Here is a 138,458-nt window from a genome sequence, read left to right as displayed (position 1 = left end):
GATTAGGCCTGGTCTTCCCTGTTAGCCCTCTTCGTGTGATGTGTTTGGCTTTAGTAGCAGCTTGGCAGAGACAGAACAACTCTGTGACGGGTACGAAACCAGCCGGCAGGTTGAGTAGAAGCGTGTGTGCGTGTGGTTGTGTGTATCTGTGAGGAGTTTGTATGAGGGTGGATTCATCATTAGCCGAGCAGAGGGTCATCTGGCTTTAATAGCTGTTCTCAGGTGTTGGTTCTGATGTCTACAGCACTGGCGTTGTTTGCTGTTGGGAATCAGATCCTGGTTTCCCCCCTTCCCTCTCCGCCCTCCCTCTGCCCTGCTTCAGTCCCTCTGCACCCCGGCTAATACCACGCTCATTACACTGCTATCGATCGGCCCTTGCCGCACACCAAAGGGCAAAGAAGTCCTCTCCTCTCTTTCTCTCTTTTGTCATCCTTTTCCCCTCTTATACCTTTTTATAATCTGCTCTCTCTCCCTGTGCCCTTTCTTCTCCACCGACATCCGACATACTGCTATTTCCTCTCAGGCAATTATGTGTCTGCCCAAAGGAGATGAGACACTGGAAATTGACACTTTCTGCTTTGGTTTTTGTGCTGTTTTTAGCTTATGTTATGTTTTGCGCTCTGAGTTTGTGTGTAGCAACGTATCTCCAGATCTTCATGCTTCTTTCTTTTATTTTCCTTTATCTTGCAGGAGATTTGGTGTCTTGTAAAGTAACACCAAATTTATTATACAGATCTCTGTAAAAGTATGCAGCCTCGTGTGGGCTGAAGTATAAACACTTTGAGGGAAAGGCAGGTCTTGAGTTACAACACAACACTACTACATGTCAGTGTGCAGGGATTGCGTCAGACATCAGGGTTGCTTGCATGCACACAGACGCATATGTAATGTGTTTGGCCCCAGCAGAGTTTTGGAGGTCATTGTTTGTGGAGTTCAGGCAGGCAAAAGATATTTTCAGAGATGTCTTTAAGTTTTCTTTGTAAACAAGTGAGGAAACACCTGAATAGATAACTCTCGATGGGGTAACAGTATTCTGATCATTTTTATTTCAGTGTATTAACAAAGTCAAACAGTTTTTTTTTTTGGACTGAACTCCTTGACATGGGCAATGTGAAGGTATTTTGAGAATGCCTCAATGTGTTTCCGTGCAGTATTTATACTCTCCTAACTTTTGAAAAATATTATCAAGAGATTATGGCTAAACATGTAAGTACAGGCAAACATCCATTGCATCTAGCATTGTCAGAATATAGTCCAAAAATATATTTAAATATAATATATATAAAAGTATATTTTACGATTTTTTTTTTCCCCATTTTATTTCAGATGAACTATTTTTCAGACTATTTTCTAAATGAAATGACTCCTTAAAATTAATTTTGCAATGAATTACTGCTTTCTGCTTCATTTAGTGTAAAATAATGTATTACTTCTAAAATAACTTATTGCAGGTCTTTATGGAAACCAAACTGTTTCTATCGAGACACTTCTGGCAACAAAGGCTTTTCCTTGCTGTTGACAGAATTTATTTGCATTTCCTTTGCTACAGTTAAAGGGGTTGTCTGTTCTCTGACCTCACAGATCACAAGCTGCATTGCCTTTTTAATCATAATTGCTTGCATACCATATTACAGCATACTTCTTGACTTTGCATTTATGTCCTCTAGCACCCTGGTTGCATGTAATCCTCAGTGGCTTCACCCAGTCGTACAGTACGGTTTCATAATGGAGAACTGTTCAGCGCAGCCTTGCAGAGGTGGTTCCGGGTCTCCTGTTGTTACCCAGGTTGGATACCTCTGACCCCCCGCTACCTCTATGTCTTTGTTTCACGGCTGACAGAAGGAGTGCCAGAGCTCCTCTAGCTCGGGTGATTTATGACCAGCAGCTGCTCTTGCAGCCCATGACCCACACAGCTGGGTGTCAGATGTGGTCTCTCTGTAAGCAGAAACTTATCTGGCAACCCAACATCAGTCGAAGGCTGGACAGAGAGGGAGTAGGGGTAAAGAGGAGAGAAGACCAAGTGGGAGAAAGACGGACTGGCAAAACAGATTGCAGAGAGGAAAAAAAAGAAGGAGAGTAAGTCAGTACAATAGAAAAGCAGAGCGAAAGAAAAATGATTAAACTACACAGAGCTGACAGTGATGAAGCTTGCAACATGTGAAGGAGACATCAAGTCCTGACCGGAAAAAAAAATGGATTTGAATGCGCCAGCTTGGCTCTGCATTGATTTCTGCTGGTGTAGGGAAAGCAAAATGTTTGTATTATTTCATAAGCCAATTAGCTGCAAGGAGACTCCTCTCCCTGTGTGCCTATTGACCCACGGTCTGTGGCTGCAGCTTTATTGTCTGGGGGGTGCTCTATAAAAGATCAATACCAGGCGAGTGATTGGATTATGGGGTAATCAATGCATTGTACTAATATATAACCAGAGTGATTATGGAGCACTGGCTAATAGGAGGCCTTAGAGAGCTGTAATGACATCACACTCCCGCTGGCGGTCAGGAGAAAAGTGTGTGTCTTAAATGAAGTGTGTACGGATGAAATTATGCACGTGTGTGTGTGTGTGTGTGTGTGTGTGTGTGTGTGTGTGTGTGTGTGTGTGTGTGTGTGTGTGTGTGTGTGTGTGTGTGTGTGTGTGTGTGTGTGTGTGTGTGCAGGTGCATGTCACTAGTGTACATATGACTGTGAGTCTGTGTGCATGAGTGCAGGGGGTTGTGTGGGGGTAGATGATGGGTTGATTTTCTTGAATCTTCAAACAGCTGAAGAATAGTACTACCAGATGGTGTGTGATAGCTGCTTAGAAGAGGCCACCATCAGATTCCTGCTGTAACACAGTGACAGGGCTCCTGGGTTCAATGCAGCAACATATGTGGAAACTGAGAGAATAATGATAGCTGTGAAAAACATGCTTCACACAACCTTCTTATTTCTTAATCGATTTTGTGTTTTTGGTCACATTGTCAAAATAAATCAAATTATAAATGGGTAAAATGCAGCTTTTTTCAGTTTTTTTGTCGGAGAAAAATGTCAAAACTTTCTTTCCTCTCAATATCTGTAGAGACAAATTGTCAGCAGATGTTTTACAACAACAGTTCAGACAATGTCAGATAATAGTGTTCATGATCATCCTCTAAATTTCTAAGAAAGTGGGAAATAGACGTAACTAACCACATTTTCTGCTATTTTTTTCATTCAATAACATTTCAATTTGAGTATAAAGTAACTGTGCAGGATGCCCTCGGAACACTTTACAATCACAAAATAGCACACAGCAAGGAAACGTATAACAAAAGCCACATTAAAAACATCCGCATTAGTCATTTCACATGTTCAAAATGGCAGATATAGAAATTACAAGAAAATACTTCTCGTAATTTTGCTGCTTTCCTGTGAAAACCTTGTATCCTCAGCATTTTCAGTACCTTTATAAATCAAAGTCATCCATGTTTTCTGCTTTGGGACTTTTTTCAACCAATCCAGAGGGTTTTTTAATGGTTCAGTGAGCTCAAGAAATACTTTTAGAAGATAGTCCTCGCAAAAACGAATTACAGAATAATACAATCACTCTGGCTCTTATGAATTTTATTAAGATAAAAAATGTAGAGAAGACTTGATTCAACTGTGATGCGATTTGTGTCGCTGATACATTTAACCGCATCAGATTATATACAAAGTGGCATTTCTGTTATGTAGCCTATCCTCATTGCCATAAATGTAGTGGACAAAATAATAGAAACATCTGTCAGTATGACATCTCCATAACACAATACAGTTCAATAGCATCATAAACTGCTGCCTCCAAAATTATCATACCTTTGTACATGAAACAGTTTCAGCAAAAACTGAAGCTCATAACCTTCGTGAAGGCAAGATTTATCATAGGACTGTTGCATTAGACTGCATTAGTTATAGCTAGGTGTACCTAATAAACTGGTAAACAGTGTAGGACAATTTTCCATAAAACAACAGGGGGTTTTGTTTTCTGGATTTAAAAAAAAAAAAAGTCATTCGCCCATTCAGGAGATACAAGGATTTCATTGGACGGCAATGATTTCATTTTTTTTTTTCTTATCCCAAAATATTCCGCCAAATTTGATGGTTTATAAAGGACCGACATCAGAAAGAAGCCAGCTGGTCAAGTTGTCCATTGTCTGCTCAGCTGAGAGGAGAAACGTGACTGGCAGGCTAATCTTGTTAGACACTTAGCACCAGAATGGCAGAAAGTAATGATGTTATGATAATGATGAACCTTTTCTCAAGTAATTATCTGTGTTTATCAACACGTGTCAGGCCATTTAATGTAATTGAGAGAGTGATGGTCACCGATCTCGTCACTGCCGTTCATAAATTCTTTGATTTGCCAAGCGTTTAAAAGCTCAAGAGCCACACAGAATCACTGCCGCTCACTGATGGTGTAAGGACCACTGCTTTTGTCCCACTTCTTTAACCATTTTTTTTGTACCTAAGGGCAGAAGAGAAAGTGGCAGAATGAATGAGATGTGGTTAAACACCTTAAATCCTATTTAAGGTGCCTTTGTTTGATTTCTTCTTAGCTGCTTTGTCGCGTGCCTCTTGCTCAAATACAAGACAGAGATCTGGTCCTGCAGACTTGCACTGCAGAGGCTTTGGTAAAGTTCCTGTTTGCTCAAGAGTTTAGGAGGCTTTTATGTGACAAATGGACATAATGAGATGCAAAATCTTTTAAACGAAGGGAGGAAAAAAAACAGTGGATGTAGGTTAAAGTATAATTTAAGAGAAGTAAAACTACAAAATGATTACAAAATTGGCTGAGTTATTATTCTCACTCAGTTATTTATTTATTTATATGTAAATATGAAAATCTTTTTATTTTGAATATCTCAAATCACCATATGTAGGCCGAGTTTTGATGCACTGTAACACTGACAAATGTCTTGCTCTGTGAGATATCCTACATGTATAAGTTGTCTGTATCTAGATGCTAAACCCTTTTCTTCCTTCCAGTGATGTGCACACTACATGTTTTCCTATCAGCCAGGAGCTCTCATGCCTGTTTCTCACTGCTGTCACTTTCCTGGCTGTTTAAGTGTCCGTTTAAAAGCTGCTCTGTCCCAGAGGGCTTGTCTTTTACCTGTCAGCCCTGTCGAAAGCACTAATCACCACACAAAGCTGAGGGAGCGCACCATGCGCCTGTTAGCCCTCGTCCCCAATCTTCCGCCACATCCCCCTTTGACATCCACACGGGCACTTAATTCCCTCCTATTATGTTCTTATGTTTCTATAGCCTCCTAATGAGACAAGAAAGGGGAGTATCAGGTTGTGTCCATTGATGCGACGGGCTCGGCGTGTGTTGAATGCGTGTGAATGCATGTGCCAGTGCTCTGAGCCATCTGCCCATCACAGGAACATAGCGTGTAATAACAGAATCATGACCGTGGAGATCAGGGCCCCGGCAGGGTGCCTTGTATTCATGGAGCTTTAAAGGCAGCCATCCAACACTGATCAGACACGCCCAACTCGTACCCCCCTCACCGCCTTTTTATATGCACCGCAAACGCTCATGCACCCCCTGATTCCATCCTGCAGCAGCGCAGGCCTCAGACTCCATGTTGCCAGGGGTGATGTGGTCGTCTGGGTCAGAGGTGCTCGTTGGAGGTGAGGTTCAGACACTGGGCCCATCTGATAGGACCATCTGGACGAGTGACCTGACATAATTAGTTATTAATTCTCCTCAAGGGGGGAAAAGAGGTGGTTACACACAGTTAATGCTCTTACTCACACTGCTGCTGTTAGCACCAGGATTATAGATGGAACTGATGTTCTTCTGTTACAGAGAACTGATAGAGAATAAAAAAAAAACAACATACTCTCAACTCTTCCTAATTTTGTTTAAAACATGAAAAGGGGCCATTAGTCAACTTTCTTATTTTTTATATTGCTTTTATTGATGCAGATAAATGGCTAAACTTCAACAATATTACATGAAAGTGTGATATTTCCAGTCCAGCTACGAATTCATAACATTTTCCGACAAATATGATAATAGTGAAACAAGACAGACAAATTAGGGACCTGTTGGTTATTCCTGAACAATCCAGCAGTGATAGCAGGTTTTTGTGTCAGTTGTTTACAGTTAAAGATAAAACACACCGAGGAGACATGGATAACCAACGTCTTTACCACAGTGTAATATAGCAACATTCCTGTTAAGGGCAGCTCACTCTGGCCTTTTCTTTTTTTACTGAACATCGACCTTATGTTTTTGTGTGATTGGATTGCAGAAAGGGGAGCAGAAACATCTGGAAAATGAAAAAATAAATAAATAGCATTATGGAATAGATAGGTGTGCCATTTCTCCTCTTGCTGACATCATTTTCAGAAGCTAAAGCGCTCATCAAGAGGCATTATAGAAAATGAAGAAATTACAAAGTAAAGCAGAAACGTGAGCAAACTGCATACTAAACACAACATTTCTCCTTGAATATTCCAATGTATTCGTTATTAATACTGCGTATAAAAGCACAAGACGATTTATGCTTTCATCATAAAGTGATAGTCATACTAAAATAATGAGATCATTTTGACTATTGTTACACAGATAAGTGTCACCAACATGTTAACAGTAAATTTGATTTCATTATCTCTCAGTGTTTTGCTTAAAAAAACCCATCTGGTGTTGGGCTTTTTTGTGTTGAGTGTGTAATGTGACTATCAAGGACTATAGTGGTACAGTGTAAGCAGCGGCCCCTCCTGCTGCTCTGCTCCACCGCTGCTGCTGCTGCTGCTGCTGCTGCTGCTGCTGCAGGGGAATCTCCTCATTGGCATGCAGGCGGTGACTTGGAGCTGTGGAGCACCGGCACCCTCTCTCTAGAGACTCTCTCCTCGCTCTTTCCTCTCTCCTTCTTTCTCCTTGTCTGTCTCCTGCGCTCTCTCCCTCTTGCCCCCGCCCCGCCCCACCTCCTCACGCAGCTGTCACAATATCTGCTCAATACGAGTGTTCGAGAAATCGTAGAAGAAGAGCCGGGCTGATGTGCTGCTTTAGAAACAGCAGATTTCTAAACAGAATGGATGAAAGGCCTCTTGTGAGAGGTGTTGAATCAATCTTAAGATTTGAATCATGCATGTATGGTTGTCGAAGCACCTGGGGATTTGTCCTTTCAACACTAAAGGAAATCATTTAATAAAGACATACAGGATGTTCAGGGGACAAATAACAGTGTAGATTATGTGAAATGATTTGGCAGTATCAGAATTTACTTTGATCTGGTTTTGGCAGATTAATAAGGTGTTTACAGTAAGTAGGACTGGGATGCAAACAAACAAACACAACTTCTTGGCATGTGTTGAGCATTTTGCAGAGATGCTGGAACGGACGATGGCAGAGAGAGAGAGCAGGGAGAGAGGAGACATGGATCCTGTGTGGCTCTGTGGATTTGGCAGGAGTGAAAGCAGTGAGAAGAGCTGATACCAGCCAGACTCAAGCTGTGGACAAATCAAGCGTGAAATCGGGAACAAAGGGATTCACAGGATTGGAGGGCATTAGATTCACACTGTCTGAGCCTTGGGTGTGTGTGTGTGTGTGTGTGTGTGTGTGTGTGTGTGTGTGTGTGTGTGTGTGTGTGTGTGTGTGTGTGTGTGTGTGTGTGTGTGTGTGTGTGTGTGTGTGTGTGTGTGTGATAGGGGCTCAAGATATTGTACTTGTAGTCTTTTTAATAGCCTTATTGATGAGAGATTAGTGAGTTTGAAATTAGGGGAGTCTTGTTTCAGTTTTGTATAAGTGATCATGCTTTTTTTATGATTTTGATTTCAAGCACAACATTCAATCAAAGTAACTCACAACAAACTCCGTTCCTAAATTTGTGTCTGAAATGTGTTTTTGTTGTTTTAAAACGTTGAAGGCACTTTTACATGATATGATATTGTGGACAATCAAATTTTGGGAACCCTGAATGCTGCCCAAACATTAGGTTCAGCCCTTTTGTGTTAATCATGAACATTAAGTAGTCAATTATCATACATGACAGCTAACCATTCGTTATTTGTTAAGAGATCCAGATGTAGACTCACCCTCTGTTTAGCTGTATTATTGTGAAAAAAGGTAAATTTACAGTAAATTACAGTAATTATAATATTAAAACCAGTAACTTGATACTATGTCAGTGTATGATGGAGTATTTGGTCCACATTAAGGGAAAAAACTGAGGTGGAAGTTTTAGTATTTTTTTTTTTTTAGTATTCAGTATTAGTTCCAGGCATTCAACATTTCAACTTCCTTCACGACATTCAAGTTTATTCTCTACATTTCCACTTTATTGTTCAAATGCAAAATAAAAAAATATGTTCCTTTCATTTATTTTTTCTTACTCTGTCATAGTCAGTGACTTTTAAATGATCAATTGATTATACACCATTCAAATATTTTTCTTACCATCAACAAATCTCATGAGAAGACCAAAATGAACAACTTCCCCACCTAATTAGAATAGTTTCTGTAGGTAAAGCCTGATATTCTTTATTCCCCGGTGCCATGGAGCTCCGCTGTTGTCCAAAAATGCTTGTGGTTTATTTTGATTGAATTTCACGTACACCCTCCAGCCTCTGCAAATAATTACTCGTGCACCAAATTTGCAACTGAAAATAGTCCCCACAAATGCACCCTTCACTCCTGTTTGAGTAGCTTTAGCTAAAGAGCCCAGCAGTAGTGGAACATCTGTTTACAATAAAGCCTTACATTTGTTTTTTACATTTCTGTATGAATGGATAGATCTAGGTATGACTTATTACCTGGTTTTGTCTTTTCATTGGACTTCTTGAACTTTGACACGAGCACAGATTATTGTCGTCTCGTCATTTCATTTCAAAATTTTAAATAAAACATTGATTCAGATTGGTGACATTTGAAATAATGTTCTGGAAATACTAAACAATAAAGATTACACTAATGTTTCAAAGTACATTATTTGTACACTGTAATTAGCAGAATATTTTCCAAGCAGCTTTCTTAACCCAAAAAGAAACCTTATTTCCTCTCCACTTAGCAGAGTGACCCCGGTATCCTGGCTCAGCCAATCAGATCGACCAGATGACCTCAATATCCTGGTCCACCCGATCAGAACATCTAAATGTCTTCTGGTGCAATGAGGGCCGCGGTAGAGGTGTCACTAAGGGTGCTTGGTTGAATGACTTTCCCAGGTCCTGTGCTATTCTGCCCTTAGTTGACTCATTTGCAGGTGACTCACTACCAGAAGTGTGTGATTTTCTTTCTTTCTTTTTTTTTGCGACATGGAAAGTGTTTTTATGCACTGTAGAATGTTTGCAAGTGGTGCAGCTGTGTTTTGAGACAAGATATGTAAAATTTCCAACCTGATTTCTGAGATGTCAGTTCACACTCAAAGGGGTCATAAAGTACACACGAACAGAAAACATGTTGAAACATTTTCCTTCATGCTGGTCTGAAGCTGCTTCGTAAGAGCGACTATTCACTAAGCGCCTGTTTGAATTATGGAGGCACTAGCGGAGGAACAGTTTAATTGATGTATGAATATGCAATTGTGCTCCAATCCCGGGCCTGAAATCAATCAAGTACAGTCGGTGGCTATTCTGAGCCTCACCACCTGCACCCTCGTATGCTGTGGTTGTTTGTGAAGTTTGGATCCATTTCTCCTTCTCTGCAGTTGTGAAACCCTGTTATCCTGCTCCTGTGGTTCTATAGTTTACCTCCACACAGAGTCAACCACATGACACAGGCAGCGTCTTTATCTCCTCTAACCAGTAATGCCTCATGGTGTAAACAGAGCTCATTCACTGATGCTTTTTATTTGTAGTTAAATTCACCGTAAATGCTTTAATTTTGCAGCGCTGTGGTTCATTGGGAGGCGTTCCTGAGAGTAAGGAAGTGATTAACACAACACATCTGTTCTCGTAATGACGTCATGCAATCTTTTGTTTTATTCCTGATTGATTTTATTTGAGGCATAACATCTACTATCCTCCGATATCTCCTTGGATCACTCCTGAAATCTGCAGAGATTCCTGTGTTGTAGTTTAAGAAAGGTCTCCTCTGTTAATGTGGTAACTCCCCAGACTCCTTGTTTTTCCTATTTGCTGCTGGTGGAAAGTAACAAAACATTATTTTCAGTACGGCTTTCAAACAAAGCAGCCTTAATTGAGATTAGTCACAACGTGGCAAACTAAAAGTCATAGAGCAATTAGTAAATAATACTTAATTGTTAATAAAACAATTAATTACGATGGAGAAAAGCCTTTATTAACTTGTTAAAGAATTATGCTAATTATCCTCAAAATATATTATTAACTTGTAAATGATGATTTGTCATAGAGCCTAATGCTATAAATTCAGATAACGCATTAGACATCTACTTGTACCTTATTTCCTCAATAGTAATGTAATAATGTAATGCATACAATAACGCAACTGCTTTGAAAAGGGACCTTTCTGCACAATGAGTACTTTTACGTATAACACTGAGTATACAATACTGTCTATACATATACTTATGTAATGGAGCCCTTTAATACATTGGTGGAAGAAGAATAATTCAGATCCTTTACTTAAATAAAAGTACCAATACAGCACTGTCAAAAGACTACTTAAGTAAAACACCACCAAAGTAAAAGTACTGGTTTGGTCCCTCTGACAGATATATTATTATAAATGACATCATTAGTTTATTATTAATGGTGAAATATGAGTTTGTAAGCAGCATGTTACTGTTGTAGCTGCTGCAGGTGGAGCTGGCTTTAACTACTTTATGACCAGTTTCATGTACAGAGGCAGCAGATAAATGCGAGGGGTCGTCAGATGATTACTGGGAGAGGAGAGAAGAAAAAACAAAGTTCTGATTCACAAATCTGTTTTCAGTTTTTGGACTTATTCTCTAATCTTTGATTTTTGGTGAGATGTTGGCTCATTTGAATATTTATTGAAATGAAACTAGGTAAGAAGTTTAAAGAGAGCTATTAACAACTCATAAATGTCTTAAATTTGATCCCGACTACACTGATTATTGTAAGACGTCAGAAGACCAAAAAGTTGGAAACCACTGGTTTAATTTATAAAACTGTTTATCTTTCTCATTACTGGCACAGCTTTCCTCCGACTCTTTGACTTTATAATTGCCTGTTTCTTCCTGTAGACTGCGGTGGGTGAGGAGGGATGAGGTAGTTGGGGAGGTGTATGCAAGTGTGCGAAGTCTGGGCAAAAGGCCCAGTGTTTGGCCACATTAGTAACAAAGACTACATGTGAAAGCCTTCAGGGCACAACAGGCGAAATCTCCAGTGTTAAAAAGAAAAAAAACAAAAAGCTCTCTGATTATTGTAGCGCCTCAGCAATAAATACACAATCACCAACACACATTCACACACGCACCGTTCGTAAAGCTCGATGATATCAGCACCAGAGCAGCAGTAGTAGTAGTTTTGTCTCCTGGAATGACAGCAGCAGTGATATCTGGCAGACCATCAAATAGTCATGTCGGTGGTGGCTGATGGGAGTTCTGCACACAGGCAGGCGAGCTCTCCAGCGACATGTGAATAACCTACATACATTAAAATACATGCAGAGAAATTGCCTCTGAGCAGAGGTCAGAGTTGCTAAATGTGCAAGTTCAACTACTTCAAACAGCAGGAACGTGTCGGTGCAAGTGCTTTTAAATGTGACAGCTCGGTAGGCACGGTAGTGTTTTCTCGTTGTAATGATTTGTTTAGGAGTTTTGTAGAACCTGACTGATATATGAGCTGCATGATTTTATCAGGCGATAATGGTGTGACAGGTATATCGGTATCAGTGGATATGTTGGTGGATATGTGCTGATTTGAAAACCTTTTTTGGCAGAACATAGTGCAGAAAAAGATGGATGTATTAAAAAAAAAAAAAAAATGTGGCTAGTTATTTGTAATTATTGAATTTCAGATAAAGTTTATTGTTTCGGTGCACTCATGTCAGTGTCACAATAAACTGGAAAATATCCTGCCCCAGTTACATATGTTTGTCACAATTGACAAAACCAATATTTGTTAATATATACAGTGAATACTGCACTTATATAAAGAATATCAGCTGATATGTTTACCAGAATTGTTTTACTCCATAATATGGATTGGCTGGCTCTAGATTTTTGTACTAGAAGTTTTAATTCACAATCTAAGGCTTTTGATATTCTATATTTTTTATAAATCCCATGAAAAAAGTAAAACCAAAAATAAATTGTTTGTTTATCAAATAAAATTAAAAAATTTAAAAAAAACACATACCAGTGAGCCATATCTTTGCACTGGGTGACATGTTCCATTATTACGAAGAATATGGATTCTGTGAAGTTACTACCTACTACTATAAATACTTTGTAAAGTTAGCTAAAAACTATGGTCGAGAAAATCACTTAAAAAACAAAAGAAACTATATGTTTGTGACCAGATTTACAGCTTCACTTTGTTTTGTTTTTTTGTCCCATCGGGTTTGTTGTTTACAAGAAACAAATCACAATATCAACAGACTTTTCAAGCTATAATCACTTTTGTTCTACTGTGTTTCACAAAATATTTTAATAGGAAATTAAAGATAAAACAGACAAAAATACACAGCTATTAACGTTTTAGGAGGCTATTATACATCTAAATTTCTCACATGTAAATATCAGTTTTTCTGAGGCAGCAGCATTGTGTGTGTGTGTGTGTGTGTGTGTGTGTGTGTGTGTGTGTGTGTGTGTGTGTGTGTGTGTGTGTGTGTGTGTGTGTGTGTGTGTGTGTGTGTGTGTGTGTGTGTGTGTGTGTGTGTTCATTCAGAGCAGCTTTGACAGTTATGACAAAAATCAACACAGACAAAAGTAATTTGTTTGCAACTGTATTCAGATTTAAGAGACTTTTTCAACCAATTAATAAATAATCTTGTCACTTTTTGTTCAAACAATTCATTATGTGATGATATTTACATCATAAATTAAATAAGAAACTAAATACATTCAACTTATTTTAGATATGTTCGTGTCAACCATTTTAATCCCTTAGGCTGCCATGACAAAACAAAACAAAAACAAATGGTTTTAATTGACAACAATTGAATGTGGAACAGAATTGAAGGATTTTACCGCATACTCTACATATGCTAGTAAACTGGATACGGGTTAAGTGAGTTGAAAACAGGAAAAATTCTACTCTGATATGTAAACAATATCAATTTAGCTACAACCGTAACTTGATATATACAATGCCTGTATTTAGAGGGAATGGGGAGATTACAAATGAGTCTGTTTGGTGACATCTCTTTGCACTCTAAATTGAGGCATTTCACATATGCATGAAAACAGTTCCAAGTTGACCTGCATATTTTACACTTTACATATCAGAGACATTTTTTTCTTTCTGTTTTTCTACTTGATTTTAAAAAAATTTCATCTAATATTGTAATAATGGTGTGATCCAAACACCAAAACTAATTTAATGCCACCAGAAAAATAAGGACACATACAGAAAACAGCCCATTGACAAATAAATACCAGGAAACATTGACATCTTACAATAGTGAAATACTTGCCTTTCCCATGTTGCACTTTTTGTGTCAAACATTATGGTCTGTGCAATGGAGTTTTCAGGTGAAAGGGCAATGGAACAACACATTTTCTTACTGCCTTTGGAAATCCTGTCCTGGACAGATTAACTCACATGGCCAATGGTGCGTGAGAGGTTTGGGATAGAAACACTGGCTTGATGTTTAACTAGCCTTTGGAGGGAGGGGAATTCAGTTCATCACCATTAAAATAACACTTTATTCCTATTTAATGGAGCAAACCTCCTCCTCTCTGTGTTAGGTGGCATATCAAATGTCAGTTCCTGAACACGAGTTCCTTAGTCTTGGAAAATCCTCCACTGATAAACAAACGAGAGCGGTACAATACAAAGGCCTGACAAACACAAATTGTGCTGAACAAACCACCAAGGGCACGTCAACCCAACACAGGCGCCGTGTATCCTTTAGTCATTGTCTTGCCTTCTTATCAAGCACCTGGTCAGTGTTGCACATGCACACATCACCACCAATGGTAACATCCTCATTTAGATAACAGGACCCATCTGCACCAGATATCGTCAGCTGCCATTGGTTATGATGACTGAGGTGGCCTTGTGTCCCTGTAGCTGCTCGGTTTGCATTCTCACATGAGATGCTACATCGTATTGGACTCCTCCACAGGCCAGGCCCGAGTAACTCCGCAAGTTCTCAGGGTCATACAGGTGCTCCAGGGAGTACCCAGTCAAGGCATAGGCCGCTTGCCTGTCCAGTGGCTGCCTCTCCTGGGCTGGATAGAGCAGCGGACTCCCCTGGGGTTGTGTAGGATGGGGGGACAGATCTGTCTGGATGTAGTCTTTGGTGAGGGAAAGGCCAGACCTGGAGATTCCATCGGAACTAGGGCTGCTGAGACGAGACAATGAAGCAGGACTGGTTGTGTTTTCGTCGTTGTCATGGGGGCCGAGCACTTTGACAGCGTCGCGGTGATGGAGGCGTTCAGAGGAGAGGTCGATGCTGGGGGCTCCAGGGCCGCGGCACACCACGCTGGGCATGGTGAGTTGAGCGTGGTGGGATAGGGAGGAGGTGAAGCACGGACTGTGGGTTTTAGTGACGCCCGAGACGTCCAGCGGCACTTTGTGTTGCTGCAGACGGCTCTCTTCCTCTTTGATCATTTGCTGCGTGGCGCGGATCAGGGTCTCCATCTTGCTGGGCTCTCGAGGGCTTGCTTGGAATTGGTCACCGTGGTAACGCTCACCTGAGTCACTGGTGGACCCGCCTCCATCAGGTGAACTGACCACGCTGTCTTCGTCCCAGTGTCCCCGTCCTGTAAAGAGCAATCGAGGACCACATTTCATGACATTGAAATAAATGAATTGTACCCTGTTAGAAAGTGCTCATGTGGTTACTGTTAAAAACTGGGCTTATAGATGCAAATAGAATCATGGTCTGACTGGATGCCTTGGCAGAGGCACGGTGGGGGTTATTACACTGTTTGAGGATGTGAAATGTAAAATAACTTGGCTTTCAATTGTAGGCAATTTTTGAACAGATGGTAGCAATCGGCACACTGGCAAGAGACGGCGTAAACAACTTAGCATGTCCCATAATAACATTTGGAAAACAGCTACCAGGAGAAACTAGGCCAGAGCTATTTTCAGAGACAGATGGTTGTGGTCTCAACCCTAACACCTCACCGTGAATGGCGCCATGGTAGGATGTGATTTCGTAGCCCTCGCTGTTCTCGACCGAGAATTTTGGCAGTGACAGCACAGAGCGTGTGGTGTCCCACCACATCTCTCTACCAGATTGGGGGGTTCCCAGGAAGTAGCGGCCACTCTGGCATCGAACACGGTCACAGGTGGTGGTGTGAGGATGTGTTTGGGCATGGGCAAGATCATCTTCCGATAGGCCCAGGCCGTAGCACAGGGAGCCCGAGTCTGGATACAGTCGGTAGGCACAAGATGCCTCCGCTGCCTCGCTGGGATCCAACAGCTGAGGAGAGGCAGAGTCTGTCAGTGGGCTCCCTCCCCATTGGCTGTCTTGGTCAGACTCTGAACGCTCCGGATTGAAAGCTGAAAATTGCTGGACAGAAACAAGAAAATCACAGTTCTTAGAGTTTGTGATTTGAACCTTTTTCTACCAATTAAACCTGCACCAAGTCTGCTCTCTTGACTTAGCCATACAAACCAGACGGTCTATTACCTGTGGATAGGGTGACACCCGGGCTTTGGCCTTCGACTGGGTTAGACGTGACTTGGTGCTCTTCCTGTCTTCACTGTGACTGTCAGCGTAGGGGAAGGCTGGCTTGGTGGGACTCATTTGGTCCAAGGACAGCTGCATTCCCTTATACTCAGTGTCCCTGTTGAAACATAAAATAAATATCAGAGATCAAATAAATAAAAGTTTAAACTTAGGCTGTGCAATTTGTCAGAGATAGCAGTGTTGGTTAGTCGGTTGATTTGTTACTGAGGTTCAGACTAAAGTATGAATAACAATGAATTGCTATGAAATTTTGTCCAGACTAACATGGTCACCAAAGTATAAGTTGTGATAACTTTTCTCCTTCATAAAATATTAGGTATTATCTGACATCTCCATCAGCCTCAAGTGTAGTCGTACTTTTTACTGTTAATTAAAAAAATAAACATTATACCTGCGAAAGTTCCACGAGCACGTTAGCATTGTCATTGTGACTTTGCTTCGGTCTGAATTCTGTTGTGCGCTGTCTGCGGCAAGTCACAAGTAAGGACACTGAATGCTGTTGAGCATGACCTGTCACTTTAGTTCTCCCAGTTAATTCACAACTTCTCAAACCTGTAGGACAGTATTTTCTCAAATAAACTGAGCACCTCCTGTATGTCCTATATCCTGTTGGTAGTGTTGCTCCAAGTGACATAATCAGTAGTCTGCGGCACGTCTTGGCTAATATTGAACACAGATAGCTGGACAGATGTATTTTTCTGCCCCAATTTTTAAGATATGGATGAGGACAATGGGAGGTGAAAACATTTAAGATAAATTCAAGAGATTGAGCCCTCCAGCTTCTGAGAAGAATAACAGATACCCTGAAGAAAGTCAATCATTCTTTTCTGTGAAGCAACCATTACCAGATTACTGCTTGAACTCAGCGTCTGCACACACAGACACACATGTGGGCATGTCCACTGTCTGCAGTGAATTCCTTCTCTAACCATCTTACAAAAAAAAAATAGTTGTTGCACATTGCAGACTCCTTTTTGCTTGTATGTGTGCAAGTCAGCTTGAGCACCTTCTTTGACATTTTAACCCACTGTCCTGCAGCTGAACTCAATCCAAGTGTCACTGTCGAGGGAGCGAAAAGGCTCCTGTGTCAAGTGTTCAGCAAACATGAGACTATTCTTAACTTATCACATCAACAGTATGTAATAGCAGCTGCCTGGCATTTTAAACCTTGTGGCCCATCCCTGACCCTGTACAGCAAGCCTCTTTAATATGACTCTAAATATGACCCATTCTTTATGTACAACACCGTAGGGGAAAGGCTATGTTTGGAGAGCCAGTGCACAGTACGAGTGTTATTTGCTCTTGCAGGTATAGTTGCAGTGGCTGGTTCTGCATCCTATCTGTGCCCTGGCTGACTTATGTCTGAGCCAATAATGTCGGGCCTTTGTGCAAACTCAGCTGTGTTAGCCGAATTCCACCTCAGGGTCAATGTCAGAGCACCTCATGTCTGAAATACGCCACCGGCCAACCTCCAAACATGATTTATTAATGGATCCTTGTTGGGTTAAGACGCTGTCATGGCAGGGTGATTGAACTGCTGTTTATTTCTTTTTTAGTGTAGCTGTTTTTTTGCACTTTTGCAGCGTGTGATCTCTCCGATCCGTCTGTATTACCTAATTATGCGCTTGTAAATTCACTGTCATTTTAATGTAGTTACTTTGTTTTCTCCTTACTGCATTGAATAAGTCAATACTTGGAGTGCAGACATATGCATGCACACACAGACTCACACAAACCCTCTATCACATGCACGTACACACACACACACACGCACGCACGCACGCACGCACGCACACACACACACACACACACACACACACACACACACACACACACACACACACACACACACACACACACACACACACACACACACACAGAAAAGCGACATGTGGATCAACTAAACCTGAGGAGGAAAATCCAACATGTGCTACAGCTATGAGATAGCTATTGATTCCTAGTTCACCGTTTGATCGATTTTGCTTTCCTTAGACTGCAGATCGATGGTGACAGTAGAGGTTTTTTGATGGGGTTGAACCCTGATGTTTGTCTTGCTGTCTCAAAGGGCCTTAGTGTGCTTTGTGCTCTCATAACACATAACTGCCTCAGCCCTGCAGCTGCAGTATTTGGTGGATTTGCACAGAGGCTACACAGGGATAAAGAAAAGGATTTCTCCAAGAGACAAAGTCCCATCATATCACTGATCGAGCTTCAAGCAAGGATCATAAGAGTGTATGATATGACTTTACTTAGTGGCATTAAATATTCAGTGCTCTACCCCAGCAAATACCATTAAAATGCTTTTTTTTTTTTAGACCAGTATAGCCCCATTACCTCATGTTACACTGATAATTTAATAGTAATACCTGAACTGTAGGATTTAAAATTACAAATGAAAGAACCAATTGAACAGCTAATTGGTCTGCATTAATTTTCCTTGAACAAATGTCTCACAAAGTATTTTTTAAACTGGAAATAAATCACGTTCTTAAGAGTAGGGCTCATAAGAAAAGTTTCTGTCTTTATGAGAACAATTTTACTGAGACTCACGTAAGGACGTAGTTGACACTGACAATACAGTGAGGTCTTGAGGAACGACTGTTGTGGACAATCGTGGCATAACTCTGCACCCAGACCCAGCCGCCGTGCTTCGCTAGGAAACGATAATACTTAGTGGTGACTTGGCCTTTTACCAGCACTTGAAGGAGATAAAAGAAACACACAGACAGCAGAGATTAACATATTTAACGACACGCATGTTTTTGGTGTGTGAGATTGTCTGTACACGGTGGCTGCAGCGCTTTGCCTGAGCAGCTACTGTCTCACAAGAGACGGTCAGGCAGCCTGTCGAAAGAGCAGACTTGTAACTCACAGAGGTGGTGTGCACAGCGGAGGTGGAAGATGTCACAGCCGTGGACGTGATGGTACAGCGTTTTCTCTATGAGGTCCTGGGGCTCATAACCTGTCAGCTCAGCTACCCTGGAGAGGAATTAAGGAGTTAAGAATATGCAGAGGGGTTGAGGGATATCTCGCTTTTGACTGCTTCTGTTTGTACAGGCAACAATTTGAACCCCAGTAGCTTCTTGGAGAACTTGTTTCACTGTCCCAATTATAAAGTGTATTTACTTTACATAAAGCATTTAGACAACAACAATGAATTGGAGAGAAACAAAATGCCCTGAAGGGGAAAAAATAATAATAATAACACCTGACACAGAGTCTTGTCTGTACCTGGAGTCCAGGAAGATGAGCTTCATGTCCAAACTGGCTCTGAACATAAACATGTTACTGTGCAGTTTGATCTCGGTCACAGCACTGGGCGGCAGAGAGTGACCCACAGCCACCAATCCCACGTTCTGGTAGCAGCCCTCAAAGGGCGACATGTCCAAACTGTACTGACGGATCTTCAGGTAGCCACTGCAGTGAATCACCTGGTGTGAAGCAGGTAAACAACAATAACTCAAATGAAAATTAAATTAAGTAAATTCCAAAAATGTAACTTTATGGAGGAGTGTAATTAGGATTTGCATGCTCCATTTCAGAAGCACATTGCATTACTCAAAATGCTATTTCAAAAAATAGTTATTAAAGTACATTATTATGAATTGCAAAGGATATTAAATGTATTACTCTTCCACAATTACATGTTACAGGATAGACATAAAGCATGGATAGCGTATCCATTTAAATATCAGTGTCCATTTTTCCTCGGTAAAATATTAAATCAATCGATTTATTGCATGGCATTATTTTGTTAATTAATTAATTAAAAAAAAATGTAAATACTGTTATGCTGACAAAACTCTTACCTTGTATCCACCACTGGTAAGTCCTGCGTTTCTTTTTGCCAGCACACATTTCATTCGCAAAAAGAAAGAGCGCTCCATTTCATATTCTGAAAGAGGACACAGACTTTTAACGAGCGAATAGCCTCTAAATAGTTTAATCAGCAGCTCTCAGGAGAAAAATGCAGACGATGGCTCCACATTCACGGCCCGCCTTTACGCACAGGCTCATTTCTAGGAATTTATTTGAATAATATGCAGTGATAACAAAATAAATGCATCATTTGTGTCACATAAAAAAATACTCCGATTATTTCAAGTGATTTTACAGTTTGAAAGTGCGTGCTGTAGGAACGAACTATTGCGTAACGGGCACGTGGGCACAGACTATTGTGCCAAAGTAGCCCATCTGTGTAATATTGACACACGCGAGCTGCATTTATTTCAGCATATGCTCCTTCTAGACAGTGCATCGTAATTAAATTGCAAATAGGCGACATAATGTATGCGCGCGGGGAGCTTTAGAGGGGAAACACTGCTGTACCTTGTACGAAATGTGAGTGATAGGGCTGATGTGGCGTGAGGACAGCTGTCATCTCATCGTGGTCGGCCGGATGGACATATTCATAAATGCTGTTCCCAGTCAACTCTACCTGTTGAGAATAACTCAGGTAATTAACGGGTAACGACTGTCTGAGGGATGTAGGCCTATTTTATACTGGCAACACGTTATAGGCGTGTTGCGCAAAATAAAACAGGCCTACATTATAAAAAAAAAAACACATTCTGAATTTTTTTTTTTTTAAATAATCACATAAACGGACCTGAGACAGTCCTAAATGGACAGACGCTGTCTCTGAAATGTACATTATCTTCCCATCTGGAGCCACAACAAAGATGAAGCCGTCCAACGTCTGCAAAATAAATGACACGTTATGTCTCCAGGTTATTTGACACCACCGCATCGACCACGTTCTTCAGGTTGCATATAGATAGTAGTAATATACCTGCAGTAAATGAGATCCCAGCTCCCGTCCAATTTTGTCCAAAGATCTTGTTCGACTTGGGTGACCCCAAGCTTCACCGAGACCTGCAGAGAAGGGAAATAATGCTGTTTAGCTGCTGCGTGACTTTATAATGAAACATCACATATTTAATAGTAATAAATTAACCATATTTTGTCATTGATTACATGGTATATACATTTTTTGTTTGTTATTATTATTATTATTAGTCTATTAATTAGTCTGCTGAAAAATCCAGGACACACACACACACACACACACACACACACACACACACACACACACACACACACACACACACACACACACACACACACACACACACACACACACACACACGCACACCCACTCAAATCCAAAGGCCAGAAGCTACTGTTTAAAAAGCTGGTTACAGTTAAAGCACTTATTCTCTCCCTTCATCATACAATTGTCCCTTCCTGTATTTGTCCCACATGTTGTTCGGTCTTAGTGGAGGCATGCACCGCCAGTGTAAAGACAATGTGCTTCTTAAAACCACTGCAATCTGGACTGCTATCGTTGTTATTATATAGGCTGTTGTTAAAATGTGTGTCCGTCCTTAGATTCTTGGTCCAATAAATCCCATCGCTGAGTGGAACAAAGCCTGTGCTGCTCATTAAAATTCATTCAGCTTCATCAGAAATCTCCTGCAGCTCGGGTATCATCGGGAAATTGAGTGTCCGTCTCCCCTGCTGGAAATGAAAATAGGTCTCCGCTGTCGGTGGGACATGTAGACTAACATCACCCCACAAGATCGAGAGGTTGTAGCCTATTACAGTCGAACCAACAACAACAAAAAATGTTCCTCTGTTTTGAGACTGAAGGATGCAAAATATTTAAAATGGCTACCACAAATATATATATTATATATATATATATATATATATTTTTTTTTTTTACCCTTTCTTACTGTTCAATGGACACCACAAATCTGAACAGACCCGTCTGGTACATTGAAACAAAAAACGTGGGTTTAAGGTTGGATTTCATGGCAGATCATTTGCAGCATTTTTCTTTTCCAAAGAGAGGCTGTGTAAGATTGGCGCCTCCTGCTTCCATGGCTTTAGGTGATTAGAAGCCTTGCAGGGCCTTTTTCTAATTGGTGAGTCTTGTTCTCAGTCACGCAGTCAAAGCAGCCTGTAGAGACCTGGAGAAAAGATGGTGGCAGACCGTCTCGTTTGGACACACTGAATTAAAAAGAACCATAATCCATTTGTAAAGACTCCCTGTAGATAAATGAAAAATCGCTAATATTCCTGTAATGTTTCTGTACAGCTTAAAGACAGCGTTTTGAGTCCTAATGATAGGCTACTGGCTACTTCAATTTGATTTGATTTGATTTCCTCATCTCGGACAACGTCAATACAATATTGTTCAGGACTAAAGGGATTTGGGTAATTATTCGTGTTCTTATTTGAAGGCTATAGCTTAATCAACAGTGTGACAAGCCCCTAACTTCTCTCTCTTTATTTTTTTTTTTTACATAGTAGCCTACTACTTTTTATTATTCCGTTTTATTAAGTCGTGTTTTAGTTAATACATTAATATAACCTTTACCTCTTGAATAGCCTATGCTAGTTCAAAAAATAATTTCAGGTTTATTTACGATAGTTAAAAAATATATTCGACTATAATATGACTTGTTTCTTCTTGACGTACAGGCTTCTGCAAATACGTTGATCAAATGCGGCCATAATCATTTTGGAAGTAATTTCTTAGCTGCAGAAGAAAAGAGACGTTGCAGGATGACAGCGTTGTGTTAACCGCTCACCCTGAGGGAAAACGATTCTCATCTTTAGGTAACTTGTTGTCAGTCTTATGATGGAGGCTTTGTCGAGCTGTGAGGTGATGGCCGACGGTAAAGGCAACATTTTGGCCAGTTCATAAAATTCACTGTTCTCCTTTTCCCGTCTAGTCCTTGCGGCCGTTTTGGATTTCTCCTTCATCTCGGTGCCTGTTCACGGTGTCCTTCCACTTGTCTGAGGCGGTGGTCATTCAAATCAGCAGGCGCACTGACTCATCTCCGCGTTCATTGTGCTTATTTTGATCAAATAAAAAGCTGGAGTTTTAATAGAAACAGCTGCATCCAAAAATGTGGGAAGATCCCTGGACCTCCTGGCGGACTCGGATCAGTGATGGTTCAGCCGGCTGTAGTCAGAACTCCGCGGGGCAGCCGCTGGCCTTCATCCATGTGCTGCAAAACAGGAAAGAAAAACAAATGTTGTGGTATACAGAAGGAGAATGATCATTTAGTTCTACCTAACATGATTTGGACCTACCGTCCCGTGTGCTATTTTAATGGATGTCTAATGCAGGCCTGCACAGCTGCATTTACACGTCAATCATCAGTCAAAATAAGTCGGATTTATTCAAAGAGATTGAGCTATACATCCAGGATAACCCCGACTTTTAAAAGCATCACAAACAATAGCAAAAACATTAAAAAAATTAATAAATAACAGAATAAATACAACATAATCAAGGTAAGAAGCAGCAACAAAAATGCAATACGAAGCAATCAATGGCCCTTACAATTCCCTGCATGCAATATATGTCGTTTTTTTTTTTTTTTAAATCTGGCAATATAAAGGCATCGATTAGTGCCCGATTGGTACATCTGTATTAAACATGCATGGATCTATGATGATTTTACACCCTTTAAAAAATATAAAAGGCTCCATCTCAAACCATTTTATCCACCAAACCAGCCTTAATATTTATTCTCAGACGAGAGAAAACATCAACCCGTGAGATGAAATAGGTCTGAACACTGCATGTTCTGTTATTTTAGGAATGATACAAGAAATCATGATGTTGCTGCTCACTGCAGTAGTATCGAGGAAATGACATTTGACCCATCACTATTCCTGAACCGTGTGCAACTGCGTTTGGAGGCACAACTGTGACATAATCTCACCTCGCTTTTTAAAGTAAATCCACAACATCAACATCCAGCTCTAGTTGACTGATTCGGTCATTTAGACAGATATATTTGTGGCATTCCTACCCGAGCGGAGAAACGCTGGATTTCCCTACAGCTGAATCGATCCTGTGGCCTTAAAGGCAGCCTGCTGGGATTTTCACCTGTCCTGAACCGGGTTCACCAGTCGTCCCAGTTAAAATTGGTCTCAGCTCCTCCTGGATTTCCACCTGGAAAGGCGAACGGGCCGTGCACTGCATACACCTCTCCAAATTATAAGGACGCGCAACGAGTGGCATTCGTGCCCAACAAACCTCCTCTCGTCAACTATCTCAGTGTCCCTCTCCGGAGCAGCTCGGGACCCACCCACAGGGTGCCTACCGCGCTCTGATTGGTTGAAAGCTTTGAAAGTCATTACGCTATTGGTCACTTGCCGTGGGCGTCGATTTGGTAGAGCAAGGTATGCGAAGCACTTGGCCGTGCCCGAAGTGAGCTTAAATGTGATCTTGTTGTGTTTTTGTCATTAGCGTGCAGATCATGGATCAAACTGAAATAAATAAATGAATCCGCATAAAATAGCATAGCAGAGGAATGTTCGGCAGGTGAGAGGCTAAATTTAAAGAGCTCCACTTGTTATTGTGATTGTTATGTGGAAAACATCGAGGAAAAACAAAATCACAGCAGAGAGCATGCGTTTATTTTCACAATTAGATTAGACAATCATGAGCTATTTTTTACAGCTAGGTGTAGTATCTTAGAAAATCTTGATTTTCTATCTTAAATCATTTGAGAAAAAAGAAAAGTAGTGAGTGTTGGGTTACTGGGCGGAACTGAGGGCTCGTATTTCCTAAAAAATAATGAATAAATCCAGAAATGTATCATACAGATAAGAGTATTTGTAAAAAAAAATAAAAAATAAAAAAAAAGCTAGTGGACTAATAACAGGAGAGCATATAACCTATTAAAAAAATAGCAATAAAAACAACAGAAACATAAATATATAAAAGGCTGCCACTGTTTGGGGAAATCAGCTGGTGCTGTTCCTCATGCTGCTCCTGTTAGATGTCTAATAAAGAGGCCTTAAATCTTCGCCCTCGACTTTTTAGGATCACAACGATGCATCGTGGTCTGAACGCACACACCGGACTCAAACATGGACCTGCTCCCCTGTTTTAGTGGTTCCACTAAATTAGTCACCTGTCCTCTGCCTTTGTCTCCCTCTGGATTCAGAACGTTTTCCTTCAGTATTTAGAGGTTTGATTGACACTGAGACAAGCAGAGGATGCTGAAATGCTCCCGTCTTTATAACAGTAGGTCCACATGCTTCTAAGTGTAGGTTTTGTATTTTATTCTTGTTCTTTAAATTTGAAATTGAAATCCTGAGGTTGAATTTGCATGATTTTCTTGCACATGGAAACCAGTGGAATAGATGATATTTCAAGTCCTCTCATCAGATTTGGACCCACAAAGTTAACCCGTTCTGTCCGGAGTTATTTTGGAGCTGGATTTTTTTTTATTTTTTTTTTTTTTAATGCAAATGCAAAACAGTTTTCCCTCGGCTGAGAGAGCAGTGCGACGCTTTTCAGAGCTCATGCGATGGCTTGGTGTCCGTCAAACACGTTTATCTGAGGATTAATTTCCATGGTGTGAATCAGATGAAAGCGCCGCGGCGCATGTAGTTTTTTAATTAGTTACCGGGCGTTGAGATGGAGGGGTGGAGGGGAGAGGTGCGTGGAGGATGGGGGGTGGGACGGTGGTGGTGTTGGTGGTTAGAGCTGCGGGCCCGGTGTCGGGGGCGCGGACGCATTACGGTGAGCTCATTACGCACATAATTAGCTCTTAAATTGATGCTGCATCCTGCCATAATTGGAGACTCTGCTGCTGCCTGGGAACAGATAAATCTCTGTCTCCTTCCTTTTGTGTGTGTGTGTGTGTGTGTGTGTGTGTGTGTGTGTGTGTGTGTGTGTGTGTGTGTGTGTGTGTGTGTGTGTGTGTGTGTGTGTGTGGAGGAGGATTGGGGGGGGTTGTGACAGAGATAGTGTGTGTGTCGATCTAAACGGCCTCTACCAGACTCGTAACCAGCCCTACAAGGCCATACCTTTCTATTACTTTCTCATTTATGACAGATAAAAACAACAAATTGGCAATTAGAGGACAGCCCCAGATGCTGACTGGTGTCAGGTTCTCCTTTAAACCAAACAAAGCCTTACTGCATCCTTCACATCTGATGTTTCTAAATGAGGAATCAAATCTTCACGGGCTCTTAGTTCTTTCCTATTTTTCTCACCCACAGGTCAGGCATGTTTACTTTAAAGATCCTTCTCCATGTAAAATATTTAAATTTGATTATTTTCCTTTACAAACAATTCATTGTCTCAACATTTTGGGTTCAACATTTTTTTTTCCCACATATACAAACATACCAATAAAAGTGATGTGTAAAAAAGATTCATCAAAGCACAAGGCTGCTTCCTTCTGCAGCGTCCGAGAAGTTCTCTGAGGGTATGAGCTCGGAGCGGCTGGTAGAAGATTTACCCTGCCTGGACATCCCGTTAATGCCCCACCACAGGCTGTCACAACAGGGGAGCTTGCCTGGCCGTCCTTCCAACCCCCTCCTTCGCCGCTACCCAAGTCTCACCCATCTTTCCATTTTTATCATCATTACGAATCATGCTTCTCTGTTGGAAGACGGGCCTGAAACTCTCCCCAGGATGAAAAAAAAAGCAAAGGGAGGTAGCAGGTTGGTGAAGGTTATTTAGGGAAAGGATTGGAGGAAAAGGTGGGAAGGAGGTGAGAGGACGAAAGTTAGTTGCGCTCAGTGAGGAACATGGTGCTTAATTTCCTCAAATCAGCTCTTATAACCACAGAGGAAGAGTTTGGGCTTCATGATGTGGGTCATTGATTAAGCAGGTTAGCGCTAACTATTGTCAAGGTGACCTTGAGCGAGGTCCTTAAAAGCCTTCAAATTAAACATATTTTCTCACATACCTCTTGATATAGTTGTAGCAAAGCAAGTGCATTTTATATTTGATTCAATAATTGTACTTTCTGTGTAGCTGTGTTTTATTTGCTTTAATAAAACCAATTCTGACTCAAGTGGCATCATTGGAGGCGACTTATCAGACGTAGCTTTGCACCCTCTGGAGCCACAAATGGTTTTATGCAACTTGTTTTCCCGGTTAACAAGACTTTGGCTTCCTCCTTTTAGAATTTCAAAATTAAACACCAACATATCTTTCTCGAAAAACATTTAGCTACTCAGGATAATAGACTTTTGCATTGGAACTGCTTCCCAATGGATTTTCAGATCTAACCTTTGAAAAATAACAATCCAAATAAAATACACAATGAGTAAACAAGAACACTGATATTTAAATTTGGTCAAATTACTGCTGACAGTAAAGTTTTAAAAGCTGTAGTTTCAGTCGCTGCTCCAAACTGCATCGCCATACATCGATCGCAGAGCTTCAAGTCTTTGTAAATTGCTGGTATTTATGTATATACATTGAAAACATCTAAAAACTTTAAACAAATCCAAAACATAAGCTTTAAAAAATAATCTGCAATAATGTAAAGTCATTAGACATTCAAAACCAGAACAATTTAGTTTGATTTGAATATGTACCTTCAGAGCGTTGTGCTTACCACCAACACTACTTACCCATATCTACTATGTGCAGTAGTTTAAAGGGCGTGTGGACCCACACTGACACAGATCTCCACCTGTCTTTAGGTTTATAGGTTCATAACCTGTCCTCCGCCTCCTCTTTCTCAAATCTCATCTTCATCATGGACCGACACATCACACCACAGATATAGATAACCTGATTAGGTGTAATCTAATTGTACATTATATATTGGGATTGAGATATAGTATCTATTTGTGGAACAGACATAGAAAATCTATGGAAAACTCAGAAGGAAAAGAAAATGGAAGTAGGATAACTAGATGTTAAAAAGAAATGATGGTAACAAGATGTTAAAAAGAAGGAGAGATGGAAAAAATCAAGTCGATTCTGAATGTGTTAGTCAAAGATTTCAGAGAATGAGTGAAAGGCATTGAGACTCAGGCACCATGTAGAGTTCACTGTGCTCAGAGATTGGAACGGCTGGGCATATGTAAACAGGCTGCATGTTTGACCAAGACTTGCCGGTTGTGTTTTCTGTAAGCTATTACTGACTCTTTGTGTTCTGTTTTCCTTAAGAGACTGAAATGTTATTTAGTACTTCCCGCCTTCTTTAGCTGTTGGTTTTGAACCAGCCATTTTATGCGGCGAGAAATGTTTGCGAATTTTGTATTGTCTTCTAGTTCTCCCATTAACAATGACTTTTTTCCCATCATTTCTCGCTCTCTGTGTCTCTTTCTGCCAGGCCCTTCACTGAGCCCATCTGCTGTGCGCGAGTGTTAATTAACCACACTGCCATTTCCTCTGTGCGAGCTGCGTTCGAAGGTGCTTAGAGTACATGAGTCAGCCCCACAAGTTCATCAAAATGCTAATTCAGCCCAAATTAAAGTTGTGATTAACATTACACAGTTTCTGTGCAGACACATTGATCCTTCCACGGGCTCTCTCTCTCTCTCTCTCCCTCTTTCTGGGTGATGAGTGTCTGGAGAAAGAGAGTCTTTCCTCTTGGGTGTTCTTGTCCACGTTGCCAAAGTGGAAGAAAAACAGAAACATCCCGCAGTTGAAGCTAATGGTGTTTGAGTGAGATATGTGTCTAAATGCTAACAGCTTTCTTTACAAGATAAATAAACAAAGCATTCAATTTGATCCCTTAAGAGATGTGATTTCCCATTATGTTTTCCCCCTACCTTTCAATAGTTTACATGCATATCAATCCATATTTGTTTTAGTGCATGTACTGTACCTACGGGTCTGTTTCTGCATTGTCTCACAGTGTGAGGGAACCAATAAGCTTCAGAAGTGATGCTGTGACACAGTTGTGACTGTATTTACCCTGCTGCCTCTGCACATCCTGATGGCCCATGGAAACGAGGCCTTGAGAGGTTAAAGAAGATCCCAATCAAAATAATAGCATTTATTTTTTTCTCAGAACACTTTTGATTTGTAGAAGTCCTGATTATGTTGAATTCATGTTCTCAATCACTTAAAGTTTTATACATGCTCATGTCTTTGCCGTCTACGAGCTGTAAAATGTGAAGCACAAAGTAATTTTTTTAATGCTGAAATACAGATTAGTGCGTCTTAACAGGTTAGCTGTGCTAATTCATGAGATAAAACCAGCAAGCCTCCCGGTGCAACGGAGGCAGTGACATTTGTATTTTTTCTAAAACAACAATAGCTTGACATTCGCAATCAGTGAATGACAGCAGAATGCTTATTTAGGTACAAATGTAGTCTCTCTCTCTCTCTCTGTCTCACACATTCACACAGTCCCACACAGAAAAAACCCCTCATGGTAATGAAAGCCCCTGGCGTTCATCACTCTGTCTTAAGCAGTGGTTATTGAGGCATTAAATATGTCTACACTGGGCTCAGTGAAAGGCTGCCAGATCAGTGTTCTCCTCTGAGGGGGCTCTGTTTGCATACAGACAGGTTGGGGGATTGGGAACGTGCACCGAATGGAGCCTGGGAGTCGTAACTGGGTGCCCACCACTCTGGTGTTAGTGCCATTATGGGATGTCACTGTGGGAGAACTGCGGCTCTTCAGTGGGATTATTGAGATTCTTGCTGAAATTGAGCGGAATTGGAAATATGGCCAACGGATTCTCTCTAGAGTGATGCGTGCACAGTGCTGGCGCACATGCAGACACGCACCCTTACAGTCCTGTTCAAACAAATGCAAATGTGCATTTACGCAAACATTTTACCACAGCTGGAACTCTGATGTTGACGCTTGCATAAAAGAAAAGTATACAGTCAACTTTAAACATCAATAATGAAATGTCTCGTCTGTCTTTTCTTTTGATTTCTTCGCACAGTATAACGACAAATGCAAAACAGCACTGGAACATACCACAGCGGCCTGTGCGGTCTTTGATGCATGTTTGCATAGTACAAAATGTGGTGGTTTATTGTGGGTTGGTTTTTTTTTAAACCTTGCTAGAAAACCAAATACCCTTGATTGGAAAAATAAAGATTTGAATTGGAATAAAATTGACTGAGCTGAATCTACCACATAAATTGTAGATGACTGACTTTAATTCTGTGAAATCTGTGGGAAAATATTTAACAATGGTCAGTAAGTAGGAATTTTTGAACAGCAATCTTTAAATTCCTTAACGATTATTATTACTACTAAGACTGAATCAAGGCCAGTAAAATATAGTTGGCACTTCTATTTCTTTGCTACTGTGGTGGGCAGCAGCCTTCTGCAGTTTCAGCTCAGACCAGTTAAACTACATGACTTGGACACAAAAAAAGGGTCTTTACAGCTCAGTAGCCTCCTTTCTAATGGGTTTGGGGGTCAATGTGTTGAGGCCACACTCCCTTCTGAGGTCCCTTCTCCTGTGCCATAAAATAAACATGCTGGGTGCGACCCTGGTGAGGGTGAACATTAACACCCCAGCCGCTGGCTCAGAGGTCAGCCCGGGGTCAGAAGCCTGTGGTGGAAGGAAGGATGGAAATTATTCTTCCACACTGACAGTGAGCCAACATGGCATCATGTGCTTTACAATTTAAGGGGCTCACACCTCTGGTGTCATGTAGATTCTGACTGAGGGATTAGTGCTACTATACAGACTGTTTTAGGTCAGAACAAAAAATTGTCAAATAAATTAACAATCAAATAATTGGAATTTGGTGACTATGTATTTTAGGAAACACAAACTGAAATCCTATAAACTTCCAACACTTATTTATAATTTCCTTTTAAGTTGACTTTCACTAACTCCTGAATTTTTGTTTTTTTTTTTTTAGCTCTTTAGCTGCCAAATATTTTAAGTTCAGTCACTAACTCTGTTTGTTTGCTGTCAGGTGATGGTTTACATTCAGCTTTTCTGAGTGTTTTTTTCTCAAAACATCTACTTAAAGCACTCAAAAATAATGCTGACATTAGAATAACGAACCAAACCAGTAAAGCTGTCATCGTAATACCAAAATAATGAGCTAAAAGATGCTAAAATGCTTCAAATAAATGAGGAAAATTACAGATTTTGGTCATAATTCTCTCGTAGTTCATTACTGTAAATGCAACTGCTTCATTGTTAATATTATATAATGATTATTGCAGCTTCAAGCAGCCAAACCCAGTTGTGTTCATAACTGAGCTTTGAGCAAATCTTCAGGTGTTTTCATGAATTGTTCGCAGCACGTCACAGGCCGAGAAACCAGAAGAGGCAGAGCAGAGTGGCGGGTGCCTCCTGCAACACAGTCGCCTGGGTGCATTATTCAGCCTGGCATTCACCCTGACTGTGGGGAGCCACAGATGTCAGACACGGCTAACCAGCTATTGTAGAGAGCAGGCACGGACACCAGACCTGCCAAGACTGGTCAGACCTGGTAGTGAGCTACATATTCTATACTGACATTAAGGAAGAAGGAAAGAGAGAGACCGGCAGCCATTCAGCCACAGGCCGAGTAGCACAATTATTTTATTTTTAAGGTTTTGATTGTATTTGGTAAAACATGCGACTTGATGGTCATTGAGCATTCATTCATATGATATAAATGCAGGTTTTGTTGCGCAGTAAAGAAGCTGGTAAGAATTATTTTCAAAGTGTATTTGCCATTATCCTGCAGCCAGAAGACACCACAATTGCAATCCAGGAAACAAGACAGAATGTGAGGATTTATAAGCAAACTACAAGCTGTAGGATTTATTTGTCCTTTTAGCTTATCCACAATGTGCTTATTAAACCTCCCCCTGCAACAATTAGGGGGCATAGATCACATTCTTGCCTTTGCAGAGGCCAGATAACACCATAAGGCTTTGGGACATCTCATTCGCATTGCGAACGGTCTGGAAGATGCTTTACTAGATGGATTTATATGTGGCCTGCGCTGCTTTTCAGTGATTGAATGTCTGTGTGCATGTGTTGAGCTGACTTTGTGTGGATCTGTCAGGGGACTCATAAGGCAGGTTTGAATTAGGCATGAGATAGAAGGAGGATGTGTGTGTGTTTATCTGGGGGTACATGTGTGACTCAGAGTACTTTATGGTGAAAGAGCGTGTAAATAGTGACCGGAGACAGATGTGGTCTCATCCCTGAAAGGCGGTGGATAAAAAAGTATTGGGGCAAGACCTCAGGATCAGGGCAGAGCAGGGCATTTCTCAGGATACCATACTTCCAGCATGTTGTACGGGAAAAAGAGAGAAAGCATGTAAGTGGCACGTTTACTCAAAAACAAACATACAGAATCCTTTTTTCTCTCTTTGATGCTGGCTGATAATATCAGTTGCACAAAGTGAAATCAAATCTGCGAAAAGTTCAACCAATCTTTTTCATCTGTGCAGCTTAAAGCTTTACCTAAGAGGTTAGCTGTAGCTCTAAACACCGCAAAGACTATAAAACATGAGCTGGAGAGTTGTGAGAGACATAAAAAGCAGTTCCTTTTAATGTTATATTGATTTACAAACCACAAGTTAAAACACCTCCCAGTCATGGGTCATTACTTCCAACCCCTAACGAATTGAGCTGGGTGCTGAAGTAGAGCCGGCGGATATGAGACACTGGACGTTTTTAGAGTCACATGCACAGGTTTTAGGTGTCCTCGTGTCTAGACGGTTACACCATGAGAGCATGGACTGGAGGCTAAAGAAAGACATTATACAGACATTTAAAGCAGTGAAGTAAAGCAAAAATAGCCTCGGAGTAATTTGTGTAGAAGAGGTGTTAACCTTACAGTCAAACTGTTAAAATGTAAAACCACACAAAATGATAATTAAAGTGATATTTCATTTCATTTCAACAGTATCATTCTTACTTCACATTTGAATAGAATCACAGGCAGTGGGAAGAGCATCGGATTAGCTGTAAATATTGCTTCTGTGATTGTTAATCACCTTCAACAATAAAAAGAGAGAGTTACTGATTTTCAATGAAAAACGAAATATATTGCCATCCAGGCACTTTTACACGATCATATCGATTAGCACAATTAGGCAACAATTAGGCAAAATTATAGTCTGTGTTGTGACAACCGGGAATCCAGCAGTGAGGAATTACAATAATTAACTTGTTTCAGTCAGTTCATGTTTTGGTGGTGTTAATGTCAGAATTAAACACAATGTTGTGAGAAACAGCACTACTGAGATATGAGAACTGGTATTCTGTCTTTTAGTTTTGATTATGTTTACCAAAAAGTGTTCCAACCTGTATGACCATATGTGTCATTTGTTCTTCAAACACACCTCACAGGAGTGTTTCTTACATGAGCGCACTTGGTTATGTTTGGCACAAAAAACAACTTGGTTTGGGAAAGATAAAGGTTTGGGTTAAAGTGATCACTTGAAATGCATTGTATGTTAACAGTAAACACAGTTTTAAAAAACTGTCCCGATTGCCCGGTGAATTATTTAACCATCCACCTTACCCGCCTCCTCCATACAAGGAAAAACTCACATTACATAGACGTCATCTGAACTGCTTCACTTCTCTTGATTTGTGTGGCTACCGTGACAAATGATCCTTATGGTCTTTCCACTGGCGTTGTTTGGTATCGATATGTAATTTTAACACGTCACAGGCCACCATCACATAACGCGATGCTAAGAGGTTGTGGGCATTATACGTGAGGTCAAAGCTCATTTGATGATGTGATTGTCAGTTCCTATACGACCACTGGAGATTTTTTTTCACTTTAAAACGCTCTGTACTTTGAGCCCAGTGTGCATTCATCTGGCCGGCACTGGAATGTCTCACCAGACACCAGATTTAAAGACTCTGTGACATACAGAGAGATTCGTCGTGTGGTGATAGGTTTAATCAGCATTGTGTGGAGTCATTGGGGGATGGCTTGAATGTAACGTTCATTTATTTGTAAAAGTTTCTCACTCTATTTTAAATGCAGTAATTTAAACATTGTTGTAGTATTTAATTAGATCCCAATCATTACAAATAATGAATAAATTACAAAGTATTTTATGGGGTTTGAGCAGCTTTTTATAATAATTAGCATATTCATGTTTATTTATTTAATTACTTTTTAATGTGCTTTGTATTTGGATGGTTTCAGTAGTTTAAGGTTTCTTTTAGGTCATGATTCAGCATTTCTCCAACAGAGTTTAAATTTGAATCAGCAATTACACTTTTATGTATGGAAATAAAAAGGACAGAAAATATGTATAACTCATAAGTCAACTGACGAAATAGAGTAAGTACGTCCAAAAAAGTGTGTTTGGGAGTGTGGATAGGCTGTTTCGAAGGGCCTAAATATTCCAGGCTACAGCCTTGGGAATAACAATTCCAATAGTGTTTTCATAGTTAATTAAAACTTATCTGCAACATAAGAAAAAAAATATTAATCTTGAGTCAAATTATAAAAAAATAAAAAAAATCCCCAAAACTACCCTTTCCCTGTGCTTTATACCTCTCACCAGGCAGATCAAACACAGCCTGTGCTACAGCAAATATGGCTCCCATTTACATTTTAATTCACCTTTTGGTAAATGCTTCCACATGAGACTTTACTCTTGGAGGAAAGTAATGCTGTTCATTATTTGCTATTACTATTTGTTCAAAGACTTGTACAGCATATGTACATGCAAATATGGTATTTTCCCATCTTTATTTATAAGCACCTAACGCAGCAATAGAAACAACAACAACTCATACAGCCTCTTCTATAGTCAATGCAAATCTTTGGCGTAACACCCCCTTCGTGCTTTATTTTTCTGTGGCGACAGAGCATTTACATTTCATAAGCTCACTAACCTTTTGTTCATCCCCGAGCATTGACTTGTCACTCGGCTGATTTACTGGACCAGTCAGTTCCAAGCAGGCCCGGTTGGCTGAAATGCTCTCCCCGCTGCAGATGAATATTTACATGGCCGTTAACAGGTGGCGAGTAGTTTAATGGTGGTAACTGCTCCACGGCACGTGTAGAAGGAGAGGAGGTGTAAGACTTGTGTGTTGCTTGGGGCTGTCCCACTCCTGCGGTGATGCATCCCAGGGGATACGTGTGTGTGTGTGTGTGTGTGTGTGTGTGTGTGTGTGTGTGTGTGTGTGTGTGTGTGTGTGTGTGTGTGTGTGTGTGTGTGTGTGTGTGTGTGTGTGTGTGTGTGTGTGGTACGTTTCATAGATTCAAAGTTTAAAAAAAAAAAAAAGCACCGTGCTCTGATTTGAGGCAATAACATAATTTTCAGTGTCAACACTTTGCACTTATATCAAAGTGTGTGTTTCTCTCCTCCAATGATGATTTATTTTACTGCCTTACATTTGTGTTGGATGGCGATAAGTGTGATCTACAGTGTGATAAGTACTGTTTTCATTAAGTTTGATTTGTAGGTTATGTAAGCAGTGGGTTTTTGATAGTTTTGAAAGACCATCTGCACTTGAGACTCTTAAATTATCTTCATATTCCATAATGAACCTCTAACCTCATAGCTCATTGCTAAAGAGCAAAATTCTTTATGGTTATTGGCAAATTTGCTAAAAGAACCAGAAGATCAAGACATGTTGTCCATGTCCTAAATTTAAGAGAATAGATTTGTTAAGAGCATACATTTATCTAACACCAAGCTTTTAATTGTCTATTCAGCAGAGAGATATTTGGTTTTATTGTCCGTCTGACAGGCATGCAAATGTTAAAGCGCAGGAATGTTTCACAAACCAGAGCAGATGGACACGACAAGCCCTTCCCTTTCACTCTCAAAGAGGATGACATCACCACATATGGTTGCAGTGATTGATCTGTCGTTAGAGAGTGATGGCAGGCTGAGCGGAGGGAATGGGGAAGGGATATGCACAGAGCAGCGGCAAAGTGCTGCTGTAATGTTTTCCATGGCTAAACTCATACTGTCGAAAGGATGAATGTGTCAATGGCCAGACTGTTTCAAAATTGATTGCCTATGCGTGTGTGCGTGTGTTGTGTGAAGAGAGAAAGAGACCAACATGGCTGGCCTTCAATTCAGACACCCCCCCCCCATATTTTAGTTTATCCTTTTTTATGTTCCACTCCCTTGAAATGCTGTCAAGGTTTCATTGTGCATTAGCATTTCTCATAGTATTATGATGGGTTTTTTCTCCCAAAGGATTCATAACTTTATGTGAGACCGAAAGAAAGCTAATACCAAACATGCATTTTGCAAGGTATGTGTAGCCATTACACATAAAAGTGAAAGTAATTAATACACGAGATAGATAGAGTTATATAAAAACAGCTGAATTATCTTCAAATATGACCTGAAAATGCAGAATATAAACTACGCTGTCGATCTTGTTGTGTGTTTTAGATTCATTACACTTCAAATGGCTGAAAATGATGATAAACAGGATAGTCAACGCCTTCATGACTTTTAGTCAGGCTTCAAAAGTGCCAAAAAGTCAAAACACTGCAGTTCACTTACTGTCAGCTAAAAAGATGCAAATGGTGTGTCATAGAGAGAGAAAGAAAGGGAGAAAGATGATGATGATGTTTGAAAGAAAAGCAGTAGGATGGATGTGCAGCTCCAGAGACAGAACAGAAGCTGGGAGCTTGTCTTGTCCTGCTGTGTGTCTGGAAGATTGCTATGGAGCCTGTCATTGCAGTCAGCAGGGTGTTCAGCCACTACATGGCATTCAGCAGGGGAGCTGAATAAATCACTGGAACACACACAGTCCAGCTTACAGTTTTCCTGACAAAGCTAACACTGGCCTCTATAGTCGCTCCTATACTTTGTTTGTACGGCAATAGTGTCAGCGTTATTCCGTCAGTCCAAGTAGCGCCGTTTATTTCACTGGTTTTAACATAACGGTGAACAAACAGAAAAGCATATAAAATGTGGTGATTGATCACCTTAAATAAGAAAAAGAGAGTAGATCATTTTCAATGAAAAAAATGAGGATGTTAAACCCAGAACAAATTTGTACACTAATTGTCTTTCTTTTAAATTTCCACAGCAAACATCATGATGCTGGTTTAACCACGAGCACCATTTCACAAAACCTCACATTGATGATTAAACTTTAAATTGTTGAGATAATTAAAGATTTCACAGTATAGTTTAGGACTGCATTGTTGCAGAGGTAGATGATATCGGTCATCAGTATCAAATTCCTTGAGCATTTGAGGGTGTGTATCGTGATAAGAAATCGTCTCTTTGTGATCGTAAAAATGGTGGCAAACACAATATTTATGTGTTTTGTCAAAGGACGCGAAGAGCATTTTATTTTGATCATTAACCTGTGAAACAGCTTTGTTCCAGCCCATAAAAAATGAACTGTCCTGCAAACGTCACATACGTCCACCAGAGTTATTGTATAGGCAGGGTCAGAGCTAATTCAAATGTACCTGAATTTTCAGGAAGGTGTTTTTTTGTTTTAGTAAATACTCCCATCATGATGCTATCATGGCGGTGAGCCAAATCAAAGCAATCCTTCAGAAACCAATGAGTGATACCACAGACACAATGCTCCTGTTTGTCTATAGAGTTTAAGTTGTGGTTGACCCTCTGCAGTGTTTGTGATCATTTCTAGAGAAAACGTACATTTGATATGCCTATTCTATCATCTGTTTAAATGTGTTTTGCAGGTTCAGCGTGTTTAGAAGGTGTATCACACAGTATCACAGTTATAAAGTATATAACTAAGTCACTTCAACTCAAAAATACTTGACAAGTCTTTCTTGGTGGGAATCAGAGCTGTGTGGTTCCAAGTTCACATGCCCCATTTCATAGACGGACTTAGAAGACATTGGGATGTCAGTGTCACCTCGTTTTATCCTGGAATGCAACAAGGAAAAGCATGAAAACCCTGCAATTGGGCCAGAAAATAATAGACTGCGCTCCCGGAGCGGATCATTGGTTTGGATTTTAAAATGGCTGTGATGAGGACGAGGACAAGCATGTATTTACATGAGACACCCACACAGGCCGGCATAATCAATCTTGCGATCTCTCTGGGTGCAAACTCAGCGAAGGCTCAGTGTGTGGGATGGAAGTCTTGGGAAACAGCATGACTCTTTGCCAGCTGTCTATTTAACATCTTTGTTTATCCACAGAACTGCGAATCTTTTCCTGCAGTGTCATACTAAACATAAATGTAATGCACATGCTGGCAGTAGGGAAATATGTTTGCCTTCTCACTCAGTTATAAGGCAATATTTCCATTTCATCTCAGTGTCCACAGAGGTAAAGTTGGGATGCGTGTTGCCCTGAGCTAGATTGCAAGCAGAAGAATACAAATTCCATCCGAAGAAAATTACCAACCTGCAAAGAGGATAATAATAATACTTCCAAGAAGATTTATTCTGGAGACAACTTAAAGGAGCAGTGTGAAGGATTTAGTGGCATCTAGTGGTGAGGTTGCTAATTGCAACCAACTAAACACTCCTCCTATCACTCTACCCTTCCATGCATGTAAGAGAAAATACGGTGGATGGAAAAATGTGAAAGGCCCTCTCGAGAGCCAGTGTATAGTTTGTCCCTTCTGAGCTTCTGTAGAAACCTAGCGGTGCAACATGGCACACTCGGTGGAAGAGCAAGTATGTGGAGAAGCCTGCCTTTCTTTACCTACAATGTCAACCCCCTGAAAGCTGCGGGTCATACTTACGAGACAATAGAAATGGATGAAATGAGTCTTCATCGGTTACTTTATTCTTCTTTAATGGCTTTTAAGAGATGTTGCAGTTGGTCTGCACATTTGGTCCTTTTTAGAGGGTGCTTCAGTGGGCAAAGCCCCTTTTACACAGGTGAAAGAAGCAAAAGCTGCACATCTACAGCAAGAAATACAGCAACGTCCAAATTCACTCAGAAACACAGCTCTTCACTGACAACAAGCAGGGACCTGAGAGAAAAAGAGGGATTAAAGGATGGAGGGAACAAGACAATCAGAGGAGCTAGTGGTCATTTAAAATGACCAGTCATGGACACTTGAGGGTGAATAGGTTCTCTGGTGCAATCGGCAAGCAGATCTCGGTGTGACTCACCACAGATTAGATTTTCTGGTGTGGTAATGGGCAACATGAGAGAAACACAAGTGCTCATGTGTAAAAAAAAAATTAAAAAAAAGTGAGTGTGTTTCATTTTCATAAAAGCAATAGATGGGTGAGGAAGAAGACGGTTCGAACTCCACTGCGTGTTTTTCTCATACGCTCTCAAGCTCGTTTTTTGTGTCTGCGTTGTCACCTCTGCTCTTCGCTCCTTTTTCTTTCTCCCTTTTTTCCCAAACTTCAGATAGAGGCAGCTCAGGCGACCAGAGTGAGAGCATGTTTTTACATAATCTCTGAGTCTAAGCAACAGATCTACTGGTTGATACGGAGAGCTGCATGCCAAACCGTTCCACCCAGATTTGTAACTTGGCACAGTCACCACTGCAATCCAGTACCTGTTGCCCAACGCATCCAGCATCCAAATCCTTCCTTTTCCCTTTCACAGTTGGCCAAACAACATTGGCAAATATGTTTACAGTTTGCTTTGGCCTCTAGGTTGCATATAGCAGAGAGTATTGAGAGCTCCACCGAATGATAAAAATAACATAAAAGGAAGTAAGTAAAAGTACAATCACCTTTGGAGTAAAGTGTGAAGTAAAAGTTAAAATGTTCCAAAAATCTTCCATAGATGCAATGTTTAAAGTGCAGTACACAATCTCAGCATTGGCGCAGTTATGATCAAGTTCAAGTCGGTAGCTCAGATCCGCTGATGTAAATTGGACAACTTATAAATGATAAATGTGTAGTCATTGTGGAAGGTAATACGCAACTAACAACTTAAATCTGTATTTCTTATTCCATTTCTGCGAGATTGAATTAAAAAACAGGTTCGTTGTTGCGTGAGCTTAAGAAGTCATTTTGTTCTTTCTCTCTGTGCTTTGGCAGTTTATGGCCTTTTGGACCATGGCTCATTTAACGTCGTTTACACAAGGAAGTGATTATTGCTCACTAGCTGACACAGAAAAGGTCAGCCCATGAATATAAATAAGGTAAAACTCAGCCCAGTTGCAAAACTTTTCCAACCGCTCCAAACATACCTTTGTGTTTTTGGGGAATGTTTCAATGTTTTATTGTTTAAGGGTCATTTTAGTATTTTGAGATGAACGTGTGCAATTTGATTCTTCTTAAAGACATTTATGCTCAGATTTCAGAAATAATTCACACAGCCTACTGTTTTATTGCTCATCAATTTTGATGTTACTGGTAGATTTGGCTATACTTGGTCGCTAAAGTAAAATTGTTGAATTCAGTTTTCTATTCCATCCATAAAATTCTTATTGTAATTTTTGTGATAATCAAAAATCACAATTTTATTTCATTTTGTCAACGATTTATGGTGTATGTCTACTTCATTTTTGTACCTCCTCAAACATCAGCCCTCCTGTTCTGATTGCAGATGGAGCACTGCCAGACAAGAAAGGTGTTCGCTACAAACCCAGCTGTGTAAATTGTTAATTTTGAATCAGTAAACAAAAACCTGAGTCGTCTGCTGAGGCAAATATGATAATTGTTTGCGGATTATGGAGATCTGGCTGGCAACTCGGCAGAGGCTGTGAGTAAACGGGATGAAAGCTCAGCTCAAACAAATGCAGTTACTCAGCCAGTCGAGCATGATCCGCAAGGGAATATCCAGCCTGTGGGCCCAGGAGGATCTCTGCTGGGAAGGTTGGATCAATCATGAAAACACACAAGAACATCTCGAAATAACACGATTCTGCTTGGACCTTTAGAAATAAAAAAAAACAATCTTAAAACATGGTAAAAGCACATACATTATACCTGTTGTGCGTTGTTGTTGTTTTTTATTAATACTGACCGTAAAGATTGATGTTGGAGGGTTGTGGTGTGATAAAATGTAGTTGATGTGTAAACATTTCACTTTTATCTAGAATGAACAAGTAAACAACAGATATTTGTGGGAAATGAGTCCCTGAAGTTCCCCCTCTTTGATATGTTTAGCACACAGTGTAGATTAGTCGTGTGTCTGACTCGTGTGATTTTAGAATCTTAAATGAACAATATTCTGATTTTTAACCACATACTGTGAAAAACAACAGCAGTTGTCCATGCTTTCTTGGAAGCAGCTGCAAAGTCTGTTGTTCTTACAGGGCCAGTTATGTCTTTTGATGTGATGTAGTCGTTGGCCTGAAGAATTACAGGATAACGCAGCCGTCTCGGCAGCCAGGGGGCGCTCTAGATCCCACTCAAAAACAAACCAAACCTTGTTCTCTTCACTTGTTCTGCACGTAGTTACATTTCCAGGAGGAAAAATGGCATCCCAACATGTGATTGCAGTGGATGTTATGGATGATGATACATTAGTGTTTTGGCTGACTCACATATTCAGCTGTATTTCATTTGAAAATATAAGGCCGAAGAAATGCAGCAGAGGGGGGCTGCAGCTGCAGCTGCATCAGCTGTGCAGGAAGATATGGCCGGTGGGAACCATTCAGAAAAAGAACTGCTGAAAGCAATGAGTGACTGTTGATGTTTTCACTTAAACTGCCCTTCTGTTGTCAACGAAAGGCAGTTTGAGTAAGTGAGTTTCAGGTGGGCAGGTCCAACTGAATGGCCTCACTGACACCGATCAGGAGAGCCTCGTATTCTTTTCTATACATTCAAGTTTTCTTCTCACTTTGACAGAGAGATGCTGGAGACCTTCTTCAGGATACTGACGATAAAAAGGAAGAGACAACCAAAACTATCAGGACTGAGAAGGAAGATGACGGTTGAGTAAGTATACGTTTTGTCATTTACCGTTATGTTTTACCCAACATGCTACCGACAGTAACAGGACATCAACAATCCCTGCTAACTGTATGTGTCTCAGTAGCCTACTACTGGCTTCATGATGATATTATCTTCTCTCCGGTCTTTTGCTCTCTGCTAACAATATCATCTGGCTGCCTAATGTTTTTTGTTGAGTGAGTTCTACAAGGGGAGAGACTTGGCAAAGGGAACCAGGTTTTGGAAGAATTCAGGGGTTCGGCATCAAAGCTGGTTTACAATGTGTCTTAGTACATGTAGGCACTGCAAGCCTGGCTTTCTGGATCTGTGTTCAATGACTCCGTTGACCAGAGATCTTGGTGGTTGAAGCAAATATTAAAATATGAAGAACTTTGAAGGCCGAAGGGGAGAGCGGTTCCATGTGAACCGCAGTCTAACTATTTCTCGACCTGCTGCTTCGCAACCAATAATCAATCTCTTCTTAAAGCAACATGTTGTTTCACAAACAAAAAACAAAACAATAGTTCATTAGTAAACTTGAAATGTGTTGGTAGGCAGGTTTTATTACTTTTTAAAGGAGCTGCCGGTTGTTCCCGTGCACCGAGACTGTTTCCAGTCATAATGCTAAGCTAAGCTAACAGGCTGCTGGTGGTAGCTTTCTTTCTATTTACGGTAAACACAGAAAATAGTGGTATCAAGCTTATGATGTACTTCTCAACAAAGAAGTACAGTTTTGTATTTCCCCAAATATCAAACTATTGCTTTAAAGATCTTTTTCTTTTAGTTATGCCTTTATTTGATTGGATGTCAGCACTGAGAGAGGAAACACAAGAAGAAAGACGGCTGACATACGAAGGTTGCCAGCTGGAAGTGAAGATGCAACGTCACCCCCACTTTGCTATTTTAGCAACTGAATATGGAAAATGAAACTTTGTGGTGAATTAACTTTGCGGGACACTGGAAGAATTGTGTTCGAATAAGGTTTTTCTAAACATGTCAGTGAAGTGTTTTCGTGTCACAGCAGTGTTTTTTGGCGCTTATTATGAACAGGTCATAGCTGGCTGTTTAGCAAAGTCTGGAACATGGATTATAAATTCCCTGTGACATCAGCCTGCACAAAAAAGTACATTAAAAACACAACTTTATTTTTATTTTTTTAAAGGATATCACAGGCCTTGATGTGCTGCTTAATTCAAACTGTCATTTTAAGCATGACTGACACCTTCCAATACAGAATCTATTGACCTTTAAAGTGGCTGTTGTAAGTACTTGCTCTTTAAAGAAGAACTGGTTATCTGATCCTTTTCTTTTTAAGAATGGCAATAATTCGGTTCAGTGGTGAGACACTCTAATCTCTGAGACCACGTATCCCAGCAAACTTTCAGATCAAAGCCTGCCAGGGACTCCTCAACATGCTGTTCCTTGATCGCCTTTTCCACCACAAAAACAAAATCCCAACAAAGAGTGAGTGAACTACCCACTCTGGGAAAAATAGGAAAGAGACTTTAATGTCTGGAACGACGCGAGTAGAGTCGCTCGACACTCTTGTCATTGCTACACAACCGCTGCCGCTGTGTCCCCTCTCTATGTGAGGCAATGGTCTTCAAGGATGGGTGGTCCGTCTGGGGCTGAAATCGGACGTATGTGTAGGGGTGTGTGAGCTCCCTTTGTGTCAGGGGAGAAGGGCCTTTGTTCTCTTAACCAGGGAGGTGGGACCAACAGATTAAGCCTTTAGAAGTGCAACCGACCACCATGAGGGCACGCCACAAGGGAGAGTGTTTGTTGGTGTGTGTGTGTGTGTGTGTGTGTGTGTGTGTGTGTGTGTGTGTGTGTGTGTGTGTGTGTGTGTGTGTGTGTGTGTGTGTGTGTGTGTGTGTGTGTGTGTGTGTGTGTGTGTGTGTGTGTTTATGTGTTACTGCTTGTACGTTTGTCTGCGTGCATGCGTCATATGAGCTGTGGAGTACGAGTGTAGTTAAGTAGTAAAAAGAGAAAAGAGGGGGAAAGAAATTCACACAGAGACTGAGCGAAAATGTTAGAGTGGGAATTTGTACCCATTTGCATGCGAATTAGCATGAGTTAGTGAGAATCTGATGCAGGTCAGCAGGTCAATAGTTCTTATCCATCTGTCCTTCTGATGGCATGCCTCCCAGGTCAGTTTGATTCCTCTGTGAGAGAGCTAATCTCACCCCAGTGCTCAGTGAGCCTCTACAGCTCTGATCTGCTCCTTCAAACCCCTCTGCTCCCGCTACACACACACACACACACACACACACACACACACACACACACACACACACACACACACACACACACACACACACACACACACACACACACACACACACACACACACACACACATACGCACACAACAAAATGGGCTTGAGCTGAGGGGAGGAGGGGAGGAGGGGAGGAGGGGAGGCGCACACACACACACATTTTGTAAAATTCAAACACATACCTAGAAACAGATGGGTAGTTGCCTTAAGTTCATTTTTAACCAACATATTCACTTAAAACACTTCAGAATGTATTATGTCAATTAATTAAAGGCACAAAATCTATGAAATTTAGTGCAGACAAGATGCAAGATGTTACTTTCTAAAAGAATATTTTGTTTAAGCCCACTTCAAGCATAATGAGGGTGAGGGCCCCTTAATAAGGACCGTTAGAATACTGTTATAAAGTTGTCAGTGATAGTGAGGTGTCCCTAACGGTCTCTCCAACACGTTCCTGTTGTGTTGTGTGCTTCATTTCATCTTTTACAGACAGCAGGCAGGTTACAACATATGCTAAGAATTATTTTTAAAGACTGTTTGACCCACAGCGAGAAAAAGCTTTGGGGAATAGGACAAGCTCACCATCTGTGATGTAGACCTCCATCAGTCCTGCATTTCATGAAACAGCCTGACCTCCTCCTCCTACTGTCGTTTTCCTTTTCGCTCTGGCCTTCTTCGGTTTTCTTCCTTCCCAGTGTTCCTCCGTCTGTCATGGCAAATGTCTGAACAAACAAACACACGAGGGTCCACGGCGAGCCAGACGGCGTGGATGTGGGATTGTTTGCTTTGGTTGCTCCCGTGCGGATGAAAGTTTTCTTAAGAGGCACACAGAGGTCTGGAGCTGAACGGAGAGACCACAAAACAAATATTTACCCTCCTACCGCCAGCGCCTGGGCCCTTTCCTCTCTTCCTCGGCTGACAAACAAGAGGATGGACCCACTTTTGGTTCTGAAGAAAAAAAGAGATGTGGTCAGGAGACAAAGAGAGACTTGACTCTTAATTTATGGGCTGTCATTGGTCTTCTGGATTAATAATTGACAGTTAATGCTCAACTCAACATATAATAACTGTACAACCATGCAGACAAGCTATTACATACACGAATCTTTAAATTGTTAGGTTCTGAAAGACAGAAAAAAAGGGAAGAATTACTTTTGATCAGGGTCTACCCTCTTTGTTAGTCCTGCCATGCTCTTATTCTCATTTAATCTCCACTCTCTCTGTGCCTTCCTGCTACGATCAAACACAAATCAACAGATATCACTGTCCCTCCAATGTAGCCATTAAGTTCAGCCTCTATCTGAATTTAAAAGCGTCTCTCTCGTCACTCTCCTGCCTGTAAATATGTACATGTTTGACTGTGGGGTCAGGGGAGCGGACGAGAACTGGGCAGAAATGCCTACTTCCTGCAGAAGACAGCACAGCAGGGGAGGGGGTCCTCTACCAATCATGCGTCAGCAGAGACACTCTCTGATGCACGCCGTCACACATCAGAGATGAACAATAAAACGGGAAAGGTGAGGGTGCTTACAGGAAGTGGCTGATTTCACTTGTTGAGGAGAGAAGCCCATGTTGGACAGATATGCAGGTGTTAATATCCTGTAGAGAGGAAATAGTTGTACGCTTTACTGACCTCCACTGAGCATGGGGACTGTCTTCAGATTGGCCACAGAATGCTTAATGTCTCCTTCAATCCAACTACATGGTGAGACCAGACAAAAATATAAATGTGAAAAATGATTTACAGAATTCCTCAAACAGTAAATGTGCTGAAACACTCCTTTGTTCCTGTTCAACAACATGGAGAGCCTCAAGATCACCAGTAGGACTATAGTGCCCTCTTGTGTTTGACGTGACTCATCTTTGTTTTCAGCCCCTGAAGGAAACCCAGTAAACAGCCTATAAGAACACAGACAGATATTTAGCTGCAGCAGTCAAAGTATTCAGATTCTTTACTGTTGTAAAAGGACAAGTACTGCAATGTAAAAATCCTACTTCAGTAGGTACTAGCAGCAAAATATAGTTAAAGTATAAAAGGTAAAGTATATTAAAGTCAAACTAAACAAATTGGTTAGGACCCTCTGAGTGTTATATTATTATGACATTATTAGATTGTCTACATAAAAAAAAGCTTAAGCTGTTGAATGCATGTAATGTAGTAGAGAGTACAATATCTCCCTCTGAAATGTGGTGGATTGAAAGTATAAAGCAGCATCTAATAGAAATACTCAGGTAAACTAAAAAGTGCCTCAAAATTGTAAGTACAGAGCTTAAGTTAATGTAGGAAGTTACTTCCACCACCGCTGAGGGTTCGAAGGATTCTGACTGCCAGACAGAAGGCTTGGCCTCGTGACTTCTGTATGATTTTCACTGACAAGTCTTCGTAAAGCAAGAACCTGCTGTTTGAAGCAATTCTACATTTCACTGCACAACAAAGCTTGGACCAAGATGTTGTTATTGTAAGAGCTGATAATAAAAGATCATAGCATGTGTTTTATTCAGTATTTCTATCTATTCATATGCTTCTTTCTTTGCAGGTCATCGGTAGCTCAAGCCTGTCCCAGCAAGCTTCGGGACCCGTCCACTGTCACATAACGTCCAGAGGCAATCTATTGTTTCCAGTTCATCCAAACAAATGTGGAGACAGCGTGCCAACATGCTGTGGAGACCTCATGACTCGGTGGTTTGAGGTTAGAACGCCAGAATTGAAACACTGCTGTTTTAATTCCTGCTACCACTGTCTCTCCAAATTTTAATGCTCATCTTTTATTTAAATAGAAAATAGTAAAAAATAAAAAATAAAAAAATCATTCTAACTTTTTAAGACACATCCCTTGGTTCGTCCTGACGACCTCAGACATCCTAACCCATATGTGCCTGACTGCAGCTGGATCTGTTTGTTTCCAGGTAAAGGCTAAAAACCACAGCAGACTGGGTCTTTGCAGTCAGATTGTTTGGTACAGATATGGACTTAAACAGCAGTAACCCACAGAACACAACACACAGATGTGCACCTTCATCCACAAACATTTCACCATCCACAAACATGTGTTTTTTTAATTTGTGTTGTGTAAAGTTATATTCACAAAAACACAGTGATCTGCAAACACACTTAACTTACTCTGCAGACATTAATGCCTTCATGGATCCGTTTGTACATGGAAGAAGATGAGCACGTTTTGATAGTTTCCTGTCAGTTTATGGGTAACAGGACATTAGTGACTTCCCTCCTGTGGATAGCCCAAACAAATAGTCAATCTCTTCTTAAAGCAACATGTTGTTTCACAAACAAAAAACAAAACAATAGTTCATTAGTAAACTTGAAATGTGTTGGTAGGCAGGTTTTATTACTTTTTAAAGGAGCTGCCGGTTGTTCCCGTGCACCGAGACTGTTTCCAGTCATAATGCTAAGCTAAGCTAACAGGCTGCTGGTGGTAGCTTTCTTTCTATTTACGGTAAACACAGAAAATAGTGGTATCAAGCTTATGATGTACTTCTCAACAAAGAAGTACAGTTTTGTATTTCCCCAAATATCAAACTATTGCTTTAAAGATCTTTTTCTTTTAGTTATGCCTTTATTTGATTGGATGTCAGCACTGAGAGAGGAAACACAAGAAGAAAGACGGCTGACATACGAAGGTTGCCAGCTGGAAGTAAAAACACAGTGATCTGCAAACACACTTAACTTACTCTGCAGACATTAATGCCTTCATGGATCCGTTTGTACATGAAAGAAGATGAGCACGTTTTGATATAGTTCCCTGTCAGTTTATGGGTAACAGGACATTAGTGACTTCCCTCCTGTGGATAGTGAAAATATTTGTGGGTCATGCTAAACATTTGTGGATTTCCTTCTGTGGGTTGTGACTATTAAAGTCCAATAAAAACTTCCATTAAAGGCCTGCCACAGGAGATAATGCAAGCCAGCTCTGCTTTCTCTTTAATTGTTTGTTTGTGTGTGTGTGTGTGTGTGTGTGTGTGTGTGTGTGTGTGTGTGTGTGTGTGTGTGTGTGTGTGTGTGTAGTCTAATTGTGTTTTCATCTCATTTGTTACATTACTTTTAATAGTATTTTTAGTTGACTTTGATCTGGTATTTCTTAGTTTAATGTCTTTGTAATACACTCTGTAGCTTTGGAAATGTGCTACATCGATAACGCTGATGGAGATGCTGTGGAAACTGTTCTTTGCACGGATAGTCTAATCAAGAACATTGATAATTTCTGATTTCAAGGTTCGTAAAACTGGCTGCTGTATACCATTATATCAATTAAATGTTCTAATGAAGCAGAAATTCAATAGAAACAATTGTTAAAAGAAATTACAAAACGTTAGTGGCAGTGGGTACAACTTGTAGTCCTCTATTGTAAGAAACTGCTTTTTTCCAGGAGTTAAATGAAATTAAATATATTTGCATATTTAAGGATACTGGAGTTTTCTACTGAGATGAAGGTGTGATTTTAAGAATTTCTTACCAGTTAATTCCACTTTTGAATGGAAAAAAAAAATCATCCAATTTAAATGATCATTCATATACATTTTCAGAATTGGCCATTGTAAGTCTTATTATTTTAAGTATTTATAGAGCACCATCGAGCATTGGATGCAGGTTGGGGTTTTCATCCTTGAACTACCGAGCCAGAGTTTCACTGTCTCAATCTTTACGTCATCAACCCTGCTGATTTGTCCTTCAACAAGACGCTGAATCTCATTAGCTGCAGGGATGCTGCTCTGTAATTAATCCACTAATCACCCTGGAGGATGGCAAACAAGAGGAGAACTGCCCTACTGGGATCAATAAAGTAGCGTGAGTTAAAGAAGATGACAGTGTACAGTAGCTGGGAGCTGCTTCCACCACTAGGTGTCAGCTCAGTTTTACTGTAAAACTGCAGAGGCACAAACAATAGTCACTAAAATCACTGCTTCACTGCACACAGACAGAGGAAAGATGCTGCAGTGTAATAATGTACTGGCATAAGTTGGTTCTTTACATACAATAACACTCATTCACTTATTATGAATTCTCACCTTTTTTGTCCTTTTTAATCAATAACTCTTTGCTCCTCTTTATCTCCAGTTACATGTTATGTCATCTAAAAGCATTTATTTCTATGAAACATGACTGCACAATATGTTACCTTTATAAAGAGCTTTTAAAATTATACATTTCTTCACTAATGCGACTATTTTTGATTAAAGCCAGTGTCATAATCAGCTTGAATGGCACCAACACAAAAGCCATGTACAGTCTATTAACATTTTCCTCTGAAGGAAAAACCCAGAAACAGAATTATATTTAATCATTTTAACTGTGAATGCGGTGATGTGGCTTAAACTTAAAAAAGTGTGTTTCTTCTAATCAGTAACCATTTTTTATTTGACAGAGAAGTTATTAGTGCAGGCAACACTTGATTGACAACAACTGATTAACAATGTGTATCAACCAGCCGTTTCTCACTCTCTCACAAGAACAATAGGGACAAATACTGTTGTAAACATTTTGCACAATCAATATTATGGGAGGATGACAAGCGCAGGATAGAATGATTGAAATTAGGAAAAACATGATTATCCTCCTCTCATTTTGTATGCTGTAATATATGGACATGTGGTTTCCTTATACAACTCTGTTATATGTTCCTGAATGAGAAATTACATGTAGTTTAAGTGCATTCTTTTTCTGGTTTATGATTTATTCATAAAACAAACAGCATACTTTTGTTTTGCTACCCTATCAGTTGAAAGTAAATAAATACATTTTATCATGTACTGTGAGTAAAAGCTTTTTACTTTACTTTTCTTGAATATTTTTATTCAATGCTACATTATATTCTAATATCTCAGAGGCAAATATTTGACTTTGTACTCCATAACATTTTTCTGACTTTAGTTTCTAGTTACTTTTGGGATAAAAAAAAAAAAAATTCTTTCCTTTCCATTGAAAACCATGTACCTCCAAATATGCTGATTTTGATAGTTTATTATGGATTAAATGCTCCTTTATGTGCAGATAAAATGCTCCTACTTTTTAAGGCAAATAAAATGGATTAACTGGAAAAAGCATCTTTGCAAAACTGAACACAGGCTGTTTTTCTGAGCTCATGAAGAGTTGATTTTATAGAGATGTGTGGCTCTCAAAGGACAGCGGCGCTACAAACTCATGATGATCTTTAAGAACATGATGCATTACTGTAGATTAATGTACCCAAGAGTATATAAAGCAGTAAAAATGATCTCAACTTTCTTAATTTACAGCAGTAAAATGCACATTAATGCAGCAATAGTATTCTGAAAACACCATATACAATAGTAAAACAGTGACGGGGACCATTTTACTCCACAATTAGGACATTTCCTCTCATGCTTTAAGTACAGTCTGCTAATAAAACTCATACTTTTGAATGCAGGACTTGTACTTGACTTGTAATGGAGTATTTTTATAGTGCGGTATTAATACTTTAGCTTAAGTAAAGTAAAAAAAATGCGAATACTTATTCAACTCCTACTTACAGTTTATCATATGCTAAACGGTCCAAACCACATTTTCATTCATAATTAAAGGAAAATCTCCCTTATTTTCTTATTTCCCGTTGTTGAGTACAAGATGTCTGGGTGTTCTGTCGTAGACCTCCTCCATATTTTTGGGAGTCAGTGTCCATCTGACCGTTTTTTTAGGCAAAGAGGCTGCTAAGAAAGGGCTGGCAGCGGATATGGATGCTTCCGGGACTCATTAAAGGGCTGTCTGAGGCATGCCAGGCTCTGGGAGACAGAGCCGGAGATAGAAAGCAACATCATAAAGGAATTCCATCCATCATGTTCCTCCATGACATTAATATCTGTCACACACCTCTGACAATGCAATACTGCACCCCTAGAGTGAGACATCTTTCTATCACCGAGTTGCAACGCAAGCCAAGAGGGATACTCAATCGTGTTTGTGTTTGTGTGTGTGTGTGTGTGTGTGTGCGCGTGTGTGTGTGTGTGTGTGCGTGTGTGTGTGTTCATGTGCGTGTGTCCCTGTGTAATTTTATTTGAAGGAGAGGAGGGAGGGTTATGGATGTAGTACCACCTTCCGCCTTGTTCCAATTATAAAACACTGACTGTGATATTGCTGGAAGTGTAAATGCTTTTTCCCATCAGAATAGCTTCAGCTGTATTCCGCACAAAGGCAGCGCTTTCAACACACGAGCCACTTCGGGCTGTTGAACCAAATGTGGAATTTGAAGCACTACTCCAGTATGTTTATACTAAAGTGATTCATGATGCGCAATATCAGGGCGGAGCAGCAATATTAAGGTGAAAAGACTGCACTCAGCACATCATGGATTTAAATGTGAGTCCTTGCTGTAGGACGTCTCCACCCTCCATCCCCCCCTTCTCTTTACCGAGCTGCATGTGATGACGCAGAAATGTCCCCAAAATGAATTTGTAAATTTGTTTTTCTCACGGACAGCCTCTTGATGTCCAGAGGACACGTGTGTGACTTTCTGCCTCCGCCTCACAGGGATTCTGTGTGTTGCTCAAGGACACGTCAGCAGCAGAAACTTGAACCAGATGAGCAACTGTTTTGGTGTGTCACCCTATTACTCAGTGGAAGATAATAATCCAAACATTACACCGATTGTAAAGTGTAAGTCAGTTAATTACCTCCACAATAATTGTTTTTGTTCCTTTTTGTTGGCCACTTGGAGGGAACCTTTACGTCGATGCGGCAAACACGGTAGAAAACAGTTTACTTTTCCCATTAGCTGCTGCATTGTAGGAATACCGTACTCTCCCTGAGGTTTACATAAATATATTTACAGCCCTTCAGTTGCTTATTAACACATCCAACAATTATGGAGAGAAATAACTGTGTGTTTCTGGCCACCTATAAGTCCAATACTGACCCTTATTTAGCTTTGTTTTTGGTCTCTACCAACTCCTGAGAAAAATATAGGTATTTTGAAATAGGCACTGACCTTTTAACAGCCTGCTCTTTTATTTCTTTTATTTTCCATAGCACTGCAAGTTGCATTTTGTGTATGAAAGGAGCTATCATTTGACTTCGGTCTAACAGGTCAATAAATTAAGCACTGATTGGTGGTCACAACAACAGCAGTTGCCTCTGAAAGCTGTGCTTCATCTTCGCAGTAGATCTTGCTGCATCTGAACCCAACCTCACATCCTATTTGCTCTTCTTGTAATGCTCCCCAGATTGAAACCAACCATCGAATAATACAGCTCACATTCATGTTATGGGTTTATTAGAGACTTCAGGTGCCTCATGTCAAGCATCAAGTCTCCATTTCAGCCTTTGCTTTCTCTCCCTCTCTCACTTTGGATCACAACCCGACTCAGCAGTTTTGATTTGAATAATTAGCCAGTAAAACTGTAAATCAAGTCTGTGTGGATGGATTTTCAATTGCACTCTGGTATAACCCCCCACGCAGATCCATTTACCTTACAGATAGATTACACTGAAGTTGGAGTATTGAACATCAGGAGATGTCAGCGTCCCTGCACACATGGTATCTTGGTGCATGGCTGCTGCATCCACTATTTCAATATTTGATCAGGTGATGGATCATACTTTTATAGGCAGATCCACCTGGGACACACCTGAAGGGTCAGGAGGCTGTGGTCCCACGAGAGAAAAATTACCCGACAGGTTGTTTGTGCAAGCTGTTTACTGCAAACCATAGTAACGTTTTGTTGTAACAGTGCCCTCCGGTGGCCCCCTCCACCCCCTCCTTAACCCCCTCCTACTTCTCCTCAGACTGATGCTGCAGCACAGTGCTGACTGGCTCTGACAGGCCTCTCCTTGGACCTCTCCTCCAGGCCATTTGTTAGCAGGCAAGCCCCGCACAACAGAGTACAGATTGGCAGTTGACTGTAACAGTGTTCAACATGAACAAGCATAGACACCACAGGGGCCGCGAATGAGAAATAATACAGAGCCAAGCTGAGTAAACATGATCCTCCAGCATGAATCAGTTCGTAGCACTTCCTTGACAACAGAAGCCTGTCGGGTATAAAGGAAAAAACATGCATAAATATTCTCCCTGGTTAATATTTTATCAGTTACACCCACCCTGAATTTACATGAAACACCACAATGTGATGAACCAGCATCCATCCGAGCAGTGACCATATGCTGCTCCAGATTTGTTGTTCATCGTTTGTGAGTTCAGTGGGAGGCACAACTTGTGTTATACAAGTTCCCTCTTCCAAGGTGATTAATCATAATTTCAGACATAACATTAAAGTGAAAAAAAAACACCTTAATTCTCCCGAGTGCTATGTTGTTTGCACCTGTAAAACTTGTGCAGCCAGAAGGACTTCATTAAACGCCCGTTCTGCAGCAGGATGCTCAAATCACAGCTGGTGCAAAAGCAGAGGTGACTAGTGTTTTTGTAGAGGAGAATGGAGATATGTGGTTCTAATTAGACCACTGGCTATCTCAGCGGACCTCCTGTCACTGCTGGTACCCAAACCCCTCTCTTTAATTACTCGCAGAGAAAAGAGGACGTCAAGTGAAAATAGCAAGTAGGCTCCATGCATGTCAGACAAGCCGGATGATTTCTGCTGTGGGGCAGCAGAGATTCCGACTACAGCTTTGGGAAGAATGCTTCAGACATGCAATCCATCACAAAGAGCTAAATACCACTGAAAAAATGATTATAATAGCAGCATAAAAAACAGGAAGTGTTTTCTAAATTGCAGATTTGATATATGATATGTTCTTAATGTTATTTAAATTCATGTATTCTAATTTCTGGTGATAGAAATGCCGGTCAGTCAGTGCAGATCGACTGCTGATGAACTGAATCTAGTTCAGACAATCTTTGTCCTCAGAGGATGAGTCGTAATGATTGAAATACTCGACTATTAGATGAATAGAAGATACAGAAACTGGTACAGCCTGTCAAAGCCAGCAGCATGACTGCAGACTATTTTCTTTTAAATCAGCTATAAACTCAGCCATGGCTTCAGCCTTAATCTACCTTCAAATGACATTTTTCAAAAGCACTTTCCTTTTTTCTCATTTTTCTTTAGTTACAGTTCTGCTACGGTATTTTTTTGGGGGGGCATTAATTTAACAGCAATCAAATGTCATCACCATGTTGCATAGCTGCATGTGGATCTGATGCTGCACCCGTGTGTCTTGCCTGTGCTGAAAAACTGGTGTGAAATTTTATACAGGCTGACAACTGACAGGAGAGACACACCTGTGGCACATCGCAATTACCCGCAAGGCCGAGAATTGTAAGTGAGTGCGAGAGGAGCACGCTGGCCTTCACACGGGGCGCGAAAAAACGAGTAGAGGAAGAAAACAGGGAGAGACAGATAAACTCACACAAAGTTGGTGTTTTCTCAGGGAAAGGAAAAAAACAACAACAACACAATACTGCATTCTCCGGCTTGTTGGTGGGTCGCACACCTCCACAGTTACCATGGTAACAGCCGTCCCTGTGGAGAAGCGTTCCGGCTCAATCCCGGAGGCCAGTGTTTTGATTAAATGGTTGTCAGGATGCAAGACGAAGGATGACGTATAGGAGCCCCGCTGACAGACACACTTCACACGAGGCACAGTTAAGAGCGATAAAGGTCTGCGTGCGTGTGTGCATGTATGTAGCGTGTATTAAAGAGCGGGTCACCGGGGGGTCTAGAAGGATTTCTGCTGGCCTGAGAAACATATCCATGAGTCCTCTCTCTCTCTCTCTCTCACCCGCTGCTCATCCTCTAAATACACACATGCATATTTTATGGGACGAATGCTCAAGAAATGAATGTATGCATCAGTAAAATAGCCCACCACAGTATGTACATGTATTCGATATTTACCGCAGTCACAGTTTCCATGTGCAACAGACGCGGTAATACCTTCAAACAAAATTGTGCAAAGGTTCACAAAACACCATTCTTCCCTACTGGAAATAGATTGCTGTAATTTCTGAGAACATTCTGAGTCATTCTCTCGTTTCATGCCAACTTCTTTTCTTGTACACACTAATAAGCAATACCAATAAATAAGCAAGGGCGTATCCGTAGATGAACATTTTGTGTGAGCTGGCAGACGCTGGGCGAGGCATTTTAAAAGGAACATTATCAAACTCTGCGTCTCATAAGTGCTGTGTCCTCCTTACCTTTATGCGATGAAGTTTTTTTATGAAGTTCATTTCAAATGATAATTAAACCTTTAGCACATTTTCATCTTCTTACATCTAGTTTACATAATTATCCTTTGGCCACTTTCTCTTACAAGAGATTTGTAACAGCTGGATACCGAATAAAAAGATACTCTCAAAAGATATAATGTGAACATAGAGAAAATAGAGTTTTCAGTTCATGGCTATCATCACTGGAACATCTGACTATATGTGTTCGTTGTCATTCATTATGGTGCTTTCAATTTATTTAGTTGGTCAGAACCAGTTACCAACTTATATAACCACAACACCTAAACAGTTTCTAAAATAACACTATTAATAACACTAACTTTGAGTACAGGTGCTGTGCATCAATTCCTATCAGCCATTTGCACCTGAATCATCCTTTTATAATTGCAGAGATAGCATGACAGCTGCCTTTAACTGCAAGAGTGGGCCACATTTCTGTCTGGATTACAGGATTCAGTGCAGCTGTGCAGCTGCCACCCACTGCTCTGCACAAGAGGGTAAATGAAAATGTTCATTATCGTCAGAGTTTTAGTTCATGTGTCTGTCTGTCTGTCTGTCTGTCTGTCTCAATGTTACAGTTTATTACAAAGTAAAAGAAAAAAATATAATAATATTAAGAAGAATTCAATCAAATACGACTTCTTAAGGGTTAAATCTTGCTCATGGGCATTTGGCTTTTGTAATAAAGTGGGCCTCTACAACCTGTTTTTCACCTGTTAGGGTATTCGACGTATCCACCCAAGGTGGGATGCGTGCATCGAATACCCTGCCAGGTGAAAAACAGGTCCATCCCTGCTTGGGCCCTTAACCTGTAACCCTTAAGTCATCAACATGTAAACCTTACATCCAACATTTATTGTGTTCTTCAACTCATTGGAATGTCCGAGTGACTTTTGACAGCTGGCTACTGAGGAATAGTCATTTTCAAATAGCATTTTCTTTGAATGGGGAATTGTTTTCTTCGGGTGTGTTCCGTAACACAAAACCACAATGCGTGTGACTGTCTATACTGCCCCCCAGATATGGTGTGGACTTCGTTAGAGAACTGTATTTGAGTGGAGCGACAGCTAAAGGTTCACAAAGCCACATTGTACACGGAGAAGTCCTGTCGGTGAGTCTCTTTTGCTTTTGCAGAGTAAAGCATTGTTTCTTTTGCACTTAATTTTTGTAATTTGTTTATCTGTTGCTTCTTCTTGCTTGTTTAAATAACCAAAGAAGGCAGTTTTGCATGTGAAGACGTATGCAATGTATTAATGCTGAGATGTTTGTGGGGGTAAGACCATTCAGCAGAGGAAAAGGATCATACATTTTGACCAACCTGACATGAACAACCAATAATGTAGGAAACGGCATACAATTGGACATTATTTGCATTAATGTGCCAAAACATTTCTTCAAGAGGATAAGAAACATTTTCTATGGTGTGCACAGTTGACTCAATAATGTGGACGTTGAACAAGTGGTTTTGAACATTTTCATTCTGATTTGACAAATGTACCAAAAAGACTGAGGAAAAACTGTAAGAACACTTTCAGAAGTCCAACATACTTTGGTGATTTATAATAAAATTAATTGGCATTTTATGAATCAGAATTTTATCACTTTAATGAAATTATCTTTATGTTAAATATGAAAAAGAAACACTAAAACTTTGAATAATGTACTTTTTTTTAATAAATTATATTTAGTTTTAACTTTATTTTTGATTTCTTCAAAAGGTTCCTCTTAATCTGCAATCATGTCATTTCCAGTTTTTCAACACAAATATGTGCATGTTAACATTGCCCATGATGCAATATACAGAGGCAGTATGGTGGATTTTCTAATCGCAACCTTTTAAATGTTTTATTTTCTCTTATAGCTAAGCGTTGCCATTCTTGCAGGATTGGTTCTTTTTGTAAAAAGAACCACCAAGTACATTTCAACATGAAAGCCTCTTTTCCAAAGATTTCACGTTGTCAAGATGTACTCCTGGAGCTACTGCTTAAACAGTGAATGGAAACTTAATTTACATTAAAGTGGGTAAATAATGTTCCATGCGCAAACTGCGTAAATTGTACGTGTGAAATTAATTCGGGTGATACCAGAATTGACTGAAAGAATTAAGCCTGTGCACTGAAATTTTTTCCTGATTATTTTCTCTTAGTTTCATGTGATATCAGATGATTAACATGGTAAAAATAGGTACTATTATATATCAATATATCATATTTAAAAAAAAAATCATTTGTAAACATTGATTTATGGTTTTAGCAATGCACCCCTTTAAACAGAAGTTTTTGTTTGAAATTATTTGGAAATGGCAAACTAATTCACAATCTGCTTGGAATCATTTTTCAGCTACAGTCCAACTGAGGAATTAGTTTGCCGCGAAACGGACCAGAAATTTGGCTCCTGCAGGGACTATAAAGTTCAGTTTGGATACCTGTGCAAATATTAAGTCCTGACTCGACCACACTGAGAATGACGGGGGAGGAAAGAAGTTCTTCTTTTTGTCACTTACATTTTTCTCTGCTTCTTATTTCTTTTTGATTGCGATGCTTAATTAAAGTCAGATATATACAATGGGCTTTTTTGCAAACATGTTCACTTGTCATTACAGGAAAAGCACGTGTTACCAATACCATTAACAATAGCTTTGGTCAATGTAATGATGAGCCACCATCCATAATAACAGCAACCGGAAACTAAAGCAACTAAATTGAATCAAGCCATTTTCAAAAATGTTATTATTTACACCGATGCCTTACAAACAAAATGTACTCTGTGAAAAAATGTGTATTAAGTGCTTATTCTGACTACCTATTCTTTAACTATCTTGTTTGTCTACTGTGGAAAACAAGTCAACAATCACGAGTAATAAAACTACTGATGAACAGCAAAGCCCTTTCTGTCTTTAAGTTTCTACTCAGCTCATTAAGGCTGCATTCATGAGCTCGTAGGTTTACATAAAGTTACAGTTTGTTGTGAGGAATGTAGGCACGTGTGTAGAGTGAAGAGGAAGTATGTTGATTCTTAAATGAAGTAAAAGCAGTCATACATAATTGTAAAAATATGTTGGATAGTTATGTATAAAACTGTATTGGGTTTTTGAGCTCATCATATGTTTTATATGTAAAATTTTACTTTGTAAAGTAACTAGTAACTTTCTCAGATATATGTTTATTAAAGGTGTACTTTCTGAAATATAATGGTATAGAAATGTAACATAGTACAAAATAAAAACTCTCCAGTCCTCCACAAATTTTTACAGCAGCATTTAAGCTTTCAAGCGAACATAATGTGAATACAACATGCTGTTCTCTGTGTTTAAAATGAGCAATTAGCTGTTATTAGGTCATGATGACTCTGGCTAGCATCCAGGAACACTGTCTCTGAACATTACAAACAAAAGCACTAATTGTCAAGCAAAACCGTTCAAATCAACAGCCATTATTGTCCCCATATACCATTTGTAAGATCAGTGAGTGACTGGGAGCGGTAATAGCGTCTGTCGACCGCATGAGTAGCTCGCTTAATGTTACGGTTAAGTTTATGTCCCCTTTAACAGCCTGTTTCATCAGAGGTGAGCACGGAGCATTGGAAGGTCATAGCAGTGTTTCATAGAGCACTTACTTTAAGCATAGTGAGTGTGTGAGCAACCTCTCGGCTGTGAGAGACTACAAAAGACCTTCCTGCTTCCCTTAGCACTGAAGGAGTTGAGATGATCAGTAGTAAACATATATAAAGGTGTGCGTCTGTTCTGTGTGTCCTTCCAGATTTATTCTAATAGGAACCTGCTTGAGATTCAGACCTCTGCATTGAATGAATTTGTGTGGTCAGGGTTTGTACTTTTCTGAGCACCTGGTGCAGGGTTACAAGTCAGGTCAAAGATTTACATGACAACAAAGAACAGGCAGATTACATAAAAAAGGATAAAGCTGAATATTGGTCATAACCTATTTGATTTTACTGTATGATACCCGACATACTCCACATATTGTCAGCTACAGCCGCAACAGAGTCTCCTCCCGATCCTGTCTCCGGGCGGGCCGCCGACGCCGGGCTACCAGTTTCAGGCTGGGTCGACGCCACGCCTCCTGCCTCCTGCCCCTGCCTCCTGTCTCCTGCCCCTGCCTCCTGCCTCCTGCCTCCTGCCCCTGTCTCCTGCCTCCTGCCCCTGCCTCCTGCCTCCTGCCTCCTGCCTCCTGCCTCCTGCCCCTGCCTCCTGCCCCTGCCTCCTGCCTCCTGCCTCCTGCCCCTGCCTCCTGCTGGGTCGACGCCACGCCTCCTGCTCGGCGCCCGGAGGGGTTCCACCTTCGCCGCCGGCCTCCTGCTCTGCGTCGAGGGGTCCCGCCTTGGCCGACGCTCCCCTAATGGCCTCCGAGCGAGCTTTCGCCGGTGGCTTCTTGTCGTTCTCCCAGAGTCTTCGTCTCACGCTGCAGTTCCTTTCAGCTCATTGTTTTGGTTTTACGGACCGCAACTTTTCTGTTTGGTTTCGCTCTTACTTCTCTCATCAGGGTTATTTGCTGCAGCAGCAATAGTGAGCAAAGTGGAGCGTTTAGTGACTAAAGAGCCGGATATTTCCCTCAGGAGTTAGTGAAGAGTGAATGTTTAATGTCCATTCATCAGTTTACCATCAGCCTAAATGGGGATGTCAAAAAACAGAAAGACTGACAGGTTTAAATCATTAGATATTGAATTCAACAGCCAACGACTCATTACTCCTTTACTTTGGTTAATCCAACCACCCCTTTGTGACATTTTACTGGAGTCACAGTGCTTTCTGTGGGGACTATGCAGGGTGTATAATTTAGGTCTTGTAAACATATTTTCCTTTTTAAAACATTTAACTTATCGTGACAGGTGATGTTTCAGCTGCTGCTTGATGACACTGCCTGGCTGCTTCAGTATCAATAAAGTTAGCAAAGTGAGATTTTTCGATAATTTCCCAGCAATCCCATTCCTTCCTGCATTTGTTAGTACATAGCATCACAGATTAACATAGTATCATGCTTTAGAGTTACATGGTCATGGTGGGCATTAAACAGCCTTTTTTTTTTAAAAAAAATTTAATTTTTCGATGTTATAAAATGAGGGGAAATGTCTCAAATAGATGAAAAGACGTGTGTGCATATTTGAGATGACACCTAAAAACTGTTTTCTCAGAGCACCATCTGTAAACGGGGTGGATGGTCAACAGAAAGTCTGCAGTCAGCTCCTTTAGCAAAGGAGCGTGGAGAGACCACTGATTTCCATGGAGACAAGGGAAAAGGAAAGAGACTCGAGGTGTGTGTGTGGGGGGGGGGGGGATAGAGGGAGGTGTGTGTATGTTGGGAGGATGATAAATGAGTGTACACCATGCTGTCATTTGTACTTTGGCATCCAGTCCAAAGCACAATTTAGTGTAAAATATTACACCGGCCCCTTGAGATGACAAAGTTTAATGCTGATGTATGAATAGACAGAGAGCATCCTCAGCTGCTATTGAACAGTGGGAGGTAGGTATTCTTCTCAAAGGGCAATTCATTAGTGTACACACAACCACTGTAGTGGTGGACACTGAAAAAGGCCAGTCATACTCTGGTCGTGAACGTGTAACAGCAAAATGCAGACAGGTCAATGTAGTGATCAGTGATGGTAGATGATTAGAAAAAACACGAGGAGGTGGGATCCCAAAGAGTCTCGGTGTATTTGAAAACACTTATGGATGATGCATCATATATTTCTGACACTGTTTAATTTGGAGGGTGTCTAAATATGGCGATTTCTGACATTTCCTGTCTCCGAGCTGTTAGAACAGTTTAAATGATGAACAGATTTCTTGAGGAAATGTTTGTTTCTAATATCTGGAGAGCTACATTTTACTCCGCCTTCATTTTTTTTCTTTTACTTTTTTCAAAACTTAGATTAAAGAAAATGTTTATATTATTTCTACAAATTTATAACTTTTGCTATAGATCCTAATTTGTGAATCATTTGTTAATGTTTTTATGTTTGAGAGAGTTAAACATTCAACATTTTATCTAAACAACAGAATCATATTGTAATGTGTGCAAGCTGCCCCTCAGCTGTATGGAGCCTTTTAGCATCTTGTAATTCATTGTTTTGGTTTTATATCCACAACTTAGCATTGTCATGCCACGGCTGATCATCAGTTTGGTCTCTGACAACATGTTATTAATGCACGTTTAAAAAAAAAAAAAAAAAAAAATCAAGATAACTTCCTTCCTTCCTTCCTTCCTTCCTTCCTTCCTTCCTTCTCACCGGGATGATTTGTTCAGTGTCCTTTCTCAAAGAGCTGAATCTGGGACAAGGTCATTGCCAAGGTTTGAAAGTAGAGCCCTGGAAGACCTTTACAAAACTGATTTAGTTTAACCTCACAAACAGAAAAAGACTCGATGTACCGACACAGGCTTCCACAGACAAATTATCCACCTTATATAACCACAACACCTAAACAGTTTCTAAAATAACACTATTCCTGGCTCTAACTTTGAGTACAGGTGCTGTGCATCAATTCCTATCAGCCATTTGCACCTGAATCATCCTTTTATAATTGCAGAGATAGCATGACAGCTGCCTTTAACTGCAAGAGTGGGCCACATTTCTGTCTGGATTACAGGATTCAGTGCAGCTGTGCAGCTGCCACCCACTGCTCTGCACAAGAGGGTAAATGAAAATGTTCATTATCGTCAGAGTTTTAGTTAATGTGTCTGTCTGTCTGTCTGTCTGCCTGTCAATGTTACAGTTTATTACAAAGTAAAAGAAAAAATATAATATTAAGAATAATTCAATCAAATACGACTTGTTAAGGGTTTACATGGTGATTTCACGTTGTCAAGATGTACTCCTGGAGCTACTGCTTAAACAGTGAATGGAAACTTAATTTACATTAAAGTGGGTAAATAATGTTCCATGCGCAAACTGCGTAAATTGTACGTGTGAAATTAATTCGGGTGATACCAGAATTGACTGAAAGAATTAAGCCTGTGTTCTGAAATTTTTTCCTGATTATTTTCTCTTAGTTTCATGTGATATCAAATGATTAACATGGTAAAAATAGGTACTATTATATATCAATATATCATATTTTTTTTAATCATTTTTAAACATTGATTTATGGTTTTAGCAATGCACCCCTTTAAACAGAAGTTTTTGTTTGAAATTATTTGGAAATGGCAAACTAATTCACAATCTGCTTGGAATCATTTTTCAGCTACAGTCCAACTGAGGAATTAGTTTGCCGCGAAACGGACCAGAAATTTGGCTCCTGCAGGGACTATAAAGTTCAGTTTGGATACCTGTGCAAATATTCTAAAGCAACTAAATTGAATCAAGCCATTTTCAAAAATGTTATTATTTACACCGATGCCTTACAAACAAAATGTACTCTGTGAAAAAATGTGTATTAAGTGCTTATTCTGACTACCTTTTCTTTAACTATCTTGTTTGTCTACTGTGGAAAACAAGTCAACAATCACGAGTAATAAAACTACTGATGAACAGCAAAGCCCTTTCTGTCTTTAAGTTTCTATTCAGCTCATTAAGGCTGCATTCATGAGCTCGTAGGTTTACATAAAGTTACAGTTTGTTGTGAGGAATGTAGGCACGTGTGTTTTCAACAGATGGTGGGAACTGATATGAAAGGAGGAAGTGCTGCGCAACGATGCTGTTTGACAGGAATGTGGGGATGAGGAAAAACACATGTCAGTAAATCTGAATGCTATTTTTAATAACACAAGAAGTATAACAGGTATCATTACTTTTGGGTTTTCTCTTCTGTCTCACGCAACTTTCTTTTTCAGTGCAGGTTTCGTGTCCTTTACAACTTCACTCCTTTAAGAATACGCATCGTACAGAATGTAAGATGAGGAAGAACGGTCTGCTTGTGTTCTTTGGGCGTTTTACTAATGATGGCTTGCTTGCAACGGAACAAAAGTTCCTCATTTTTGTGCCATTTAGCTTTAAGTATGTCTGCCTGTCTTCCAGTAAATCTGTGTTGAAGTAAGGAACAGACAAAGAAATAAAAAGGGGGAGGGATGGATGCCAACAGCTACACTTTTCCTCACCACTTTTTATGATAAGAGGAACAAGAAGAAGAAAAATATCCTGCAATTGGTAGTGAAATAAAATGAAATCTTACTTACTTATTGTACAAATCAGTGTCAACAACTATACACTCATCCATGATCCATCCTCAAACATATTTACTGATCAGTGTGTCATATCATCACACTACTCCCTGAATTAATTGGTACGTAGCATCATAGATTAATGTAGTATGATACCTCAGAGTTCATAGTGGTGGACATTAAGTAATCTATATATGTGTCTTAGATGACATAAAATGAACATAGTCTTTGTGAGGGGGAAATGTCTCACAAGGTAAAAACAAACAAGTGTAAATGTTTGTGCACGCTTGAGACGCCACCTAAAACTGTTTTCTTAGAGCTTCATCTGTAAATGGGGCTGATGGTCATTCTTATCTCATTCGACCCACTAGAACTGAACAGTGACTACTGACCTCTGTCTGTTGAGGAATGGTCATTCTCAAATTGCTTTTTTTTTTTTTTTAAACGTGTTATTGTTTTCTTTGGTTGTGTTGGATAACACATGTTTCCAGTGGGTGTGACTGTTTGCTCGCCAGGAAATAAATATGGTCCAATTTGTGACAGATGACTGTATTTAGGTGGAGAGACAGGTGGAGGTTCACACAGCCACATCGTATACGAAGAGGTCCTGTAGGTGAGTCTCTTTTTGTTTTGCCACTTTATTTTTAATATTTTGTTATTTGTTGCTTCTTCTTGTTTAAATAATCATAGAAGACAGTTTTGAATGTGAAGTCGTATGCAATGAACTAATGCCGAGATGTTCGGTGGGACAATATAACAATTTGACCAACATGACATGAACAACAAATAATGTAGGAAACGGCACACAATTGGACATTATTTGCATTCATGTGCCAAAACATTTCTTTAAGAAGATAAGAAACGTCTTGTACAGTGTGCACAGTTTACTCAATGAAATGGAGGTTGTACAATTCCGAACTATTTAAATTCTGATCTGAGAAAGGAGATTGAGAAAAACTGAAAAAACCCTTTCAGGAGTCCAACATACTTTGGGGATTTATATATAAATGAATTGGCATTTTATGAAACCGAATTTTATGACTTTAATCAAAAATTATCTTAAGGATGTGTTAAATATGAAAAAAACACAAAAAGTTGAAATATTGTACTTGTTTATTTTCATTTCATTTAATTTGAACTTTGTCGAAGAAACTCTATTGTTTAGGCCTGACATACTTGAAGACTCCTCTGATTCCCTGAATGTGGGGTCAAGGTCCCATAAAGGACACCCTGACCTCAGGAACTAACTGTCCATGATAAGTGTTGATTGTGGTCACACAGGACACAACATGTCTGACTCTCAGAACCAATGTGTTACCTATAGTTGAGCCCTTGTGAGAGTACAGGCAGAGAGGTTTAGCAACCGGACACGGCCACACGTTGTGGCCTTTCTCCTCAATCGAGCTGCTGCCAATAAACATCACTGCGTTGACACCCAGAACGGTCTCCTCTGCCTTCTTCACCTCATCTCCATGATTTCATCACAAACTTTATTTTGGTTTATTCTAAAGGTTCCTCTTGATCTGCAATCATGATCAAATTGGTAATGTATGACTTTTGATAATATATTTTCAGTTTTTCAGCATAAATATGTGAATGTTAACATTACCCATGATGCAATATATATTCAGTATGGCATATTTACTTGTTGGAACCTTTTAATTTTTTTAAATTTGTTTCTTCTAGCTCAGTTTTGCCATTCTTTGCGGATTGGTTTTTGGTAGGTTCATTTCTGAAAATTCAGCAATGACTTTCATTTTGAAAACTTCAAGTTCCATCATCACTGTATATATTTGTTGTTTTTCACAGAATTATTGCTCTTTCATCCAGCTTTTTCAAAAAGCCAAAGTTAGAGATTTATTTCAGTGGCAATTTTAATATTTAAAATACACACTATACCATTTAGTGGTTCACTTTGTGTTGTATAAAGTCTGACTGCATCTATTTTTTTTATTTAATCAGGAGAGAACTGCACCTATCCCACCCACATTCGTGAGTAGATTACCCTTTCTTTTTGAATTTGCCTGGTTTGAATTTGAAACCATATTTGCAAAGCATATTATCTAGGTCAAATCACAATAACATGCAGAGTTATGGAAAGATTTCCACTGCCTTGTTGCTAACTGATACTAATTTAAATTTCTTGTTCCAGGATGCTGGACAGACTGGTTTAACAGCGATGACCCCTCTGGAGCTGGAGACTATGAACGTCTCCCACGTATTATCACAGAGAACCCTGGAAAGATCTGCCTCAAACCAGTGGACATTCAGGCCAGAACTCAACCTGGGGTTGAAAAGGATGTGATTCATCAGTAAGTACTGTACGGCATGAGTAATTTTATGTTTTAATTCATTTTAATTTATGTTTTATGCAGTGATTTATATTGTTTTTTTTTTTTACTGTTTTGCATTGATGTTACTGAATGTGCTTGTTTGTCAGGTCTGACCAAACAATTTTACCCATTTAAACTTCTCACATTCTATTCTTCTCCATCTATCAGTCATACTGTTGTTGGTAACCAATGAGCATCAGGAAAAGTGAAACAATTTATTTATGTGAAGTTAGGTGTTGTGTTAACATGTTAACTTGACATATTCTGGACATATTTTTTGTCTATGTGTGTCCAGTCATCTGGAAGTTACGATAGCGTGTGCATGAAACTACATATGTTTTGATATGATTATTGGGTTGTTTGAGGTATTCTTTGTACTTAGGCACAGAGATGGCACTAGATTACAAATTGGGGGGGATCATCAAAGTGTGACATGAATGTCAGTACCAAATTTAATGACAATCCATCAAATAGTTGTCAAGACATTTCACTAAAAGTACAAAATATGAGTGTGCTGGTGGTATTAGAGGAAGAATCCGTTTTTGTTTTTTGTTTTTTTTTATCAAAGTCAGGAGCATTTATTCTCTATGCTCCATGAAGTCTGTACAAAATTTGATGCCAGCCTGGTCAGTGTTTTTGGAGCTATTTCAGCTTGGATCACAGTGTGGACTGACGGACAGACAGGCAGACGGCCTTGCTATCACCTGAGCCATGCCAAAAGCATAGTGGCTGCATTCATCGGGCTGCGTTTTGTAAGTGTTTCTTGTTGGTTTCTTTTTTTTAGAAAGGACGCAGAATCAGGATTCATCTGCAGAAACCAGGACCAAGTGAACAAGATGGAGAAGAAGTGCAATGATTATCGTGTTCGCTTCAGTTGCCATCCCCCTTTCTGTGGTGGAGGAGGTACTATATAATTCTACATGTGCAATGTTTAGCTGCTAATGCAAAGTGGATTTCCCCTCCTCTTTCATTGTTTATGTGCATAAGTACTCATTTTGAATGGTGCTTTGGCTCTGCAGTTTCCCTCCTATATCTCTCTCTTTGCTTACTGCAGTGTGCTGGACCAAGTGGTTCAATCGAGACCGTCCCACTGGAACAGGGGACTGGGAGGTTTTGGAACCCCTGAGGGCAGAAAACCCGGGAGACATCTGTGACGACGCCCTGTATATCGAGGTTGTTACCGCTGACACGCTCACCCCCGCCATCAGCACAGGGGAGATCTTCCATGCGTAAGTTGCTTTACAAGAAAATAATTTAAACAGTTATGCAGTCCTTCTCAACATGAACGTCTCAATCCCAAAGTTTCCACATGGTTGAGATGTACTGCCAGTGAATAGAAACTTCATTTTCATTAAAGTTGTAAACTATGTCATATTTTTTTAAATCATTTTTAAACATTGATTTATGGTTTTAGCAATGCACTCCTTTAAACAGAAGTTGTTGTTTTAAATTACTTTGAAATAGCAAACTAATTTACAATCTGCTTGGAATAATATTTCAGCTACAATCCAAGTTATGGATTTGCTTGCCGAAAAAAGGACCAGAAGTCTGGCTACTGCAGGGACTACAAAGTTCGGTTTGGCTGCCCGTGTGAAAATTGAGCAATGACTCGACAACACTGAGAATGACGGGGGAGGAAAGAAGTTCTTCAATTTATCACTTTAATCAAAGAGTGCTTTTGTAACAGAAGGTGAATAAAGTGCTTCTTCTGACTATCTTTTCTTTAAATTGATTATGAAATCATTATCTTGTTTGACTACTGTGGAGGACAAGTAAACAATCAACAATAATAAAACTGCTGATGAACAACAAACCCCAAGTTTCTAATCAACTCATTAAGGCTGCATTCATGAGCTCGTAGGTTTACATAAAGTTACAGTTTGTTGTGAGGAATGTAGGCACGTGTGTTTTCAACAGATGGTGGGAACTGATATGAAAGGAGGAAGTGCTGCGCAACAATGCTGTTTGACAGGAATGTGGGGATGAGGAAAAACATATATCAGTAAATCTGAATGCTATCTCAACAACACAAAGAAGTATAACAGGTACAATTAGTTTTGGGTTTTCTCCTCTGTCTCAACCAACTTTCTTTCTATTTATAGCAAAAATCATTTGTGTTTTCAGCGCAGGTTTAGTGTCCCTCCAACCTCACCTCCTTCTCTCTGACCTGAAATACACTAACACCTCTGCCATGTTTCCCTCAAAATCAAATGCTCCTGAAGTGAGCTTACACCCACACAAGCGCCTGCAAAGCCAGCCTGTACACACATAAGCATGCTGGTACATGCGGTACATACACACAGTGAGGAGAGCAGGGAGATACAAGGTGATTCCTGCTACCTCAACACCGTCAACATTTCCTCAGGAGATGAGTACTTGTGATAGGTGCTGGAAAGAAAATGCAGCGCATCGTGCAGAATTTAAAACGAGGAGAGAGAACTTTTCCACCATCTGCTCTTATAAAAGCATGTGTTCTTTGGGTGTTTTGCTAATGATGGCATGCTTGCAATGAATCAACAGTTCTGCATGTTTTGCTGCCATTTAGCTTTGAGTATGTCTGCCTGTCTTCCAAAACACTGTGTTGAAGTAGGCAAAATATGAAGAGACAGAGAGGAGGGTGGAGGGATGGGTGCAATCAGCAAAATTTCTGCTCTCTACTTTTTATGATAAAACGGAAGAGGGAAAATTCTGCCATTGGTGGTTAAATAAAATGAAATCTGCACTGCTGAAGTGCAACAGAAGTGTTGAAGCTTTGGAGCATTATGGCGTTCCATTCTCTTCCATTAATCTCCGAATATTCCATGGCTGTGAAGGCCTATTTATAGACCAGGGGATGATTAAGTGGTGAAGCACTGTGCCACAAAGGGAACCAAGCTCATTTTCATTTTGCTTCCTTCTTACTTATTCCCTACCTATCCTTCTCTTTCTATTTCCCTTTCTCTCTCACTCTCTACTCACTCTTACTCTCCATCCTCCTCTTTTTCATAAGCATATATATTACATTATATACCCAACCTTCCTTCACAGTTTAGTTATCACTGAAACTATGTTATCCTCAAGGGGCAGGGATAAGTCCATGAATTCGATTTTCTTCCATTAAGTGTTCAACAAAGGGATTTATAGAAGTGTTAATTGTTATGAGGCTACACAGCAAAGAGTGACAGCCTTACCAAGGGAGGACGAAGCCCCATGCAGCATCTCTTTCAACCCTAAGTCAAGCTGAATCAAGACTGAAAGGTGTCAATGAGTTGAAATATAGGAGGGGAATATGCACAGAGGGATCCTACTTATAACTGCTTGCAAGGTGTCCTTGAGTGGAAGTAGAGCACTGCACAGGATGATGGGTTAAGCTCATTTTCATGTGTACAGACATGATTAATGGAGGAGAGGAGAGGAGAGGAGAGGAGAGGAGAGGAGAGGAGAGGAGAGGAGAGGAGAGGAGGAGGGAGGAGGAGAGGAGGGGAGGGGAGAGGAGAGGAGAGGAGAGGAGAGGAGAGGAGAGGAGAGGAGAGGAGAGGAGAGGAGAGGAGAGGAGAGGAGAGGAGAGGAGAGGAGAGGAGAGGAGAGGAGAGGAAAGGAAAGGAGAGGAAAGGAGAGGAGGGGAGAAGGGAGAGGAGAGGAGGGGATAAGGGAGAGGAGAGGAGAGGAGAGGAGAGGAGAGGAGAGGAGAGGAGAGGAGAGGAGAGGAGAGGAGAGGAGAGGAGAGGAGAGGAGAGGAGAGGAGAGGAGAGGAGAGGAGAGGAATGACCTCGCCCAGCTCAAGACCGGCCTCATTTCATCACTTCCAGAACACCGAGGGCATAAATGAGATCAAACCCTTCTTTATGTTTCCACCCTGACACTCTATCTGCTGGTCCACATCCAGATTTTTCCCTGGGTTTTACAGAGGCTTTAGATGGCAAGTATTTGTCTATTAAAGTCACTCCAAGGATTTATACAAGGACGGAAAAACACTCGGCTTGAGATGTGAATATGTTGAAATGACTGTTTTGTCAGTTAGAAAATGAAGAAAAGTGCAAACTATAGAGTAGGAGGCTTGAAATTAACTGTAAAAAAGTGTAGCTATTCATCTCTTATGTAATAGAAATGAAAATTTCAATGAGAAAAAGAGATTACATTTGAGCCCAACAGAAATGTGTCTTTCTTTCAGTACCTGCAAGATTTTAGGATTGGAAATAGCTAAATTTACTACAACAGAAGACATCTCATATGTCCTTAAATCTCTCACAGTTCTTTTACAACCAGGGATTTGTTTCACTATTTAAGATTTCTGTTTATCTGTCCAATATATTTTAGGTACAGCTGCAGTCTTGGCAGCCCATGAAAACTCTTCAGACATAGCAGGCACAGTCCATGTACCTTGAGTTATTTTTAATAAATCCCCAACCAGGCAATTTGATAATTCTAAAATCCATGCGTCAAATACCATTTAGTCTAAAGACACAAATTTATCACATTTATGATGGTATAAATTTGATTCATGCTGAATTATGTGCAAATGAATAGCTGTGCTTCCATCACTAGGCTCTTTGGGTAGTGAAACACCAACTTTAAATCCCTCTCACCAAGGCAATATGAGCCTGAAAAGCTATTAGAGCATGACTCCTGAGAGATGAACAAGACAAAAGTGTTATGCCTGCACCTTTGCGGAAGGTGCGAACAATACCAGGCTATTTTCACTCTGACAAGCCATATTAGTCGTGCCAGCTTTTGCCTGTCGGAAACTCCTGCGTGATAGCTGTCTGGGACATTTTGTTTCCAGTCACAGTAGCTGATCCCTTGATTGAAAACATTGAATGCTGAGAGGGTGTTAGCCCTATTTGGTGTCTCTGATCCTGGGTGTCTGAGGCGACTGCTGGGCCTTCTCATCCCCAGCTGCAACTGTTGATCCCCGGATCTTTGTGGAAACAGTGGATTGCATTACAGAGATTGAAGCCTCAACATGTCAGGGGTGTTTGCCTGCCATAACCCTTCACCGAAAAGAACATTTTCAGGTGCATAATTGTATCCAAATCAGATTTATAATGAAGAAATCTTTCCACATATATTATCTTTGCGACTGTGAACCGAACAGTCTTTGTTGAGGTTTGGAATGCCTCATTAGACACCGTGTGTTTTCCTGCATCACATCCTATGTGTTGACGCAGGTGTAGTTTTTTGTTCCATGGTGGCGTGGCATTTGTTCACGGCATTCACATTTACATCTGGTTTCCATGTCCCTTTTGTCAATGGTTTGCAAAATGAGTTCCTAGCAAGCACCAAGAGAGCCCATTAACGAAGCCCCAGCTGTACACAAACCACCCATGTGTGTCCATTCTTAGTAAACACCTCCATGTCTATGAAAAACCCTCCTCTTACTCCTATTCATGGACACCAAAGATGGAGATGTCCTTGCTGAAAGACAAGTTTACTGGAGGCTTTCCTGTAACAGAATGTAAAACCTTGTGAGCTCCTCTCTTCTTCTCCATTATTTTACTCTGCAGGCAAACCCTTGGCACCAACCGCTCCAATGGGGAAAGTCACTTTTTGCAAGCATTGCCAAGATTACTATTTGAAAGCCAGAATGTGTGGCTAGACAGATGCATCTGTCCACATTTTGTCTATTTCTCTCTTTCAAACTTTCTCTCTGACTCTCACTATCTCTTTCTCACACACACACACACACACACACACACACACACACACACACACACACACACACACACACACACACACACACACACACACACACACACACACACACACACACACACACACACACACACACACACACACACACACACACGCGGGGGGCTGTTTCCTCATCGTTCACACTGAGAAATGCCCTGTAAGGACGTCCTTATCCTGCAAACCAGACTCTGCTGGATGCTCTGTAATAACAACTCCAGCAGTCCACCATCCAATCAGCCCGGCTCTCTGCTGTGTATGTATGCGTATGTGTGTATGATTTTTTTTTTTTCCTAAGATCTGAAACCACAAAGCACAGAGAGCATTTATTTTCCTGACAAAAACAAAGACATAAACAGCTCATGCACAACAAATTTTTAAAAAGAACATAATTATTTATTTGTTTGTGTCCAGATATATTAGGGCATATTATTAGAAAATCTCTGCATCTTATGACTCTACAATAAATAATTCTGTTGATGTTAAAATAACTATGCTGAGAACCATGACTAAAAATATATATGTATATATATATATATATATATATATATAAAAGGAGCTCACAGATGGACAGAGGTGGATTATGCTCCAGGAGAAGTTTGAGAAGTTTCTATGGACAGTTTAACTTTTTTAGACTTGAAAACTGGGTCAACTGTTGTGAATCTGAGCTGACTACAACTACTCCAAACTTTTTAGACCTGCAGGTCAAACCTGTCTTTAATGTACTAAATTTAGATATTGGATGTGGTATTTCTTTGCAGTGAGGTTTACAGCACTTTACAGATAAAATGATAACACTAAGGGACAACTGTACATCGGATACAGACTCTGTTGTTGGCTTTTATTTTGAATGATTTTGATTTGATTTGATTTTTGATTTTATACACTTTATTAATCCCCGAGGGGAAATTTCTTCAATGTTTGTTCCAATAGATATGGATCCTCCAGCACGATGACTCCCGATGCTGTATTGGTAGCCTTGCCCATTCTTGCTCTCAGCTACAATGCTTTCTGACTAAAACTAAGTAAAACTGTTGTAAAGATAGTGGCTGTGCACCAGCTTTTTAAATATGTCCAAAATCTTTGACTTGTCTTAAAACCACAGATGGAACCAAAACATATATAATGATGATTCATTTCTATTATGTGTTTTGCAGGCCATGGCAGTCAGTCAGCATACACAATAGCAGGACCATTGAACTGCTGATCTTAACATATGATGCTGATTACACCTGTATTCCTTCTGTGACATGTCAAAACACCTGCTGTGAACAGGGCCCATTGGCATCTTTACAAAACAAGGCTAAAGTAACGGGAATCACTGGATTATCGTGTTTCAATTTCAATAGAGAAACATACTTGGCCTTTTTCATCCTTTAAAAAACACAGCAACACCTCCCTGTTATCCACGCACCGGTGAGATGGCGCTGACGTCACCCTTCACGTTGTGTAAAACGGGCCCGCCTCCGACTAACCTGATTGGACAGGCTACTTCCGGTTTAGTTCATTCAAACTTTTCTGCGGAAATCAGACGCTCGTGTTTTCAGCTCGTGTTTCCTGCTCGTGTTTCCTGCTCGTGTTTCCTGCTCGTGTTTCCAGCTCGTGTTTCCAGCTCGTGTTTCCAGCTCGTGTAAGATGCCGTCGGTAAGTAAACGCTCGCTCAACAACGGTGACGACTTTCCGGTTTGTTTGACTTCAGCATGGATTGACGACGTCACCATATTTAGGTCTATGACAGAATTGTGCTAAAAACGTTGTCTTGCATTTGCTGCACTACTTTTAAAACCTAAATCAACATTGTGCCAATACAAAGGCCCACAAATAGCCATGTGGAATGATTATCTCCAAAGTGCAGGAAGCTTTTGTTGACCAATGTTACAGTTTTGCAGAAACAGCTTAAAGGATCTGCTTCCCTGGTAAATGTTTGTTTACTTGTTGTTGCTTGTTGTGATGCCTTTTTACCTGTACAAATGAACTGATCACATTTATCATCTTTGAGCAATTTTCATCTTAAACTCATTTGCCTGTTAATTAGACACACCTTTCTACAAGTTTTGCATTCTGTATTAACCTTGCAATTAATCACGTCCATGTTTTTAAGGCCTAATTAGAGTATATGGGCTAAATAACACCACTCCATATGATGCAGTGCAGTTCAACAGGATCATAAACTAAAAGACCCTAAAGTGGAATCTGCACCTCCTAAATTTATTTGAACAAAAACTGAACATCATGAAAAAAGCCTTATAATGAAATGTGCTCCTGGTAGTGTTTTAGTATCACTCCTTAAACTACAACCTCAGTCTCATGGTCCAATGATGAATTTGTTGATTGGTGTGCCAGGTCAGTTCCAAACTTCTACAGTATGCCGTAAAGACAAAAGAGATATCCTCAAAACCCTCTTCTTTAAGAGCTAGGCCTAAGAACTATTCATGGTGAAAGTACTGAGATGAACATTTCTAAGTATTTGGGATCTTAAACTTGATAAACGATTAGGATTTCCTGAGGACACAGATCATATGCCCATTATAGTTATATTCCTTATGTAAACTCAGATCCTACAGGATACAAAAAGAGGATAAATGTGACATATTTCACCTCTCATTGAAATCATTTTTACTTTTATTTGTTGGTTTACATCCCCGTGTCAAAAAGGTAAAAACAGACTGAAGAGTTATTATCCTCAGTCAGAAAAACACAAAGATCCCTGGCTCAGTAGTATATAAAAAGAAGTGCTTAGTAAAACTCGTGCATCATCATATATTCATATATGCGTATTTGTGATAATGCCTAAGGAGTGCAATATAAAACTCCAAATTGCAAAACAAATTGGATGGAAAGCACCATGACAGCTAAATATCTACATATGACATGTGCATAGATATACTTTAAATTGTATTTAATTATTTATTGATTGTTGTATTGTGTGCTGATCATTGTAGGTGCTGTTGTTGTACTTGTTTATCATGAATTGTCCCATGAGGGATAAATAAGTATTTTGATTGCTTGCTTGATTGATAACCTTCACGAGGATATGAATTATTTCAGGACTGTATTAGAATATATTAGTTTTAGCTTCAGGTATATCTAATAAAGTGGCAGATGACTGCAATGGTTGTATGATTTTCAACTTATTTAGCGCCTGTACATGAAATATGATTTCTTCTACACAGTGTATGCAGAGTGATTTGTGGTCATTTATGATGGTACATGACCCCAACTGGTCAAATTTACCATCGTTCTCAACTTTAATGGAACGGACCAAATTACTATGCTGTTATTGAAAGTATCACCATGGCAGACAGAAGTTACAGATGGCTGTCACGTTACAAAGTCAGAGCGCAGCACCAGCAGTAAGGCTGCCTGACTGCAGTTGCTGGAGGGGGGGATTTGCGGGCATCCGTCAGCACTAACTGGAAGTGACAGTGTGCAGAGAGGTCCTAATTACTGTCTCACTTGACTAATTGTCGTCTCTGAAGAATGTATTCCCACTGAGGTCCCAGGAATCTCATTGACAGCTGTGCTCAAGACATATAGGCCTGTGCTGACTTCGCAATGCTATGTTCAAAGGCATTGCCACCAGTGAGAAATGTAAATACCTTGAAGTCAAAACGGCCATTTTTACTGTCGAGAGTGGGGCGCAAATGTTGTGGTGCGTTTGTAGGGATGAACATTGTCAGACTGTAGCTGGGAAAAGGAACAGGTTTGTGTATTTTGTATATCCGAGAGCAAATAGAGAAAGTGTGCATGTTTCTGCAGGGGCCTTGCTTCGGCTTGCCAAAGTGTTAAGACATCCTTGGCTACAGTCATCCTGACATAATGGGCAGATGAAGTGAGACCATTGTTGGCTTTCTATAGCCAACCATGTCAAAATAACTTGTAGCATTCAAAATAATGCAGTAGAGATGAGCCTTTAGTGCAGGGCAACTGAACTGAATGAATGTCTTCTCTTTCAGGGTCTTACCATTCAAAGTGCATCAGCTTCTCGTTTCCATGGTTTCCTTCTCTGTGCCAATCTTTCCACCAGTCTGTCTGTGCGAGAGAGAGATGGGGAGGGAGGGAGGGAGGGAAGGGAGACAGAGAGAGAGAATGACAGAAGGCTTTTAGCAGTGGTTATCTCTCTTTTGCATAAAGTCCCCTTTGCATTACCCAGTGCATGAATGGTGTTTGAATAAACACACCAGCAAGCTCATGGAAGCCTCCGTGGGTTACAAGCGAGTGGGTGTGTATAAACTCATCTAATTTGTGGTCTCCTTCAAAAACGACACGGTTTGATCGTGCATGGAAAGAAAAAAAAAGTTGCTCTCCCAAATGGCACAGGGCTATTTTCCTATTAGTCACAACAAGCTAAAGGAGCAGGATTCATTTTAACATCATAATCAGGGCAATTTGCCTTTACCATCACCCTCTACTTTCTAACTGTTTTATTCTGACTGACTTAATTGAAAAGTTTGTTCAATTATGACTTCTAACTAGAAATCAAGATATTACACTCAACAAAAATGTATAAACAACACTTAATTTTTGCTCCCATTTTTCATGAGTTGCAGAGACGAGATGCTGATAAACAGCATGATTATTACACAGGTGTGCCTCGGACTGGTCACAAGGAAACACTTCTGCTTCACACAGAGTTGATCAGGTAGTTGGTTGTGGTCTGTGGATGCTGGGCCACTCGCTTTTCAATGACTGGGCTGTGTTGCTGGATATTGGCAGGAATCTGAATCTGCTGTTGTATAGACAGAACATCCCAAACATGTTCAATGGGTGATGTGATGTGATGAATTTGTAAGGCATTCAAGAACTGGGATGTTTTCGGCATCCAGGAATTCTGTACAGATCCTTGCAACATGGGGATGTGCATTATCATCCTGCAACATGAGGCGATGGCGGAGGATGGATGGCACAACAATGGGCCTCAGGCTCTCTCGTCCAGATATCTTTGTGCATTCAAAGTGCCATCAATATTATTTACCAGTGTTCTTTGTTTGTAGCTTATACCTCCCCGTACCGTAACCCCACCGCCGCCACGGGCCAGCGTTCATATCAGCAAACCGCTCGACAATGAGCACTCGGATGGTTTCTGACAGTTTGTGCAGAAATTCTTTCGTTATGCGAACCAACCATTGCATCAGCTGTCTGTGTGGCTAATCTCAGACGATCTTCCGGGACAAGCCGCTGGATGCAGCGATCCTGGGCTAGCATGGTTACATGTGGTCAGCGGTTTAGAGGCTAGTTGGATGTTTTTCTCTGACACTTTTCAGACAGTTTATTGTAGTGAAACAAATCTCAAATCACGGGCAACAGTTCTGGTGGACATCCCTGCAGTCAGCACGCCAATTGTATGCACTCTGTGACATCTGTGGCATTGTGTTGTGTAATAAAACTGCACATTTTAGAGGAGCCTTTTGTTGTTAGCAGTCCAAGGCACACATGTGCAATAGTCCTGCTGTCCTGCTGATAAACTCTGTGAAGAAAGGTGTTGGACTGTGTGAGGCAAATGGAGGTCACATCATATACTGATTGGTTTTCTGCACCCATGCCCTCAACAAGAAGGAAAAATGCATATCTGCTGAAACAATTCATGAAATTGTGCTGAATATTGTAAATTAAAAAAAAAAAAAATCAAGATAAAACTGCACATTTTAGAGTGCCCTTTATTGTGACCAGTCCAAGGCACACCTGTGCAATAACCGGGCCGTTTAATCAGCATCTTGATCCACCTGTCAGGTGGACTGATTATTTTAGTGAAGATGAAGTGCTTACAAACACAGATTTTAATACATTTGTGAATAAAATTAAACCTCAAATCATGAAAAATTGGAGCAGAAAAACAAAGTGTTTCATTTATATTTGAGTGGAGTGTGTCAGTAAAAAGGACTTTTGTCCTTAAATGCCCTCTGCTCAAGCACACCCATACAATACTATTTAAATTTCAATTAGAAAATTAAGTCCGAATCATTTATCGCATCATCAGTTCTATTTTGCAAATTGAAATTCTGGGTGCATTAAGTGTTGGGGGCACGTGGGGGCTGATCACACTTGCAATGCCTCAGTATTGAGCCAGAGGGCGCTTTCACTTTATGAGGAATCCAGCGTGCCTGTCAGTTCATCTCTTCTCCCTCAGCTCAATAAGAATTCCTTTCATGCTGTATGAAGCTCTGCTGACTTATACAGGAAACCCTGAATTTCTCCATAATTATGCTAATGGTCCAGATGGTAGCATGATGAGTGCCATTCTCTTTGATATTCTCACACTGCAGAGTGCTGGTGTGCAGACCCACGCAAACCCGACACATGTTCAAAGTCAATGTTCACACCACCTACTTGATCCCATGTAATCACATCTCGTTTCCTTTAGCTGGTACAAGCGCCCTCTTCACTATCAAATGCTTCGCTTTTATTTGTTTGGGGGGGATTTGACAGATCTTGTGAAATGTAGCACTTCAACAAAAGATGAGTGTAGGTGTCAGCATCCTTTGTTTACCACACAGTCGCTTGTGATTTGCTATGAATTCTGCAGTCAACAATAAACAGTGATGCAAGCTTTACATCTTTAACAGCATCATAGCGGAGATAGAAAAACAAATATAACGTGAAGTATTATCATAAGGCCATAAATAAATATAGTAGTGACTTTATTCTGGAGTATTTCTTCACCACACACACTCGTACACACACAGGCCAGTCATTCACACTTGAGTCATACAATGACTCGGTTCATCCAGACTTGGACTCATGGTGGCGCCGATCAAAGAGCTCCTTTCACATGTCCGTAGGGATTAAATAGCCCTCCAGACTCCCGGGGAGGGGGTGCGCCGCTGTGCCTGAACCTCCAGCTGATGCACTGGCCCGTGAAGAGTTGCTCGTTGGGGGCGGACGCTGATAAGGCGCGTGTAGTGTTAAATCAATGGCATAGGCCAAACCCAACCCAAGAGCTGCAGATATCATCTCCTCGGTGCAACTATAGGATACAGCCGCTAATCAAATAGAAACGCGATAGACTCCGGAGATATTGCTCCGTGAAATTTAACCAGCAGTGGAGCCTTTGTGTGTAACACACACACACACACACACACACACACACACACACACACACACACACACACACACACACACACACACACACACACACACACACACACACACACACACACACACACACACACACCTTCATATCGGAGGATGGCTAACACTCGAGAACTGTGTTGCTGGAAGGCTTTCAAATCTAAAGTGGAGTTATTTGCATAGGTTAAACATTCGTGTCTTTCAGCAGCTTCTGTCGATATTACGGATTTTCTGTTCTGCCAATTTGAATTCCTTTCATCCCACTCCTCCCACATTTCTGGTATGATGGAAATTGTTGAAAGGTTGTTGCTTGAAATCCCGTAAAAGAGATTTTGAAAGGGAAGTTGTGAATGGCAAAACACAAAGTGGGCCTGCATATATCCCACTCAGGTGGAAGGGAGAGAAATCAGTGCGAAGCTTTCCTGCAAGCAGAGATTACATTGCTTGTTTGCAGAGGTTGGCCAGTGGCTGTGTTTTACTTCTTTGTGTGGCGAATGCAACAAGATGCCTGTAGAATTAGCTAATAAACTTCCTCCAGCAGGAAGATCGACTAAATCATTGCTGGTTGCTTGAAACCTGAGAAAGACTGTTTGCTGTCCGGGTTTACTTCGTCTCTGTCCATGGTGCTGAAGTGAACAACACAGATAGAGTACTGAGGTTGAAGACACTCGTTATCACGTGCAACTTCAATAAGAATCTGATCAATGACAACTTTATTTTCATCCTCGTATAGAATTGTCCGTCTCTGATTTGCTTTGTTTTTGTGACTTGATTGTAATCTGGTTGTAATTTGGACGGATTAGTTACGTTCATGCTGAAGTTCCTGTTACTATGTTCGCTTGTATTATTATTTATCGACATTTATTCCAATGCGTGCGAGCCTGCCGCCAACTTGTGGGAGAAAACCACGGAAAGTATACTGCCTAGAAAGGTAGTAAGAAATAAAGTTTTCCACTCCTCCTTCGCCCTTTATTTTTCCGTCTTTCTATCCCTGTCTACTCCCCTCCTCCCTCTTATGCATGTCTATCTATCTGTAGGCTATCTCCAGCTCTCTTTTCTCCAGCTCTCTTTTCTCCAGCTCTCTTTTCTCCCTCTCTCTCTCTCTCTCTCTCTCTCTGGTGCGCGTTCACAATACTAACCTTGGCTCGACGTCAGAGCCTGTGCAGCAGTGCAGTATAATGGGAGCGCATGCAACCCAGAGCGCCTCATAGGGGGCTGCATATCGCTGCTGTATCCTCTGCTTGGCGCTCTCTAGCCCCTTTCCAACCCTCTCCAGTACCTTACCTCCAGCCCATGCTCGGGCTCCCCCCTCCCCACTGGATCCGTACCCTTCGACATGGATGTCCCGCCGTCCCTCGACCCCGAGGATTGCTGTTTCTTGGCGCAGTGAAGGAGGAGAAGGCGAATGGGAAGGAATCATGCCGGGACTGCTAATGGATTTAGGGAAAGCGCAAATGACCATGCCGTGATCTTGCGCATCCAGGGCCGCCGTCACCCTGCCTTGCCCAACAACCGTAGAAGAATTACGGGGGAATCGAACCCGCGCACCGGGGGGAATAACCACTGTGCATTTTTTTAAAAACAACATGAAGATTACCTCCCATCATCTGATGATAACCAGTCTCGTTTTCAGATCCAACCTCAGGCTGATCCCGCTTCTGCTGCTGTTTCTTGGTTACTCTCGCGGGATGCCACACGTTTTAAGATTTGGTAAGAATCTATTTATGAACATGTATCATCTCTGTTACGATGTCATATCCCACTCAGATCGGCCACAGCGAAACACCATTCACGGGATGCAAGAGCACAGATGGATGGAGATATCTTGCCTTGCTTTGTATTAAGAGTTGGCAAATAATAATTTGACCTGCACTCTAAATAAAAAAAAAATCACGTTGGTGGGCGAATAACTTAAAGTAATATCTTTATAATATAACGATATTTCGTAGCACTGCTCGGGTTTTTTTATGAGTGCACCACCATCGATGGGTGAATGGTGTTTTCCACGAAACTTGAAATCAACTCTGCGAGACTGTTGCTAACACGTTAAGGAAGCAGCATGCAACAGTTCACGGCTGCAGACTCCCATGAAGCTCGCGGAACACCACGAGACTCGCTGCTGAGATGAATGACCGTGTGTCCTGGCGGAGTCCTGCATCTCCACGGCCTCTTAAACTGCTGACTCCCCAACAGCTCCCCTGCAGTAAATGTTTACGTGTAAACATTACACTCGGAGTGCGGATCAATTACTGATCTGTGAAAAGGGACGGTCAATACTCCGGGCACTACTTTTCATCCTTAATCCCGCTGAAGTGCTATTCAGTCGGGGATTCCCGCGGTGTTGCTGTTACATCGCGTTATGTGCATTGTTGGACCGGATATATTCCAGTTTCCAGAGCTGCAGTGATCCGAACGAAAAACCATCTCCGATCGTCCTGATCGGCTTTAAGTGTGTCACAATACCCGAAAAGTTGATGAGCCACTTCACTTGAAGAAGCAGCAGCAGCAGTGGAAGAAGTCTAGAATATTGCCCGATGGAAAAATGATCTCATTAATGTTGATGTAGAAAAGTAGTTGTTCAACAGTTGCCACTACAATGCACCGTCGCTGCTCCTAACTTCCAAACAGCCATGAACGCGTGTATTTGTCACTAAATCACGGCCTCATGCGGCTTCTTAATTAGATCCGTCTCAGGGTGGCTGCTTCTGCTGCTCTCTGGTGCATTTACAGAAAAACATCTTGGAGTGACAGGGGGCCCACTGACAGCGGATGTCATCAAGTGTCGACAACACATCCTTACAATCTCCAATTCCCCCGAGGGTGCTTTTTAAGAGTCATGCCGCGTCCGCAAGAGCCGCCGCTATGGCAACGGGATGTGCTTGTCTTCCTGCTGCGTCCTCAGCGCGATGAGCGATTTCCCGTCTCACACATTGTCTGACAGACGCCCGGCGTCGACTCCGTCATCCCGAGGGACGGCGGAGTTCCTGCGTGATGGCAAAGTTTGCAACCCGGCAGGTACATGGGGGACATCATTCCTGGGAGAATAGTGAATATCGTAAGCAGTTTGCACCTTACAATGAAATATGGCCATGCATGGCTACCACTTGATGCATATTTCAATTTGTATACAACTATAATGACGTAGAGTTTGCCTAAACATGTATATTGGTGGGCAAACTATGCGATTAGAGTTGGACTTGTGTTGCCTGTCGGCTACTTCGCCCACCAAATGTGTCGCCATGTGCTGACACGTCGGATCTGCGAGGCATCTGGCGTCAGCAGTGAGAAAGACATAACCATGCGAGATAAGAGGTGATTCATGTCACATCTTTTGCTCTGAGGAGAAGCTCGCGCTTGATATTCTTCCTCCGTGTTCCGGTGTCACAGCGGGTCTCTGTCCGTGGTCCTGAACCTCAGCCACCAACCAGACGACTGAACCACGGACGGACAGAGACCCGCCTGCTTTGCAGCACCAAGTGCCTGTTGCTGATCAGAAAGAGCAATGCTCACTTTTTGTCACACATTGAAATACAGTCTGTAATGGCTTTACTCTTAATGGGTTTTTTTCTTGTGGCATTATCGCTGTCAGTCAAGCAGCATCCACTTCACGTCTCTGTTGTAAGATGGCTCCATTTCATGTGGTGTAATTTACTGTTCTTTGAAAAGATGATGTGCTTATCTGTCTGCGTTTCCTTGCAAAGGAGCTGAGTTTTATAAAGGAAAAGCTAGATTGTAATTGCATGTGCTGTCAGAGAGAGGGAAAAAATACTAAAATGCCTTGAGAGACATTGATGCCCATTGGTTCTTTTCTGGAGTATTTCCTGTACTGCAGGATGTGCTTACTCGGCAGATAATCCCAGCTGCTCCTGCAGGAGGCTGGCTAAATGAGGAGGTCAGCTCCCCTGGGTCTGTCTGTTCCCTTCCTGCCCCAACTCCCACTCTGCCCAGACAGGCGGCTCACGTTGTACAACCGCTGTTCTCCTGTCAGGGGGAGACCTTTTAAACATCCACACTGTAACACCACAGCGTAGTCAGCCTTTTGTATTCACAGCATCACTCTCTCCATGTAGAGCGACAAGTGTCAGAGAAAAGAATTTAAATAAAATACAAGCGTTCGGGGCAACAGCTGCAGGCAAATATGCCGAGCTAATTCCCACACAGAATTGTATTATTATGTTCAGTGTCCCTCATTTATAAATCTTCCAGGTAATTCATTTTGTTAGATACTGAAGTAGTACCAGTGCGGCCCATACAAGTTGTAATAAAACACCTCTTTAGAGAGGATTCTCTTTTATAACTAGTTCACACTTGCCTTTTGAGAGCACTGAATGACACTTTGTAGCTGCTAATACTGCGAAGGGTCTTAGGGACCCAGAACAAAATGTATTCCTTCGCCTTTCTTTCCACTTCCACTCGTACGATGACGACTGAAGATAAAGAAATGACCACTTTAAACCTGATCTGAAATGTATCTGCTTCATGGCACAAAAAACTGAATTAATTGGTGAGCTCTACTAGTTTTGGCCAACATATTAGCAATTGAAATGTGCAATAATCCTGTTCTGATATGTCAGGAAAAGATTGTAGCAACACCTGACCTTCTTCCTGAAATAATGAGATGCTGCCACAGTTCAATTTCCTCAGCTGTCACAGACACCCTGTCAGAATTCAGTGACGTGGAAATTCACTGTTGCCTTAGAGTCTGTAGCATCACATGTCTGCTTGTTGGCGAAAATGAAAGAAGCCCATTTTAATGTCTTCCAGGGAAATAGCATTATAAACATGATCTTATTTATCTGCTCCCATAGCAAACGTTCTGTCACACAAACAATGAGTCATCACATCTGCTTTTCCATTACAGATGTATTAAGTTTTTCATCCAGACATGTCACATCCATAAAATGCACAAATTAAACCGAAGAAAAATAGAGCAATAAAACCGTTTTAATTCTGTTGTCCGTAGTTGGTCTGCGGCTGTGGAGTCGAGTGATGACATTATCACGGCCATCTGCAAACAGCATTGGCAGATGCAATACATCCCTGGGCTGTCAACTGCTGCCGAAAGCATTGTTGACTCAGAGATGCTCGTTTTGTCTGTTTATTTCCTGCCCATGTTTATATTTTTCCCAACGCAAACATGTGTGGGAATATTTATGACGAAAGCACAACATTGTTTTTTCCCATTTTGGAAAGGAAGTAAAGTAAATTTATTTAGTCCACTGGAAAAAGACACAATCCCCTCTGGTGAAAGCGACGTTTATCTAACTCCTTCCACAATGCTGTGCCAAGATATAGGTTCTTTATTGTGTTTCTGATGTTTAACACGCTTCATCCTCTCGGCTGTGTTACGACAGTAAACTTACAAGGTTGTCGGGAACAAGCGAGGGTAGAGGGAACAAATCCAAGGGGAGTTTGTAGTTAATTGACTTTATTTGTTTTTTTTTTCTTCCTGCCAGCTTGAATTATCAGCAAACTGGAGTTTAGTTTGGGATTGTAGGAATTATGGATAACACCCTCTGCCCTGGCCCACTGCCAGCGTGTTCACAGCAAACGCATTTAAATAGGCACAAAGCTGCTTAAAATATTCATGTGTCACTTGGCCCCGCTATAGCTTATAGAAATATGAAACTATCTCTGCTGGCAAATGATTTCCATGGTTTAAAAATACCCACCGTGGGTTTCAAGAACAAAGAGGAGATCTGTCTTACATTAGCATGCAGCACCACACATGGGCTTGAAGCAGGGAACTATCTAGATGGATTTCTAAAACATGTTTACAGTCCTGAGTCTTTGAAGGTCTTGCTGTCATGCCTCAGTTACAAAAGGCTCAATGATGATTAATTCAGGGAACAGAGTCCTTGCCATTTTGAAATGGCAAATATCTGTGAGGTATGAAATTAGTTTTCTTGTTGTGCTTCGCATTAAGTCGATTTTGGAGGTTTACCAGCAACATTTGAAAAGATTATTTACATTCAAGCAGGCTTTAGCTGATTGACCTTGTTTGCAACAGTACTAGCATAACTGCCTCTTTTAACAGAGTGTCTATTTTTGCAAATCAAATAGAATACATCTGGGACCCGAGTTCTTCTGCTTCCTTGTGGAAGGCTCGGCTTCTGTACCGGCTTTCATTATTCACAGTCTATCACTCTTCGTCATTGTCACTCAGGGATTTCCCTGGGTAAAAGAAGGGTTAGGGGTTATGTGTGCAATTGTTCAGTGAAACTGTCCCTGGAGAAGAGCCCTGCAGCACGTCTTGCTGCCTGGTTGTCTGGCTCAGAGCTGACTGAAGGTCAGAGCTGAAAACGCACAAGGAGTATTTATTTATTTTTATTTTTTTCCATCTTTCGGTACATGTGGAGCTGTCCTTCTCGCAATCCCACCAAGAGAAATGGAAGAAAATTTGAAGCTATTGAGAGGTGTTAGGAAAAACAAAAGTGGTTGTTAGTGAGGGAGAGAGAGGGAGAGAGAGAGAGAGAGACTGTGTAAAGTGTGAGTGAGAAGAAAAACAGTGAGTGTCAAGGCCAGCAGATACAGAGTAAAGATAGATTAGTTTGCCTCAGAGCAGTCCACTCTCAGCCCACTCTCAGAGTTGTGGTCTTTTATTACTGTTTTCTGATGGCTTCTGTGAAGAGAGACCGCAAGGACAGTAGAGTATGCTGTGGAAATGCAGTGGGAGGCCAGAAGTCATGCACTGACTCTCTGAAATAAATGTCAGCAGTATCTCATTAGCAAACAGAAAATTTGCCTGGCACTGCAAGATAGGCATGAAATAGCTTTTACAGAAAACACAACTATCCTTGTAGATGCGTTGAAGAACTAAACTCCAAATGTGTTCTTATTAGCCTGTGATGAATTTATCTGTTTTGTCTGTGTACATATTTGGTCTCCTTCCACTTCCAGGAGACGGTGAAATAGTGGGAATCAGTAAAAATCAATATGTTGGTATTGCTAAGCGGAGTAATGAAAAAAAAAAGAAAGAAAGAAACTGGCAGCACAGCAAATAACCGGTGCCAAGTCCTAGCTACCCCCTCCTGTGTGTATCACAGGTTACCATCTGTGAGAATGCAAACAAGTAAACAAAACCAAAAAAGACAACAAATGCGCACTGACCAGAATGTGTTTGCTCGTATTAAAGATGCATTTCACTATGAATTGATAACAACTTTAAGTAGCCACAAACGACACCTTGTATATGGTTTTGATTAGTTGGATTAGTTCGTTATCTCTTCTCAAGTGATGTGAAAAGTAGACCTTTGACTTGCTAGAGTAACGCGCTCTGCCTTGTGTTAAGTGTGAGGCTAACATTGGAGACCTTTGACTTCATATAAGCTCAGCTGTGGTAATTAACTGTTAAGTGCTTGCTTAATAGAGGGAAACAAACCAGGCTTGTCAATTGTTTATTATGGAAGCTGGTGATGGTGCTAATTGGGAGCTAGAGTAAATGTTTGCTTTGTATTTGTTGTAGGATTAGTCAGAGGGTCATTGATTACTTTCTGTTGGTAGTCTTTCTTGTTGAAGGACTAAATCTGCATTTCGTCCATTTAGTTACGTATACATTTAAAACGGTGCCTTCGTGTGTGCTGCAAGTTGAGCCGATTAGATGTGAATGCCAAGCACGCAGACCGAGTCAACATATTTGAAGACACGTATGTCGTAAATGAACGCATCGACTTCCAAACTACATGGAATCCTGAAGTCAATCGATTACAGAAAGCCCTCCGGCTGTGGTGGCTATGATGTGAGGTACCGATCAGGTTAGGATGTGGTGATTCACCTTCATCTCCAGCCAGCTGAATAAAGGAGTAAGAGGAGGAGGAAGAGGAGGAGGAGGAGGGTGAGCACTGGGCTGAGAGAGAGAGAGAAAGCAGAATTCGGGCTCCCATTGACAGCGTAGCCTGTCAGACGTATGAACGTTTCCCGATGTGAACCAAGGACACAGGGGGAAATGGGCTCTGTGGGAGGACATATTGAGGCAGGCTCACTTAAAATCATGTTCTTTGAATCAGCATGACGCTCTATTGTCCACGACGCAGTAAGGCTACGCAAAATGTCTCCTCCTGCAATGTTGAATTTATTTTTTTCTCCCTCTGCTCAGAGGATTTGTAAGTGTTTGTATGGCTTTCCAAAGCTTTTGTACTGAAAGAATTTGTGAACTGAAAGGTGAGATTAGAAATATGGAGGAAAAAAACAGCTGCATTTATTTCAGATTTTCCTGAATAGGTTAGAGAATAGCTAAAGATGACGGATAAGGTATAATTAAATCAACTTTTTGATTATACCTTATAGCTTGGGATACAATTTAAAGCCTACATGTTTTCCTTGGCAGTGCTCTGTTGTTAGTCACCCACGCTCAAAGCAACACACATCCCTATTTGTTTGATATGACCCACCGATACCACCCTGATCCACTCACTCAAAGCACCACGGCGGTCTGGAATAGACTTGGATTGATTTACCATTTTGCACAATCTTTTTTTTTTTAAGGCTTTGAGGCGACATAATGAAGCCAATCTCCTCCATTTCCCTTACACAGCTACCCATGAAATATACCCACACCTGGCCACAGCTTCTTTTCTTTTTTTTTAACATAACAAAGGACTCTTAATTTGCCACCCAGCCGGGTGCAATTGAATGTGAGAAATGTTGAAATTCACAGCAGATCTGGAGAAAGATTAAAACAGGACTTGTGATTTTCCAACAATTTAATCTTTGTTGTCTTTTGTTTTTTTTAATTTTTTATCCTCAATAGATATTTTCTTATTTACTGCGGGGGGGAAATAGCACACATTTGAGGACCTTCATTATTTAGTCTGTTTATCTGACGGCCTCTGGCTGTTTTCCTTGCTAAAGTCAGAGTGCAGGTCTCTTTCATTTCTTTCTCTCTCTGCTAACAGCGCAATCGCCTGTTTGTAGAACAAGCAAGAAAAATTGTCACACCTTTTGCAGCAAAGTGTAGCTGTAGCTCTGATTATCAGCTAGCTTGTGTACAGCAGCGGCTGATGGGAGGCTGATGAACCCAAACCAGGAGATGACATTTTGCTGCCCTGTGGCTGAGGGAGAGAAGAGGTGTGCAGGTGTCCGTTCAGGTCTAACGGGCCATCCATTCACTCGTTTAATTGAGTGTCTTTTATCTGCCTCCAATGACCTCTTTTATTCTCAATTTCTCCCTCTTTGTTTCCCTTCTCATCTGTTTTTTTTTTTTTTTGTGTGACTCCCCCCTCCACATCTTACTCCCTCCCTCCCTCCCTCCCTCCTTCCTCCCCTCTCCAGTCCAGTTCTCCTCATTTTTGGTGGTCAGACAGCACGCTCACCTACCTAAAGCTATCTCCAAGTCTAGACATAATTGCCATCACTTGTTGTTTCCTAAACCTGTCTGACGGACTGTGAGGAGACAGCACCACAGTGAGATGCACTTTTAGCATCAAATTAATATCCAGAAAATAGTTTCATTTTCCCCCCTCCATTTCTTTCTCTTTGTCCTTCAGTCTCCTTCCTCTCTGTGTCGTCTTTGTCTCCCTTTGGCTCTCGTCTCCTGGTCCTTCCCCTACTTTGTTCTCTCTCGCTATGATCAAGCCTCACTTCTTCCCTGCGCCCAGGTCTCGGTGTCCTTGCACACAATGGCACAAATCCTTATTTGACATACACATTTCAAACTTCAAATTCTTATTGTACCTTTCCTTTACAAAGCAGAGAATACCTTTTCAAGCTCATATTTCTTATTGAACTTCCCAAAACCTGTAATGGAATGTTGTACTTCAGCTTCTTTTGGGAAATTTGTGCACATGACTTAAAACTAGTATTTTGTCTCCATGTTCTTTTCATGGTGAGATAATATCGATAGATTATGGATCTATTGTAGAAAAAGAGCTCTCTATTAATGCATTGCAAACAACAAGCTGTAACTCCCTTAGTTATTGTCATTTGTGTTGGAACATTATTATCTGATCTACTGTAGATATTCTTATTTTTCGCTCATGTAAAGTGAGAACTTCCCAGCTTCTGCATTGTTATCTATCTGAAAATAATAATCATTTTCTGTGCCTGCATTTATAAATTCATGAAGATTTAAAATTAATATAATCAGATTAACAAAATCCTGTAAACTGTCTCAATTCTTTCCCCGTTCCATCGCCCTATGAAAACCCGTCTGTGAGCATTAAAGAGCTGCCTCCTGAATTAATTCCTGACCTTTGGCTCTTACGGGAGATAACATCTGCCCCTCTACAAGAAGGAAAGCCTAATTTTACAGCCATTTTGTTCTAAATTACAATGGGAAGAGTGTAATACAGGGCCATTTTGACAAGCAGGAGAACAGTGAGAATTAGAATGAGAGCGGCGAAGAGAGAAAAGAGGACAATGGAGTCTCGTTTAATTTGCCATGACCTAATTGCAACATTATAAATTGAACTTCTTTTTAGCTCCATACCAAGGTCGGTTACGTATAATAAATGTGAGAGATGTTGTAATTAGGCCTGCTCGATATGAGGAAAACTTGTAAGGTGCGATAAAATCGTACAATAGTGAGTGTGCATGTATGTCTTTCTGATTTACACTGCAACATAGAGCCCAAGCACAACATTTAGTGAACAATAAAAAGATATAAATCATTTTGAACATGATTGCATTGCTCAAAATGAAGATGATTACCCAACCTGATAAACAGAGCATTAATGGCATCGTCAAGGTATCCAGGGCTCCATTTGACAAGTCAAATGTTCGCATGCTGAATTTGAATGCATGGCATGAGTAAATGAAGACATGTTTTTTATTCATCACATTTCAAGCAGTGTTCTACTGCAATGTGTTTATCTCGTCTTTTCATGATCAAGGGATTTGTTGTTGAAACCAATATTATGAACATGTATTCAAATCAAGAACTTTACGTTACAGCAAACCTTTCGAGAAATTAAACATCCAGTTAAAGAAAATAAATCCTTCCTCTGGCTCATAAAGTGTTCAGATTTGAAAACATCAGGTCAACAGTCCATGCGAATTAATGTGATTTATGAGAAATACAATAAAAATTGTTTTCTTTTTTTTGTTCTCATTACCATGAGTTAAGAATATCAATTTGAAATGACGTGTTCAAAATACTGAAATTTTTGCTGCACTGACAATAACAGAATGCAGTGATTGTTTACTTTTAATATTTGCATACCTTTGTTGCTAAAGCTCAAAAGGACGTCTGGGGGGTTTATTTATTTGCCTGGATCTGCTTTCTGTTTCATTTCTTTTTTTAATAATGGTGTCTGGTTTGGGCCGGGCATGTTGTTTGTGCATGACACAATACTAAAATGAATCAATCAAAATGTTCCTATTGCAATTTATTGGTGAGCTCCAGTTTTAATGTAGGTTTATTGTGTTGTCACATTCTTCTTGGATAAGATTTTATGCCTGAAATGTAGATATTGAAAAATGGTGCAATAGTCGGATGAGAGTCTTAACACCCACCGTTTTTTTTTGGAAAGTAAGCTGAGAGACAGTTGGAAATCCCCATGCTTAACTTTGAGAGTTTGTTTTTAGGCTCCAAGATTTCTGTTAGTCAAGTACTTATCTATATTTACTTCGGCGAGTGATACAGCTCAAGGGCGGGAGTATCCAGGGAAGCTCAAGACACCCAGTCCATCCTGCCTCATACTTCTCATCTGCAATGCCATAAAAGGTAGTTTTAGCACAGTTGGGGAAAATAATTATAAACCAGAGTATGTACATGCATAGTCACAATGTTCTCCAGGCTGGACTCTCTTAGCCTGCAGTGGATAATTAGCATCTCTCACACGTGCTTAGGCTTGATTAAAACTCAGTTTACAGTGAGCAGTGCTGTAAGGTCGCCATCTGTCACCTGCCGAGGCCACCGCCATGAGATGTAGTCTATCTCGTCTGAGGGACTGAGGAAGACGCTGTGCGTGCGTGTGCGTGCGTGTGTGTGTGTGTGTGTGTGTGTTGTGTCCATGTGTGTGTGTGTGTGTGTGTGTGGCTGTTTGATAAAAGAGAGAAAAAGATGGAGCATAGAAAGAGAAATGGCAGAGACGGCTGAGGCATGAAGCAGTGCTATGGGAAGCATTCTGTAAAACGTGGTGCCGCTCGCTCCCATATGGTCAGTACATTAGAGCCAAATCACAGATTTTCTGTGCTGGCAGAAAAAAGCTTCTGTCTGCAGTTTTGAGATTTGTATTATTTACTTGAACTGTCTAACCTTGTGACTGCAATTTTGGGAATACTCATGTTTATACATAAGTCCGATAGGAATTGTGAGAGCTCGAAGGACCATAAAACTGTATTTTTTCCCAAAATGAATGTGCATCAGGTCAAATAAGACTTTTTATTCCTGTGAAATACAATATTTTAAACCCACAGTTAAAGTATGAAGGTGTATATTTATGTTGAAGACAAAATCTAATATCACATTTATCCAATACATTTATATACCATTGTGCCAAACATGATAACAAAGGCAGTTATATTCTAACTGACATATTTTCCCCCAATTGACAGAAATTATTTGTATAAATCTTGTTTCCATTGTAACACCCTGTATATTTCATAGTGCTTGGGCAGATGGGAAGGATGCATTCAAAACTCTCTCAGTACCTGTCAGATACAGTGAGAAAAAGATGTCTAAAGTTCCCCACAGAGAAACAACGTAAAGACATTTGAAAACTATTTGCTTGCAAAGAGTGAAAATATTTGTCGAAGCTTTACTGCTCTTCTCCTCTCGGTAAGAGATCAGAACATGTTGCCACGTCTCCACATGTTATATTACAGCCACTCTTTTGCTCTTGTGCTTCTATTGATTTGTTTGCATCAGAAGAAGCAATACATATTTTTTTACTCTGTTAGCAAAGAGCTTATAGTTTTCTGTTGCGAGTCCACGCCTTGAAAATGTATATAACAGAAAGTGAATGTGATTTGCTCTGAATGGAGATTGGCATGTTTAACCTCCACAAATCAGAGACACTTTTGAAACAGTATTATTGACCTTGTGTTTCATGCTTTTTGCTAACGAAGTAGTAAAGTATCAAATAGAATTTAAGATGAAACTATTATTTTTAATCAGTGAGTCAACACACTTCAATTGAATCTGTAACAATTTTGACAATTGGAGTAATTTAAAAAAAAATACCCACTTGCTGCAGTAGAATCGTCCTGAAGAGCCGTTATAGCAGGACATATAGATGATACTATTAATACATCATTCAGCAACATATTGCATCTTAATATAACACATTATCATGTAAAACTCTAGTTGTGACCTCATGTTTCTGTAATTAGTTTTTCTAATGTCTGGAACAAGCTGTTACTTCTTTATAGTGTGTGTACATTTTTGATGATGCAACTAAACAACCATAGCATTTGACTCGATCTGCATTCATGTTTCTTAAGGAGCTCGTCTCTTCTCAAGAGCAGGCACATTTTTGAAGTGTGTGTGTGTGTGTGTGCGCTGTGGAGGTGAGTGTGTACATTTAGTGCCTATAAATCTTATTTTCACAGTAGTTGGTATTTCTTTTCAGTTGCATTTGCAATTTGAGAGCAGCGGAGAGGTTGGGAAAAATGCAAGCAGACAGAAGTCATTTAGGAATTCAGCAATTCAAGGCCCGTGGAAGTGTACTCACAGTTTGGCACAATTAGTACAAAAAAGGGTCCCCCCTTGACAAATTAGCACACAAAATGTCAGCCGGTAGTTTAGCACATCCACAATGAGCCCTTGCAAATTAGCACATATTTTGAGGAGGGAGCTGGCACATTATTATGAATAGAGAGAGCCTCGCAAATTAGCACATCTGTTGCCAGCGCTCAGAATTAATACATGTTATATGATCACTGGTTTCCCACTTGGAGCTGGGTCAGGGACGAGGGCCATGGCACACATTTCTAATTGAAGACTGTGTGTGTGTGTGTGTGTGTGTGTGTGTGTGTGTGTGTGTGTGTGTGTGTGTGTGTGTGTGTGTGTGTGTGTGTGTGTGTGTGTGTGTGTGTGTGTGTGTGTGTGTGTGTGTGTGTGTGTGTGTGCTCGTTACAAGAGATTGATGAGATTGATCTTTTGGCAGCGGACGAGCTAATTATGGCTCTGAGTGCAACTGAACTTCGGTATCTTTGAATGTCTCATGCGGGAGCCTCCAATTCTCACATCAGTCACATTTTCCCTGGACCCAGTCGTTTCTGTCAAGACAGGTTTGTTTAGTCTCAATCCTCGAAGTGCGTGATAGTGTGTGTTCGTACTTGTATGTTCAACTGTGTGAGTCAGCCCGAGGCTTAGCGTCCAGCAGTGGCAGGTGACAGTCCAGTCCAGTGTCAAGAGGCTTTAGGGTGACAGGAGTGATTCTATTCTGGAGAAAATGCCAACAACAAGCCAAATGAGTTGAATAGCAACAGATAAACTGCTGCTGTTATTGGTTCCATGTGCAGTTTCCGTAGGTCTAACCGGTTGACTGATCACAGGTATTGATATATGGTTGACTTGCCGTATTAATTAACTTTTGATTGAGCCTATTTGCTTTGTGTTTTCAACTGTTCTTCTTGGTTTATAGATCTTTTTAAGCAACACTATTTTAACTGCTTACTATGTTCAAACAATGCTAGGTAACCATTTAATTTCCTTTCATTAGATATTGAACGGTTCATAAATATCAGTGAAACTAAATAATGATCATTCTTTTCACAAGTCATTCCTGATTAACTCTGAGCCAGCTGCTTAGCATCACAAATCAGTAATTCATTGTTCATTCTTTACTAAATACTTAATCATTAGTTGCTATTTTTGTACAAACTTAATTGAAGTGACACATCTTGGAAGTGTCAGTATACTTCATGATTTGCTGATGGTTACCTACCGTTATTGTGCCCCTGAAGTAAAGTTAGGCATCCTCATACAAAACTAACTCGTAACACACCCGAAAAAAAGTAAATAAATGAATTCATTATTACATATTTAGTAATGAGTGGTTCTACAGTGGTTTGGTATTTCGGTCGTCACCATCTTGGTTTTTCTGGGCCAGAAGTGACCATATTTGGACAAACTGGGGAAGAGCCTGCCCACCTATTCCCGCAACCTGACGTCAGACGTGTTCACTCAAACCAGGCACACCCCCAAACATACCTTACATTGAGTCCTAATATCTCATTTATATGGAATTGTTTTCATGAAGACTGCCCGAACAGATGGAGTAAATTCAGCGGATGACACAATAATCTCTTGTGAAAAAAATGTATTGACTTTTTATTTCAAGAAAGAAATTGATGCTTTTTGAATGGGAGTCTTTGGAGTCAGAAGTTTTTTGGAGCCAGCCCCTGGTGGCCCTTAGTGGTATTGCACGTTAACTCAGGAATTACTTATGAAGAAAGTGGTTTTTCTGTTTCACAGATATTTATGAACTATTCATTCCCAAAATAATTTTTCAATATAGTATCTCCCCATCTGTTCTCTCATAACTCATCACGATCGTAGCCTTGATTCTGACTTATTCAGGAGCTTCTCATTAATAGTTCATTAATTATCAGGTCATCTCTGATTTGTTCCTTACTAAGTTACATTTTTCAATATCCCATTGGAAAGTGTCTCTTTCAGGCTTACTAGACACAACCAAGAATGGATTGATCATCTTCTAAAAAAAAAAAAAAAAAAAGGAACCCCTACAGTTTACTGCTCCCCTTATCTTGCTCTTACAAAACCAATTGCCTGTAAGATACTATCTTTGAGCTGAGGCCAGAGAAGATGTAGCTGGTCGAACAATATAGTCGTACGTATCATCTCTGCTCCAGACATTATAAAACAGCATGTGTCTCCACCCATGCATGTAGACTAGAATAGAGAGGAATGTCACCCCTCATAAACCAAACAAGATATTTGTATGACAAATAAAGTCATACTCTGCATTGATCCATGGATCTTCCGAGTGAATTTCTTTGGACAGACTGCATGTTTGATAGCTTGTTTGTGCGATATCGTAGCATGGCCTTAGTGTCCTGCACAGCCGATGTATCCCAGGCCCTGGTCAGATTTCTGGGGATCTTCAGGTAGAGAGAATTGGCCTTGGTGCAGATTAGGAAGGTCAGTCCACCACTCAACCAAGGGGAGCTTCAGATTAATGACCAGGGGCGGCGACTCTCTGCAGGCCTTCATGCATCATGTCCCATTCACTGCCAAACATGTCAGGGAGCGCTCCCACCGGGAATTTCAGGGATATTTATGGAGCGTTTCCATCACTTTTGCCTCCTGCCTATTGGCTCCGAGCACTAAAAGATAGAAGGAGACAGAAACAGGCCATGGGGTTGGGGTGTGGTAGGTGGAGGTCTGAAAGCCTAACTGAAGGGGACTTCATGTGCATACCTGGGCCGCTGGCCTTAGCGACCGGGTTGCTCGCTGGTTTCCATGGCAGCCACCCTACAGCCCACCGCCATCCTGCAGCTGCACTGCTGGTCATTAGTCACACAGACAGGCCGTCCACACTATCTCAACGCTCTTCCTCCACCAATCAGCTGGTCAGATTCCAAAACTGCCAATGCCTCTCAGCCATAGCATAGATGCATGGGTCGCCATGGCAACATATCTGATTCCCATCTCTCTTTCTACAAGAGCATCCTTCACTGGAGACCTAATTGTATTTTCATTCATAGCACTTTTCTTTTAGAAGTAAATACATTATCTTTGCTTGTACACACAGTACACTGAAAATATCGCCTCAGTTTTAATCTTTGCACCATTTGAGCAGCGCATTCTATTTACTGAATGTGAATTTCAAGGTTAGTCCATTACTACTGTTTGTCAAGTATGTCCTTCAGAGATGAATAAATTCTGTATACACAAAATTAATTTCGAATTAACTTAATTTCCGTCGGAGTTTAAGCCAGTGACCAAGTTATTGTATGATTTTCAATCCAATATAAACTTCATTAACTGCGAAGAAACATTAAAGGGTATCAAAATATATAGAGACACCCTCCCTGCACTGCTCTTTCATTTTGACTTTCCGCTCTCTCTCTCACACACACACACACACACACACACACACACACACACACACACACACACACACACACACACACACACACACACACACACACACACACACACACACACACGGAGGCACTCAGATCAGCAGGCCTGTTTTCTCGTCAGGGTGATTATCCAGCTCATAACTCACTCAGAGCTTTCATTTGCACTATAATTCACACCAGTCCCAATGACGGCGACTCTATAATACACACACACACACACACACACACACACACACACACACACACACACACACACACACACACACACACACACACACACACACACACACACACACACACACACACACACACACACACGCGCGCTGATTATCTCAGCTGTAACTCACACACCTGCAATCAGACAGAACCCAAAAAACAGGCAAGAGGAGGATGGATAGAAAGATGAGAGACAGAGTGTAATTAGACTTTAGGCAAAATAAATATATAGATTAAATCCTAGTGTTTTTTACAAGATTCATAAAGTCCACTTTTGGAAGTCAAGTCAGATTCATCAGTCACTGTAAACAATACTGAGGATCTACATTCTTAAAAATGTTATATTCAGCTGAGCATTACAGCAAACAATTGTGCATTGTCTTTATCCTGTATTTTACAATGCAATATAATACTTGACATATCCCTAGAAATATTAATGTAATCCTTTACGGACTTAAGTTAATGTTTCTGCTCCTCTGTGCTCTCAAAGGTACACATTTCTTTTAAACCAGCATGTCCAAGCCCATACAGTGTGCCAAAGAAATCTGATGAGCATACCTTAATACCTTTATGCTCATTTTCAGACTCGTTAAACAGGCCAGCGGAGCTCTGTCTGCTCCCTCAGGGCAATATTGTAATAATTATCTATTAGGTCATACTGATGTGATTTCTATCATCTTTAATGGTGATTCTCAGCTATTCGTTCTTTTGAAGATTAATGTGCCATTTCAGTGAAATGAAATGCCACGAATAGCAACGTGTTCACATCACATCGCTGTATGAGGAGGACTAACACATGGAAAAACTCATTATTATCACTCACTCAATGACACAGTGAAGCACAAAACATGTACTTTAGTGCCTTTATACATTTGTTCATAGCTCATTTTACGCTGCGACATCCTTATTCCACTTCAGACTTTATTGGACTATATATGAGTGAAAATGTCATCAAATAAAGCAAGAAACTCCAATATATGGCTGTGTCATGGTGACAGTGATAAAGCTCACTCCCCTGGGTTAATGACATCTTCTTTGCCCTCCTGCACTCATTTTCTATCACTCCCTGCCATGGCCAGATGCTATATATAGCTGCTATGTCTATTACTGTACAGCTCTCTGTCTTCCTCTGCTCTTATGAAAATGCGTCACTCTCTCTGTCATTTTCTCTCTTTTGGTCCCACTTTTCCTCTCTCTCTTTTAAATTGAATCAATAAACAGTCTTTAAACTTTTTTTTTCAGTTCAGATTTCGTCAACCTGACTCTCCGTCCTCCGAGAGGATGGGAGCCGCGGATGGACTCCTGAACTCTGCTCTCGTCTCCGAGAGTGTTTCTCAGAGCTGCTCTCGCAGCCCCCTTTCATCTTTTACCCCCTCACACATTCTCTTTTAAGTTTGATTTCTGCAAAGCTATCTCTGGATTTAGTCCATTTTCAAAGGTGTACTAGCTGTTGAAATGTATTGTATCTTTTTTTATTTTTTATTATTATGTTTATTTTCATAGTTGAAAGTAGTTACTTGATTCTACAGCTGTTTCCCCCCCCCCCCCCCCCCCCCCCCCCCCCCCCCCCCCCCCCCCCCCCCCCCCCCCCCCCCCCCCCCCCCCCCCCCCCCCCCCCCCCCCCCCCCCCCCCCCCCCCCCCCCCCCCCCCCAGCTGTTGAACAAAGAATATTCTTTGTTAAATCTTGATGTGCTACTGGCATATTGCACCATCTAACAAGTGGCTTTACCTCATCCTAATGATGGATGTGTGAAAACACTTATCGTTCTCACCGACCACATTTACACCTGAAATTAAATATGCCCTGCATGGCTGGCTCATAGATCAGATATTGTTATATATTCTTTTAATGTTCCCAAAACACATTAAAGTCAGACGTGAGCATTTGATTGTAAAATATCCTTGTATGTTACATTTTTGGTGAATCCTCAATGAGTACAGGTTGTGTATGTTTGACATAATATGAAATGAGTCACATTTGTAGTGGGTCAGTTCAGACATCACCTTTTATTTAGGATTCTGAACCACATTGAACCATCTGGAGCTTTTAATCGTTTTTGTTTGGCTCAAAATAACTGACAGGTCTGAAGGGAGCCCTTTTAAGTTGAAAACACCTTACATTGAGGTGATAATTGAATTGTCTGGCTCATGCAGTGTAGCGGAAAAATAGGTTTTGTGTAGAGGCTTTTACAATTAATGAGCATTTTGTGGTTGATACTTATACATCCATAAGGTTTCTCGTGCAGGCACAGCGTGGTACTCCCATCAGGATGCTCCCTCATTAAACATCAACAAAAGTAACAGTGAAATATGATGCAGAGTTGATTAGTTTTTAATTAGTATGATTAAAAATGTCCTAATGGTATCTTAATTTACGATTTGATCGACCTTCGCTATCTGTCTTTCTGTTCTTGCCTCTCTTCTTACGCCACTTTAAACATGTTCCCGATTTCTCCCATGGCTCTTACTCTCACGTTCATCTCTCTACTTTTTTTGCCCTGATTTTTGTGTTCCCTGCGCTCTCGTCTGACTTTCTTTGCTCGGTTCCCATTTGAGAATTATTGAAATCAATGGGAGAAAATGGACGAGTGAACCTTTCTGTCAAGGCTGAGCGAGGGAGTTAAAGAAGGGCACCCACCCCTGAACTCACCTCCCAACGCAACTAATTGCCTATAATTACACAGACGACTGCCACAGAATGCAAATCAGCTCGAGATCCAAATGCCTAATCCGCACTGTAAATCTATTTCATGTCAGCGTGTGACTGAGCCGTGTAGAGCAGTGAGGACAATAGCATCAATAATATGAAATACTGAGGTATAAAAATGAAAGCACTGCTTGAGCTGTAATTGCCTGAATCATATCGATCATTCACTTGAATGGCATTTGTGTGAAGGAATCTGTGGCAATAAAAGGAGGCTGAAGCGAATGTTCAGAGGTCTTTTTTTCTTCTGACTATTGTTTTTAACCCACAGGAGGAATATTCGAATCCATTGAGAGTGGCCCCTCCGGAGCAGAGGAACTAGCCTTTAAATTTGCCTTGAACACAATCAACAGGAACCGCACATTGCTCCCCAACACCACGCTGACCTATGACATCCAGAGAATAAACATCTTTGACAGCTTTGAGGCCTCCCGGAAAGGTGAGTCAGGAGGAAAGGGAAGGGCGTTTAAGCAGAACGTCACCGTGAGCGCTGTTTTTTGTAGTTCATCTCATTTCTGAGAAATAGTGCTTCACAGGAAGTCATTTAGACAAACACTGCACTGCCTGCTCTGTTATTTGAGTGTCAAATTTATGCACTCTTCTGTGAAGTGCCCGAATAAAACTCCCTCAGTGAATTGAAGAAAAAAAGTGCATGGGCACTGTTTTATGCTAAAAATCCCATAATAAGTTAGCACATTGGGTAGATCCACAAAATAGTCACGCGTCAGTACACTTCAGTGATGAAATGACTAAAATGACCACGACTCTCAGGTGTCTAAAATCTCAGTTAACTGCTCGCTATAAAGAAATTGATTCAGTTTTTAATATTAAATGATAATGTGAATGAAAAAAGAGAGCAATGATTCCATTCACACGCATGAAGTCAATTTAGTATTCCGTGAATCACACCATCCATCCATTAATACAACCTGTCGTGAAAAAACATTGCAAACAACTGAGCATTTAAAATAGGCTACTAATTAACAGAATTAACTGAGAGTTGAGTTAAATGAAAAAAAGAGATCCATGCAACATACAGTATACTGTGTAGCTGTTCATATTAAAGATACCTTTGGGAGTCTTTACAAATCATTTACAAAGCTATTTTTATTGCAAATTTGAAAAACCTATTTTTACATCCATGTCTGCTGTTTTGCTCTTCCTCATTTTGTCATATTTTGTTTTTGGTGCGTGACAATAGTCAGTGGAACAGTGTGAAACCAATGGCAGGTATATGCATTGTATCATTCCAAACAAACAGGGATCCCACTTCCAAAAACACTGCACCAAATCGCTTGCAGTGGTTAAGAAAAACAACCCTCCACGGGGTGTCATTAATTATACAAGCTGGATTGTGGATATTATCAAGCATCTCTTCTGGTTACTTATTCTTTGCAAATTTAAATGCCCGACAGAAATGTGAAATCTGACTTGTTGCTTCTTTTGCTTACTACCCTGTCAGCATGTGACCAGCTGTCCCTTGGAGTGGCGGCCATTTTTGGCCCCTCGCACAGCTCGTCAGCCAATGCAGTCCAGTCCATCTGCAATGCTTTGGGAGTGCCCCACGTCCAGACCAAGTGGAAGCATCAAGTGTCAGACAACAGGGACTCGTACTATGTCAGCCTGTACCCTGACTTCTCCTCCCTCAGTCGAGCCATCCTCGACCTGGTGCACTTCTTCAAATGGAGAACAGTCACTGTGGTCTACGATGACAGCACAGGTACAGGTACAGTTGGTGTTTGTCTTCATCCTCCACTGGTGTGTCTCTTTTGTGTCATGATGAATGTGACAGTTTTTTTTAGTTTTTTAAACCAGTAACGTTTACACCCTAACGTGTCCAGAAGAAAAGAGGAAGGTGAACTACAAAAAGCAGCACTGCTTCTCAGAGTTCAGTGAGTGCTTTGTAACCTGTCACGTTAATTCAGAAATCAATAGCTTACTGTTCTGCCTCAGTCCTCCAGGTGCTGCCCATGTCAGTCTTCCAGGAGAGTGAGCAGCAGCATAGAAAAAAAAAAGAAAAGAGAACCACATTACCCAGAATGACCCAATGTCTCTTCAGATTAATGCAATGCAGAATTGTAGTATGTAGGGGCTGACAACAGTCATTAATAACACGGAGACATTTGATCTCTGAGGGTGGCTATCAAATATGTCTGTGAGCCATTTCGTCTATCCTGTGTCTTTGTGGAGTGGCTCATAATATGCATTTTAAAAGGCGAGTTGTATTTTTGCTGGAGGACGCTGATGTTTTTATGAGGTAAAGTGTAATTGTGCCAGAGAAGACGACAATACTCAAATGCTTATTCGCAATTTATGAGCTATTTGGCATGATGTGGTTGACAACTAAATGTGTCTCAATTACACAGAGATGAGAGGAGATGTAAATTTTAGACAGGTAGCCTTATTAATTCACTCCCTACTCTGCACAAATGAGTATTGTCTTGTAGCTGACATCCTAAAATGTGCCTCGGAGTAGATATTCAAACCCTTGTCTGTCCTGTTTACCAATTAAAGTGTCACCGCTGTTATTTTTACTGAAATATTTCTTCTTCCAGTATCTCTACTTACATATTTGTGACATACATTAAACAGCCAATCCTGCACCAGTCCAGTGCCCAGACGTTAACCTCAGATGATATCCCAATGGCTCGTCCCGCTTGCCACATTAGTCTGACTCATCTCCTTGACCTCTCTTCACTTCCTGCCTTGGAGCTCAGTACATTAACACGCTCATTCTCCGGCAAACTGTCCCAGAGAGATGCCAAAAGGTGACTTCTCGCCTCTCACTGCCAGATAGGAGCCGGTCGGGCCTCCTCTATGGAGCATTTCTGCTGGAACACACCTGACGCCCTGAAAAGTGTGACAGCTGCATGGCTGCGCTTCCCCCCTCCCCCTCACGTCCACCCTCTCCCCCGCTTCCACCCGGTCTCAGGCTGTAATCACACAGCTTCATGCTTCAGGGCCCCGTACTGCTGATTGGAGCCTATCTGACGGCTGGCAGGAAAAACTATCGGAGGGGATAAAATATTCACACACAGCCGTTAGAAGATCCAGGGGGAAAGTCTGAAGGCATTAGCCAGAGCCCACAAACATCTACACTGACAGTGTTTCCCAAACGTTGAGCTCCCTTGACAGATTTTTTTTTTCTTGCTTAACACCTCCCAAAGTGTCAGTGCGAACAAAAACAGGGAGACGCCGACATGCCCTAGAGTTGGGATCTATTGGGATTACCTGAGGAAAGCTCTAGGAGGTTCAGTATTCTTCCCTACAATGGTACCTTACACAAGACCTGCATGTTCTTATTTCACACCAATCTTTCTATAGGCCTGAGGGAGACCCAGCCCCACTCACAGTGAGACCATTAAACTGCTCACACAGCACTTCTTTTCAAAATAAAAAAAAAAATAGGCTGAGCTTTCTTAAAGTGGTTCCACAAAAAAAAAAAATCCCATCTCTCTACAGTTCCCTCTCAAACTATCCTCGCTGCTCCATCCATTTTTATATCCATGACAAGTAATCATCTCTCCCATCAATCCAGCCTCTTTCATCCCTGGACTCTGAAGTTCCTTACCGAGGGAGAAACTCATTGTAATCTCATCACAGTATCTCCCGGAGAGCTTTCTACCTGAGCGTGTGGTCGAGAAATGAAAGGTGAAGATTGTAGCTCAATATGTGATGGTGGCGTCGGGCTCCCCAGGGGCAAGTACAAGCTGCGCAAACAGAGCCTCTCTCATCAGAACACATCTGAAGTGTGTGCGAGAGAGGCAGAAGAAGCAGGATTGACCTTGCCTTTCCATCAGGATCAAATTGGACCTATTCCATGCTGCTGTATGGTATCAGGGAGGACACGAGCAAATCAGCATTTTGGAAGCTTCTGTCGGCTTGGAAGTTTCTGTAGGAGGATGCAGATTGAGGTTCTCTCTATTTTGTGCTTTCGGTATAAAAGAGTGCAATGTGCTGGCTTAGTGTAACATTCTCTTGATAGGTCTGTAGCAGTCCGTTTGCTTGCCAAGCGTGAGTAGGAGGATCAATAGACTGGATTAGGAAGGCATGCATATGAGCTTTTTTTCTGCTGAGAAAACCTGATTCCGGTTGGTTTTCACGGCCTTCTTAGAATGAGATACTTCAAAATGGCGGCAGATCAAACACACTACGTGGCTGCATCTTTAAAATTCCCCTTTCACGCTATATGTATCCGCTTTGTCTGCAGGTCTCATTCGACTGCAGGAGCTGATCAAGGCACCGTCACGATACAATATTCGTTTGAAGATCCGACAGCTGCCCACAGAGACCAAGGACGCTAAGCCACTTCTGAAGGAGATGAAGAAGGCGAAGGAGTTTCACGTCATCTTTGATTGTGGACATGAGATGGCTGCCTGGATCCTAAAACAGGTATGAGCCAACCTTAAAATTATTATTTTTTTTTTTTTTATATATACTCGCTGGAAGCCCACGGACTATTCATGAAACTTTGAAGTTATTCATTTTAAATAAATAATAAGTAAATATGAAAAAAATAGTCGATTAATACCAACTGCTTTAAGGTCCCATACCATTCACCTTTAATCTCGATGTGTAAACATTAGAAGATGCTAAGTTGATGGTACAGTCTGCAACGTTTGTGAATAACAGGCATAATTTTATCAGTGTTTCCAGAATTTAATTAAAAGTGGTTAACTGCAGTATCAAAATTTACATAATTCCCCCTTATAGAAACATAGACTCACTGTTCATCCATTATGTATATGCACTAAATCAATAAACTCATGCGTGTTCCCTTTTTTCCCTTTCTCTTGTTAAGCACTGATGCAAACTCTGTGCATCTTTAATCTCTTCATCGAATATTAGATCTCTACTACTGACCCATCATAATGGATGCCCTCCATTGCACAATAAAGTCTTTTCTTAATTAGAAAGTCTAATTCCACTCACAGGCATGTTAAATTCATTTAACAGATGCACGTTATTTATGAGAACCGAGGTGGTTCTTATTAAACTGAAGTTTTCTCACAAGCATATCGTACTGTTTAAATTCTCTATGCAGCTGTGTGTCTGTGGGAAACGACAAGAATAACTATTTATTTTGGTAAAAACAAAATGTATCAAGCCATGCACATGCATGACAGGAAGAAAAAATACTTATGTGGTGAAACGTTTGTCAAATATGAACAAAACATCCTACATTGCTTTGTAATCAACTTATAATGAGCAATAAAATATGAAATGCACTTTGTTGGTTTCAATGCTAATGTAACAGTGCGCAGAGATCTTAGATCTTTGGTTAAATTCTGCTGCTTCTCATAAGCCCCTAGAACAGCTGGCACTGAGCCTCATGAATATTGAATATTACACTGCAATGTGTTCTGAAAAAAAAAAAAAAAAGAGTCGCTCATACAAATATACATGAATATTAGTGGCATAGTCTGTGTGCACGTCAGCTTCCTTCATCAGAACCACACATGGTTTTCACAAGGTATGTTGCCTATATTTATAGAGAAGCAGCTGTGAAATAAACAAAATTATATTACTGAAAACAACACATTTTGTGTGAACAATAATCCTCCTTCAAAACAGCGATGTGTCATTTCAGCTTTTGCAGTAATTTGTGTTTTTAAACATCAAATTCTCTGTCGGGGGTTGGTTGAGCTACGGAAGTTCAGATTGATTAAAACATGACAACTTCTATTAATATTCCCCTGCTCTATTTTAACATGATGTCTTTGTTCTCAAGTGTCTTGCTGACAAGTTTTAGGGTGACTATATGGGTTAACTAGGAGCTAAATGAATCATTATAATGTAGAATGTAATACGTTCATTAAGCTATTTGTTTAGTAACTGCCTGCTATTAATTTTGTTCTATAGGCCCTGGCCATGGGTATGATGACTGAGTACTACCATTATATTTTTACTACCCTGGTGAGTATACTTCCACTTCTTTCTTTTTTTTTTTTTTTGGAGAAAATGTAATGATTGGTTATATTATTTGTTGAAATTTTTTTGCACAGCACTGTCCACTTGATAATGTGTGGTTTTGACAGTTCCCTTTTTCTGGGCTGATTGTAGTGCAAACACTCGTCTGTTTTTGCTTGTTGCAAGGCAAAATTCATCCATCTGTCTGAGCGTGTGATGACAGTTTTTCTTCTCTCTGAATAAAATTAAATACGGCTCAACTGGGAGCTGGTCGAGGGAAAACATCCCATTATTTTCACTTTGTGTGAATGATTTTAGAACCTGAACCACAACTTGACTTTGTGCAGATAGACACAAATAGTCTTGAAAACCCTCGTCGTTGTCATGAATATACTTTTTTCATTTTAACAGTATCAGTTGTAAAAGTTTAACTTCCTTTCATTTTCTATATTCTGCACAAAGTGCTTTACTTCACTTGGCTGACCACAACTCTGAGTGCAGGAAACAAAAGCAGTTGGCGGTATTATATCTGGACTCTGGTAGTGATTGAAGATCTCCAAAGTTCTTTGATCTAGTCAATACAAAGATTGCTTGCTACGCTCCAGATGAAAAGCAGCACATCTTCACTGAGCCCAGAGAACAGAAGACTGAGAGCTCGGATAATAGCCTTGAGCAGATGAGACTGTCAGCCATTTGGTCCATTATAGCTCTAACAAACAAATGGCACGCTGTGTTGTTTGTAGCACAATTGGAAAAGGCTGAGGGAAAGGTGGGAGAAAACTGACCTGAAAAAGACATTTACCAGTGGACAGGATATGTAACTGTCCCCGGTGCACCCACATAAGGACCTGACTTGATGAAAGGGGAGTGAGTGACAGCAGGTATGTCATTGGGAAAGGAAAGAGAATAGTGATTATAGGCCTGTTTCAGTGGCATGCTGCTTCTTGTCTGGATGGAAACTTGCCGACTTTAACAGTCAGAGTTTGGCAGAATGGAGGCGACTGTGCTGGCCTAAGCTGCTGTGTACCAGTACCAAGCCATCCATGCTGCTTTCGGAATAGGACAGCAAACATTGACCATGGCACCCCCCCATTCTGCATCCATCACCTGCTGTTGCTCTGTCAACTGTGTTGTTGCGTCCCATAGACGTTTGCCTGGTGAGATGCCAGACATGCTGCATGCAGGACAATTCGGGTTGTCCTTTCACTTCCACATGATAGATGGCAGCCCCCCAAAAGCACGCCAGTAACCTTGAAAGTCTTGCCTTAATCAAGGCTACTGCCTCAGCATAAGATAAAAGAACTCCTGTAATACCTTCAACTGCACCTCTCTGCTCTCACTTCTTTGGCGAAAGTTGCCACTCAAACGACTCTTCTTAATTATTGATATGAGAGATGTATAGCAGCGTTCAAGTGAGGATGAGAAAATCATTATTTTTTGCCAATTAAACGCAGTTACACTTTCATCTCAATGCTTCTAGGACCTCTTCGCCCTCGATATGGAACCGTATCGCTTCAGTGGAGTCAACATGACCGGCTTTCGCATCCTCAACACGGAAAACTCTCAGGTGTCGTCAATCATCGAGAAGTGGTCAATGGAGCGGCTACAAGCCCCACCCAAACCGGACTCAGGCCTGCTGGATGGATTCATGACAGTAGGCTTAAACCTTTTTTTTTATTTATTTTTTTATGCTGCTTACGCATTGCACATTATGCTGCGCATGCAAAAACATGCCTGGAGCTATACTTCATTCCTGAATGTCCAAGAGACCAAATCAATTGGGCACCGTACATAAAATAACAGCTGCCTTGGGTATTTTTTGCTGCAGGCACTTGTGTTTATATAGAATGCTCTTTATGAAGCTATAGATGATTGCTAATGAAACGGATTAATGTTTCGAAATGTACAACACTTCAAAAGAGGAGAAGTGCCAGTTGTCAATCACGAGCTCAGTGGTGCAGGGCTCCTGGGGTGGATGCAGGAGCAGCAGGGACGCCCTCTGCGTGGTGCTTTTGAGTTGGTGCTCCTGGGTCTAAATGCTCAGTAATGAGCCGGTGTGAATGGTAATAGCCGTTTATCTGCCCTTCTGCCTCTCACAACTCTCCTCTGGGAGCGTGGCCAAAATATGACAATCTGTCAGTGTTCATGCAGAGAGAGGGAGCAAATTGGATGGAAATTATGGCCTTGGTTTTTTAGGATGGCATCCAGGAAAGCATGGGATAAGGTGATTTGAAAGTGAAAAAGGGAATGGAGCTTGTCATGGACATTCAAGGTCCCTTTCCTGGGTCTGTTGTTGTAAACAGTCAATTTACTCCACCTCCCTCACAGCACCTTCCTTGGAGACAAACACCTTTTTTTTTTCCCTTCTTCTAGCCAGCCTTTCTTTTTTCTTTTTTTTCTTGGCAGATTTAAGATCTGGTATCAGAAATATGTGAAATGAAAGAAGTATCTTTTCATCAAACACTTAAAGACAAGCCTTTGAATTAGATGCAGTGCCTGGTGTCTGTTCACACATCAATCACAGCCTTGACTCACTGATCAAAAATGAAAACACACAATCAGTCATGGAAATACTGTAAATGTTTTTTCATTTTATTTTACCTACATATGCCACGGTAACCTCTTGTCAGCATACACTGCTGTAAATATTGAATGTTGTATTTCCCTCAAGCAGCTGTATGGGTGCCCCTTTTTCCGTGTAGCACTCAAATACAGAAAAATAAGCAAAGTGGTTCTGTATGCAGAAAGATTAATGCAATGCACAGCGAGGTTAATTCACTTGATTTTTTTTTCTCCCCTTCATCGGAAATGAATGGACATTAGTGGAGAATGTTGAATTGATTAATTAGTATTGCATTCATCACTTTGTCAGATCTTATACTACATATTGACATATCGCACTGGACTAGAGTCGCCGTTAAATTATACGTCCAAAGACAAGCTTGATAAAGTGCTTCATTAGAGTGCTCTATTCTGATGTATTTTATTCTTAGGAGTGTTTCACCCTAAGACAGTTCCTTATAATGAGTGAATGAAGAGATAGCGGTAATGTAAAAACATTGTCATTTTAATGGTATAATAAAAGATTCATGGAGAAATAGTCCTGCTGCTGATTTTTTTAAAAATATTTTGTGCCTACTTTATAAAAGTATGGATTTAAAATAGCGTTTGGTTTTTCAGTTTGTTTTTAATTAATCTGTAGATTTGCCTGACATTTAATGCTGCAGTGCTAGAGGCCACCTTGAAGGGTATCATTAAATTACAGGGCGGCAGCGGCCAGTGTGACCTTCCACCCCCGACCCTCCCTCCAAGCCTTTCATTTCTTCTCTCTCATGTTCTTATTCCACGCGGTACTGAAGCCTTGCTGGGCTGTGGGCTTGTTTGCACTCGGTGACCAGGCAACAGTTGGGTAGCGATGGTTACCAGGACAACGGCGACCATGTCACCTTGCGCTTTTCCTGAAGGATTGATTGACTGAGATGGGAGGAGTGCGGGGAAGGTGAGGTGGGTTGCGGCAAGAGGGGTTTGATGAGGAGGAGGAGGAGAAGAATGGGCAGGAACGAGAGGGGTGAGGTTGTTGGGAGGTGCATGCGGTGCTTCCTCATGCCACTAGGCTTGCTTCATGCTGGGGAGTGTATAATCACAGTGACACGGTGTGCCTTGGGTGAGGCAGAGTTGTCTCAGGGAAGGATGCATAATGAGAAGTCCTTCCTCAGACCAGGCAAGCTCGCAGCCACAAACGCACTGAGCCCCTGTTTCCTAACTGTGTTTGGCAGAGGTATCTCTGACATGGAGGGACGCACAATCAGAGTGGGGATGCTAATTAGTCCAGTTCATTTGTTGTGTATGTGCTGTTGATCTTGCCTGTTTGCGTCGACTAATGTCAAGCTCGAGTTGTTTTAACCCTCCATCTTGAGGTGGATTTACAGCAACGAGAGACCTACAACCTGCGTACAGCCACACAGATACACAAACAGCCAGATGTATTTGATTATTTTGTATTTAATCTGATTATTATTTTGTCTCATCTTTGTGTAATTATTCCCTGCAGCTAATGAGATATTTGGTTTTAATGCTTTGTTGTAATTTGAATCATTTTAAATCCCCATTCAATGAGCTAAGCATATACTTGGATTTAACTGAGGAAGAACAGTTTCCTAGTTGTACGCCTCACTGAGGCTTTAGGCCCAGATATTTTCCACATCTGCAACATTTCATAAGTCTACATTTCATTGAGCTATAATTACCACCACAGAGTCGGATGTTCTTCAGTTGTCATCAACACAATTGAAAAGTTTAGTGTAGCTCGTAATAATGACTCTCTTATTAATAGAGAACAATTGTGTGGATAGTGTGTGTGACATGGTGGGGCTGCTCTTTTTGTTCACACGGGACACAGTGAAAAGAATGTTTGACTAAAGCAGGCTAAATGAATTGAAAACACAACAACCACGCTGAGATACATCCATACTCAGCAAACCTTCCAAGAGATATGGATAATGTAATAATTCTTCATGAAAATACCCCCAAAAAAACCGAACCTAGTTTGTTTGGATGCACATAGAACGTAAGAAAAGCTAGTTTTGGTAACATAAAAAAAAATAAAATTAAAAAGGAGATCTGGTGCATCATCCATACTCAAAGTTATAATACTTAAAAATTGACATTATATAACATTATTTATGGCAAGCATTTCTCTGCAATAGCTCCTCAGTGTATTTGCACTCTGTAACTGCCTCCCTGTATAATAGTTTATGGCAGTCTGTTGTTCCCCCATGGGATATAGAGCCAATAGCATGCAGAGGCGATTCACAGGAAATGCTCCATGCTCCTACCGGTCCCCGTTTCACCACATTTTGCAGCATGTGTGCTGTGATTTGCAACGTGAGATGATTTTCTCCCTCTTAATTTTGACACGTTTCACGAACCAAAACAAACAGTATCTGTGACATGTGCCGGAGCGTTTGAGAGCCCTGCAGCACTCGCAGATGTAATTGTAATTTGTGAGTGACATTCGTTTGTGAATCGTGACGTTGCCGCTGTTTGCAATAGGTGTGTCCTCAAATTGTTTTTGTGAAATGGGCCCCTGGATGTTATTCTGAAAACAAAATGCGCAGCATACAAGCACGTTACATAATGTGAAAGACAACATGTGATCTCACTCTTCATTAGGCTTCTTTACTAAAACTACATGGCACATTACTTTTCAAATCCCTCACTAGTTTATTTGAGCTGAATTTGGGAAAGTATAATTATTGCAATGATCTTCCTGCTACCACCAATAACCACCAGGAATTGACTGGACTGAAATTATATCTGCAGGTTTCAATTTAATATTTTCTACTTTTCCTATCACAGATTGGACCTTTTAAAATAATTTTTGCTGAGAATTTCTATTTGAGTTTAAATGAGGACTAATGGGAGCAGATAATGAAAGAAGAAGAGAAAAAGGGAGGAAGCAGGTTGGCTTAGAAATGCGCAGCGGTAGAGAGAGAGGGGGGGGGAGGAGGGGGAGGGGAGGCAGACAGACACCTAGCTGCATTAACAAGCACTGCTGGGAGTAGAGTGGGAGACACCCACACAGTGAGAGCAGGATGGAGGAACTTGCTTGGTAGCAGCTACGCTCCAGTTAGATGGTGTTTATCATGCATGCTTACGGACTAGTGAGTGTTTATATTGTGCTGCGTGTAAGTGTGAAATGCACTGAAGACAGACTGTAAGATGTCTGATTCACTTCCCTGGTTGGTGGCTCTTCCAAAGAGGAAGACTTGGCTCAGGTTTGGCCTCACTGGACGGTTTGTTATAGCACATGGCAGCCTGGAATCTGAAGAGAGTAGCGACACATGAATCCCTCTCCCAGTGAGCTTCATTAATACAACATTTTAACCAAATGAGGGTCCTCAGTGTGGATGTTTAGCCAAATTTGCTGCTCCCCAGTCAGTGTGATATTGAATGGAGGATACATGCTGTAATTTTGTCTGATATGAATCACTGCACAATATACTTTGTGGGAAATTAAATTCAGCACTTAGGGAATCTTTTTATTTGCTCAAACAGACTTCAGTTTCTACCCTGCAGCTTAAATAAGTTCTTAGTACACCAAATGTAGCATTGTGCTGCTTTATTTCTGTTTTTAACAGGGCCCAAATGGTACATCAACATGACTAGACACTTTTAGCCTTACACCAATACGATATAGTAACTAAAGTACACACACAAAAAAAACTATGTTTAGAAACAGCATAGCAACCATTGCATAAATGCTACAATAGAGAGCACTGAAAAATACCCCTTCCAGTACATATCTTGATTACCGTTCTTTATAAAAACACATTTACACATTCCTTCAATAATAATAAACATATATAGGCCTTCATATTGTAGCCTATGCAGTATGTTGCCTAAAGAATCCAGTATGAGTCCGTTTCTTCTCTCCTGTGCACTGACAAACCCTCCTTTTTTGAGCTACATAAAATGAGGTGATGCTTCAATATTATATTTGCTACATAGGATGGATGGAGCACACAGAATGAGATCCACACGGGTTCACAGGTTGGTTGCGTCCATTACAGCAATGTGATCTCCCTCCCTCTGATCCCAGTTGGCAGAGGAGAGAGCCTTTTAAAGACAGCAACTGTGGAGAGCAGACACTCGATGCCCTGTGCCGGGCACCACCAGCTGGGCTTGGCACAGCATCAACATTATTAGCACCACTGCTCCCTCGGTTCATAGAAGCCTTTTGTGAGTGAGAACAGGCAGAGGGAGAGGAGGAATTTAAAATGAGGATTTATTATCCTTTTTTTTCCCTTCGATTTCGCTTCCTCCAACACATTTTACTTTGATTTTTCATTAATTTACTTTTTCTACATGTTAACAAACCAAAACTGAAAGAGGAAAAAGTTGAATTTTTTTTTGCAATGCAAATAGGTTAAAATGACAAGATGCAGTCAAAGAGATACCTTCATGCTATCTACATACTAGTCACATACACATGCACAGAAGACATTCCTCTGCAGTAATGCAAGCAGGCGCCTGCTGCTGATGGTATATAGGACAATAAAAGCCTTTGCAATCAGGGACCACAACCATCATCAGATCACTATCATACAATCAGCCCCCGGAGGCCAGTGCACGCAGCAGGAGCTGTGTCATGGTCACACTCGGACTCACGGACATTGGGTGGCCTTGGGATCTCTTGGCATGCCATCATCCTTTCAGAGGCTGTCCCTCTCACCTACACATATAGATATATATCTATATATATATATATATATAGAGAGAGAGAGAGAGATAGATACTGCTTGCATAGATATCTATCTATCTATCTATCTATCTATCTATCTATCTATCTATCTATCTATCTATCTATCTATCTATCTATCTATCTATCTATCTATCTATCTATCTATCGATGGATGGTACAATATACACTGTATGAGCATAGAGTTAAACAGTGTAAATAGATTCACAGACATGTACAGTGAATACAAAGACAACTGTGCATTACTGAGATGCTCTTAATCAATTCAAATGTTTGGATTTTGTGATGCTTAATTCACTATATTTCTGAGGGAAATACTGTTCTTTTCCTCTACATTTATTTAACAGTTAGTTAACAGTTCTTTTCCAGATCTAGATTTAGAAAACCTAAAATAAGCATGAAAAAATAAAAGTTAATAATGTAGTTAAAAAAAATTGTACCATAATCAGCTACAGCATTAATATGTCACTTACTTGCGTAATCTAGTAATATACATGAAAATGGACCATTCTGCATAACACCTTTTTGCTTCTTATAAATATGTTTTTAATATATTGTATTGATGTGTATATATTTTTGCTTAAATAAGACTTATTAATTGTTAATGGACTCTAAATGCTTTTTCTACCACTGTACGAAGTCACAAAAACATGACAAATACAACTGCAGAGAAACATGTGTAAAAGCATGCCTCTTGTATCCACGCATGGAAAACAAGGATTTCATGCTGCACTGTACTCCAGTTACTGCAGTTCATAAACAAAATAATGCATATTCTCATCCAGTATCGGCACAGAAAAACAAAAGATTTTCCTGTAGTAAACATTTTTAAAGAAATTGATAGCATCTTCCTGCTCCGGTATTGTGGAGAGACCGCTGCAAAATGGCCTGTGTTTATCAGTACCCCAGATGTAATTAACACTGCCTGTGTTGTTTACACTATGAATCAAGTGTGGACTCTCTCCATACTGCTGACATCCTCTCCCTCTCTGTTTCTCTTTCTGGCCACCAGAGTCCACCAGATGGTAGCGAAATACACAGGAATGTTGAGTCTAGAGCCGAGCTCCAACTTGCCTTTGTCACAGATGAAGCCTAGTTCTTAAGCGACTCACCATTTAATCAGAAGCCATGCCTTGGCTTGCTTTCAAGAGGCTTGAATTGTAAAAGTTTTGTTACTCTGGTAATTTTGGAAAGTACTTCTGACGAATTGAGGGGAGATTAAAAACCTGTGGAGTGGGCACCTACTATCCTCTTTTGCACATCCTGGCTGGAGGCTGATTAAATATGAGGAAAGGCCATCATGTTAAACAGCCACTTAATCAGATGTAGGTTAGGCAGCATGGTGTTAATTAGGGTGGACTCTGAACTGGACCGAGCTGCCAGCAGCATGCTGTTGCCGGAAGGGTCTGGTGGGACCCCGCTGCTCTGAGAATTCACTGCCTCTTTTGTCAGACTTAATAAAATAGTTTGAAACGGTATCATTTGATGTTTTTCATGTGCAGTCATACTACTGATTTTTTGAAACACGCTAGTGGCTTAACTCCGGAGATGAAAAGGGTGAGGTTTAAAGTTTTTAGTGAAATGTATCAACAACTTTTGGGAGTATTTTCATGAAATTTAGGTACAAACATTACTATCCATCACAGGATGAATTGCATTGACTTTGCTCATTCCCCGACCTTTCATCTAGCAGAATGTCCAAATACATTTCTATTTCTCCAATACTTTAAATTATGAACAAAAGTAAAAACATCAAAACTCATGACATTACCTCAAGCCTCAGTTAGACTTTGAACAGAGTGCTGTTCATCAAATGTTAGCAGGCCCACATGCTAAACTGAACATGGTGAATATGACCTGCTCAACATTAGCACGTCAACGTTGTCATAAACCATTGAGGGGAAAATCGAGTATGCGATAAAGTGTTTCTGGCAGCAATTTTAGTAGTTTGTTTGTAACAAACAGAACGGGGACTAAGTAGGTAGAATGATCAATCTGTGCATATTTGATCTGCTTCATCCATTTAGCTTTGTAAACCAATTGTTTTAGAAGTTTGACATGGGGATTAACTCTTTCCCTACCCTTTGCCCTTTTTCCAAAACTCAAATATACAGTTTATTGGCATTACGTGGTGGAAAAATCCATGAGGTCATAATAAAGAAAGAAGTTATTCTTGAAGCAAAAAGATCACTTAGTCATTGATAGGTGAAATGTATATTCAAAATGGAGGTTGTCAACATTAAAGCGTCTGTCAGTATTTGATAAGGGTATTAAGAAAACACTACATCACTGCTGAATCAATATATATAGACACACATCAAACAGAGTTCTGCTCAGACTCTCACCACTCCCACAGGACCCTCTTTTTCCAACCAAAAACTCTGAAGTGTAGTCCTTTATTCCCCTTTAAAGTGTGCTTAAATCTACAATAAAACCATGAATGCGCTTTCACATAAATCCAGCCACCATCAGTGAATCTGTTACCCAAGAGTCCTTGTTGGAAGAAGCCAGTCTTACTTCCCCGTGACAAAAACCTCATTTAAAAAAAAAGAGAAGGAAATACAGCGGGGCTGCTCTGTTGCCTCAGCATGTGGAAATGCAATGTGAGAAAGGGATTAAACTTCTAATGCACAAAAGAAAAAGAGGAAAAATAACAGTGACGACACTGGCAAAGGCCCACATATATCCACACTGAGCAATACTCAACACAAAGCTCAGTGAAATTCTGTGGAGAGCAAGTGGGGAAGGCACACGGCGACAAAAGGGATGAAAGGGAGGAAGAGACAGGGTCCAGGGGAGGAGGGACTGCGGCACAATATAGGCAGTCAGAAAGAAAGATACGAGGAGAGGCAGAATGTAAAAGTTACGGACAGTGAGAGATGGCAGCACACTGAGCCGCAGTCACCCAAGGGCTTTTTTTTTCTTCACCAAAATGATCTGACACTGCGTGCTCTCTCTTCTCTGCTAGGAAACCTGAAACAGCCATAATATACCCATAAATCACATATGTCACATTTCACTGTTGTTTAACTCGCGTCTTTTCATTTTCCGGCTAGAAGTTAACATTTGCACAATTCTTAGTGCAGTGACTCTGTTTCATCACCCAGGGGCTCATGTAACACAATAATGCCAGATACACAGCACTGCGCAAAGGTTGTAGGCCCCAAAATTAAAGTAAAGATACTACTTTAGTAATAGTTTATATTTGCCACATCACTGCATAGAAAATGCATTAAACAGGGAAAATCTCACCACCATTTGCCTTTTAAACAGTACCAGTTATCCTGAAGACACTTGACCACAGTTTTTCAAGGTACCTGGTGGGTAGTTTGTTTCAAGCGTCTTGGACTTGCCACTTTTCTTCTGTCAGGTGTCTTTCATTTCTTTGTTTAAACCCATTCTGACTTGTGTGGCTTCTTGTTCTTCTCGTTGCTGGAATTCTTTTGACTCTGGCTGTATGCTTGACTCCACACTGATCGAACATCAAGCAGTTCAGGAGAATCCAGAAAGAGAAAAAAGAGACTCTACAACAAACACCGCAATCCTCATTATCCACCTGACTTATGCTGCCTTTACATGAAACGCTTCAGCTTGTGGTTTCAATATGGGAAGTTATGTGAACGGTACACTCAGCGTTCAAGTGGTTAAGTCGTAAGAACACTGCTGTTAGGCGACGGCAACATGGACGGCATCTAGAAGTCACGGAGGCAAACAATTTAGCGACAATTTTTTTTTTCCCCTGATTTTTCAGACCTGGAAGCTGCATCAACTTTTATATGCGGTCTGTGTTCAAAGCAGAAGATGGACTGTTAAGGAGATACCATACCCACTTACATGAGACTAGCCAACACCAAAGCAACATTAACTCAGGAACTGGTGATAAAATCACACTTGACCATGGCGCTGCATATTTTATAGATTCAAGCATTCATGTCAGTCATACAGACTGGATTTATGAAGTTGCACTGTTATTGTGCTGAGAAAAAAAGAGAGATAAAATGACTGATTTGTGTTAATCAGTTCAAGTGAAACGGTATCTGATTATAAATGTGAAATCTAATAACAACTTAAAGGTTTAAGTGGGAAAACAAATCCTAACTTAATATATCTGTGCCAAAGAGTGTACATGTTACAAGACTGCAGATGTCATGTTTAACTGTGTGGTTCTGAGAAACATGTTGAGAGCAGCCTGACTCTCTGCCTCATTACTCTATATAATAACATAACAGCTGGCTCCAGTTTTATATTGAACAGATAGACATGAGGGCATCGATCTTCTAACTTGCATCAAGCAAATCAATATATTTTTCTAATTGTTATTTAAATGACTGGAAGTGTTACAGACCCTCATCTAATGTCACCGAGTCCACTTTTGTTTATGCAGTTTCATTTTCATTTTTCATTTTCCACACTAGTTAAAATTCAGCACTAATTATGTACAGACATTTCCCACCAGTGTCTGTACTCCGCGTGAGAATTTCATGTTGGCAGATAAAACTATTGCAGTATCTCACTCGGCGGGGGTGGAGGTGACTCAGATTGGGTATTTAGATGGTATTTTTATTGGGGGAAAAAAAATGAAATAAACCACTACTTGACCAGTGAAGATTTAGTTGTTAAAAATTGCTTTTAAAAAAAATAGGTGTGCGTGACTTATACTTGCATCGACTGTGCCGTGAAGCAGCAAAAATACATATAAACTCCAGAATGAAATGAATAATTACCTCCTTCTATCAAATCATCAAACCCCATGAGTCTGTCTGGGATCTGAGGGCAGAGTGACTTCAGCTCCAAGAAAAACAAAGAGCTTCCCTCCCTCCTGCTGACACTGTGAATCTGATGCTGATGGCAATGCTGCCGGGACGTGTGTGCCTATTTTTACGTGCGTGTGTGTTGTTGTTGTTGTGCACCTGGTAGCTGCAGCCCAGTGATGCATGGTGAATAACTGGTCAGTGCTAATCTCATTAGGGCTAATCAGATGTATATTATATGTATAAACAGTGGAGGCCCACTGTACACCAGCAGCCACAGTACATGTCCATCACCAGCCGTGTGTGTGTGTGTGTGTGTGTGTGTGTGTGTGTGTGTGTGTGTGTGTGTGTGTGTGTGTGTGTGTGTGTGTGTGTGTGTGTGTGTGTGTGTGTGTGTGTGTGTGTGTGTGTGTGTGTGTGTGTGTTAGAGTAACGCTGGGGAGATGACAGCTCATTGGGAAGGGGAGAGAAGAGAAAGAGAGATGTTGTTTTTCAGGGTGCTACATTATCAGAGGAATTATGGAATTATTCACAGGTGGCGAGCTGGTGTGAATACTGATGCAGGGAAAATGAATACATTTGTATAAACACACACGCAGACATACACATAGTTCAGTCGAATGCAGCTCACCTGTTCTAAATGAGGAAGCTGCATGCAACTACACGACAAATGAGGCATGCCTCTGGGAAGCTTGCAAGTTGAGGTTTTGTCACTGTTTCTAGGTGTGATCACGCTTGTGTTGGGTGCACACATCGAGCTAATTGGCATGCGTTCGTGTTTCCTCGAAGTGTTTTCCGCCAGGTGTGTCAGTATTTGTTACTCACATATCCAGTCTAGTTTTTAAGACAAGAGTTTGAAATGAACCTGTAACGCTAAAATGCAAGTTGTTAACTGATGGAAAATGGTTGCCGGGCTGGTACATTTGTTGACGCAAAAGGGGACTGTGGGATTTCAGATGGTTATGTGGGTGGCTGAGAGAGAGATGAGAAGGACAAGGAAACAAAAACTTTGGGCATCTTCTTTGAAACCCCTTCCCCTCTCTCTCCGAGTGTCCCAGGGGTTCAAGATTGGTTCCACTTAAAGCGCTTAAAACACCCAACAGGACCTGTGCTTGGCTTTGTAATAAATATCAAGATCGCTCTTGGATTGTTTTTAAATGGAATGCAATGTGCCTGAGCTGTGAGCCATCATTTCATATTCCCCCCTTGATCTCTCCTTCCACTTGATATCAGCCTCTTTTTGTTTCCATCACAAAGGGATTTTTCAGGAATTGTTCTGCTCCAAAGTAGGAAAAAGATCTCTGCCTTCTAAATTATTTGAGCCCGACAGTATTTGATATATCATAGCCATCAAAAGTTAAAAGATGGGAAAAATATTTCCAGGAATGGTTGTTAAGTCACGACAGAAGCTAATAGAATGACATAAATCACTCAAACAAAGAGGATGAAGGAGTCAGTGAAATATTTTGGCCTCTGCGTGCAAACACAGCAGCGTACAGAACTGTGTTCATACTGTTACATATCCAATATCCTGTTCTCAAATAAACTAATGAACTTTGCTAGACAAATCGGTCTTTTTGTGACCATAAAAAAAAAACCCTCCCGTCTCTAATTTTGCCCGGATAAAAAAAACTCTTTACACGGCTGCTGATGAAGCATGTAATTGTCATTGTAGCATCTTAAAAGGCTTTTTAAAGTTCAGTTTGAAACAGGATACTGCATCATAAAGTAGTCTCAGTCATTGACAACACTAACTTGAGCTACTCAATCTTATTTGTAATCATAAGTTAATTCCACAAGGAATTGTGCAGTAAAAATGTTTTACTTTAAGCAATTTCACATCTTAAAGAAGGTATATTTTATAATAACATTAAGACATTAGATGTCAGTGTAAAAGGTGTCACTCATAGTAATGAATCTACAGAGAATTATCACCTGACTCTGCAGCTCCTCTCAGCGTTTCCAACAAGGCCTCCAACCCATGCAATCATATGGGCGCTTGTTATTACCCTCAAATACGACCCAGGAGTGTTTCCTAAATTAGAGCTCCTGGTTAAGTTTAGACACAAAAAACACTTGGTTGGAGAAAGTTTGGATTAAAAAAGTATGAACCACATTGTGCGCAACCTTTGTTGCCATGGCAATGATAAAAGAGATATTAAAACACTGTCCCCACTATTTGGAATTGTTTGGATTTCGCCGTTTTAATCGACCCATTCACCTAACCCGCCTCTTCCTAACAAGGATAAACCCACTTTAAATAGATTCTAATAGGTTATCTGAACTGTGTCACTTCTCTGGGTAATTACTAGAGGACACTTAACTTTAAAATTTAACTGTGGTAAGCTGTTTTCACAAAAGACCTGTTTTTGGAGCAGCTGTACAGAGATCTGCAGCGAGTTTCAGCTCGGTGTTTAACTGTCCAGTGTACAACTGTATTGTTTCGCTACACTCTCATTTCCTTCACAGTGTTATTTTTGGCCACAGCACGCAGCTGTATTCAGCAAAAAAAGGTCACCAGAGTCCAGCTCCAAATGACAGGCAATGTTGCTTCTTAACTACTGGATGTGTAAAAAGCAACTGTTTGAAATAAAGTTTATCATATCAAGTTGAATAGTGTCGCTTTTGTGTTCACAGCTGGTGTCCACTGCCCACAAGTCAGCAAAAAAAAAAGTGTTTTGAAGGTTCCAAATCTTTCTCACTTTAAAGCATATCAAATAGCTGCCATAGACTGAAGTACTCTAACATGCTGTCTGTTCATATTTCTGTGTAACTTTTCTAGAAACTATTGATGTCTGAAAACAAAATAGAAGGATTTTGCTGTATTTTGTTGCAAAATCCACTTTAAAGAGTGTCAGAAAAAACAATTTGATATGGATACTCTGTGCTGCAAATAGCTTTGAAAAAAAACAGTTCAACACCAGCATTCCTTGAAGTTTAAGGTACAAGCCTTCTGTCACACATCAAGGTTGTGCTAAAACAATCCAGTAGAATTTTATACTCGGCCTTAATTTAGTATGTAAAGTAAAAATAAACGTCCAAGCAGAACGTTCAGACTGTATCTGTTTTTAGCAAACAAGTTGTCAGATTGTTATTCCCAGAAGTGTTTTTCACAGAATATATTTATAGCCATAATAATGAAGTGGAAAATACAAGTGGATACTGTAGTTTGAGCTGAATGAATAAAGAGTTTGTAGCTGGAAGAATATGAACGTTGTGATATTGAGTTATTTTAAGAGAAAAAAAAATCAAGTTTGTTGGAGGGAAGTTAAAAGGTCACATATACAACTGAAAAGAAATAGTAGATGTGAAGATTTTATATGAATTGCATTATTTCAACAATGTCACAGCCAAACTAAAATCAGTCGTGAAATATTTTCATTGATTAAATATATGTATCGTGTACTTTTGAAATGGAGCACTGGACTGACACATCACAAACTTTCCCTTCAGTAGAGAAAATATTGTTTGCATACTGACTGCGTGTATAACGTCTCTTTATTCAAGACATATATTAGAGGAATGACAGACTCTTTTTCCTAATCAGTATTTGTCATGAACAACACACACACACACACACACACACACACACACACACACACACACACACACACACACACACACACACACTCACTCCACATATACTCACTGCTGGGACTGGGAGTGCAGATATGGCCCTATAGCTGTTCCCTTTTTCCAGGAAAGGAGAGTAGATGAAAGAGCCCAAAGATGTGCCACCCATTCTCTGATCTGCTGCTGCCTTTGACATCAGCAGTCACCTCAACACCTAAAGCACAGTAGAAATGGTGGACAAGCTAAAAGCTGACAATCTGCCCACTGCTGCAACTACACATGAACTAGACCCCATCCTTTTCTATCTTTATTTTCCTCTTTTCTTGCTGTTGGATAGAAGATTCATTTCTTGAATTGGCCTGTCACCATTAATAAGGCTTAAATAAACTGTACATGGAACATACTTTTTCCCCTCTCGGGTCACATTCCTTTTCTCCCATGTGGATAAAGTGGATGCTTCACTGCACCTATAGAGAGAACATAAGGAGTCGATATGTGCAGTGCAGCAGCTCGGCGGACTCCCACTGTGCGCCTGGCTGTATTGAAGCCCAGCTCATTCTTTGTGGCAGCCAGCACATCCATAAAGATCCTATTGCAGCAGATTCTTTGTAGCCTCAAAATGATTTTTCATAGTCCCTCGCAGGTTGGTCATCCAGGACTTGTCAAATGAGATCACCACAATGTATTTCAGCCTGTGCGGGACCATGGAAAGAGGATCTGAGCTGAGCTGTAATGTGTTGACCTGGGTAAATGTGGAGTGTCACAAGCTCTGTGGACAGACGGCATGAAACTAATTCATGTGTGCCAACTGGAGCAGTAAAGATAAATCTCAGCATGTCAGGGTGAGAAATTTCAGCTTGAGCATTTCCTCCCTTTGATGACTTATTACTGGGGTTATACAGATGGCTATCATAGGTGGTTTTCAATGCGATTCACCATGTATCACAGCAACTCTTTGTGCTCTGTACTTCGCATGTCATAATGACTGAGCCAGTCAGAGTTGTCCTGTCTGCACTGGTGCCTGTTTTGCGCTTCATTCTCTCTGGGGAACAGGTGCACCCATCAGGAACCATTCGTGTTCACAGTGACAGGCCGGCCTTCCACTGAGAACCTCTCCCTGCCAGAGCTTTCTGATTGCCTCAGACAGTGGTTGGGTATTTTTTTTACTAACAGGCTGAGACGCTGCCATTTGTGCGAGGCATTGACTGCTGGTAATACTCCTAATTCATGTCCTCTTTTCGTGACTAAAGGGTAAAGCGAGTCACTCCAGACTTCTCCCAGTTTCTCATGCCCCCCCCCCCCCACCCCCCACAGCTGGACAAAAGGAGCGATGAAAGGTTGTGTGGACAGAGGTATCAACCGGCTTCATAAAAGTGTCTAATAATATTACCTTCCTGTTTGCAGACGGACGCAGCGCTGATGTATGACGCCGTGCATGTGGTGGCGGTGGCGGTGCAGCAGTCGCAGCAGATCACTGTCAGCTCCCTGCAGTGTAATCGCCACAAGCCGTGGCGCTTTGGAGGGCGTTTCATCAACCTTATCAAAGAGGTACAGAGACATCTCTGCCCCCTATGTGTTGACCTCTGACCTATAGAATCGGCTGCACCCCGTAGCCCCGTTACTGTGTGGTATGGATTAGTGCGATCATGTGTTTGCAAGCATTTTGCAGCTGATTACTGTGATGCTTTTGTTTAACTTAATCACCCAATTTAAATGGTTCTTTTCCAGCAAACGTTTTATCATGATAAAACATATTTAAACATCTCGTGTTTTTTTTCCTTATCTTAACACTCAATTTACTTTATAAAAATGGGATCTAAATGCCTACAACATTATCCAGCAGTAACTACATGTTTTTTGGGATGCTTCGTTCTCTTTCCCCCCCACACACACTTTCTCTGTGCATATCTCCACCAGTGTTTATATCAAAGCCTCAGTGTGTCTCCTTAACTCTAGTCAGGGTCAGCCATTTGCTTTGTTCTCCAAAGCCCTTTCATTCCGTGGATGGTATCATTGCAGGTAATTTTCAGAATGAGCCATTGTAATAGCTGATGTTTCCTCCCCCTCCTATGTCTGCTATCACTCTTCGTGCCCGTCTGTTCCTCCACGGGCTTTGAAGTGAAACTTCAAGAACAATGACCCACATGCATAATGAACTCTTACCTGTCAAACCTGCTTCTATTCCCGCTGCTTTATTGTTTCTTGTTATGTTGTTGAGATAGACAGCGGAGGGAGAACCAAACGGAATTCATAATTGGGAAAGAAAAAGTTTTATGGTTAGAGGTTGGCTTCATATTGTCGAGAAAGACGATGTCTTAAGGTTAATGGAATAACTGCCGAGAGCTGAGGATTTTAGTTTATGATGCTGTATATTTCTGCCTCCAGGCTCACTGGGATGGTTTGACAGGACGTGTTCTCTTCAACAAGACCAATGGACTGAGAACAGATTTCGACCTAGATGTCATCAGTCTGAAAGAGGAGGGTCTGGAAAAGGTGTGTCAATCATTTCTGATACTGTGTGGTTTCTGAGTCTCAAGTTAAAAAGAAAAATGTTGGTGCGGATGCATTGCAGCTTTTCACTTGCTGTCTGCAGACAAGACATGGGGGTAAAAGCTTGACTGTGAACTGTTTCAACAGATTGGAACATGGGATCCTCCCAGTGGTCTGAATATGACGGAGACTCACAAAAGCAAGACGTCCAACATCACTGACTCTCTGGCTAACAAATCCCTGCGTGTATCCACCATACTGGTAGACAGCCATATGAACACACAAGCAGCACACACACTCAACAAATACACACAGAAAATATCAAATACCAAACACACAGATGTCTGCTGTTCAACTTGTTTTCCCTGTACAGGAGGAGCCATACGTGATGTTTAAGAAGTCGGACAAACCTCTGTATGGGAACGACCGCTTTGAGGGGTATTGTATTGACCTGCTGAGAGAGCTCTCCGGCATCCTCGGCTTCCGCTATGAGGTGCGATTAGTAGAAGACGGGAAGTACGGCGCACTGGATGAGGGTACAGGCCAGTGGAACGGCATGGTGCGGGAGCTAATGGATCATGTGAGTCAACAGTTACAGGAAAATATGCAGAAATCTCAGTATACCTCTGAGCATTTTCTCCTTTTGATAAGAAATTGGGAAATAAATACATTTTCTTATTATTAAATCATTTGTATCAAAGTAATTGAAATCCTGCCAGTAAAGTAGGAATTTTAACTTTCTAAAATCAAGTTATTATAATTGTTTTGCCATGCAAGCACAGAAACCTGCCATCGTCCTTTTTGTCTGAAATCAGCAGTCACCTTTGAGTTGATTTCGATTTTGATATTCTCACTACACTGGCATGTCTTTTAATAAGATGAGTGTTTTTGTGGAAAGATTATGTAACATCTGAAAGAACAAACAATACACTCCTCTTATAAATAAGAAGATGTAATCAGGGGTTTTGCTGCAGTTTCACTCGGTCTGGTATGAACAGTTGCTTATGGTGGCTAAGGTTAGCTCATATTAGCAAGTTGCTGACTTCATGACTGGTCTCTACTTCTTCTACCACCACAGTATGCATTGGCATATTCCATTCTTCTCTATTTGTCATGTGTGGTCAAATTGGATGCAGTTTAGCATGAAGGTTTTTAGGGTCAAGTATAGTAATGACTTGATAAGATGGAAATTTATACCATTTAAAGCCTTCAACTCAGAGGAAATGAAGTGTTTTACTTTCCCCAGTAGTTTTCTAGATAGCACAAGCAACGCTAGCTACCTGGAAGGATCATGCAAAATACTTCAGCTCCACAGAAGGCTAGTGTTATGTTCAGAGGGGACGTGAGGTTAATTTGTCACCGATTAATCTAATCCCAAGATTGTTGCCTTGGTGACTCACCTTTGACACCACGTAAGAAGGATCCGACACGTAACCTGTAATTTACAGAAAAACTCGGCCTCCTACCTGATAATCTAGTTGAAGTAATGATCCCAGCAATTTTCTCCCTCATGTCTCTGCCTCCTGTACATATTGACCAGACCAGCTGTCGGCAGAAATCCGGTGTTAATTGAATTGGCTGTTTTTTATTGGCGGACTCAAACACACACACACACACACACACACACACACACACACACACACACACACACACACACACACACACACACACACACACACACACACACACACACACACACACACACCCCTCCACCCACTCAGTGCTGCCCCTTTTATCTTATTGCAGAAAGCAGACCTTGCAGTTGCTCCTCTGGCCATCACCTATGTCAGAGAGAAGGTCATCGACTTCTCCAAGCCCTACATGACGCTGGGGATAAGTATCCTGTACCGCAAGCCCAACGGCACCAACCCCGGGGTCTTCTCCTTCCTCAACCCCCTCTCACCCGATATCTGGATGTATATTCTGCTGGCTTGCTTGGGTGTCAGTTGTGTGCTGTTTGTCATAGCCAGGTAACATGTTAACCCCCCTCCTCTTCCTCTCCTCCTCCTTCCTCTCTTCCCTACCTGCTTGCCTGCTTTCACTAACATACAGCAGTTGCTTCGTACGGTCCGACAAGAGGCAGTGAATGCCTCTTTAACATTAGATACGTCTGTGATGAAGATATGATGCACAGCAAAAGGATATCAAATCTGCCGTAAACGTGTAACCTTAAAGGACCATACCAGTGTTTTAACATGTTTCAAAGTTTTCAGCTTCATCACCAAAACTAAGCACCTTTGAAATAAAGAATAAAAGTGACCTCATTACACTGAGGGACCCCAAACAAAGGGAAACACTTGTATGGTCTTTAAATTAGCTGACGGTATTCCAGGCATAATTGCGCAAGCATCAGCAACTGTAAAACCAGCTGCTCGTTAAATCTCTTAATCAGCTGTAAGACCTGTACAACTACACTGCTGACAATGTACAAGTACAATTCTTACACTATCTCGATAAACCTATCCCCCTTCAAACCCCTGATGCATGACAATGTAGTGTGATGTGTGTTAACCCCAGGGCTCCTCCTCCTCTCCGTTGATCTTGAGAGGCTTGGGTTTAATGCACATTTCATAAAATGTTACCGGCAAAATGCTCACATGAAGAAGAAAGCAGCAACTGTCACCTAAGTTTGTTCAGAATATGCAAATTATACCCATAATCCTTTGTTTCCGCGGGTTGGTCAGGGTAAGTGATTGGCATGCAATTATATTGATATATTCTCTGGTTGTAATGAAATAGCCTCGGTACTTTTATTTAATAATGATGCTCTTGTCTGTGCATGCATTGTGCCCTTTTCTTTTGCACACCATGGCAATAAATAGTGCTCGTCATCACACTGTGACCAAAAACATTCAGTAAAGTTTAAATCTGAACTACAGGGTTCTCTACAATTCGCTGAGTTGGTTCTCTCATAATTGTAGTATTGATTGCACGGCTGCTGATTGATTGGTCAATCCCCCAAATGCAGAGTATATTATTTTCTTCAATCCCCTGCAACTAGAGTGAGTGGAGTGAGTATATGAAGTCCCAGTTTTGCACAATAAAACACTACACACCTCAATCTCACCAGGGATTCCTGCCTTTGAACCGCTTCCCACACGCATTCACACTTTTTCTCTTGACTGAATAAGTTCTCTTATTTCAAGCTCCAGAGAAATACATTTCTCTGTGGTTCCTTCCAGCTCTGTTTATAGTCGAATTGATTTCTCTCTTTATTAACACAACAAATGCTACTCTCTCAGATCACAAAACATTTTCCAGGCGAGAGAATGCCCAGCTGCCAAGAAGAAGGGATGATTTAAATTGTATTTTAACATGTTTACATGAATTACAGTTTTGTAGTCCAACTTCCAGATGCCTATGATTTTTAAGACTCCCAACACAGCCGCTTCACTTGGCCTGAGAGAATAAAAGCAACAGATCTATAAAGCCAGGCAGAGTAATTGAATCCAACTGACAGTTAATGGAGGGAGCATGTTTTGTTATTGTGGCTGGGGACAGGTGAAGGGGAAGAGGGACAGGAGTGGGGAGGAGAGAGGGGGGGGGGGTCCTTTTTAAGAATTCTGTGTGCAATTCGACATGTCCCCTGTGCTCTGCGTGAGGAGGTGACCTTATGTCTGCATGTTCCACATCCCCTTCTTCCTGGTGATCGGTGTGCAGAACACGGCCCGCAGGAATACGGGCTAGCTGCAGGCAAAGGTCATAAAGAGGATCCATCAGGCCTGGTGCATAAAGAATACATGTGTAGACACTGCAAGGAGCAAACACAATCCAATCAAGTGAGCATTCAATAGATTTACACCCACAACCTTACCTAGTGCGTGCATCCGATGTCACAATCGGCCTCCGGCTGCAGCTGCACATTATAATGTCGGTGAACAACCCCCTAAATAAATCATCACAGAAAATGTATGGAATTGATTGAGCTAATGCAAGTACACAGCTGCTACCATATACAAATACACTCCCACACAGCTCTGAAGGCGTATGCAGAAGCATGTATGCGCCAGAGGCTCGATACACACAGCGAGCGCACACACTGCGTTCCACACGGCTCCGCAAGGCCATTGTGCCGTTTCAGTTGTAGTTCCAAGGAGACGGAGCTCATTAACATTCCACTAAATCGGGCATCTTGATGGCGTTGACAGGAAGAATTACAGTGTGTCATTACAACCATGTCCACGCAGATGATCCTCAAAGGGAAAAGCATTGAAAATATCTGAAAGGGAGAGCAATGTGACAAAAATGTTGCTGCATTCACCATTCTTGTAAATAAGACCAGTTAATTAGGCAGCTGCACCAACAAAGAGAGATCACGTGACATAGCTGTATGTATATACAGTAGTCATGCAGTCCCTGTGGTAAATACTGCCATGATAACAGTATAAGTACGGGAGATTTTTTTTTTTAGGTTACAATTAGGTTTATGTTAGAGTAAGCTGCTTGCCAATGCATTATGTCAATGAATATCCTCACAAAGATTGGCATCCAAACATGTGTGTGTTCCTGTGCAGCCGCAGCTGACAAATAGCATTACATTTCTACACAGTCTAAACCCTGAAGACTTTGCCCACAGGCTTGTTAGCATGTGGTGTGTTGGGGCAAAGCTCCTCAACAGCCTTGCCTGACTGGGCCCCTCAACTCTGCATAAGCAATGTTCCTTCTATCAACCACTTTAGCACAAACTCAATCAGTTCCTGATGCTTAACCCTAACCCAATCACCTTGCGCTAATGCCATGCCACTTTTGCTTAAGGTAATAAATGATAAATGTCCACAACTGACCTGAAGACACTGACAATCAACCGCGGCAGGCGGGGTGGAAGGGGGGAGTATTTTAGGGGAGGCAAGGCATTCAGGGAAAAATTGGGTGTAGGTTGTTGGGATGGGAATAGTTGAGGGGGGGGGGATTATAAGAAAAGAGGAGACGCAGGCAGGAAGGGTAAGAACAGAGATGGTTGTTGAAAGAAAAAAGGAGAGCCAAAGTCCCGGGTTGGGGCATCAACAGAAGAACAGTGACTGCAGTTGCTGGAGGATACACATAAAGGCTCCTGAGTAAGTGAATTGAAAATTAGCTCCAAAGATCATCACGCCCTGGGACATTATCACCAGTGACGGTGTTATTCTAGTCTATTGATCCGTTCTTACAATAAACTGATGGCATTTGAATATGCCAATAAGTTGATCTCAGCGAAAGCCTGAATGATTTGCTTTTGTCTCTGCAGAGGCTCTGATCCCAAAGCCACAAAACAGGATTCCTATACATTTACATTCTCATTGTTCCTGCTCATGATTTTTTTTTTTTTTTTCAAATTTTGTTTTATCAGCCTTTTAATCTGCACCAGGGAACACACTGTTCTGTGCTTTTTGCTGACTGTCTTTCTGCTCTCTCCTTTATAGGTTTAGCCCTTACGAGTGGTACAACCCGCATCCATGCAACCCAGACTCTGATGTAGTGGAAAACAATTTTACGCTGCTCAATAGTTTCTGGTTTGGAGTTGGTGCTCTCATGCAGCAAGGTAGTTGCCTCAGCCTGTGGCTGCAGTTGCTCTATGGAGCTGGAGCTCTCTATATCCCACTGTCCCTGAGGGTTGGGTTTTCTTTAACCAAGCCAGTGGCAATGGAGCGAGACCTCTGGAGGTCCAGACAGAACTTAGAGTAAATGTGCATATAAAGTTTTTTATCGACATATATTTAATAAACTCAGGTTATAGGAACACAGACTGTATCTAAATGTGTATATAAGGAACATATATAAGAAAGATAGATTTAAACAGCCTAAATTAGAGATTGCAATTCATGGAAATATCTATGAATGTTTCTGCAAACAGTAGCTCAAAGAATTATTAGTCATATTTACTGAAAAAAATGTCAATCTATAGAAATGCTGTTTATCATAGTAACAATACCACTGTTAATACCCAGAGCCCTCTTCTCTTGCCCTTGGCCCATCAGCACCTAGAGATCAGTGGGGTGTGGAGTCAGGATGTGAGGTTACCTTGGGTACATGACTCTCTGGCCCAAACAGCCTGTCACTTCTCCACACTGTTCTGAATGATCAATATTGAATGCATTTGATTTATCATTGATTTATGCAAACACCTTGTTCATAGGAGACACTTTAAATAACGCTTTCCTATGTCCTCTGCATTATTTAAAGCGCTCACTTGTGACCGAGACAAGATAATTTCGCTTGTTTGAAATCCAACAATCATCTTGTTTTGAGAGCTCTCTCAAGTGATTTCATCTTGAAGCGAGTGGCACATCTGCCTGAGCTAAAACCTTGAAGAGTTCTTCAAACAAGTTGGGCTGGTTTTGAAAGGAGCCCGTCTTATCTTGTTTTTACATGTTAAAAATAAACTTAACGTGAAGATTAGAACCGTAATGACGACTTGTTTAGATGAATACATTTTTCAGTGTGACGTTCACTCCTGCCACCTCCTTCGCCACAGGCTCAGAGCTCATGCCCAAGGCCCTGTCGACTCGAATAGTGGGAGGCATCTGGTGGTTCTTCACCCTCATCATCATTTCCTCATATACAGCCAACTTGGCTGCCTTCCTCACTGTGGAGAGGATGGAGTCACCCATTGACTCAGCCGATGACCTGGCCAAACAAACTAAGATCCTGTATGGGGTGGTGGAGGACGGTGCCACCATGACATTCTTCAAGGTAGCCATCATGTTCATAGAGTGGATAGAGAGGAATATTACTTTCTCACTTATCACAGTTATAATCCTTAAGATTTGGTAGACTTTGCAACACCTGTGGTTACAGCGGTCTTGGCAAACATTTCTTTAGTAGCTAGTTTTTTTTTTTTTTTTTTTTTTTTAAATGAATCAGAACAGTAGGATGTATTTATTTACAATACAGCCAAACAAAAGCATGTTGCTTCAATAATACGTGAGTAGTTTAAAAAAAACAACATTTATTTTTAAAGTGTTAAAAATGTTAAAGTTTGTGCCCCTCCTGAGGACTTACAGCAGATGTCACCTGCAGATCTTTATCTAATAGCTCACTGGGGCTTCTTCTTTTTGTTCCATTATTAACTGCATTTGTGACTCATCTGTTGTAATAAATTCCTGTTCTGTAGACATACTTTTGATATACAATTGCAGTAAGCGCTAACATTGGTGATCAATGCCTTCCTTGTGATAAGAGCTACTCCTGACTTTTGTCAGTTAAATGCTTTCGAAGCAGCAGCAGTAGGAAATGTTTGGTAACAATAAATTAAACCTAAACGCTGGAATATATACATGCAACGACTCCTGGGAATATTTTATGCAAAAGAAGGCAATTAGAATTTAGCGTGGGAATGGCAGAAGAGGTAATTACATGTGAATACAATGAATGGCTCTTGTTGAAAAAAATGTGAAGGGATTGTAACTTTGTTTTTGTCTTTTTCGTAAAAATAATAATATGTACGAGTATTTTTGTTTAATGAATAAGTAATTTTTGAAGACATCCGACAGGCTGCATAATACTTATTTTATAAAAGAAAATTATCATAACATTTAGACTTGGTTGACATATATTCTATTCTAATGCTACCAGTCTCATTCAAATCTTATTCTCTGGCTCTTTGCAGAAGACAAAAATCTCTACCTATGACAAGATGTGGGAGTTCATGAACAGCAGGAGGCAATCTGTGATGGTGAAGAATGTGGAGGAGGGCATCCAGCGTGTGTTGACGTCAGACTATGCCTTCCTCATGGAGTCCACCACCATCGAGTTTTCCACCCAGCGCAACTGCAACCTCACACAGATTGGAGGCCTCATAGATTCCAAAGCCTACGGAGTGGGAACACCGATGGGTAAATATAACATCTGCATGCCTCTGTGCTGCCTGCTGTTATAAAACATTTAAACAGGTTTAGGTCAGAGAGACGCAGCAGATACTATGTGGCAGATAAAAGTATACCGTGTGGATGATGTATAAGCTCTTGAGAACGGAGAGCTTGACCTTTATTGATGGGGTCATAGGTATAATGGTTAGACAGAGTGAGGTGTAAAAGGTTTAGCTTAATGAAAAGCGAATGGCTGCAAAAGTTGAATTTATGGATAAGGTTAAAATGTGCCTGCAGCTCACTGCCTTGGCAAGTGTGTGCTTTTTTTCTTCTAGCCATAATGATTGTCTCACAGGATTACTTACACAGTAAGAATCAAAATTGGGTCAAACAATGTTCAAAAATACTTTTAATGGTGTGTTTTATTGTACTTTGGAGTCACTTGAGGCAAGAATGTGCGAGTGCCAGACAGTGAAACACTGAAAACAACCTGAAAGTCAATTTAGTGCAATTCTCTTTGATTTACTTGACACTGTCTGAGTTGTAGCTAAGCATTAAACCACAACTAAAATACACTTCAGAGAGTATAAAACAAGCACTTGGAGTTGTTTTCAGATGCTTATTTGACCCAAGTTCTGTCAAAAATTTGGATTTGGACATTTTAAAGCACCATTATCCTGTGCTGAGGTAGATGAGCTAAAACTAATAAACGCACAGCTCAGCCCTGGCAATTCTGAGGACCCTGGCTGAAAGCTGTTGATGGTTCCAATTCCAGTGTCATGAAGGTTAGAGTGGTCATGACGAGGCCATGGAAAACACTGCAACCGGCTATAATGGTGGCATCCATCATCAGTGATACGAAGGCCATCAAAATATGGAGGATTAATTCTGGCCATCCGCATCTGGACCCGGCTACTGCTGATGAGTACGGGGCAGTTATGAATCTGCAGGGATGCCGTGATTGCCGTGGCCATAACAAAGCTGAGGTGATGCTGTGAAATATAGTCCCGCTGTGGCTCCATAAGTGCAGAAGTACTTACACTGATGCCCTTGAAATGGACACACGGAACCTAGAACGTGGATCAGCTCTTTTTTTTTTTTGTATTCCCGTGGTGATAAAAGCATCAAATATATGGGGAAATATATATCAAATCACTTCAATTCAGTTATAAGTGGTTTAGTATTGAAATGCATGATAATGAATGCCCACTTTCAAAGTTATCACTGCCCACGAACTCATTTCCATCTCTAATTCTGAGTTTCACTGCTCAATATTTCAGAAATAAAGCTGATTACAGCCTGCAAACTGTTTCTTCTGTGATAGAAAGAGATCTTGAGATAGTTAATTACTTGATTAGTTCAAAGTGAGTTCTGTTTTTATGCCAGCAGTTATGGTAAGAGCTGGAATATTTCACTTTTTCAAGTGGCTTTCTTCTCGTGTCTTCGTCCCAAACCCAACGAAGACCTCAGCCTTCTCATCAACCTCTAGCCTATCACTTTTGGCCTGCTGAACACTGTTTAGCAGCTCATTCCCTGGAGGACTTTTACAGCAATAAACCGGAGCAAGCCGTGTAATAAGTCTTAACCTTTTAGAGCTTGTCTGTTTTCACACGTCCTTTTCCCAAAACGCAAACGCGTCTTCTACTGCTATCGACTTAAACTGAGATCACATTAATACTTGAGGCCAGACAGTATCGGAGTGATGGATGTCCTCTGGTGTTGAACATCTGTCAGGTAGTTGTGTATGCACAGTGTGTCAAGCACAGCATTTTTCCCCGCTCTCCATATCCTCCTCTCTAAGGACCCATCCTATTAGCATTTATCCAAGGCCTGCTTTGTTAGGCTATCATTAATCATTTGAGATATGAGGGGAGTGAGAATCAAGGGACTCGGATACTTGATAGATCTCTCATCTTCAAATGAAGCAAGCATATGCTTTTCACATGCACAGCCAAATGCACATATGAGACTGTATATTTAGAGCAGAATATACTGTATCTACTGTACATGCACAGAATGCATGAAAGGCATACATGCAAGTACAGCACAGGCACACTTATAAAGGACTATTCAAGAAATAGAAAGGCACTTGGTGAGCCAGTAGTTCCTCTGTGCTGTACAAATCTGCAACTGCAACCGCTTATATAGTATGTCTGGATATACTTAGAACTCTACCAATGTTATCATTGTATTGGTTCCAGTTTCCGCTGTGAAACCGCTGGCCCCTTGTGCTTCATAACGATTGGTTGCTGTATTAAGTTTCAACAAGTACGTGTATATCCCAGAGGATTACTGGTATCCATGAATGTGGATTGTGATATGGAGTCGTATTTCTAGAATGTCCGATGTTTTGTCCAGCCTGGTATCGGGTATCGCTTCACATAAGCCTGAAAAATAAACACGTGTAACCAGGATCGAAACAGGGGTCATGTAATGATGTAGAAAAATGTATAAAGTCCAAGTATAGGAAAAAAGTTGGGGTTGGGTTTAAGGAACAACCATCTGCAAGTCAGTGTGGGTTTATTTTATGACTTCAGTAACTTTTGTAAATCAAGTAACTATTTAACTTGTGTTACATATGTTAGGTAACCTAACGTTTCCTACGTAAAATTACTTGCAGTATTTTAATCCAAACCATGATCTTTTCCAAAACCCTAACCATGTAGGCAAGGCGAAACGTGAAGCTGGCACGGTATCTTCCAGTGGACTGATGGGTGTATGACACGCTTTGGTATAACATTGGGTTGGTTTTGTCACTATTGAACTTAACTGTCACCTAATGAATTTTAAGATGTACGGCATTTTGTAAGCCAAATTCCCTATGAAGCAGTGCTAATAAAAGTACAAAATAATTTGTGGATCCACCTCGTAATTCAGATCCGCTCCCAGATTGAATGGCTGCACATTGACCCATGCGGCACCATTTCACTATGTTTGGTGAATATCAAACTGGTCGTTTTTTTTGTAATCCTGCTGACAAACAGACAGACAAACAAACAAACAAACAAACTCCAATGTAAACATAATGTCCTTGGTGGAGGTAAATAAAGGAAAACACAGATATGCTGCTCAAAAATCACTGGCGCGCTGTAATTTTTTCGTTTTGTAGTAATGTCCTCTTTGTCAGTGTAAATACATAGAGACTTGGAGATGAAAGGATGATGGATGGCATTTGATAAATGATAGATGAGACCGAAAGAGAATCAACCAAAGTGGCTGACAGGCAAAGCTGTCGGAGACAAAGTGATGCTACCTGCTTCCTGGGGTCAGACTCGTTCACTTCCACCGGAGTTTTAAGACAAAACATTATTGTGTTTGTAAAAAAAATAAAAAAAATAGATATTCTGCTCCCATTATAAAAAATTAACGTTTGTTTCATCTCTTTTAACTCACTCTGAGTAAACACATGAGCCGAAAGCCTGAAATTGAAATGTACAACTAGGCTTCATTATGTATGAGTTCCGTAATCGCATAAATACACTAACAAGCTTTTAAAGCAGCGAAAACATGAAAGATGAACATTCACAGTAAGTATTAATCTTTCTTGGCCTGGTTGAGGCAGAGAGTGTGTGCTGCGCCTCGATCGGCCGTCTGTTGTGTCACACGCTGTGGAAGGGGAAGGAACACGACCCCACTCGGCTCGACTGCGACGATTACTCCTGCTTTGATCAAGCCAGCACCCGCTGCGCCTTAGTGCCGTGTCTCTAATTCTGGCGCCTTCCCACTTTCTGTGGATTTGGGGTTCTTTTTAGTCAACATGACATGAACATCCATAAAAAACACAGTTATAGAGGAAACCCTATCGCCGATACACACATCTAATCCCAAACACGTATGCACCCATGTAATGTACACCCCACTGGGCTGCTCTGTTTATGGGCAGCATTTAGGTCGCACCAAAGCGTGCGCAAACAGCAGCTAATTCGTCAGAATCAACAGCAGCTCTGCTACACAAAGCTAAGTCATTGTTGCCAACTCCCTGTGCATTATAATTCACACACTGCAGAGAGGAGTGAGACTTTTGGAATCACTCTGTGACTATAGGGATTAGTGGGATTTGAAGAAGGATTTACAAAAAAACTCTCTCTAAGCAGCCAACAATAACATGACAGGTTATATATGATCACATGCAAGCCTGAATGTGCTTCATACACCCACCAACACAACAATGACTAAACTAGGCAAAATCTTTTTGTTTTGTTTTCACCAGTCTAATTGTTGTGTTTTTGTATCGGCAGGCTCCCCATACAGAGACAGGATCACGATAGCCATTCTGCAGCTGCAGGAGGAAGGAAAGCTGCACATGATGAAGGAGAAGTGGTGGAGAGGCAACGGCTGTCCCGAGGAGGAGAGCAAAGAGGCCAGCGCTCTGGGAGTGCAGAACATCGGTGGGATCTTCATCGTGCTGGCTGCAGGACTGGTGCTGTCAGTGTTTGTGGCTGTGGGGGAGGTCCTTTACAAGTCTAAACAGAATGCTCAGCTGGAAAAGGTACCCGGGTCTCCTCTGACACATTATGAGAATTAAAACATTATGTCTTTGTCTCAAAGTTGGTTGTTTCTAACTGTAATTTCATTATTTTACCTGAGCTGGGTTTCATTTTAAGTTAGACATCCCTCACTCATTCCTCACCATGTCTTATTGTATTCCTCTATTTTTTTTAAGGGGGATTAAACTGTAGATGCAAGAAATTAAACCAAACAACAATCAAATCAGTTAAATATAAAACATGCATACTGCACACATTCAGTGCATCTTTATGTAGGATGTTTGTTTTTTTCTGCAGATTTAAATAAATGTTTCATTTTTTTTCCAAGTCTCTTGTAAAAGACTTAAATGCATATACCAAAAGAATGACTGGGAGCTGTCATTTTTTTCCCCCATGTCCTTAATGGAGATTGAGTGGTGGTGAAGAAATGCCAATGGAAGAGGTTTGAGACAAAGTCCAAAAAAACGCTTTCCAAAGTTTGGCTGAGACCAGTGTGAGGCTTTAGCAGTGAGTTCGCTAAATCAAGTGTGAAATTTACAAAGTTAGTCCTCCCTCTTTCCAAGGACAATGTTCCCTAGCTGGGCTGCAGTGGAGGGATGGCACCAAAAAGATGGAATTTCATAGTAAAAAGGCTGTAACATTGGTAGATACCTGGATTTGCACAAGAAAGGAGGATTTTGTCAGCGCATCTCCGAATTTGAAATCGCAGAATCAGATTTGTGCTCGGCCAGTGTGAACGAACGGAGCAATTACAGCAAGTTATTCATTATAAATATCCTGTAATGTCCCTGAAAAATAAAAAAAAAACATTCAGCACACGGTATAATATTTGCAGCTTCTTTCTCCCCCCTCTGGTTATGTTTATTTCTAGAAAGAGACTGAATATATTTCCGGCTGCCCTATCGGTGCTCTATTTTAGTACTGAGTGCATATGATTCATCACAGTGTGGAGTCTGTATTTTAGTGCACTTTAACTTGTGCAATGATGTTTCCAGATAATTGTAAAAGTCCTTTTGATAGCGTCTTTTAATTATTTACATCTACAGAATTAGCACAGCGCAGCAGCCTGTTACTTTATTGCAATTGTAATTAGTTTCTGGCTTTTTTCTTATAAGCTGCATATATTTCAGAGCACATCTTAGCTATCATTACTCAAGAGCTGCAAGACTGTGTCACAATATTCAGATAATTTGCAAATGCCACAATCTCTAGGCAGCCAAGGTGCTGGTAATTTGCATGCTGACAACAAGCCTCTCCTTTCACTCCCTGCCAGCCTCCTCCACCCTCACACCACCAGGTTTTTACCCTCCTCCTCATTGTTTTTCACCATTTCTTTTCCCTCGCCCTTCTCGCCTCTCTACTTCCGTAATCACCCCTCTTTCAGAATATAGGAAATATCATGCATTTCATACACCAGACAAATATATGTAAAAATGGAGAAAAAAAACAAAATACTTGGTGCATAAGCCACTTACAGATATCCATCTCCCACACCTACACACATACACAAACAGAAAAATAATAGCTTCATTCTCTCCCTCCTTTTTTTATATCGTCTCCCCTCCTACACCCTGTGAATCTGAATTGCATTTTGCATAATCAGAAAAGCAATGTATTGGAATTTGACTTGGCAAAGTTGGCGCACAAGAATATTGACATTTTATACGATTTAACACCACATACATGCAGGGACAGCAGAAGCTTATATTATGGAAGTTACATAACTGGTGTTTTAAAGAGGTAGCAAGATTTTTGGATTTAATCTTCTGAAATGGATATTTTGTCCTTTGTGTTGTATCTGTACATTTCTCACTTTCATGCCAAAACTTACAAGTATTTAGTGTTTCTCTGGGGATTTAGCTCTTGGCAGAGTGCAAAAGACTGGTAAACACATTTAGACCTTTGTGTGACAGAAAAGCTGAGAAGGGAGAAATCTGGGACACACCAGACCTTTAAATAAAATGAATCGGCTGTAGTTCAATCTAAATACTAAGTATGTAAGAATAAGTATTTTGAGTTTTACTGAATTAAGTATTGTTTGACACTTAAAATGTTTACGTCTAAAATTACCTCCAGTAATACTTTTTCTAACTTGATCTTGTCAATGTTAATACTCAACGACACTATCAGACTCTCTATTAAATAATACAGTATTGTATACATGTATACATCCATTGTTTGTGAATTTTTTTTTGTCTTGAGCAGCAGCTATTACTCCTGCTTTAAAAACAGTTACATATTGTCTTGTGTGGTTCTGGAGGCGCTTTCTGAAAATCTTTTTTACGACTTGAACCATACCATTAAAATTAAAGTTAGAATATTTACCAGGTAAAACAGTAAAATGTAATTAATGAAACGGAAATAATTCCAGCACCATTAAAGCCACAATGTGTAGGATTATAAAATGTTCAAATACTGGAGCCACCTAGTGGTCAAAAAGACCCTGTGGCAGTGTGACACTGACCCGGGAACACTGAGGTGACATGGATAGGCTGAAACACACTCGATCGAGATAGAATACAAATAGTGATATAAGTAAATGCTTACAAATATGTAAACAAAAAGCATTTTGGAGATACCACTCTAACCCAGGAGGAACCTCACCTCATGTCTTGCCAATATTCAGTATAGCATTCGAATGTTAGTCATATTTAACAAAGGGAACGTTTGCGTGTCATGCAGAATGACACCAGCTGTAACTTCCCCTCTTTTCTGCAGCGATCGTTCTGCAGTGCCATGATGGACGAGCTGCGTGTGTCTCTGAAGTGCCAACGCCGTCTCAAGCAAAAGCCTCAGCCGCCCGTCATCGTTAAGACAGAGGAGGTCATTAACATGCATACGTTTAACGACAGGAGACTCCCAGGAAAGGAGACCATGGCGTGAACGCTGAATGCACCCCCCCCCCACCCCCCTGCCCCAAATAAAAAACAAGGAGGGGCGACGGGGTCAGATTAATGCTGACTTAACTACGGGTCGAGGTTAGCAGTAAAACAGGATTCCTTTTGAACCCACTTGCTTATGTAGACGGATGTTTCCTGTGGAAATATAGATACCTGAGCAGTGTCACCTCACTGCTACATTCACTGTTTGATGGGAGCTGGAAACAAAGGACTTACGTGTTGGTAAAGTATGTAAATTGAAAGATGATCCTAGCAGGTTTGTGACGAAACATTTGTCTGGTCCACACTAGAAGTGGACTTTAACACACACACACACACACACACACACACACACACACACACACACACACACACACACACACACACACACACACACACACACACACACACACACATAACACATGTACACATACACACACACACACACACACACACGTACACACACAGACACACACACACATAACACATGTATACACACACACACACACACACACACACACACACACACACACACACGTACACACACACACATAACACATGTATACATACACACACACACACACACACACACACACATAACACATGTATACATACACACACACACACACACACACACACGTACACACACACACATAACACATGTATACATACACACACACACACACACACACACACACGTACACACACACACAGTACACACACACACACACACACACACACAGACACACACACACATAACACATGTATACATACACACACACACACACACACACACACACACGTACACATACACACACACACACACACAGACACACACAGACACTCACACTCTCATCTGACACACTTCACACCTGTGCAGAGGGGAAAACTCTATTGTGACAGTAACACCAGATGTAGTTTTTTTGTTGATGTCAATGCCCTTTTGTCTTACCTCCATGTGTGTGTGACCCGATCGGTCCCTCCCTTCAGTGGCTTGAGTTTCTCTCAAATGATTTGAACAAACACTAATCTTACACCAACAAATGGAACAGTAGTCAGTGCCAAATGGTTTATTATGAAACTGATGTATAAAAGTGATGTTTAGTTTGGAATCATCTATGCTGACCTTGTCAAATATTCATCATCTTCTTCTGTAAAGCCTTTCTCGTGCCAAAGTTCTGCCATTGTGAAGAACTTTCTGCCATTGCCTATTATGTTCAAAGCCTCTACAAGCAATGTATACTGTCAAAGTCTTTACTCATGTCCGTCCTTACACACAGTCTGCAGTTTTCACTCTGTATCAGTTGTTGTTTAAAATGCAGGATTTCTACAAAAATGTTTGTTTTTGTACAAGAACAAGAAGTTTTGTAGTACTTTGTATCATGGTAGCCCCTTCTGTGGACAAAATATGTAGCAGATACCAACTCAGCCCTCAAACTCCTGACAACTGGCGGCTTATGGGGCCTCAAAACTCTGCTGTGTAGGGTTCATCACTTTCGTCACTTAGAGATTTAGTCT

General features: G+C 40.8%; 3 protein-coding genes across 5 annotated transcripts; 2 read left to right on the top strand and 1 right to left on the bottom strand.

Annotated features, from left to right (window-relative positions):
• Positions 1-12,782: 12,782 nt before the first annotated feature.
• On the bottom strand, positions 12,783-22,602 carry LOC138635057 (single-minded homolog 1-like). Its single transcript, XM_069722368.1, has 11 exons — positions 22,363-22,602; positions 20,556-20,638; positions 20,373-20,462; positions 20,093-20,201; positions 19,573-19,658; positions 18,995-19,194; positions 18,636-18,742; positions 18,314-18,461; positions 15,704-15,860; positions 15,196-15,583; positions 12,783-14,825 (listed from the first exon to the last, which is right to left on the bottom strand). Exons 1-11 carry the CDS (start codon positions 22,535-22,537, stop codon positions 14,083-14,085), a joined length of 2,286 nt encoding a protein of 761 aa, XP_069578469.1. The 5' UTR covers positions 22,538-22,602; the 3' UTR covers positions 12,783-14,082.
• A 40,758-nt stretch (positions 22,603-63,360) lies between these two features.
• LOC138635068 (uncharacterized) lies at positions 63,361-66,967 on the top strand. The gene is made up of 8 exons (XM_069722377.1): positions 63,361-63,434; positions 64,333-64,364; positions 64,508-64,541; positions 64,784-64,813; positions 64,974-65,133; positions 65,939-66,057; positions 66,209-66,383; positions 66,656-66,967. The coding sequence occupies exons 2-8, from the start codon at positions 64,353-64,355 to the stop codon at positions 66,753-66,755; spliced, it is 630 nt and encodes a 209-aa protein (XP_069578478.1). The 5' UTR covers positions 63,361-63,434; positions 64,333-64,352; the 3' UTR covers positions 66,756-66,967.
• A 12,096-nt stretch (positions 66,968-79,063) lies between these two features.
• On the top strand, positions 79,064-137,489 carry LOC138635072 (glutamate receptor ionotropic, kainate 2-like). Of its 3 annotated transcripts, none has more exons than XR_011312054.1 (17): positions 79,064-79,599; positions 98,077-98,244; positions 99,268-99,525; positions 102,016-102,197; positions 103,668-103,721; positions 105,196-105,369; positions 120,705-120,848; positions 121,686-121,793; positions 121,938-122,051; positions 122,164-122,370; positions 123,537-123,760; positions 127,190-127,308; positions 128,242-128,459; positions 129,376-129,601; positions 133,813-134,063; positions 136,780-137,364; positions 137,409-137,489. XR_011312054.1 is itself a non-coding variant. In XM_069722384.1 (16 exons), the coding sequence occupies exons 1-16, from the start codon at positions 79,476-79,478 to the stop codon at positions 136,942-136,944; spliced, it is 2,736 nt and encodes a 911-aa protein (XP_069578485.1). In that variant the 5' UTR covers positions 79,064-79,475; the 3' UTR covers positions 136,945-137,459. The 3 variants fall into 3 exon arrangements, 1 of the variants encoding a protein (XP_069578485.1); XR_011312055.1 differs by having other exon boundaries at positions 79,304-79,599; positions 99,268-99,531; XM_069722384.1 differs by having other exon boundaries at positions 136,780-137,459.
• Positions 137,490-138,458: the final 969 nt, after the last annotated feature.

This window comes from Brachyistius frenatus, unplaced genomic scaffold (assembly GCF_029030835.1).
Source record: "Brachyistius frenatus isolate BFR_SWC_R1_liver_20210118 unplaced genomic scaffold, ASM2903083v1 Contig_288, whole genome shotgun sequence".
Lineage (NCBI taxonomy): Eukaryota > Metazoa > Chordata > Actinopteri > Embiotocidae > Brachyistius > Brachyistius frenatus.
This window is presented reverse-complemented; position numbering and strand designations above follow the sequence as displayed.

Bases quoted from the DNA above. Each gene is read 5' to 3' on its own strand.
- LOC138635057 (XM_069722368.1), bottom strand. From the start codon at position 22,537: ATGAAGGAGAAATCCAAAACGGCCGCAAGGACTAGACGGGAAAAGGAG. The intron at 20,202-20,372 runs GTCCGTTTATGT...TATTCTCAACAG, and splicing joins TCCATTTAGGACTGTCTCAG to GTAGAGTTGACTGGGAACAG. The intron at 19,659-20,092 runs GTACAGCAGTGT...GTCCTCTTTCAG, and splicing joins TCACTCACATTTCGTACAAG to AATATGAAATGGAGCGCTCT.
- LOC138635068 (XM_069722377.1), top strand. The intron at 64,814-64,973 runs GTGAGTAGATTA...TTCTTGTTCCAG, and splicing joins CACCTATCCCACCCACATTC to GATGCTGGACAGACTGGTTT. The intron at 66,384-66,655 runs GTAAGTTGCTTT...ATAATATTTCAG, and splicing joins ACAGGGGAGATCTTCCATGC to CTACAATCCAAGTTATGGAT.
- LOC138635072 (XM_069722384.1), top strand. From the start codon at position 79,476: ATGAAGATTACCTCCCATCATCTGATGATAACCAGTCTCGTTTTCAGA. The intron at 98,245-99,267 runs GTGAGTCAGGAG...CTACCCTGTCAG, and splicing joins CTTTGAGGCCTCCCGGAAAG to CATGTGACCAGCTGTCCCTT. The intron at 134,064-136,779 runs GTACCCGGGTCT...TCTTTTCTGCAG, and splicing joins AGAATGCTCAGCTGGAAAAG to CGATCGTTCTGCAGTGCCAT.